Source organism: Mus musculus, chromosome 11, assembly GCF_000001635.26.
Source record: "Mus musculus strain C57BL/6J chromosome 11, GRCm38.p6 C57BL/6J".
NCBI lineage: Eukaryota > Metazoa > Chordata > Mammalia > Rodentia > Muridae > Mus > Mus musculus.
Window position 1 is genome coordinate 103,160,866 of NC_000077.6, and position 140,302 is coordinate 103,301,167.

The following is a 140,302-nucleotide window of genomic DNA, read 5'->3' on the forward strand; positions in this document are numbered from 1 at the left end:
GGCCTCGAGCACATGACCCTCGGCTGGCAAATACTGCAGTGGGCATTTATTTCCCAAGAGCTCTGTCTTGCATCAGCATGGCCTTTTCACCTTCAGGAACTTAACACTAACTTATCCAGTGGTACCCAGTGCTCGGCGAGTCTCTTTTCTCACAGACTCTTTATTTCCTCTGGTGCACCAGCTAGACTGGGATCAGATGTCCGTTCATCATGTCTGTCTTTTTCCTTTGATTTCTTTACTTATTTTGAGACGAGGGACTCGAGCGTTACCCTGGCTGGCCCCAGACTCTCAGAGATCTGCCTGCCTCTGCCTCCTGAGTGCTGTGATTAAAGGCACTTGCTTCCATGCCTGGCTTTCTCTTATTTGGGGCGTGTGAGTGTGAGCGCACATGCGTGTGCAGCGGCAGGTGTGCGTACCTGTGTGCTCGCATGTGTGTAGACATCAGAGGTCAGCCTTGGGAGTCCTTCCTCAAGAAATCTGCCTGCCTTAATTTTTGAGACAGGTTTCCACACTGGGGCCCCGCTGGCTGGCCAGAAACCCCAGAGGTCCTTCTGTTTGTTTGGGGTGGGGTGGGGGTTACAAGCCCAGGCCACCACTCCTGGATTCTCCTGGCTGTTGACTTGGGTCCCAGCGCCCCTGCCTCCCCCGCCCCTCGGGCCTGCCACTCAGCGCCCAGCCCTCTGTCCTCTGTTGTTTCTGACTCCACCTCCTGCCCAGACTCCCTCAGCAATGTTGCTCAGAGCTGGAAGATCTGGAATGGAGGCATTGTTTCTGTCAGTCATTTTTTCCCCTTTCCTCCTGTCCATGTGGTGGCGCCACTGTTTCTCCAGTACCTCACTGGTAACTGGGGCCAGTTCCCACCTCCCCTTGAAAACCAAAACCCCGGCTGGGCAGTGGTGGTGCACGCCTTTAATCCTAACACTTGGGAGGCAGTGGCAGGCAGATTTCTGAGTTTGAGGCCAGCCTGGTCTACAGAGTGAGTTCTGGGACAGCCAGGTCAACAAAGAGAAACCCTGTCTCAAAAAAACCAACCAAACAACAAACAAAAAACCCAAAACCCCACGTGTTCCCACCTTCTCTAGCCTTGGGCAGGCCCTCAACTGTTCTTGACTAGTTTTTGGTTTAAGAAAAAAAAAAAGGTGCTGGGGATGTCGGTAGAATGCTGGTCTATCTCCAGCACTGCATAAACTGGGGCATGGTGGCAGGCCTGGGTCAAAGAACTCCATCTTTAAACAAACAAACAAACAAACAAATAAACACATAAATACATAAATACATAAATAAATACATAAAATAGATAAATAAAATAAAGAAAGGAAAGAAAGAAGGCAGACGAGGGGAGTGTGTGCCTCGAGAGATGCTCATTGGTAAAGAGCATATATTGCCTTTCCAGAGGATCCAGATTTGGTTCTCAGTTCTGTAAATTAGGCTTCTTACAACCTCCAGTAATTCAAGCTCCAGGGATCTTACGCCCCCTTCTGGCCTCTGTTGGCACTGCACTCATGTGGCAACATGCATTAAAAAAAAAAAGGATTAGTTTTGAAAAAGAATTATTTTTATTTTATATGTATAGTGTTTTGCAGTTCCCTTGCAGACCGGAGGAAGGAATCACATCCCCTGGAATTGGAGTTACAGACAGTTATGAGTCACCATGCGGACACTCAGAACCAAGCACAGGTCTTCTGCAGGAACTGTGAGTGTTCTTAGCCTCTGTGTCACCTCTTCATCACCCCCTATAGGTAAACAAGCAAGTAAGTAAGTAAGTAAATAAATAAATAAATAAATATTTTAATTTTACAAAGAAAATGAGAAAAACTTCCAAATGATCCTAAAGATTTCTGATAACTCAGGCACCAGGAGATCTGACATTCCCTTCTGGCTTTTATGGGCATGCACAGAAGTAGCATACATTATTCACACACACATACATGTGAACAAAACTAATATTTAAAAAAACTTTAAAACAGGGTAGAGCGATTGTCAGTGGTTAAGACCACTAACTGTTCTTCCAGAGGTCCTGAGTTCAAATCCCAGCAACCACATGGTGGCTCACAACCATCTGTAATGGGATCTGATGCTCTCTTCTGTTGTGTCTGAAGACAGCGACAGTGTACTCATATACATAAAATAAATAAATAAATCATTAAAATAAAATCTCTAAAACCCCCTCCCCACCTGTATCTTTTTTGGAGCAGAGATCTCACTATGTAGTCCTGGCTGGCCCAGAACTCTCTCTCTCTCTGTGAACCAGGTGGGCCTTGAGCTCACAAAGATCCTCCTGCCCCTGCCTCCCTAGTACTTGCTTCCTGAGCACTGAGACTAAAGGTGTGTGTAGCCACAGCTGGTCTGATCACTGTTTATACAACGACACTTATCCAAACCTTGCTCTCCCTCTTTGCTCTATCCTCTTACTCTGGTCACCTGGCTGTCCTAGAACTCAATTTGTAGACCAGGCTCCTTGAACAGAGCTCCACCCGCTTCTGCCTCCCAAGTGCTGGGACTTAAGGCACACACCACCACCACCACCACCACCACCACCACCACCACCACCACCTCTGGGCTTCAAATGCCTTTTTTACCATGAAGTCTTCCCAACCTCCCGGTGTACTCTGCTTTTACAGCAAGGCAGGGAAGGTACCACTCTTGGTTCTCCCAAGTGTATCCTTCCCCATGAATAAGTAGTCCCTTGGGCATCCCGCTTCACCGGCTAGACCACCAGTGTCCAACAGAATTTACTCATTGGTTTTCTTGGGGGTCGGGGGAGGGCTGGATCCCATATTGTTAGCTCAGGTTAGCCTTAAGTTCATTATGTAACTCAAGATGATCTTAAACTCTGCATCCTCCTGCCTCCATCTCCCAAGTACCCAGATTCCAGGCCCTTCGGGCTCCAGCAGAAGTTCCTTGGATGATGGAAGTGGTTTGTATCTGTCCCTTCCAGTATGGTACCACTAACCCCAGGGGCTACTGAGCTCTTGAAATGTAGCATGGTCTGACTGAAGAACTGAATCTCAAATTTTTATTTCATTTGAATACTTCATATTTCAATAGCCCGGGATTAGAGAGATGGCTCAATAGCTAAAAGCACTTGTTGCTCTTGCAGAGGCCTCAGGTTCAGTTCCCTTCACCCACATGGTGGCTCACATCCATCTGTAACTTCAGTTCCAGAGGATCTAAAACACTCGTCTGGTGTTGGTGGGCTCCAGGCGCACATATGGTACACATACATACATTCAAGCAAAATGCTCATACACGCAAAATAAGTAAGTCTTAAAATCTTTTAGCCGGGCGTGGTGGCGCACGCCTTTAATCCCAGCACTGGGGAGGCAGAGGCAGGTGGATATCTGAGTTTGAGGCCAGCCTGGTCTACAAAGTGAGTTCCAGGACAGCCAGGGCTATACAGAGAAACCCTGTCTCGAACCGCCCCCCCCCCCCAAAAAAAAAAACAAAAAAAAAAACCTTTCAATAATCACTTTGGCTAGTTGTGGGAAACAGAGGAAGACCTGAGTGGGTTACATCCTACATGAATGTGTGCTGTTGACTCAGGGACAGCCGTGTCAAGGACCCTAGTCTGAGACCCATAGGGAAATCTGGTCCGTGTGTAGGTGGTGATAAGGTGTGCTGAAAATGGCCACTATTCTCCCCCTAAAACTTACAGCCTGAAGACCGCTCCCCTCAGAGGCGGCCCCTCCTGAGATTAGCGGAGCCTGTGTCCTTGATCCAGCTGTAGTCCGGAAACCCCACCTCCTTGTTTATCTGCGTGCAATAACCCCGCCTCTCTGTTAAACACACAGTACTTTCAAGGTGCTTCGTTTCTGTCTCAGAGAGAGACTGTGTTCCTCATTTCTTCACTCCCTCACTACTCCCAGTCTGGTCTGTCCCTGGAGCTGGGTCAAAGATGCTGGAGCTACAGGCGACTGTATTGGATAGCCCAGGAGTACGCTATCCTAGGCTTACTCAGAGGCTCCTGGACCCACACATTTGAGGATGGGTATGAAGTTAGCCTGTGTTCCCTCCTGTGTGCTGACCGTGGCACACAGATCTCTCCTCATCAGGCAAGGGGCTCTTCATGAAGAGGCTAGGGCCTCTTTTCTTTTCTTTTTCTTTTTTTTGTTTTTTTGAGACAGGGTTTCTCTGTATAGCCCTGGCTGTCCTGGAACTCACTCTGTAGACCAGGCTGGCCTTGAACTCAGAAATCCACCTGCCTCTGCCTCCCAAGTGCTGGGATTAAAGGCTTGCGCCACCACTGTCTGACTCCCCTCCCCTCCCCTCCCCTTCCCTTCCCTTCCCTTCCCTTTCTCCCTTTCAACCCCACTCTCTTATTCTGACTGGCGTTGGCAGAGCCTGTTAAGACAGATGGACAGCCAGATAGTGGTATCACACACCTTTGATCCCAGCACTCAAGAGGCAGAGGCAGGCGGATTTCTGAGTTCGAGGCCAGCCTGGTCTATATAGTGAGTTCAGGACAGCCAGGATTATACAGAGAAACCCTGAGAAAAGAGAAGGGAAGGCCGTGAGGTGGGGGAGGGGATGAGTGGGTGGGGGATGGCTCAGTGGTTAGGAGCACTGACTGCTCTTGCTGAGGTTGAGGATTTGATTCCTAGCACGTACTTAGTGGCTAACAACCACCTTTAACCCCAGTTCCAGGGAATCTAACACCTGATCTATGTAGGCACCAGGCACATATATGATCCACACACATACATGCAGGTGAAACACTCATATATAAAAATTTAAAAAAAGAGAAAGAAAGAAAGAAAGAAAGAAAGAAAGAAAGAAAGAAAGAAAGAAAGAAAGTAAGTCAGCTCCAGAGGCTTGTCTATAGGCTGATCTGATGGGGGGCGTTTTCTTAGCTGAGGGTCTCTTTTTTTCAAACTACTCTAGCTTGTGTCAAATTAACCAAACCAAACCAAACCAAACCAAACCAAACCAAACCAAACCAAACCAAAACTAACATACAAGGATGCCCGGGAAGAAAAGATACAGTCCCTGTTTTGGAGAAACCTACAGCCCAAAGAAAGAGGTAGCTATGACTTTCAGAGAGGCCTCACCTAGGAGGGGATGTTCATCAGTAGACTGTGAAGACGCCTGGAAACACCCATTCTCATTGTATTACTTACTTTTCTATTGCTGTGATAAAAGGCAACTTCCAGAAGGTTTATCTGGGGCTTACAGTTCTCGAGGCATAGGAGTCCGTCTATCAGTCTCAAAGAGGGAAGCGTAGGACTGGGTGGGCAGGCAGAGTGCTGGAGCTGACATCCAAGGCCACAGACAGGAAGCAGAGTGCGCTGTGGGGATAGCTGGTAGCTTTGAAGCCTCAAAACCCACTCCATTACACACCTCCTCTAACAGGGCCACGCCTCCTAATCCTTCCCCAACAGTTCCAGCAACTGGGGACCAAGGATATACACACAATGAGCCTGTGAGGCCATTTTCATTCAGACCACCATACTCCTCCATTGCTGCTGCTGCAAGTTGGTCAAGTTTGTGTGTGACAATTCAGTGAATATTTGTCAAAAAATTTAAAGTTCAGGAGGAACATGGTGGCATATGTCTGCCATTCTAGCACTTAAGGAGATGAGGCAGGCAGATGGAAAATGAGAAGTCCAAGGACAGTCTCAGAGGGAGGGGAAAGGGAGAGAGAGAGCTTGATATTTATAATAATAACAAAAGGAATTGATATAAAATGAATATTCATGAGGAGGGAGTGGTGGAAGGAGTTACACAAGCAGGTATAAAAAGAGAAGTGAGGTGTTTGACACTGTAGAATGTCAAACACACACATGCATCACGCACTGTACACACTCAAACATCTCTGGAAGGATACATTCATCAACACTGTCCTTTTTCTTTGTTAGAGTATCATGTAGCCCAAGCTGGCCTTGAACTCACCCTGAAGTCGATGCTGGATCCGAACACCCAATTTTCAGCGCCTCCACACTAGTGCCATATTATAGGCTTGTGCTATTACACTAAGCTGTGTGTGTGTTTTCATGTGCAGCAAGTATGCTTATGTGTGTGCATGTGGAGGTCAGAAGTCAATGCCCAGTGTCTTCCTTCACCACTCTCCTCCTTATTTTTTAAACTTATTTTATTAATCATTAGCGTGCGTGCATGTGTGTGTGTGTGTTTGCCATGAAGCGGTGGTCAGAGAACAGCTTTGTGGAATAGGTTCTCTTGAACTTTTATGTAAGTTCCAGGAATTGAACTCAGGTCTTATTTATGTAGCAAGTACCTTTACCTGCTGGGCCATGTTTCTGGGTCTCTGCCTTATTATTTAAAAAAGTATTTTGGGGGCTGGAGAGATGGCTCTTAAGAGCACTGACTGCTCTTCCGGAGGTCCTGAGTTCAAATCCCAGCAACCACATGGTGGCTCACAACCATCTGTAATGAGATGATGCCCTCTTCTGGTGTGTCTGAAGACAGCTACAGTGTACTTACATATAATAAATAAATAAATACATATTTTTAAAAATTTATATGTGTGGGTATTTTGCTTGCATGAATATTTGTATATTACTTGCATGCTGTGTTGGTGGAGACCTGAAGAGGGTGTCAGAACTCCTGGAACTGGAGTTACAAATGTTAGCCACCATGTGGGTGGTGGCAATGGAACCAAGGTCCTTTGGAAGAGCAACCAGTGCTCTTTCTGGGTGGTGGGATGGTGTTGAGGCAGTATTGAGGCAGTATTTCACTGTGTAGTCTTGGCTGGCCTGGAGCTCACTATGTGGACCAGTCTGACCTTAAACTCATAGAGATCTACTTGCTTCTGCCTCCCAAGAACTGGGATTAAAGATGGATACAACCGTACCTGGCCTGCACACAGTGCTATTAACTTATGAGCCATCTCTCTAGTCCCCTCCTCCCTTTTACATTTTTTTTTAATCCTCTCACTGAACTTAGAGCTAGCTCACTGGACAGCAAACCTACAGGGAACCCCTACTCCTAATCTGCCATCTGCCTGGCTGAGATTACAGGCACTCGTTATATATATATTTGTTTGTTCTTTTTCTTTTTGGTTTTTCGAGACAGGGTTTCTCTGTGTAGCTCTTGGCTGTCCTGGAACTGAACTCACTTTGTAGACCAGGCTGGCCTCGAACTCAGAAATCCGCCTGCCTCTGCCTCCTGAGTGCTGGGATTAAAGGCGTGCGCCACTATGCCCGGCTATATTTGGTTTTTGATTTGGGTGCTAAAGATCTGCACAGTAAGAACTCTATCAATGGACCCCTCACTGTGGCCTTTTGTCATTTATAAGAGTGGGGTTTGCTGGATAGCCAGATTTTCTTCCTTCCTTCCTTTCTTCCTTTCCCTCCCTCCCTTCCTTCCTTCCTTCCTTCCTTCCTTCCTTCCTTCCTTCCTTCCTTCCTTCCTTTTCTTCCTTCCTTTCTTCCTTCCTTCCTTTTCTTCCTTCCTTCCTTCCTTCCTTCCTTCCTTCCTTCCTTCCTTCCTTCCTTCCTTCTGTCTATTTGCATGTATGCCTGCATGACAGAAGAGGGCATCAGATCCCATCATTACAGATGGTTGTGAGCCGCCATGTGGTTGCTGGGAATTGAACTCAGGACCTCTGGAAGAGCAGCCAGTGCTCTTAACCCCTGAGCCATCTCTCCAGCCTGTTAGCCAGATTTTCTTAATTAAACTCCCCATTCTTCTGCCTCAGTATCCAGAGTGCAGAGTTCATGTGCGTGCCTGCTCACCAGCCTAACCTTTTCCTTTCTTCTCTTGCAGTATCGAGGCTTGAACCCAGGGCTCTGTGCATGCTGTGCACTTTGCACTTGACCACAGAGCCACATCCATAGCTTGCCTTTCTCCTTAAAGAGACATCTACTGACTACTGATACATGCTCAGTCACCTGAGTTAGGAGTGTTCCCAATGGCTGCACATTCCTTCCATTAAAGATGACAAAGTGACAATGGTCTGGAAATGTCACCCTGGCTGTGTGACTGTATCGATCACCACAGCCATCAGTCCGTCCTGCCTGTCATACCACCTGCACACGGAAGGGGGCAACGCAGACTTACGGAAAGGAAACATTGTTCCTAAACTTGACAACCAAGCTTTGCTGGTAGAATTTTCTCCATTGTGGTCCATGTTTTGGGAAGATGCTTTCTATGAAGCCAACAGAATTGAATAGGTGATGATTGATCACATCTCCTTGGTAACTCACGTTCCTAGTCAGCAGGAGGGAGGATGTAGGGTTGTTAATATGATAATTTCCCACATGATAGGCCCTTTTCAGTTTAGCTTTATTTCCACCAGGTTTTGGGTGGGAGGCAATTGGCAATGAGGATGCAGGCTGGCAATTACTGCAGTAGAGGCCCAATTTCTGGCTTCTCGGTGTCCCTCAAAGTAGCAGTGATGGGCAGAGGAGGCATGGGCACTGACCCCACAAGTACTTCAATGCAGATACCCTCCCTCCCAGCTTCTGAATCCGTTCCTTGCTAGGCTGTGTCCAAGGTTAGGGACACCTTAAGAGTCCCAGAAGCCCCATCAGTAAGCAGACAGCTGGGCACACAGCTGGGGCTCGAAGGAAACATTTGTTGATGAATTGAAAGAGACAGCTATGGAAGAATCAGGAAGTACAGTCTTTAATAAATAAACAAAAATCTCTCAACTACTAATCTCAGGCAAGGCCCAAGGTCAAGGCTAAGGAAGATGGAGGTAGGCATAGGGCAGGTACCCTTCCTATAGGCTCCAGGAGACCCTGTTTCCACCCACCCTGGAAGTCCTTGCTCAGGACATGAAATGAGACTATCTCTCCCATGGTGACAGGGGCGATGGTGAACTTGGCAGGAGGAAGGCTTTAATCAGGTCAAGCTGGGGAGCGTGCAGGTTTGTGTCTGGTTTTCCTCATAATTAGATAATTAATTTCCCAGTTCCTGCTGAATCCTTTGTCAGTGGCTTTGAGTATGAACTAGAGAGGTGGGAATGACCTAGAGTAGCCATTTAGAGCCCCTGGGCTGGCACAGAGAAAGTTCAAGGCTCCCTCAGTGTAGGGCACCTCACCCCATGGACTGGCAGAACAGGGAGGGGCTGACTCAAGAGCCCCACAGATTAAGTGGGAGAATTAGAGGTGTTAATTCAGGATGGAGTTCGAGCCCCGGTTATGAAGGCCTACCCCTTCTCCACTCTCCTACCCTAAATAAGAAGAGTCCGAGGCTATAGATTTTTGGATATGAACAGAGAGGCTCGTTTCTGCCCTAATTATCTGTGTGGCCTTGGACAAGACCCCTTGCTACAGCTACGGAAAGGCCCCTTGTTACCGTTACAGAAACAAGGACATCCATACCTACCTTTGCTGGTCACTATCACAGAAATCTTTCTGTAACTATCAGATAGCCAAGATTGTCATTCTTCAGCCAGCCTAGGTCCCTCATGGTGACAGTGTCAAGATTTTCCACCCATCTGAGGTGCCTGTTCCTCCCCCAGCCTAGCAGCTGCCTTTAACCCTTCTTAGTGCCCTACTTCTCCTTGGCACCACCACAGTGATCTCCAGGTTCGCCAACCTCATTTTTCCACGAGTGCCCCCAGTCTAAAACTGCTGAAGATGCTGGCACAGTCACATCTGGTCAGGTCTCAATTGACCTATGTCATTGTCCTCCAACCTGTTTGCAGATAATTCCCTCTGGTCCTCAGATCATCTCTGGGCCCAACGGAGGAGAGACACAGAGGTGGGGGGCCTGGAAGGGGGTTCCCATCTTCTTAGTTGGGGACCCCAAAGGGGGACCCCCAGCAGCAATTACGCCCACCAACCGCACCTCAGCGCCACCTTAGGTTTCTAAGGCGCGCGCGGATTGGTTGGACAATCTTCCGCCCGGGGGTCTGCCTCCTCCAGGCTCGGGCCTAGGGACCCCCCTACTGCCGGGCTTAGGGTGGAGAGCTGCGGTTCTAGGACCCGGAGGCGCCGGGCGAGCGCGCCGCTGTGTTCTCGGCCTCGCCTGGGTCGGCTCCGGCTCGGGCAGGTGCATCGGCGGCCGCCCCCTCCGCCGCAGGTGCACTGCTCGGCAGCCCCCAGCCGGCGCGCCATGGCTGCGGAGGACCCCCGGCCGTCGCCCGCGCCCGCCCCCTCCCTGCAGCCCGCCCCCCTGGGGCCGGGTGCGCGGCGGAGAACTGCGGTTTGCGCGCACCGGGAGCGGCAGCAGAAGTTCGAAAATCGCCGAGGGGGGAGCCCGCGCCGCAGCTTCCTGCCCCCGGCCCAGCCCTCTGGCCCCGGCCGCCTGCAACCCTACTTCCTCCCCGAGCCTCGGTCGCCGCCCGCTCCCTCGGACGGGGCCGCCGCGATGGGACGCCGCGCCCCGGCCCCTGCACGCCGCTGAGCCGAGAGCCACCTAGCCAAGCCTCGCCACACAGCGCTGCCCTTCGCTTCCAGGCTCCCGGAGCCTAGTCCGCGACCCCCAGGGAAAACTGGATCTCCGAGGCTGGAGGCGCCTGGCCGGCTGGGTGGGGACCACCATGGGCAACGCGGCTGGCAGCGCCGAACAGCCCGCGGGCCCCACCGCGTCGCCCCCGAAGCAGCCAGCCGTCCCCAAGCAACCAATGCCGGCGGCCGGGGAGCTGGAGGAGAGGTTCACGCGGGTCTTGGTGAGTGTGACCTGATGCGCACCAGGAGCCAGGGATGACAGGGGCTCCGCATGCGTCCCCGCCTCTTGGGACTCAGGTGCGGCTTGGAGATCCCTGGTCCACCTGCTGTCCCTCCAGAGGGGTAGGAGTAACACTGTCATCTTTCAGAGTGACTTGGCACCCCCCCCCCCAAGAAACTTTCTTTAGCCCCCTCCAGGAAGCTTTCTTAAGAGACCCCCCCATCGACCCCCTTCCTATGCTCCTAGTTCTAAAGGTGTCAAAAATGTCTCATAAGGTTGAGTTCCAAACGCGCCCCAGGTGGGAGGGGGCTGGCGCCCACTTTTCCACTGCACGCAGGCCCAGCGGCTGGGTGCAAGTCTGGAGCGCTTTGCCCTTCTGCGTCTCAGGGTCAAAGAGGAAAGGGGTTATAATTTAACCTTCTGGAAGCTGTAGACCTAGTGGAGCCTTCAGTCCTGGGTTGTTCTGGTGTCTGGCGTAGGAGTTGGACTCTTAGACCCTCCACTTGTATTTATCACCCCCACCATGTCCCGGAATGGGTGTTTGCAGTCATTCCCTCATCATGGACCACCCCCAACCACTGAAAGGAGTAAGCTTAGGAAGGGTGGGGCCAGGATAGGCTGGTCATTCTGGCTTGGAGTGGAACAGAAATCTGGAAGGCTCCCCTCCCTCTTGGCTGTCACTTGCTTGGGAAACTGGGGCAGGCAAGGGTGGGTTAGGATGGAGTAGCAGCTGAAGTCTGGGCCTCTGGGAGGGAGCCATCAACTCATCAACTCTGAGCATGGAGTTAAGTGGTTCAAAGTGTTTCTGATAGGGTGGGCTGTGCAGGCATTGGGAGGCAGAAGTAGGGGAGGGGAAAGGCCAGTCTTTTTCACTTCCTCCTCTTCACCCCAGCACTCTTTCCTGCTGTCTTCTGTAGGTGGCTGCCCAGTGGCATCCCTGTTAGGCATCCCTGGCTGGACACCGGGTGACAGTGGGGAAGGCTGGGCTGTTTCCTAGAGGCATTTTCCAGTCTCAGTAGGCTGATGTTGCAGGTCTGAGGATGGGAGTCCAGAGGAGGCTCACTCTGGATGCAAAGAAGTGCTGACCCTCTGTCCTCCACACCTCCTGGATAGCATTTCCTCTCTCTGGCAAGCGAGCGAGTCAGTAGGCCTGACTTGCTAGATCCTTTGCATGGTCTCAAAGGGGCAACAGTTCCTGAGAATCCTGGCTTCGGAAGGAGAGGAGGAGCTTGGGGGGACCTCTGAGATGGGGCGGGGTCTCTCCTTGTGAAGGCACAAGTGCTCAACTTGGGGACAAATAGGGACTCTGAGGGACATTTCACACTAGGCTAGCTTTGGACTTCCCTGTCTCTCCACCTGCCCCTAACTCCCTCTTCCTCAGATCCAGGCCTTGGCCAAGCTCAGCAGAGCTGAGCAAGTGGGGGAGGGGGTCATATTAGGAGCCTGGGTGATGGCAGGTTCAGCCTGTCAGGAGGGCCATGGGTTCGATTTTCCCTTAATGGGTGTGTCTATGGATAAGGGATAGTTCTTGGCCAATCTGTTAGGTCAGGTACACTAATGGGAAGGAGCCTTGTGAATAATTCAGACCAGTGGAAATTCCAAAAGTCAAGTGCAAGACTTAATTGCCCTGGGTGGATTTTCGGCTGTGATGGTCGGATAGGAAATGCTGCTGAAAACCCCTGAGGGCCAGGGCTTGGAGGGAATGTCAGGAGAACCTTCCAGAGTGTCCTGGTGGCTCAGTGGAAGCCTAGGGCAGCAGCACCCACAGGGCTTACCCATCCCTTTTCCGGTCCCCTGGATTTCAAAGCTGTCCCTTATCCTCTGGGGGTGGGTAAACTCATCTTCAGGTCACACAGTTGAGAACTGGCTTTTCTTGTTCCCTCACCATTAGGGTCATGAGCCCCACCTGGATTAACGGCCCTGACCTCTGCCTGAGGCCACCCAGGGCTAAAGATTGGTGAAATCAGGAGTCTACCAGTGGGTGTAGCTCCATCTGACCTCTACTCTTGGGGTCATGCGCAGTCTTTAGGGACTGTCTAGCATGAAATGAACTTGAAGTTGTTATGGGGGCCCCACCCTATGGATTCCCCAGTGTTGATAGGGGAACACAGTTCCCCAGTCACATGGCCCTGGGAACCTGTCATTTCAAGTTTAGCCTCTTCGTCTTTGGTAGGGAGTAGGATTCCCAACTCCCCAAACTTCCTCTTCTCTTAGCCACGGTGCTCTCCTTATGATTTGGGGTGCTTCCACCAGCCAGGCAAGGGGAGCAAAGAGACATTTTCCCATCAAGGGTGGATGGTGGGGTACTACCTTTCCAAGAAGGCTTTAAGAAAGGGGGTACCCTGCTTAAAATGGGGGTGGCAAGAAAGAGCAGGTTGAGCCAGGGTTTCGAATGCTGCCTTAGCAACCGCGGAGGAGCGATGGCTGCCCCAACTACACAGGCCTGCTGTGGTGGTGGAAACACACCAGCCAGCCAGGCTCTGAGCTCTCGCCTCTCCTACGCCCATGCCCAAGGCTGGGTGTCTTCCAACACTTCTCTGTCTTCTCTGAGAGGCATGCAGAGCAAAGGTTTGAGATGGCAAGCCACCCTGTCCAGGACAGCCAGGAGTGCAATGTACACGGCTGGCTACAGGGCCCCGGTGATTTGATGCCTGTGGACCTGGGGTAAAGGAATAAGGGAGAGTGCCTAAGGGTGTCTGTGTGAAGCTGAGTAGTACTGTATGCAGGCAGGGCTGGGTGAGGGTCCGGCTTACTGGGGGGCTCTTACTCATACCCAGGACGTGGGCACTTTATCAGGTAGTTTGAGGCAGTCCGGACAGCTCTAAGCATTTTAGAGGTCTTTGGAGTTCTATCTTCCACTTCTGGGACTGGTGATGAAGAAAAGATTGGACACTCCACTTTGCTGGGCAGTGACAAAGGTGGACCCCTTAGTGCTTGGGGTGTTACTCGGTCCCCATGGTGGACTGTTCCTACAGTGGATCTCACTGGGGTGTGGCCTTGTGGTTAGCTGTTGGGTTGGGCAGAGGCCATGGCTGACATTCCCAGCAGGCATAGCTAGCACATGCTGGCCTGAAATGCAGGGCAGTGGGCATGATTCACAGTGGCACCCAGGGTCAGTTGGCAAAGGGCTGGATGAGAGGAGCAGGGGCAGGTGTTTGCCCTTGGGCCACCTCTGCATTTTTTTTTTTTTCTTGAGAATTCAAGATTCTGGAAGGTGGCTTGGTTCTCCCTGCCTTTGAAGGGGGGTGGAGTTGGGGACCGTGGCAGCTTGGCAGATGACTTTCATCCTTGTTGCTTAATTCGTGTGTGCGACCTTGGGCAAGTTCACAGCAAGTTCCAGTGTTTCTCACGCCTAAAAAGAGGATAATAGGTATATGGCGGCCTCCTAGGATTGCGGAGGTAGAGGGCTAGGTATTGGGTCTATCAAGGAGCAAGTGCCTGTAACCATTCTCTACAGTGAGTGAGGGGAGCTGTCCGGTGCCTCCCCAAGGCCCCGTGCCCCTCCCCCACAAGAACATCCTAGGTTGCCAGGCATGACTGAGTCACCTCCAGATCTCAGCTAACACAGGCCAGGCAGCCTCCTTTGTCATTACACAGGTTAGAAGCCATGAGGCCCAGACTGAAAACTGCCTGAGGCCGGAAACCACGAGAGGGAGGGCCCAGCTCCCCTTCAGGGGTGGAGTAGCCTGGTGCTAACGGTGGTAGCAGCAGCCAGCGGTGTGCACCCGAGGAGGGGGTGGGAGGCCTCCACTTCCCTACACGCATAGTGTGCTGGGGGGGGGTTCCCCCCAGTGAATAAGAACTCAGTGTGGGTAACAACAGGAAGTGTAGGGTACTGGGTGGCAGGAAGCTACTCTGGCTGTTCCTGGTTTCTCAGATGGAGGATTGGGGCTAGGGCTGTCTGCAGCCAGGACCCCAGTGCCCTTATTTTGGGGAGGAAAAAAACCCCAAACCCTAGCCGGGCAGGGGTGATGAATGCGTTAATCCTGGCACTTGGGAAGCAGAGGCAGGCAGATTTCTGAGTTCGAGGCCAGCCTGGTCTACAGAGTGAGTTCCAGGACAGCCAGGGCTACACAGAGAAACCCTGTCTCCAAAAACCAAAAACCAAAAATCAAAAAAAAAAAAAAACAAAAAACCCAAACCCTGTGTTTTTAAACCATATTGTTATCTAGGTCTCCTTGGGCAAGTGACTTACTAGCTCTTTGCCTCAGTTTCCCATCTGGGACTTGGGGTTATAATAGTAACTGGTGTGCTTGCTGTGGGTGTTTAAATGAGTTGGTAATAGGTTACAATACTTAGAGGGAAGTGAGACCAAAGGCGTGTTAGGGGATGTTCATTATTGTTGTTGTTGTTGTTGTTGTTGTTGTTCTCTTGCTGGGCGATGTGCATGGTGAGGTGTGGTGTTCTGGCTCCCACACGCTTTGACCTTTGTTCTCCTCTGGAGAACCTGGAGCTTAGATGAGAGAAACTGGTAGCTTTTGGGGTCCTCAGTCCCCGATGCAGGCTGGGTTACAGCATAGCTTCCTCTAAGCCTGGAACTGCTTGTTAGGGCTCCTGTAAGGCTGTATCCGGGATTTTAAGTGATGCGTGCAACTAATTGTTTCTGCATCTGTGCAGAAACGGCTTGAATGCCAAGGTCGATACCTCACAGAGGTGGGGGGAGGACGGAGGAGCCTTGGAATTCTCGGCCTGTCATGCTGAGCTCTGGGGTCACCTGACATTGGACTTGGGGGTCCACATTCAGGAGCTTCCTGGACCTCAAGGGGCAGGGCTGTGGGGGAAGGGGTGGGGTAGTGGGATGGGGCCCAGATTCTGTAAAAGCCGAAAGCAAAACTGTAGGGTGTGGTCATGTCCAGATGTGGCCAGAGCCCTGGGTCTCCTGGGACAGTGTCTCAGAAATCAACAAGGCCCACAGTGCAAGGAGTGGCAGGCTCAGAGCATGAGTCTGCTCGGTGAAGTACAGCTGGGGTCTGTCTCTGATGTCTTCGGAGGCGGGGCAGGGAGATAAAGTTGTCTCCACACAGTCGAATAGGAATATGAATGGAACCAATTCGATTTATTCATTTATTTTTGAAGGTTTCCAGACAGGGTTTCTCTGTGTAGCCTTGGCTGTCCTGGGACATACTTTGTAGATCAGGCTGGACTTGAACTTAGAGATCTGCCTGCCACTGCCTCCCAAGTGCTGGGATTAAGCTCTTCCTTATTTATTTGTATACATTGTGTTACTGTGGGTCCAGTCTGGCCTCACTTAAGCCTGGAGCTATCTTCCTGTCTCTGCCTTCACAGTATTGGGGTTATAATAGGCCTGTGCCCAATGTTCAGTGTCAGCTCCTTTGCGTGGCCACACCCCATCTAGGTAAGTTTAGCTGCTTCCTCACTTGGCCTGAAGCAATGGGACATGGAGAAAAGGGAGGGCACAGGTTTGGCCAAACATCCTCAAGGCCTTGAGGTCTTCTATGGACCCCCCAGTTTCCTGCACCCCACAGCTTCTTCCTAGTGATAGGACACCAGAGAATATTATGTCAAAACATCGCTTCTGAATATTCCCCGGGCACTCTGGGAGTGGGAGGGCAGGCTGGCTTGTGCCCATTTTATGGAGGAGGAAGCTGAGGCTGACAGGCCAAGAAGCTGTCGGACTAGGTGGGTTCAGAGCCTGGATCTTTTGAACTTAGCACCAGTCTTTCTGCATCACAGCTGCCGTCTCTCCTCCGTCTCATCAGCAGGCAGATGTACCTGGCATACATGCAGATTGCCTATCCATTCCTGGTCCTATTTGAGCAATGCCAGTCATCCTTTTGCTTAACCTAGTCCCTGCTCACTGGATACCTCTTTGCTGGATGCCCTGGTGAGGGCTTTGGCTCCTGCCTTGAGGGTGGCCCTACCTCACCCAGAATGAGTGGCATTTGCTAGCCTATCTCCGGCTCCCTGGAGACCCGGCTCCTTGGTGGGCACAGCCACAGTCGGGGAGCAGCTGCTAATGAGTGTTGAGTGCTGTCAGAGCTATTTCTGATTTCTGAGCCTAAATTTAGCTTGTCTGGCAGGCTGGCACGTGGGCCCGGGGCCTGAAAAGTCCCAGGTAGCTTAAGGGACAAGGGACACCCTGCCTTCTGTTGAGACAGGTCCACCAGGCAGTCCATGCAGAGGTTGTCTGTCCCTAACACTAACTCTGGAGTGGTCCTGAAGGTTATGAACCAGGGGGGGACGACTGTGGCTAAAATCCAGTCACCTCCCCCTCCTCTTACTGTCTTCATAAGGTCACCTTGGGTAGGTCATTGAGTTAATTAGTGCCTGTGAGATTGATAGAGTAACAGTATCAATGATGGTGATCAGGACAAGAGGAGGTCAGTGGCTGACATGAAATGCATGTAGGTGACGCTGCTTGTTCAATATGAGCGTTGGGGACGTTTTTGAAGTCAGAAGTCCCGGGCCATTCTAGAGCCACAAAGGTTTGCTAGGTTATTGGAGGCTCAGCCATTTCATAAAGAGATGCTGTCCTCTCTAGGGCTCAAATGCCCATCTCCCTCCGCCGTGTCTGGCCCCGGCCCCAGGATCCTGCTAGGCCTGGCTTCCTACTTCCTCTTTCCCCTGGCCTTGCTGCACCTCAGCCCCCCCCCAGACAGATAGAGAGAAAAAGTAGGTTCCTAGGCCCCCCCGAAGCAGAGTAGGTCCCACTCCACAGTCTTCAGACCCCGTTTGGAAAGACTCTGTCATGCGGCAAGAACAAGCCTGGTGCAGTTTCCTCAGTTCAGGCTGACTTACGAAATGGGGTCAGGGATGACGTACCTCAGCCCCCCGCTGGCCTTGGAGTGCGGTAGGTGGGCAGTTTCACCTCACAAGGAGGGCCCCAGCCGGAAAGCTTAGGCAATGGGGGCTGATGATACCCAGCTTCCTGTTCTCTGAGGATGAGTCAGGGCAGTGATTTTGGGGCGAGGTCTGGACAGAGCCCCAGACCTAACCCTGCCACCCAAGAGAGGAAGCTGGTTAAGGAGTCTTGAGTGGGTGTGGCTCCCTCTCTGCTCCAGCCATGGCCTCTTCTCAGAGCCAGGGTCAGAGAGTAGATAGCCTGAATTACCAGAGTGGGTGTCAGACAATTCCCAGGCCTTGGGCTGGGCTCCTTGGGGGATCCCATACCCATGGTGGAGACCCAGGCTAAACTGAACCCTATGAAGACCAAAACTGGCATTGGGGGACTGACATATAGTTAGGTCCTTGTTAGACTTGAGAGTTCCTGGATTGGGGCGAACTGGCCGTGTTCTCTATGTCTGGTAGGAGGGATTGCTAGACCCTGGGGATACCAGGACCCCTGCTTCCAGCGACACCCGCTTGAATCCACAACCCTGGCTGAGCTGTACATCTGGCTTGTGACAAGAACATGAGGCTACGGGGAAAGGCCTTACGGGGGATACTGCTGATTTATCTTAGGTGTGTGAGGGAGAGTCCCAGCCTGGGCCATACCAGTACCACAGGCCCAGTGTCGTGCCTAGTCTGTGATGGAATGACGTCCATTGCTCAAATCTCCCCACCTTGGCAGGGGTGACATACCTGTCTGGGACTCCCTGCTGGATGACACACCGCTCTAGGTCCCCTCAGCCTCCTAGTGACCGAGTCTGTGCATACAAGGTGCTCAGTGGGAATAAGACCCTGGCAGCAGGTCCCAGTGGGGCCTGTCAGGAGCTGACTTTCCTGCTGGCTTCTCACTTTGATGGGGGTAGGGACCATGCATCCTTAGCTCCAGTGGAGCCTAGAGGCTTTGGGGATCCCCAAAGACTGCACAAACTTGCCTCATGCCAGATGTGCCAGGAGGAGATCTGTATGGTGGCAGGGCCCGGTCACATGTGGATTCTGACCTCAGGTTCCCTTCCAGTTCTGGGGCCCTGGGATCCTGGGACCTTGGGGGAAGGTGGCCCTACCTCTCTGGGCTTCAGTTTTCTCCCTGGACAACACTGCTTATCTGCCGGGGTGAGGACAACACATCTTTGAGGGAAGCACTGTGGATACCCTGAAAATGGTCATTCTCTCCTTCTGGGTTGTGTTGGAGCCTCGGACTCAGGGCCCTTTGTCTCCCATCTCCCCAGAACTGTATGAACTTGCCTCCAGACAAGGTCCAGCTGCTGAGCCAGTATGACAATGAGAAGAAATGGGAGCTCATCTGTGACCAGGTGGGTGCCTGGAGGGCTCAACTGCTCTTGCTTCTACTCTTGGAGAACCCTGTTCTGAGGATGCAGGAGCTGGCAGGAGAGGGGCCTGCCTGCTGCCCAGGGGCTACTGTCTACCAAGGTGGCTGGGGGCCCACTGCAGGACTCTGTCTATATTCCCTTGAAAGACCTGATCAGAAACCATAGGGGGTCATCAGCAGGGTGTGTCCTGGACAGGTGGCCATGGCTGTATTCCTGGGGACTGAACCCAGGGCCTCATGCATGTTAAGCAAGCATCTACCACTGAGCTCCGTCCATAACGCTTGGGTTTCTGTTTTTGTTTTTGAAACTGAGTCTTGCTATGCAGCTCAGGCTGGCTTCAAACTCACGTTCCTTCGGCCTTAGCCTTCAGAGACATTACCATTATTCACAGTCCTGGGATTACGGGTGTGGGTCTCCCTGCCCTGGGGTCCCAGGCTGCTCCCTCCCAGGGCAGAGGTGGAGTAGGGTGACTGGCTTCTGCAGGCAAGATCGTGAAGAGGAAGAGGTAGGAGCTACTTTCAAGCTGAAGTCTGGGGGCTGGGAGGTAGGGAGTTAGAGAGAAGAGCCCCTTGGCCTCCCCCCAGAACCAGCAAACCCTTCCACTGATGGACTGGGACATACCAGCCGGGCATCCATCTTGGTAATGCTGGCCCGTGACAGAGTTGGGAGCGCTCTAAAGGCTCTGGAACTGCACTCGGTGTCTCTGTTGAAGAGTTCTGCCTGGATTCTCAGAGGGGCTTAAAGACTGGAGAGTAGAAGATAGAGGAGGGTGTCTGAGAATATCAGATGGTTCTGGGCTGGGAAGGTAGGGGTCTTGTGGTGGGGTGTACCTCTGCTGTGGTCTGTGCTTCTGTGTGAGGACCTGGGGCAGTGTAATATAGGAAAAGAACACATGCAGGTACCTACCTAAGCAGAGAGGCAGGACAGCTATCCTAGAGATGGGCTGTCTGCCTGCCAGGGAGCTGGCCCCTGCCTAACCTTTCCACTCTAGTCCAGGAGGAGAAAAACAGGCCTGAATGAATAACCCAAAGCAGGGCCTGTGGCTGGACTGGCCTCTTTTCCTCTGGCCCCAGGAAAGGCACATATCAGGCACGGGGCTAAAGTCTTCCACATGGCCAAAGTTTGTGCCTTTGGTATTTCAGAAGCAGTTTAAGATGGTCTGAAACCTCAAGTCAGAGCTGAGAAGGGGTATTGGGGAGAAAGCTCTCCAGTGGTCTTTGGGCAGCTGTGATGGGTTCTCTGTACACTCCATTCATCTTCCCAGGAGCGGTTTCAAGTCAAGAATCCCCCTGCAGCCTACATCCAGAAGCTGAAGAGCTACCTGGATACCGGTGGGGTCAGCCGAAAGGTAGCATCTGATTGGATGTCCAACCTGGGGGTATATATCTCCCTTCCTATTCTCCCTCTTTCTGTCCTGCATCCTCCAATGTGTATGTGTGTGTGTGTGTGTATATATATATATATATATATCATACATGTGCTTACATGGGCATTCCTGTATGCATTTGTATTATATGTATACATATGTGCACCCTGTGTATTCATGCATAGACATGTGTGCATGTGTGTAATCTGTGCTTTGGGATTTGTTGGTATATTTGTCCTTGTGTATCCCTGAGTCCATACATAGGAGAAAGAGAGAGGTAGAAAATATGGATGCATATGTATGTATCCCATATATAAACAAATGGGCATGTAGGTAGGCACCCACCCTGGGTATACAGATCTGTGGATCTCCTGTGTGGATGTACATGCTTGTGTTTGATGCATGCATGCCCAGTATGTCTGTGTAGAGATGTGCATGCGTGAGTGTGTATACTGGATCTCTGTATAGAGTTATGTCTGGGCACCCTGTATCTTCAAACATGTGTGGGTATACCGGTAGTCTATGTTGGGGGGAAGGCATGTCGTCTGCCAGCGTTTATTCTGTTGCACAGGTGTGTGGAGGTGGTGGGGGAGGCTAAACGTGAAAGGCCTTGAATGTGTGTTGCGGGTGGATACTTCTGGCCGATGCCTCAGGACTGTGGGAGTCTGGGCTCCACCCACAGACTCCTTGTTTTTTTTTTTTTTTTTTTTTTTTTTGGCCCTTAGTTTAAGAGGCGAGTTCAGGAGTCTACACAGGTGCTGCGGGAACTGGAGACTTCCCTGAGGACAAACCACATTGGGTAAGCTTAGGAAAACTGTGACTCTGGCAGCCTCCGGGGCTTTCCAACCTCTCCATCACAGGCTGGCCCTGTGGACCATTTCCTTCCTCTCCTGTTGCCTGGGCTGGATTTCCATACACAGCTGGGCTGTGGGTCCTGCTCAGGCCCTCAGCATCCCCTGGTATCCCTGGGTCTCTTGAGGGTGGGGGATGGTGTTATATTCTGGGGCAAGGCCAGCCAAGGGCTCTTGCTTTGCCTGCTCATAGCTCCCTAGGGCAGAGTCCACTCTGGATGATGTAACTCAGGGAACCTTGTGCTCTGCAGGTGGGTGCAGGAGTTCCTCAATGAAGAGAACCGGGGTCTGGATGTCCTGCTTGAGTACCTGGCCTTTGCCCAGTGCTCTGTTGCGTAAGCTCCTTGCCCCAGCCCTCATGCCTCCTCTCAGTGTCCTGGTCACACACTCCTGGGTCTCCGCTAGCTCTCTGAGCAGGCACTGATCTCCCCCCCATCCCAGGAAAGCTGGACTTGGCTCTGGGCCATGGATCTTCCGAAGGCCCACCCGTGCCCAGAAGGGACCTTCCTGCTCCCTCACTGTGCTCACCATAGAGCTATGGGTGAGCTGGGTGTGGTACAGATCTCTAATTTCAGAATTTGGGAGGCAGAGACAGGCAGAGCTCTGTGAGTTCTGGCCAGCCTGATCTACATAATGAGAGCCTGTCTCAAGAAACAAGAAACAAAAACAGGAGCCATGAATGATGACAAACTCCTACAGGGATGGCAAACTCTCCTGCAGATCTGTCTTGCTTTGCACGTCCCTCTGTCTCCTCTTTAAGTGTCCCTTGTGGGAGGAGTCTCCAAACTCCTTGCGTTGCATCTCCAGATATGACATGGAAAGCACAGACAGTGTGGCCTCTGGTGCAGAGAAGAGCAAGCCCCTGGACCAGTCTGTGGAAGACCTCAGCAAGGCACCTCCCTCATCTGTGCCCAAAAGTCGCCTGACCATCAAGTATGCAGGGCCCTAGATGGGTTGATAGGGGAATGGAGAACAGAGACCCCCGTTGCCACATGTAAACAGGGCCCTGAGGGTTGGCGGGAGGTGTAGTTCAGTATGGGGGAATCAGATGTGTTGAGTTTTCAGCTGGAGACACCAGAGGCTAGAATCTGAGGGGGACTGGAATAAGGAGGGGGTTTGGGGGCTGGTAGGACCCCTTTTGTACCTCTCTAACCCCTTGTTTCTCCCTGTGTGGCCTCCAGGTGCCCCCCTTCTCCCCGGTACGTACATAGGCACCTGGGGGCAGGTGCATGCTGGGGGTAGGTGCATGCTGAGGGCAGGTGCATGCTGGGTCCACTCTGTGGGTGGTGGGTTGGAAGAGCAGTCAGCTGACACTCCTGAGTTCAGGTACTGTGGACCAATCTCCTCATCCTGACATAGGATATCTTGCCATCTTGTTGGGATGCAGGGAGAGAGAAGGAGATAACCCTGGAGCATCAGTTTCCTCTGTTGGGTCTGAGGGACCAAATATATGTTTATTTACTTGTGTGTATATATGTGTAGTATGGTATATGGGCATGTGTGTGTGTGCCAATAGCTGATCAAGAAAAGCATGGCTTTTACTTGGGTGCTGAGGATTTGAACTCAGGTCTTCATGCTTACATAGCAAATGATCTTACCAACTGGCCATCCCCACAGCCATTCATTCATATATATATATATATATATATATATATGTGTATATATATATATATATATATACACACACATACATATATACATATACATATATGTATATATATGCATATAAACATACATATAAATATACATGTAAATGCATACACACACACACACTGTGTGTGTGTGTGTGTGTGTGTGTATAAGTGTGTATGTATGGCATTGGGACTTGAGTCCAGGGCTTCAGGCATTATAGGCAAGTACTCTTCCACTGAGCTACACCCCCTAGCCTTATTAAGCCCCAAGACCTTGCAATATCTTTCTTTCTTTCTTTCTTTTCTTTCCTTCTTTCTTTCTTTCTTTCTTTCTTTCTTTCTTTCTTTCTTTCTTTCTCTCTCTCTCTCTCTCTCTTTCTTTCTTTTCCTTCCTTCCTTTCTTTCTTTCTTTCCCTTCCTTCCTTCCTTCCTTCCTTCCTTCCTTCCTTCCTTCCTTCCTTCCTTCATTTACATAGCAATCAGTTTTTCCGACACTTACTAAATAGCACATATTAGTGGCAAGTGCCCACAAGACAGGTAAATTCTGCTTTTGGGGACCTCAGTCTAGTGGGAAGTCAATTTACTGTGATAGATCATCGCAGAGCTGTGACCTGGATTTCTGAGAAGGGAGGTGCCCATTTCTTGGAGGGGGGGGGGGCTACCAGGAAGACTTTCCAGAGGAGGTGACACTGGAACTATGTCTGACAAGTGACACACTTGTGATAGGCAAGTGATGGGACAGAGGGGCAGCATGAACAAAGACTGAGACACATTTGAGCAATCTAGGAAAGGCTGATGTGGCAAAGCAGCCACGAGGGCCCAGTGGGAGAGGTGCGGCTGGCCAGTGTGGCAGGAAGAGTTACAGAACTGTCCAGAGGATGATGTGGAAGATATGGTTAGCAGCTCTCCAAAAATGAAAATCTCAAATAAGTTTTTGGGGGAGGGGGGTCAAGAAAATAGAATACCCAGTATGCTCCATACTAGGTGTCAGGCTGGAGCTAATCACATGATCCAAACTAGCCTGTGAAGAAGGTGTTCCTGAAGCTGAGGAAATGGCCCAGTTAGAAGACGCTTGCCTTGCGAAGCCCCGAGTTCAGTCCCCAGCACCCAAGTAAAGAGTTGGTTACAGTGGTTGTGTGCTTATAATCCCAGCACTGGAGAGGCAGACAGGAGATCCCTGGCAGCCGACCCTCACTGGTGGGTCCCAGGTCCCAGTGAGAGATCTTGTTTCAAAAGAACAGATTGGGGGCCGAGGAGACTGCTTGGTGGGTAAAGTGCTTCTGTGTCAGAGTGCAGGCCTGAGTTTGGGTCTCTAGCGCCCATGTAAAAATTGGGCACAGCGGCATGTACCTGGGTCCTCAGTACTGGGGAGATAGGAGGATAGCTGGGGCTTGGTGGCTTGCATATACAAAGGTGGTATCTACTATTGCTGGGTATGGTGATATATAGCTGTAAAGGAGGCCAGCCTGGGCTACATGAGACTCTGCCTCATTCACCCGACTCCCCCAATATGGAACTACTGTTGCCATTCACTTTACTGAAGTAGTAAGCTGGAATGTTCTTGAATCTAGGCACTTTGAGTTTAGTGTGCCTCTCAAGATGGAAGATGAGGCTGAGTGATTGTGAGCACCACCTTGTGGCGACATTACTGTTGTCTGGCTATTTCCAGGCTTGGTCCATCTATCCCTGGTGGGCTTTCCACTTGCAAGCTCTCCTCCTTCCTTCTCTCCCTCTCTACTTCCTGTCTCCCTCCCTCCTTTCCTTTTTGAGACAGGCTCTCATATAACCTAGCTCTCAAACTCCCTACTATGTAGCCCAGGCTGGTTTTGAGTTCCAGTCCTCTGCCCTTACTTCCCAAATACTGGAATTACAGGCATGTGCCATTGTGCCTGGCTCACAGCAGCCCTTTTAAAAAACCAAGTAATTTTAAGGGCCTTTGCTTCCTTGGCCCACCCTCACTCCCTCCCCCAGCATGCCTGCCCCTGGGGAAGGCAGCCTTCAGCTGGCCAGCTGAGTCAGGTAGATAGGAGACAGCAGCTTAGAGTTCCTAGATCGATCCCCCTCACTCCAAAAGGCATCTTACTGGTATGAGGAGCAGGAAGCTGGGGGTTGTGGGGAGGGTGTCTGACCCTGCTGCCTCTTCCTCATCCACCAGGCTGACCCCTGCCCACAGCAGGAAGGCGCTGAGGAATTCCCGAATCGTCAGCCAGAAGGATGATGTCCACGTGTGCATCATGTGTCTAAGAGCCATCATGAACTACCAGGTCAGCCGGTGGCATGGGATTGGGGCCTCAGGAGATGGCTTGTCCTCCTGGGACCTGTGCTAGCTGCTGATGTCCTAAGACCCTGGGTCACCTCTTGCCTGGAACCCTACGAGCCTGGGGTCTGGGCTTTGGTGGGGGTCTGGAGGCTGGGAAGTTTTGAGGGAAAGCCCTGGGTTTGATTACATTCATGTCAGGTCTGCTGAGATGGCCTTGGGTGTGGTCAGGGGGAAGCAAGGGGCTCAGATGGGACCAAGGATGGTTGGGTAGTGGAGTCCATGGGAGGGCCAGCTGGTACAGCTCCACTTCTGTGGTTCCTCATCTCTGTAAACTTTCTTAAAACGTTATGGGATTTTGTGTGATTTTTTTTTTTAAGTAACTATTTCATGGCTGTCGGCATCTTAGATTACAACTTTGTATATGCCCCATATGTCAAAAGGTTGGACATGCCTGCATAGCCTCGCTATGTCCACAGTGCTTGGCACTGGCTTTTGACAAGACAAAATGACCTTGGAAAGGGGACAGGGTTGGGCCTTGGCTCCTTAAGAAGAGGTAATGGCTGGATGTGAGGAGTGTCCTAAGCTTGGAGCACTAGAGGCCAGAACAGCATGGCACAGACTACGCGGGAGTTGCTGGAAGTTTTGGGGACCTGCCTAGAGGTGCTAACCTCTCCTCTCTCCCCAGTCCGGCTTCAGCCTTGTTATGAACCACCCAGCCTGTGTCAATGAGATCGCTCTAAGCCTTAACAACAAGAGCCCCAGGTAAGGCCTATATTCCTAACTGGTTTTCTGCTTCCATCCTTGCAAAAACTCCTTCCCCCATTGTCAAGCCTGCTGCCCAGGCTCACCCCACCCCAGCTCCCCTGTCCTTCCCCTTCTCTTCTCAGAACCAAGGCTCTGGTACTGGAGCTGCTGGCAGCTGTATGTCTCGTGCGGGGAGGACACGACATCATCCTTGCGGCCTTTGACAACTTCAAGGAGGTACTGGATTTTCCTACCCAACACCCCTGCCTCCCCCTCTGCCCCCCATCCTTCTAGAACTGCTTGGAGTCTGGCTGCCAGAAATTGTAGCCTCCTCTGATAGGGCATGTGGAGACACAGGGTGGATGTTTGGGAAATACACAGGATATTGGGATGGGGAAATTCAGAATGTCAGGTTTAGTTAGTCAGGGGTATGGTCTAGTACAGTGGTTCCAGCCTTCCTAATACTATGACCCGTTAGTACCGTTCCTCATGTTGTGGTGACCCCCCCCCCCCACCATAAAATTATTTCATTGCTACTGCACAACTGCAATTTTGCTACTGTTCTGAATAGTAGTGTTACAAGCTCACAGGAGGTTCCTGCATAGTGACATGGTAAATAAGCCCACTGTGACAGGGCTGGAAATCTGGTGCAGCAGTTAAGTGTGCTCCCTGCCTGACGGTGGGGATCTGAGTTCAGATCCAAGCACCCATGTTATAAGTCAAAGTCTCTAACCCGAGTCTGCAGAGAGAGGAGACTGGATGCTTGCAGACGCTTGCTGATTTCCAGCCTAGCTGAGGAAATATGGCCTCCAGGTCCAAGGAGAGAGCCTGCCTCCTAGAAATAGGCAGAGTGAGAGAGGGGACACCCATGCTGTCTTCTGGCCTCTGCATGTACACACAGGCACATGAAACTCCCTCCTCTGCCACTATACACACACTCACACACACACACACACACACACACACACACACACACACACACTCACACACATACACACACTCACACACACACACACGCTCACACACACACACACATACATACACATGCTCTCTCTCACACACACACACATACACACACTCACACTCACACACATACACACACACACATACACACACTCACACACAAGCTCACACACACACATACACATGCTCACACACACACACACACACACATACACATGCTCACACACACACACATTTATCAAAAAAAAAAGTTTTAAGGCAGGGTCTCACTTTGCAGCACTGGCTGTCCCGGAACTTGATATATATAGACCAGGCTGGCCATGAACTCACAGAGATCCACTTGCCTCTGCCTCATGAGTGCTGGGATGAAAGGTGTGCACCACCATGTCCAGTCAATGAAATCATCTTTAAAGCTGGAGGTAGTTGAGCAGCTTGGTGCAGGCATTTGGGAGGGAGAGCCAGGAGGACTGGGGCTTCAAGGTCATCACCGGCTATATGGTGAGTTCAAGACCAGCCTAAGCTATAAAAAAACATGGGGGGGGGTGCAGGGGGAGGAATGCCAAAGTAAAAACCAACCCAGCACAGACTGCCTCAAAACAGGGGTAGGGGGCTGGGTGTGTCCATTCATTCTTTTATTGATGTTCACTGAGGGCTGATTATGTAGCAGGCACAGAAGCAGGCCCTTAGGATGGATATCTAAATAGGTGAAAAGGCATCGGAGGGCTGGGATAGTAATACTCATTCAATAAGGCACTCGCTTTGCAAGAATGAGGATCTGAGTCCATGAGCCCACATAAAAAGCTGGGTTGGCCAGGCACAGTAGCACACACCTTTAATTCCAGCACTCCAGGGGCAGAGGCAGGTGGATCCTGATGAACACCATGTAGGCATGGCTACATAGTGGTAAAAACAATGACAACAATCACGACAACGAAAATCCAAGGGGCTGGAGAGATGGCTCAGTGGTTAAGGGCACTTGACCTTGCGGAGGACCCTGGATTGATTCCAGCATCCACATGGCAATTGACAGCTATCCATAACTCCAGCGCCGGGGGATCTGATAACATTTTTCTGACCTCCGCAGGTACCAGGTCGCTTGCCTATACATACATGCAAGCAAAGCACTCAGATACCTAAAATAAAATAAATAAATCTTTTTTTTAAAAAAAGTGAGCTAGAGCCGGGTGTGGTGGCACACGCCTTTAATCCCAGCACTCTGGAAGCAGAGGCAGGAGGATTTCTGAGTTCGAGGCCAGCCTGGACTACAAAGTGAGTTCCAGGACAGCCAGAGTTATACAGAGAAACTCTGTCTCAAAAAACAAAACAAACAAACAAGAAAGTGAGCTAGGTTTAGTGGCATGTGATTTTAATTCTAGAGGCAGTAGCTGGCAGTTTTCTGGAGCTTGGTGATAGCCAGCCTAGCCCACTCTGTGAGCTCCAGGCTATCGAGAGAGCCCGTCTCTGAATACTAAGGTATGAGGCTCAGTGGACCTGGTTTGGACTCGCACCCCTACACTAGGAGGCTCACAACCGCCTGTAACATCAGTTCCAGAGGATCCGCTGGTGCTCTTGGCTTCTGTGAGCACCACATGTACTGCTTGTTTGTTTTTGAGACAGGGTTTCCCAGTGTAGCTCTGGCTGTCCTAAACCTTGCTCTGTAGACCAGGCTGGCCTCCAACTCACAGAGATCCTCCTGCCTCTGACTCCCAAGTGCTGGCACTACAGGCGTGTGTCACCATCAGCCACCCTCACATGTACCTTTTACACATCTATTCATGCAGGGACAAACACATACCAAGTAAACATTGAAAACAACAGCAACAAAGGTGGATTTGCTTGGGTGAAAACCACACCCAAGATTGATTTCTGGCTTCCACACACATGCACATACATGCATCCCTATGTGTATACATACATATACACGCACATGCCTATAATGAAAAGACAGGAAATAGCTAATAAATGAGCAATGTATGTAGTATTAGAAAATGCTAAATGGCCGGGCAATGGTGGTGCACAGCATTAGTCCCAGCACTGGGGAGGCAGAGGCAGGAGGATCTCTGTGAGTTTTAGGTCAGTCTGATCTACAGAGTGTGTTTCAGGACCGCCAGGGCTACACGGAGAAACTCTTGTCTTGAAAAAGAAAAACAAACAAACAAAGCTAAATGTTATGGGGAAAGGGTTGCCACAGAGGAGGAAACTGGTTGTAGAGAAGGCCTCACTGAGAAGGTGAAACTTGCCCTGGCACTACGAAGAAGTGGGAGGATTGGGTGGGGTGGTTCTCTGTGCTGCCAACAGTGTGAATTCACCCAAATGCTAGTGCAGCCAGAGTAGGGTATGTGAGATTTAGAGTGGTGTTGGAGGTAGAAGAGTGACACGGCCAGATTTGGATTCAATTGGAGAGGAACCTGTAGGGGCACAAGGGCGGCAGCGGGAAGATGGCACAGGAAGTGTGTGACCTATTTTTCAGTGTCCGCCATTCTCCCTCTCCAGGTTTGCGGGGAGCAGCACCGATTTGAAAAGCTAATGGAGTATTTCCGGCACGAAGACAGCAACATTGACTTCATGGTGAGCTTGGAGCCCTGGGGGCTGAGGATCAGCTGGGCCCTACTGCATGCTGGGAGCAGAGTGGGACTCTGGGTTGCTTGGCTCAGCAAAATGACAGCCGACTGATTGTCAGTGGGAAAGGGTGGATGTCAGGGGAGAGGGGACTGGTCCAAGGGGATCTGGATGTTACAAGACTGAGTTAGTGGAATGCAAACTGGAGAAAGGGAGGGAGGGATGCTTGGAGACAAATGGGAAGGGCAGATATCAGCACCCTGACCTAGAAGTCCAGAGAGTTGCTTGTGCCCCTGCCCCCTAGGTGGCTTGCATGCAATTCATCAACATTGTGGTGCACTCTGTGGAGAATATGAACTTCCGTGTCTTCCTGCAATATGAGTTCACTCACCTGGGTCTGGACCTGTACTTGGAGGTGAGCCTTGTACCCCATCCCTGACTGAACAGCCTACTCACTGTGGGGTATTTAGTATGTAGTTAGCAGGTCTTGAGTTCGAGCATCGGCTCTGAAAGCTGGGCTTGGTGACACATACCGGCAGTCATGTCACTTGCGAGGCTAAGGCAGGAGGAGCTCATGTTCAAGTTTAGTCTGGGGTTCACTGTCCCCCCTCCCCGCCCAAATGATAAAAACCCCTCAAATAAACGGAATCCCACCTCTGTCACTTGGTAGCTGCGCAGCCTTGTATGCATCTGTTCATCCTTCTGAGTCTGTCTGCCTGTCAATCACAGAGGTGACAATGACTCCAGATGTGTAGAGGAGCCCCTGGTACATGACGGATACTATAACATCTGTCACCGAAGTCCTGGAACAGGCTCAGGTGGTTCTGGGTCTTGACACAGGAGCATCAGTCCCGTCGGATGCTCCGATCTCAGCCGGTGATGGGGAACTCAGAGATACTGGACAGAGGGGGGAGCTGGCTCAGGCTGGAGGTCTGGGCCTTGGGAAGAGGGAACAGAGGAACTCGTGAGAAGAGAAATCACAGCTTCTGGTCTGGTTCCTCTAGGAGACTTTCTAGAGGGGTGAGGCCTTTGGGGTTGGATTTCCCCAACCAAGCTAGGACTGGCTAACAGTTAGAGGGGGCAAGGCTGGTACAGCCGTGCAATAGAATGTGATACATTTGGATCAAGCATGTGCAGTCAGGCATTGGCTTCAACATGTCTGACCCTTGAGAGAGAAGCTAGATGCAAGAGGCCAAGTGTAGGGCTGGAAAGATTATGTAGCAATTAAGAGCACTTATTACTCCTGGAGAGGACCCAGGTCCCTGGACCCTCTGCTGTTCCCAGCACCCACATCTGGTGGCTTACAATCTCCTGTAACTCAAGTTCCAGGGGATCAGATGGCCTCTGAGGACACCTGAACTCATGTGGTGTTCATAAACTCATACAGGGACACACACATATGTATAATATAAAAGCTGACTATTATATGACCTTTAAAAATAAGAAATGTTGCCAGGTGGTGGTGGTAAACATCTTTAATCTCACTCAGCACCATGGAGGCAGAGGCAGGTGGATATCTGTGAGTTTGAGGCCAGCTTGGTCTACAGAGTAAGTTTCAGTACACTCAGAGGTGCATAGTGAGACCTTGACTGGAAACACGTGTGTGTGCCCATGTGCACACACACACACACACACACACACACACACACACACACACACACGAGGGAATGGGAGGGGAAGAGGAAGGGAGAGGGGAAAGGAGAAAAGAAAAGGAAAAAGAATACAGAAAGGAATGGCCAGAATGACTAAACCCATAGCAGGAGGAAGTAAGATTCATAGCAGCCAGGAGCTGGGGGGAGATAATGGGAAAGGAACCTAACTGGTCTAGGGTTTCCTTCTTGGGTACCGAGCTTCTGAGAAAGAAGTAACCTTAAAATAGTGAATTGTGTGGTTCATGAATTATACCAGTCAAGATAAAAATCAAACTAGAGTCCTAGTACCTTCCTCCGGGTAGTGGTGGTGGTTGGATAGACCTCCCCGCCACCACCTCAGACCTCACCCTACTCCTGCTGTCTGGGGACAGAGGCTCCGGCTCACTGAGAGTGACAAGCTGCAGGTGCAGATCCAGGCGTATCTGGACAACGTTTTTGATGTGGGGACATTGTTGGAGGAGACAGAGACGAAGAATGCAGTGTTGGAGCACATGGAGGAACTGCAGGAGCAGGTGGCAACGGTGAGAGCCTGCCTATCACACAGTAGGCCCACAGGAAGGCTGCTCTAGGGTGGGCTCCTCTTGTGTGTGTAGCAAGTACTGAATGGAAGGCAGAGTTCTGGGTGTGGCCTGGGAGCGGCAGTCTGCCTGAGTTCGCCCTCAATCTGAATCCAGCATCCTTTTGGTATCTTTCTCAATGAGTCTTTAGGGAGCGCCCACGCTGTGTGGGACTTGTGCGCAAGGCAGGCACCTTCTCCCTGAGAAGAGTCTAAATCTCGAATCGAGTGAATTGGGTCTTGTGGTGCCTCTCAGCACAACCCTCTCCTCTACCACCTCTCTTCGCACTAGTGCCTTGGTTTTCCCTCCTAATTTATATGGGTTCAGGTGCCAGGCTCGGCCCACCCTTGGCACGCTAGGCCAAGCGGATGTGGGAGCCTCCCCCAGCCCTCCAGGCAGGCCTGCCTGATGCCGCCCCCTCACCGGCGGTGCCAGTGCCTGGCCGCGGGTGGTAGCTCACCATGTGCTGGTACCACAGCTGACAGAGCGGCTTCGGGACACAGAGAACGACTCCATGGCCAAGATCGCTGAACTGGAGAAGCAGCTAAGCCAGGCTCGCAAGGAATTGGAGACCCTGAGGGTAAGCTTTGGTGTGGGCTGGGCCACGATGGGGGTGTGCGACAGGTCAGGCTTCCCAAGGAGTCTTCTCCGCTGGACATCCCGGTCCATCCCAGAAAAGGGTTGGGGCGGGGTTGCGGTCTACCAGAGAGCTTTCAAGTGGGCACTAATCCTTTTCCTGGGGCTCACAGGAGCGCTTCAGCGAGTCGACCCCCATGGGCACTTCCAGACGAATCCCTGAACCTGAGAAAGTGCCTGTCCCTACCGTGGTGCGACCCTCGGCTCTAGAACTGAAGGTGGAGGAGCTTGAGGAAAAGGGGTTAATCCGCATCCTGCGGGGGCCGGGGGACGTCGTTTCCATCGAGATCCTTCCAGGCGCTGCGGCGACACCAAGCGGTGACGACGCACAAGCTCCGAGGGTGTCCACTGATTCCCCTAGCACAGGTGTGCAGGAGCTTCATGCCGGGAAGCGGGATTGGTGGGGGTGGGGGTGGGGAGGGAAGAGAGACCCGGGCAGGGAAGGGTATCCTGGGGATAGACCTAGCTGTGAAAGATAAGGAGGTTAGATTGTAGGCGTGGCACAGGTACACGCAGGTGGGTCAGTAAAATGGGTTCTGGACGCATAGAAGAGGGAGGTGGCAAGGACCCACCCACCCAGGCAAGAAGTAACGGGCACCTCCCACCTTCAGCAGAGTCAATTCCCGAAGCAGCATCACCACCGCCTCCGCCACCTCCACCACCACCTCCACTACCTAACCTCCAGTCCCAGCAGGAAGCCCCTCCCTCCGCACCCCCGCTGGCCCCGCCCCTCCCAGGCTGCGCAGAGCCGCCACCTGCACCACCGTTGCCTGGAGACCTGCCTCCCCCACCTCCGCCACCCCCACTTGGTACTGATGGACCAGTGCCACCGCCACCGCCACCGCCTCCGGGAGGGCCCCCTGATATCCTTGGAGGACAAGGCCCAGATATCGGCCCAGGTAAGTAGAGTGGATAATCTCAGTCCTCTAGGGCTGGCGGGGAAGCAGAACAGGGCCCCTCCCGCTCAGTGTCGTCCTTCAGGACCCTCTCCACTGAAGAGTCTCTATTGCCTCCTGCCTGTCTTGTTAGGCCTGGTTGGGTTAGTCCCCTCCAGGGTCTCTGCACTGCTCGTCACTCTTTCTTGCTCCCAGGGGTGAAAGCCAAGAAACCCATCCAGACCAAGTTCCGGATGCCACTGCTTAACTGGGTGGCGCTGAAACCCAGCCAGATCACAGGCACTGTCTTCACGGAGCTCAATGACGAGAAGGTGCTCCAGGTGAGTGGGTACCAGGGTCACGCTGGCCACCGACTTCACTTCACTTGGTTTATAGATGAGGACGAGGAAACCCAGGGTATGTGTGGGCTTTAAGACACAGACGACCATTGGACAGACAAACCATCTAAGTTAGCTAGACTCCAAGCCTTGACAGGAGAAGGCAGTATCCTGACCCCTGCAGGCTTTCCTCTGCCCCGCAAGTGGGACCCTCTCCTTTCTGCCCATTTCCCACAAGACAGCCAAGGCCCCCTGGGCTTCTGCTTCCGGTTTCCCTTTGGAATGGGTTCCCTGTCCTGTGGGCCGCTGCTGGAACTATTTTCTCTGCCTGGAATAAGTCTCTGCTTACGGCTTTGCTGACTGTTCAGCGCTTCCGTCAGCTTTAATAGCCAGGAATCTGGGTCTTCTGTGTCATCATCCTCTCTGTCCCATCTTTCTGTGTCTCTCCTGTATCTCCTGTCAAGGCTAGCTCACTGGTTTTCTGCCCGGTGTTTGGGATGGCTAGATTAACATCCCAGGAGGGTAGGCAGACTCGGCTGCACTCAGCCTGCCTTTCTCTCCTTGCGCCGCCCTTAGGAGCTAGACATGAATGACTTTGAGGAACACTTTAAGACCAAATCCCAAGGTCCCTGCCTGGATATCAGCGCTCTGAAGGGGAAGGCCTCCCAGAAGGCCCCCACTAAGACAATACTCATTGAAGCCAACCGGGCCAAGAATTTGGCTATCACCCTGCGCAAGGGCAACCTAGGAGCAGACAGAATCTGCCAGGCCATCGAGACGTGAGTACCTGTGCTGGCTGGGGTGTGGCCCAGTCCCCTCACTAGGCTAGGCAAGAGCATAGTAAGAACCCCAGAAGTGGGACAGAACCCACCAAACCTGTCCCAGCAGGTCATGACCTGGTCAGGGAGCATTGTCTCAGTTTGAGACCAAGAAAACTGAGACTGTACTTTGAGTCTAAACCCCGATTGAGACCTCCTGACTCTCTTCCTGCTTCTGTCCAGCACGGGCACCCAAGCCAAAGGATTCATAGCTGTCTATCTGCCAGTGTTGTATGACAGGACTTAGGCTTCTGGTGTCCCGGACTCCTACCTCTTGTTCTCTGAGGCTGTGTACACAGACTAAATATTGATGGTTGTTTATTTTATTCAGTCCCGCTCTCTGGAACTTGTAGGTGTGGAATGACACTCGCTCTCCTGTTCCCTCATGCAGGTATGACCTACAGACTCTCAGCTTGGATTTCTTGGAGCTGTTGACCCGCTTCCTGCCCACGGACTACGAGCGTAGCCTCATAGCCCGATTCGAGAAGGAACAGCGGCCGATGGAAGAGCTGTCAGAGGAGGACCGCTTCATGCTTCGCTTCAGTCGCATCCAGAGACTTCCGGAGCGCATGAACACACTCACCTTCCTGGGCAACTTTCCAGACACGGCCCAGCTGCTCATGCCGGTGTGGGCAGGACGGGCAGGGTGGTGTGGTGGGTAGGAAGAAGGGCATCTCTGAGCTCAGCTTCCAAGAGGGCAGCTGGGAGGCTCCAGCTTACCTCATCTTCATCCCACCCTTAGCAACTGAACGCCATCATTGCAGCCTCTATGTCTATCAAGTCCTCTGACAAGCTTCGCCAGATCCTAGAGGTGAGAGCCCAGGGCAAGGGACTGAGAAGCAGAGCTCACCCTTGCCTAGTCTAAGTACTGTAAAAGGGAGACTCAGACCCTGCCCACCTGGGATATAGCAAAGGTTATGTTCTCATTTCTCACACCCATGCTGGCTGATAGACAAGCTAAGGTGGGAGGAGGGGACAGGCAAAGGCAACAGCAGCCATGCCTGTGACTGCGCACGTGAGCTCCTTCTCCGGGGCTCAGTCCCTCTGGGGATTGCTTTATGAGAGTAACTGGGTCACTGCACCTGGTCACTGCACCTGTTCAGCGGAGTGTCTGCAGGCAAGAATACACAGCTTTTGGGGGATTGAGGAAGAGATGTGGCAAGCCAGCCTGGAGTGGTCTAATGAAGGATTAAAATTTTGAGTGTACTACTAGTGTTAATAGTGTGCACATGAGATGTATGCACAGGTTGCACGTGCATTGGAACTGAAGGGCCCATTCAGGAGGGGCTGTATGTGAAGGCTGGCTTCTTGTCACCTCCCTTCTTTCCGAGGCGTATATATTCTTCAAGGGTTTTCCCCAGCCTGGATCTTATTGAGTCTTTGTCTCTCCCAGATTGTCCTGGCTTTTGGCAACTACATGAACAGTAGCAAGCGTGGGGCAGCCTATGGTTTCCGACTTCAGAGTCTGGATGCGGTGAGATGGGGCTCCTGGTCTGGGGTCTGGGATCTGGGTTGGTGGCCGGTGGCTTATACCAGATCCTTGCCCAGTTGTTGGAGATGAAGTCGACCGACCGGAAACAGACGTTGTTGCACTACTTGGTGAAGGTCATTGCTGAGAAGTACCCACAGCTCACGGGTTTTCATAGTGATCTGCACTTTTTGGACAAGGCAGGCTCAGGTATGGGGCGCTGGGGTCTTGGGTGAGAGCAGGGAACTCAGTCCTTGGGCCCCTGACGTGGTTAGGAGGATGCAGGGGGGACTGTAGGATAGAACTGTGTGCATGCTGCCTTATCCCGACTCTGTGGTGTCCCCTCCAGTGTCCCTGGACAGCGTACTGGGAGACGTGCGCTCCTTGCAGCGAGGTCTGGAGCTGACGCAGAGAGAGTTTGTGCGGCAAGATGACTGCCTGGTGCTCAAGGAGTTCCTAAGGGCCAACTCTCCCACCATGGACAAGTTGCTGGCAGACAGCAAGACAGCTCAGGTGAGCTGGGAAATACAGAACACCGGCCACTGAAGCCTTAGGGTTGGGGTAGGGGTCGGGTGCAGTTGGAGCAAAGACCTGGAGGGGTGTGGCCACAGGCAGAATCCTGGGATGAACAGTAGCGGACCATCCTGTGTGGGAGAACAGGGATGTGGTATCCCAAGGGGTACGGAGCATGCTCAGGCTCCAACGGGCCCAAGCCAGCAGGGCTGATGGGTTGTGCTTGCAGGAGGCCTATGAGTCTGTGGTGGAGTACTTTGGAGAAAATCCCAAGACCACATCCCCCTCCATGTTCTTTTCCCTCTTCAGTCGCTTCACCAAGGCCTACAAGGTACACGTGTCGGATGGGTGGGGTGTGTGTGGGGGGCCTCTGTAGCCTCTGCCTGAGAGCAGTGGGGACAGCTTCTGTCCCGGGTCAGACAGGGAAGGAGGGTTGTTCTCACTAAGACCTGCCTTGGGCCCTCAGAAAGCGGAACAGGAGGTCGAACAGTGGAAGAAGGAAGCAGCTGCTGATACCTCAGGCAGGGAAGAGCCTCCAACACCCAAGGTAGGCAGCTGGCCCCAGGCCCAGGCTCAGGAATGGGATTCAGGAATTTATAGCATCCTTTTCATCCTGTCTCACCCCTACACTTTCAGTGTTGACATAGATTCTGCCCAGAGACAAGGACAGTGCCCCAGAAGCCAGGAGAGGAAGCAGGCATAGGTCCCTCCTGCCTTAGCAGGCTATCCTTGCTGTGAAGAACTACACAGATGTTCTGGAGTGGGTGTGGTGTTAAGTATCCTAAAGTTAGGGTTGCCTTTCTCCTCAGTCTCCACCCAAGGCCCGGCGACAACAGATGGACCTCATCTCTGAGCTAAAACGGAAGCAGCAGAAAGAGCCACTCATCTACGAGAGTGACCGAGATGGGGCCATCGAGGACATCATCACAGGTGAGAGCCAGGCCACTGTCCCGTCTCCAGTCTCCATTATGTCCTTCTCTTCCTCTATTTCTCCCCACGCTGAGGGGTCTGCTGCCTCCTCCCACCTCCGTTCTCATTGCGCAGCCCTGGCTTGCCTGGAACTTGCTGTGTAGACCAGGCTGTCCTCAAACTCAGAGATTCTCTTATCTCTGCTCCTGCAGTGGTGGGATCAAAGCCGTTCATATGCCAAGATGCCTGGTCTGCATATCTCTTGCTACCTTTTCTGTTTTTCTTCTCTCTCTCTCTCTCTCTCTCTCTCTCTCTCTCTCTCTCTCTCTCTCTCTCTCTCTCTCTCTCTCTCTACCTTCTATTCCTCAAAACCTCAGTGCTGAAGACAGTGCCCTTCACTGCCCGCACCGGCAAGCGGACATCCCGGCTCCTCTGTGAGGCCAGCCTGGGAGAGGAGATGACCCTTTAGCTCCCAGGTACCTAGATAACCTGGTCTGTGACTCCAGTGCTGGTGGAAGCCTGGGAATTTGGGGCGCGCGCGCACGGGGGGGGGAGGGGCAGACATGCTTCCCCATCCTGGGCCACTACATGGCTGGGATGTTTTAGAGGGTGGTGTTTCTGGCTGTGGTAAATGAGTGTCCCCTTCCACGTGTACAAAATCAAGTCCTTAGAAAGATGAGCCTGTGCCCTGAAGCCTGGGCCAATGTGCTTCCTTTGCCCGCCAGATCTTCGGAACCAGCCCTACATCCGTGCAGACACAGGACGTCGAAGTGCTCGCCGGCGCCCCCCTGGACCCCCACTGCCGGTCACTACTGACCTCGCGCTGTAGTCACTGTTTCTGCTGGTGGATTCTAAAAGGCTGTAGGCAGGCTGGAGCTCAAAGAAGGTGGTCCTTAGCTCGGCTGGGTCGGGCGTCCTCTCCTCCTGCCGACTACTAGCCTTGAAGACTCCTCCACTCCACTCCACCCCCACCCCCCACCCCCCCAAAAACTGGTCGTAGCACCCTCTCCCTCCAATAGCCATACTCAGCCTGAGCGGGAGCCTGGCCTGTAACTTATAAAGTGCACCTCGCCGCCGCCCTAGCTCGGAAGACCCTCTATGGACCTTATTTTTATACAAGATTAATAAAGATGTTTGCAAAAGACGTGCGTCGGCTCGGTGCCTGATCCCACTAGGCGCAGCCAGTTTCGCTCAGCAAACTGTTTACTTGTACAAGCTCTTCATAGCACATCTCTGGAAACAGGCTGGCGAAGGGGAGGAGGGGTGCTTCTGCACTAGAGTTGGCGGGGAGGAAGCCAGCTTCGAGGGGCGCATTTGCTCCAGCGGCTGGCTCGTTAGCCCGGCGGGAGGGCGGAGGGGACCTGTGGAAGATCGAGGGGGCTATTCGTTAGGGGCGCCCTGCGCGATCAGCATCACCTGGGTGTACCTTCTGTGCTCCCCATTTCTTTTGGCTCAGGTCCCACTCTAACCCCAGCCTCTGCTGCCTGACAATCACGCCCCATCTGCCGTTCCGCCTCTGCTCCATCTGCCCTGTCCTTAAGAGTATCTGGGGATTCTCACCTTTGCTGAGTGGCCCAAGGTTGGGAGGGAGCTTGGGGCGGCCTGGCTGTTGGGGCTTGGGGAGGCGGACGTCGGACCCTGGAACTCGAGCCTTGCGTTCTGGCCTTGGGCGCCCGGCGAGGTTGGGGATCTGAGTGTAGGGGCTGCGCCCACCTGGGCCGGGAACCCAGAGGAGGAAGAGGCGGGGACAGTATTGGGAGGGGCCCCGCGGGAGCAGGAGGTGGCGGTGGCCTGGGCTACGGATGACCCGGAGCATCCCCCTCCCGTGGGGTCCCGCCCCGTGTCTGAGACTCCCCCACCCCCAGCCCGTGGATCGGCTCGGGGCGCACCTGCTCTGCACAGTGTGTGCAGGGAGCGCGCCAGCTGAGAGCTGGAGAGGCCATTGAGGCGCGCAGCTTGGCAGAAGAAGGTGAGGCCCGTGTGCGCACGCGCAGGCCGGCCCTGGCGCGCCCGGTTCCGAGCGCACAAGCTCATCCGCAGGGCCTGCTGCTTCTTGAAATAGTAGCTTGGGGGAAAAAAGTGGGACAGCGGGCTCAGACACTGCTTCCTCGCTCACCTCCATCTTACAGGTGGGGAGATCCAAACAGGACCGAAGGCTAATTGTCTTTCTTTGGCTAAGGGATGGTCTGGGGTCCTGGAAATGGACCCTGAGGTCAGGGCATTCTCTGGAGGCAGGAATACCCCCTCCCCGCCAAGTTCTGTATTCTGAATCCCAGGTCTGGGAGCCAAGGATGGCTATGCCCACCTTGTCACCTCCTGCCTTGATTTGGGGGGCACAAAGCCTTGACTCAGTAGTTTGAACAGCACCTCGAGGAACAGGGTCTGCAGGCCCGGGGGCTCACCGACCCGATTGCCCTTCATTTGGCCTGAGTAGGGCAAACACAGGCCAGAGGTGAAGAGTGGTGTTCTCATTCAAGACTTCCCCGCTGCCCATCAGCCTAACTCCTCACCCATGCACTGAGCCAGACGGTGGTTGTCAGTAAGGACACCGAGGAAGTCCTTGAAGCTCACGATCCCATCACCTGAGAAGACAAGGAGAGGCAATGGGTACTTGTCCTATTTGGAAAGTTTGCCTTGTAGATACTTTAGCGGCTTAAGTAAACAGAATTATTCGGGATTTTCGCCATCATCGTAACCCTCCCCTGAACCATTCATCTCTTTAAAATAGATTCTTTCCATAAAGTACTAAGATCATTTATTAACAGCTTTTTGTAGAAGTCAAAGGGTTCTAGTGTGTGGAGGGGAACAGCTCTTGCCCTGGGTGGGGCAGTGGCGGGGGGGGGGGAGGATGAGACTCAGTTCGAAGGCCCGGAGATTGGGGTGCTGGTCTAGACGGGCTTCCTGGAAGAGGGAACTTTAAGAAACAGAACCCAGCCAAGGATTTTGTAGACAGGGGTAGCATTCATTAGGAGATGGGAGAACACAAGAAGGCAGAGATGGGAGAACACAAGAAGGCAGAGATGGGACACCCACCATCTAAGTCAGCCAGCCGAAGAGCCTCGCACATCTCCTGTGGGCCCAGCTGGATACCCGCGTTGCGCAGGGCAATTTTCATGCTTTGCATGTCCACAGTGCCTGTTGGGCTGCAACTGAACAGTTTGAAGATATCCTGGAAGGCTGAGGGTGGAGAGAGGGCCAGTCTGCAAGGTGAACACTGTGTGTTTAAAGACTTAGACTGGCATAGAGGGAAGGTGGTGAGGGTTATAAATACGTTAGGTAACTAATTCTGCCCTGAGCATCCTCCTATCTCTCTCTGCTCCTGGACCTCTGCTCCTTACCTGCCAGCTGCCGGGGTGTCAGGGGTAGCAAGCTATCATCCGCCGAGCTGCTCCGGAGAAAGAAGTTGGACATGTAATACCTGTTGCAAAGCTATTCCAGGACCAGGCAGGCCTTGCTCCCTAAACCAGCACACCCCAGACCTGACCTCCTCCTGTTTCTGCTCTCACCTTTGAGACCTGTCATCCGGCCCTGACCAGTATGGCTGGTTAGCTTCAGAAGGATTCTTGAGATCTCTCATCCTCAGTAAGGCCTCCTCTTTAGTGGTTGTGGCTGCTCCTAGATCTGACTGGGACTGCTGGCCTATCTGCGGCTGCACCCGCCCCTTTTGCACCCTGCCAGCCTGCTCCTTGAATGCATCTCGTGTGAGGATATTCCGAGGCTTCTGTGGAGGCCTTGGAGGCAAGGAGAAGGCAATACAGCCTGGTCAACTGATGGGTATAGACTCCAGGGGGCCTAGGGGACAAGGCCTGTGAGTGAGCAGGTCCACCTCCTCCTCCCAGGATCCTCAGGGCCAGACTGAATCCACAGCCCTATAGGAAGGGGCTTCTGTATCAGACACAGGGTATGAACCCCCAGCTCGGGTGACGTAAAGGACCCTCCTCCAACCTAGTGAGCTGTACCTTCTCAGTGTCGATGGGGATCTCTTGGTCTTCTGGCCTCTGCTGCCTGAAAGGCAGAAGCACAGGCTCTGAGGCTGCCCCCCAGGCTGCCTCACTGCTGGGATTTGTCTTTTGGCTGCAAGCCCTCCCTCAGAGGCTGCTGGGCTTCCTGCCAGGGCCGGGCACCCGCGGCTTTATTCTTCCCAAGTCTCTAACTCCCTTCAGGCATCTGAATTTGTGATTACTCTCTGGATGCTGAGTCAGGATATCAGAGGCCCACAAGGAAAAGCAAGCCACAGAATCCCAAAGCCAGGGATGTGGGACATGGGGCCCTGTCCAATATGATAAACCCACTAACCACATTTTAATACATTCTGTGAAACCTCAATACTTGGAAGTAATACAAACCATACAGTGTCTACTCTCAGATAACGAGTGAATGAAACTAGAAGCCTGGAACAGAGCTGGAAGATTAAATAATAAGATTTTCCTTATTAAACAATACACTTCTAAACAACACGTGGTGTCAGGTATGGTAATTAGGTATCCATAATTCCAGAACCCTGGGGTGAGAGGCTATCTTGAGCTACATACAGAAGACCTTGTCAGGAAGGGAAGGAGGAGGAAGAGAAGGAAGAGGAGGAGGAGGGGGAGGAGGGAGAGGAAGAGGAGGAGGAAGAGGGAGAAGGGGAGGAGGGAGAGGAATAGGAGGAGGAAGAAGAGGGAGAAGGAGAGGAGGGAGAGGAAGAGGAGGAAGAAGGAGGAGGAGGAGGAGGAAGAGGAGGAGGAGGAGGAGGAGGAGGAGGAAAAGTGTAATATTAAAACTAGACAGTGCCAGGCATGGTGTCAATAATTCACTCAAGCACTTGGAAGGATCAGGAGTTCAAGGTCATCCTCTAGTCTACAGTGAGTGTGAAACCAGTGTGGGCTGTCTGAGAACCTGTCTCAAAACAAACAGGGGCTGGAGAGATGGCTCAGAGGTTAGGAGCACTGACTGCACTTTGGGAGGTCCTGAGTTCAGTTTCCAGCAACCACATGGTGTCTCACAATCATCTGTAATGAGATCTGAGATCTTCTGGTGAGTCTGAAGATAGAAACTGCGTACTCAAATAAAATAAATAAACCTTTAAACAAACAAACAAAGCATGGATCAAACGCAAAAAGCAAAAACCTCGACCTAAACAAAAATAAAAATACAACGTATTGGGAATGGTGAGGCTAAGATGTAACAAACACTGCTCTCCAGGACGTTTGTAGCACGAGGCACATGTTTTAGAAAAGGAGGTATCTAAAGAGTTTCTGCTGCAAGAAACTAGAAAAAGAAGCGCAAAGTACATCTCCAGAAAGTAGGATTAAGATAATAATAAAAACAAGAGCAAAAATTACGGTTGGGAAGCAGGAAATCAGTAGCAAAATTGTAAACGCCAAAATCGTGTCCTTTGAAAGAACAATGGAGGCTAGGACTGGCGAGATGGCTCAGTTAGTACAAGTGTTTGCTGACACGTTTGATGATCCATGTTCAAGGGTCCTCTGGACCCACATGGGAGAAGAGAACTGACTCCTTCAGACTGTCCTGACCTCTACACATGCCACAGTATGTGTGCATGGATACGTGTGCACACAGCAGCACATAACTAGAAATAGGTGGGACGGGAAGATTGTAGCGTTATGAAAGGGACAGCTAGAGCTCACGGATAGTCAATGCGTAATAAAGGAATGTCATATGACTATGCCTGTAAGTATGATAACCTTAATGCAATAGACCACCTTGAAAAACAGAAGCTGCCAAAACTTATGAGAAGAAACAGTCTGGATAGACCTGCATCTGCGAAAGAAATCAAACCAACAATTACCTTCCAAAGCAGAGAGAGAGAGGCCCATATATATATTCACAGACGATTTTTTAAATCAAACTTCTATTGAAGAACTATTACTTCTCTATAATAAATATTTTAACTCAGCTGGTGAGGCCATTACTCTGTACCCCAAAGAGAGAAAGACTTTCTCAGAAAACTACAATGTTCCTCAAGAGCATACATACAACATACAAAAATCTTGTTAATCTTTTTTTTTTTATTGCTTAGGCCAGATGTGATGACATATGCGTTTTTGTTTGTTTTTGGTTTTTGTTCTTTGGCTTTTGTTTTTTTCAAGACAGGGTTTCTCTGTGTAGCCCTGGCTATCCTGGAACTTGCTCTGTAGATCAGGTTGGCCTCAAACTCAGAGATCTGCCTACCTCTGCCTCCTGAGTGCTGGGACTAAAGGCATGCACCACCACTATTTGGCATGACACATCCCAACATTTGGGAGATAGAGGCAGGCAGATCACTGAGAGTTCCAGACCAGCAGGGGTACATAGTGAAACCCCATCTCAAACAAAAATCGCCTTACACCCTCCCACCCCACCCCCACCCCCGTGTATGTATGCACACAAATGAGTGCAAGTACTTTTGGAAGCCAGAAGAGGGCAACTGATCTCCTGGAGCTAGAGATACAAGTGGCTGTGAACTGTCCAATGTGGGTGCTGGGAACTGAACTCAGGTCCTCTGGGAGAGTAGTAAGCGCAACCACTGAGCAATCCCTCCAGCACAGATGAAAAAAAAAAAACCAAAAAAAAAAAAAACCAAAAAACAAAAAAACTTAAGCCAGGCGTGGTGATGCACACCTTTAATCCCAGCACTCAGGAGGCAGAGGCAGGCAGATTTCTGAGTTCAAGGCCAGCCTGGTCTACAAAGTGAGTTCCAGGACAGCCAGGGCTATACAGAGAAACCCTGTCTCGAAAAACCAAACCAACCAACCAACCAAACAAACAAACAAAAAAACTTTGACAAAACATTAGCAAGTAGAACCCAACAGTATATAAAAAATATGGTACATTACCATATACAAGATAAATGCAATAAAATATTTAAATAAAACACTACTGTGCCTGGGCATGCTGACTAAACCTTTAATGCCAGCACTCTGGAGGCAGAGGCAGTCAAATCTCTATGAGTTCGAGACCAGCATAGTATACTTTGCAAGTTTCTGGGCAGCCAGTGCTATGTAGAGAGATCCTGTCTCAAAAGAAGCAAACAAAAAAGCCCCCAAACCTTTGACTCTTCCAACAATGTGAAGAGAGTTAGAAGACAGTTACAGACTTGGAGATGCTCATTTGAAAAGGACTGTTACCCAATGGGTGGATACTTCATTCTTCCTTAGATTGGGAACAAAATACCCATGAAGGGAGTTACAGAGACAAAGTTTGGAGCTAAGACGAAAAGATGGACTATCCAGAGACTACCCCACCCGAGGAGCCATCCCATAATCAGCCACCAAACCCAGACACTATTGCACAATGCCAGAAAGATTTTGCTGAAGGGACCCTGTTATAGCTGTCTCGTGTGAGGCTATGCCAGTGCCTGGCAAATACAGAAGTGGATGCTCACAGTCATGTATAAGATGGAACACAGGGCCCCCAGTGGAGAAGGAAGAGAAAGCACCCAAGGAGCTGAAGGGGTCTGCAACCCTATAGGTGGAACTAACCAATACCCCCAGAGTTCGTGTCTCTAGCTGCATAAGTAGCAGAAGATGGCCTAGTCGGCCATCACTGGGAAGAGAGGCCCCTTGGTATTGCAAACTTTATATGTTCCAATACAGGGGAATGCCAGGGCCAAGAAGTGGGAGTGGGTGGGTAAGGGAGCAGGGCAGAGGGAGGGTATAGGGAACTTTCGGGATAGCATTTGAAATGTAAATAAAGAAAATATCTAATACAAAATAAAAAGAAAAAAAGAAAAGGACTGTTACACAAAACATACAAACGACCTTTAAAACTCAACAATGAGAACATGAAGCACCCAATTAAAAAAGAGGTGAGCAGAAACATGGATCACCCAATTAAACTGGGCAAAAGAGGTGAGCAGAAACCTTAACCACCTCCACCTGCAAGTCCATGAGATCTCCAGCATAGCGTGAATCATTAGCAAACGGAGCAGGAAAGAAAGCGGGACACTTCTACAGGTCCTAAGAACGTCAGGATTTAAAACACGGACACTGCCAAATTCTGGTGAAGAAGAGGAACAGCGTGCCCGGTCTGCGAAGGGGTGAAGGGGTGAGTCGCTCTGGAAGCCACTCCGGCTGTTCCTCACGAATCTGAACACACCTTGATGCCTTGGTTGTGAGCTCAGCCTTTAGTGACTGAAACAATGTATAGAAAGCGGCAGCCATGGTCCTTGGCATTCATCCAGATGGTGTTAAAACAAGTCCAAGTGGACACAAAATCCACAGGATAATTACAACTTTCTAACTGCCCAAACCTGGAGTCAACCAAGATACCTTTTGGATGGTAAAACAAATCAGTTTGTCTAGATAATGGAATCTTATGGAACACTAAAAGGAAATGAGCTGTCGAGCCCTGGAAAGACATGGAGGGAAGTTACACCCTTACTAAGGGAAAGAAACCTGCTTGAGAAAGCTACATAAAGTTCAATTCCAACTCATTCTGGAAAAGGGGGTTCAGTAGCAAGGCTGTGGGCACAGGAGTTGAGGGGGGAAGGAATGAGTGGGTGCACAGACGGTATTTAGGGTGGGCAGACTATTTTGTATGACACTACAGTGAGACACACGCTACACGTTTGTCATACACCGAGAGGGAACAAACCCTAGCATCTCTATGGACTTTGAGTAATGGTGGTGTGCCTGTGTGGGTGTGTGTAACCATGTGTCTCCATTTCAGGATGTCCCTGTGGGGGAGCCTGTAGGGAGTGGGGCAGAAAGGAATCGGCAGGAACTGTCTGTGTCTGCCACTTGTTTAGTGAATCCAAAGCCACTTTCAACAATCTTTTTTTTTTTTTTTTTTTTGAGACAGGATCTTATGTAGCACAACCCAGGCTAGTCTTGAACTTGCTATTTAGCCCGCTAAGATTGTCTTTTATGATATAGCCCTGGCTGGTCTGAAACTTGCTATGCTTGCTATGCAGTCCAGGCTGGCTTTGAATTCAAAGAGATCCTCCTGCCTCTGCCTCCCAAGTGCTGGGGTTAAAAGCATGACCACCAAGCCTAGTATAAGGATGTCTTTTAGCTTCTGATTCTTCTGCCTCCACTTCCTGAGTGTGGGGTAACAGGTGTGTGCCAACACCTCTGATTAAAAATGGAATTTATTTATTTATTTTAAATTCCACCAAAACAATAAACTCTAAAAAGATGAGCTCCAGCCAGACACCTACCTCAGCATCTTCTCTCTGTTTCCTTTCTCGATTTTCACCCCTCCCCCCAGGCCTGCGTTTCTGCCTCCTAACCCCATGTCCTTGTCCCTAGCCATTCCCTTCCACAGCCTTCTGCTGGGATCTTGATGGGTTTCTCCCTTGGCAGGGAGCTGGTGACCCTGGTCAAGAGGCTGGCCAGGGCCGCGCATGGTGGCATGCTCCTAGCACTCTGCAGACTAAGACAAGAGTTTTGAGAGTTGAAGGCCAGCACGAGATACATAGCTGTATCCAGGCTCAAAAGAAAAGAGGTGGCTCAGCAGCTAAGAGCACTGAGTGCTCTTCCAGAGGTCTTGGAGTTCAATTTCCAGCAACCACATGGTGGCTCACAACCATCTGTAATGGGACCCGGTGCCTTCTTCTGGTGTCTGAAGAGCGACAGCGTACTCATAGACATAAAATAATTCTTTAGAAAAGAAGAAAGCAGTTGTTGGTGGCACATGTACTCAGTAGGCAAAGGCAAGAGGCCGTCAGGGCCACCTAGTGAGACCCTGTCATACGTGGAGTCTCCCTACATTTTGGCTTGAGGCTGTGGCCTCCTGAAAGTTCATTCCATCAGCCTTGCTTTTCCCTCCTTCAAGCATTCAGACAACATTTTCCCAGGTCTCCCCACTGGCTACAGGAAGACTGGCTGGTCTGCTCAGCCCCACCTCCAGGGAGGCCACATCCTCACATGCTACCCAGATGTCCCTGGCTTTAGGCCTAAGAGACTGAAGCTTGGGGTGGAACTTTGAGGCTTCCTTAAGGTTCATATGGAGCCTTTCAAGGTGGCCTAGTGGTTAGGTGGGAGAGACCCACTCCAGGGAGTAAATAAGTCCTGGCCACCTGGCCAGGGACATCAGAACTCTCTGAGGAACTAAAAAAATAAAAAAATAAAAATAAAAAAATAAAAAAATAAAATGGAGGTGTCACCCCTAAAAAATTGCTTTTAGAATATAGCATCCAGGTGTGCTCAGTGGTTAGGAGGCCTGAATCCTCTAAAACCTGAGCCAGAGCCCAAGCAGGGTGGTGCATACTTGTAACGTCAGCACTCAGGAGGCTGAGGCAGGCAGATCCAGGGTTTGAGGCCAGTGTGGGCTTCATAATGAATCACTATGTCAAAATTATAAGGGCTGAGGACACCAGCCCAGTAGTACAACACTGGCCTAATGATGCCCAGAGCCCAGCACCTTAAAAAAACTCTTCACCAGGGCCAGCACTGGAGGCTTTAATGTTTTTGTCTAGTCATTTCTCTGGGGCTGAGGGGATGACAGCTTAAAATGGATTTTCAGCAATAATGGATTCCCTTTCTTGGTTCCCGGCACCGAGCTGCAACACAAAAGAGACAGTGTCACTAGGGCATCAGGGGCCTGGGGTCTCCCACGGCACCTGTGGGGGCAGCTGGCCGTCTGTCCTGTCTGCATATCATCAGAGCCTAACGGCCCTGAAGTCTGCCCATAAGTGTCCTGTGCCCTAGGAATGTGACCGTCATACTCTCCGGAGGCAGACAACATCGAAACATGCCTGCTTCCTGGTACGGCGTGGCCCTGCCCATTCTGAACCCAGGATTCTCTCCTAGCCCCAGGGAGCTTACCCTCCATGGTCCCCAGGCCTCCTCTGGCCCTGGCTTTTCTATTGCATCCCAGGTCACTGGAATCTTGCTTGTAACAGCCTTTGTGAGGTCATTGAGGTTGGGCCCGCAACTAAGCTTGCCCGTGTCCCCTGCCCAGCCCCTCCCCCTGCAGTCTACTGCTTGATACCTCACCTGTCTATGTGAAAACTGAGCCCACCCCCACAGGCTAGTGAGGTCCCCCCCATGGAAGGACTGAAAGACAACATCACTCACTCCTCTTTGGCTTCCTGAAGCTGAGGGGATGCGATTGGTGTCTGGACAAACTTCACTTCCCCTTGGATGGTAGCTGTCTTGAGCCCTGCCTGGTTAATATCCAGGTAAGAGCAAGCTACATTCCTGGTTTCCCGAGTCCAAGATTTGTGAGCCATGCTTTTGGGGGACTCATCTTGCTTCTCTGAGGATATCTGGGTGATCTGGGTAGCCTGGGCAAACTTGATGGCCTGGACAGGCTGACAGAAGTCTAAAGAGGTATTCTGGGACTTCTCAGATGTTCCTTTGATCATGTTCTCTAAGTTAGGCAAGGCCATGTTGCTGGAGGAGGCTACAGCCAGAGACGATGCGAAGTTGATCAGATCGGCTAGGCCAATGGCTGTGGGCGTGGTGGGGCGAGACACTGGGGGGCTGGATGGTGGTTGGGTACATTCTGTGTAGACCTGGGATATGGAGATGGACTTCTCCTGGGGGCTCCTGTGATGCTTTTCTAAGGCCTTCTGTAGACTGTGCTCCGACGCCTGGATGAGCTTGTTTGACCAGAAAAGATGTTTAGAGGTCTGCACAGGGATGGAGCGATACCGGCCGCCCATCTCCTCCTCTTCATAGGGCTTGAGGGATTCCATCCTGTAGTTCTGCTGCTCCGGGCTTTCAGTGTAGCTGTCTCCTTCAGTCTCGGGCGTGGTTTTAGAGGGTAATTCTGGCTCCATCTCCTCCAGCTGTGGTACTGGACCTAGCTCTGGGTCCACTTTGGGTGGGGGCTCTGTCCTTGGTAACTCTGCTTCTACCTGAAAGGTTTCAATGGAAAGCTAAGGCAACAGGAACTGGACAGCCCTCCCCTGACACCAAGCTCCCTCCTGCTCCCGTGTGACACACTACCCACCCCTTATCTCCACTTGCTGCTTCTTGGAGACCTGCCTGAGGCAGGCAAGGAAGTTTAGGCAGGTGGTGAAGCTGGGTGTGTGGCCTGGTACTATAGTCCCACTGCTGCCAAGCATAAAGACACTGCTCTCCTGCCTGCTGCCTCTGTATGAAGCCTCACTGTCTCACCTCTGTATCTTCATCCTCGTTTTCTTCATGGGTGTGATGGTGGTGGTGGCGGTGGTGGTCACTCCTGAGGCAGAAGAAATCAAAATGGGTGACAGAGATCCATGGGAAGGATTGTTGAGGGTAGGGATCTCTAGGGCCCTCAAAGCTTTGGCCTTGTACAGAAGCTGGCAAGAAGACCTCATCTTCTCTACTCCCCACTGCCTCTGTTCCATTAAGAACCCTGGAGCATCATATTGTGTGTGTGTGAGTGTGTACAAGTATAAATGCTGTGGAGGCCAGAGTCTTAGTCTTCCTTAGTTATTTGCTACCTCATTTTTCAAGACAGGATCTCTCTCTGATGGTGAGGCTCACTGATTTGCTAGAGTGGCTGGAGCCAGCGAGACACACCCACTTCCTGCTTCCACCTCCCAACTCTAGGAGTACAGCGCTGGCAATGTTTGACTTCTCACCTGGGTGCCCGACATCTGACTAGGCTTGCATACTCGTACACTGAGCACTTTATTCCTAATCTGGTGGTATTAAGATTTCTCCGAGTGTCAGAAGTTTCTGGAGAGCTTACCAATCCACTCTTCAACTCCATGTGGTTGGAGGAAGGGCCTGGTAATCTTTGTTCTGAGCCACGAGGCCCAGAAAATGACTCCCAATACACGAAAAGCCCTGTCTTCCCTACCTTGGACAGCTCTCTCGGCCCTCAGCAAGACAGCCATGTCCTGTGTGCTCCACCATAGCCCTCCGTCAAGGTTGGAGGCCGAAGGCGGAGACAGGACTGTAGGCAACTCCAGCCTTTCACCTGGACACTGGTCCTGAGATACTGGAAAGGAGCTAAAGATGGGGAGGCCCTACTTGGGTGGGAGTGCTTGATGTTGGGGGAAGGGCTGAGAGCCTAGGGTATTGGGGGGAGGGCCCTGTGATGGTGGGGCCGATCCTTACTGTCTTTCCACAATGTCCACTGAATCCTTGCCGCAGCAGGGAAATGTACTGATACCTGGTGGGGGGAAAAGGAAAGGGCAAGGAGATTCAGCGTGCAGAGTCCCTGAGCTGGCGTCAGTTTCTTCCGTCCCTTCCCCCTTCCCCCTCCCTCCCTCCCTGCCTCCAGCCCCATCCACCATTGTCTCTCTCATCTTACCCTTTGCCCTCATCAACCCCTTGCCAGGATCACCAGTCCTGTCCTCCATGTCTGCTATCCTCCATTTGTCATCTGGCCTTGTCCCAGCTCTTGGAGCTACTGCCTCCTCCACAGGCGGGAATGCCCATGGCTCTCCACATTAGCATTAGAGGGGGCTCACTGCCCAGGCTTTCCATAGCTGGTGGCTGCTAAGTCAAAGACTTGAATGCAGGCCTAAGAGTTACCTCCATCTTCTGCTCTGCTATCTTCCGCAGGAGTCCCCGAAGAATCTCTGCACCTCACTGTTTGTCACCTTTGCTGCTTCTCAAGCTCTTTTTCATCACCCAACACTGATTCAGACCAAGGCCTACACTCCGAGTGTTTGATCTGAGGTCGTGCCAGGGTCCCACTGCTGGTTGGTGAAGTCCTAGAAGGTAGAGTCTCTGGGGGGCATCCTGTAGCCAGGTGGTGGATATCCTGGAAGCTTTTCTAATCGTCTATTGCAGAAGCTGCCCTTTACCCACTGGAGGTGGGGCACCAGGCTGTCTCAGTCTCTCCTCCTCAGGGAGCCATAATCACTGATTGCGAGGGATCATGCCTTCTGTGCATTATGCTAAGTAGGTTCCCACAAGCCTAGGGAAGAGCAGGAAGTGTTAACCTTGCTTTTTGGGTGAGAATGGCTGCCAGGATTCTATCAGCAGCATATGAGAACACACTGTGGCTTCTTCCTAGGATGGAAGGGGTGGTCCTTGCATGGCTGGTCCTAGCCTGAGGATTCAGGCACATCTGGACTGAGATGGACTGCCTGGCATGAGGATCTTAGGTCAGCTGTGTGCTGAGGCTCTGAGAGAAGCGTGGACAGGAACTTGTAGGCCAGCTCTGCCTCCTTGACCCACATACTCTTCTGGCTTTCTTCACCCATACCCCCACCCCCTTTGCGGGCTTCAGCTCCATTCCACCCCAAGCAGGACTTTTTGGTGTCGCCCAACCATAGAGCCTTCCTTGCTCACTTGCAGTTTTCCTGGACATCTCTGGTCATTCACACTTCTACCCTTCCCTAAGCTGCTACTTGGAATGGACAGAGGGTGAGTTGGAATTTTGTAAGCGTCATAGCAGCTCTGGGGGCTGGAAGACAAAGTCTGGGGTTGGCTCATCTTGGGGCTTCTGTGCTTGACTTGTAAGAAAGCCAAGCTTCAGTCTGTGATGTTTGAGGTATTTTTCAGTGTCCAGTTGCTGCTAATATTCTAGAGATACCAACTCACATTCTGCAGTCCTGATAAAAACCCATGAGTCCTGATAGGGTTTATTTGGAGAACATCCTGGGTTTGTGCATACAAAAGAATGAGTGTGAGTCAAGACGACATTGTTTCTTCCTTCCATGTCTGGCATCTTTCGTTTCTTCCCCCTTTGAACTGGGTACAACCACAGCCTTGCTGCCTTCCAGTGTCCTTGGAAACATCCAGACCTCCATCTTTATGGTGCTGGTGGTAGTTTTCTTCACAGATGCTGTTTATCAGGTTGAATCGTCCTTCCCTACTTTACTCAGTTGATTTTTAAAAAAATACTTATCGTCATTATCATCATCATCATCATCAAATGGGAACTATGTAGACCAGGATGGCCTTCCATTCACAAGACTTTACTTTCCTCTGCCTGATGAATGCTGGGATTAAAGGTGTTCATCACTAGACCTAGCCTCCAATCATCATCATCATCATCATCATCATCACCACCACCACTACCACCACCATCATCATCATCATCATCATCATCATCCTGAGACAGGGTGTCACCATGTAGACCCAGTCTGTCCTCAGAAACTCACTATATAGACTCAGGTGGCCTCAAACTCAAAGATCTACTTGCCTCTGCCTCTTGAGTACCGGAATTAAAGGTATGTATCATTATGCCTGATCATTATTGTTATTATTATTGTTATTATTATTATTTTGGTTTTTCGAGACAGGGTTTCTCTGTATAGCCCTGACTGTCCTGGAACTCACTCTGTAGACCAGGCTGGCCTCGAACTCAGAAATCCACCTGCCTCTGCCTTCCAAGGGCTGGGATAAAAGGCGTGCACCACCATGCCCGGTTGATCATCATTATTTTTTAAAAAAGACTTTAAAATGTTATCATTTCAATAATCTTGTGTGTGCCATTTGTGTACAGATGCACTTGGAGGTCATAGGGTGTGTGAACCTAAGAGGTTGTAAAACAACAGAGAGCTGGGAATTGAACAGAGTCCTCTGCAGGGGGAGTATGCAGTCAACCATTGAGCTATCTCTCCAGCCCCAGGCATCAGATCCATTTAGAAATGGAGTTATATAAAGTTGTGAGTGTCCCAAAGTATTGAGAATTGAACCAGGTCTTCTACAAGAGACTGGTATGTGCTCTTAACCGATGAGCCACCTCTCTAGCTTCTAGTTGTCCGTGCATGAAACAGGGTCTCACTACGTAGCTCTTGCTGGCTTGGAACTTTCTAGGTAGACTAGGGTGGCCTCGAACTCACAGAGATCTTCCTGCCTCTGCTCTCTCAGCACTGGGACTAAAGGTGTGTGTGTACCACTCCCAGAGTGCAGATTGTTTTTGTAAAAGAGTGTGCATTCTGCCATGGAGTGGAATGTCCTGTGAATACCAGTTATCAGGGAGAGCCATTTAGCGCCTCTAAATCCTGACTCTGTGCCTGCTTGCTCTTAGTCCCTGAGAGGGGTGAGGAAATCTTTAATGGTGAGGGCAGATTCCCCTGTTTCCCCTTAGAAGTTGCATCAGTTTTCTTAAGTAAAATGTTAATGATGCCATAAATGCATCTAATGTATTTTGATTATATTTACCTCCATCACACACTCTTATCCTCTTCCCTCTCACTGAATCACCTCTACTTTTATTTTCTTTCTCTCTTTAAATATTTATTTTTAAATTGTATTTTTAATTTTGTGTATGCCTGTGTGGCTGTGTACAGGTTATGTGCACGTGAGTGCACATACCACTGAAGGCCAGAAGAGGGCGCACTGAGTCCCCTGGAGTTGTAGGTGGTTATGAAATTTCTGACCTAAGTGCTGGGGTGTGGAATTTGCCCTTAACAGCTCGGCTACCTCCCTAGCCCCTACTTCCTCCGACGTTTTCCTGATTCTCTGGCAGCATGTTCAAGCTGGGTTCAAGCTCCCTATGTGACCTAGGCCACCCTTGAACTCCTGATCCTCTTGTCTCCGCCTCTTAGTGCTGGGAATGTAGGTCACATTTGGCCATTACATTAGTTTTTCTTTGTGTTCTTTGAAGCTCTGGTGTTAGGAACACAGTCCCTTAGGATAGTTATACATCCTTTTGTTTTGCAGCCCTAAGAATGGAACTTGCATATAGTAGGCAAAAACTCCATTTTCTAGCCTGACTTTGGGACCTTTACCCCCTCTCCTGGGCTGCCTTGTCTCGACTCAATAGAACATGCACCTAAGCCTTATGCAAGTTGAGATGCCAAGGCTGCTTGTCATCCATGGGAGGCTTCCCTTTTTCTGAAGAGAAAGAGAGAAGTAGGAGGGGTGGGGAGGGAGGACTGGGAGGAGCAGAAAGAGGGGAAACTGGTTGGGATATAAAGTGAGTAAGTAAATAAATAATATGATTTAATTAACTAACTAACTAATTAATTTTTGAGATAGAGTCTACTGTTTCTGTGGCTGGCTTTGAAACTTAAGGATGGGTTATATACATAGGAGTGACCTGACATTTCTGATCCTTTCATCTCTATTTACCAGGTTGCTGGGATTACAGGCAGGCGCTACCGAACCTGGCTTAACTGGTCCTGGGAGTCAGAGCTAAGCTTTTTAGTGTTAGCACAATCTTTTACTTTTAATCTTTGTGTTTTTATATTTAAAGTGGATTTTTAAATGGCAGCATATAGTCAAGTGTTGCTTTTCCTAATTATTCCCCACCCCCACCCCCCGTCCCAGAGATTGAATTCAGAGCCTTTCGTGCCAGGCAAGCAGCCCATCACCATCTATGCGTAGCCCAGGCATGACCTCTTCTGTCTCCTTAGGTAATCTGTAAAGTGACCTTGTGTGGGTGGGGGACGGTGCTGGAGACCGAGCCCAGGACAGTGCTCTTGTCCGTGCTAAGTACTTGCTTTAGAAGGGAGCCGAGACGGCTGCCCTTTGGGTTTAAACGCATGTTCTGTTATTTGCTTCCACATGTCACTTTGCTCCTTTTTTATGCCTCCTCTAGATTATTTGCAGGATTCTGCTGGATTTTATTATAGCTGTGACTGTCTTGTTATTTTAGTTGTTTTAACTAAACTTATTTTAGTTGAGAAGCCGTGTGTCTAGACCTCTGTAAGGGTCGAATGACCAGTTCACAGAGGTTGCCTAAGAGCATTGAAAAATGCAGATATTTGCAATACAATTCATAACATTAGCAAAATTACAGTTATGAAGTAGCAATGACAATAGTGTTTTTCTTTGGGGGGTCACCACACCATGAGGAACTGTATGTACTGAAGGGTAGCAGCATTAGGAAGGTTGAGAGCCACTGCATTGGGCATTGACTATCCAACTTTATCACTGGCTTCCTTCAAATGGTATTAGGATAATTTGCCTGTAGCAAGGGAGCCCTTAACAGTGTGATGTCATGTCCTCCTTGTGACCAGATGTTTGAAATGGAGCTTAGAGATAAGAGAGGGCTGAGATATTGCTCAATGGTACAGCATCTGCCAGGCATTTGGGAGTCCCCATGTTTAATCAAGAGGGGGAGAAGGGAGGGGAAGCAAGAGGGGGGATGAATATGAATATGGATTCGTAATGATTAACTAAGCAAGGAGAACAGCACACCAGAGAGTTCTTCCTGCTTCTAGAATGTGGAAGGCAGGAGACTAGAGACATACAGTGTTTGATGGAGTGGAGTCAGAAATTGAGAAAGGTCAAAGGTCACACAGGATGCTGAACCAATCTGTCCAGGTGAGTTCTGGGAGCTTGGGAGATTTGAGGTATAAGGGGAGGAGTTCAGGGGTCATGGGTGAGGGGTGCTTTCTCCCAAACAAGGCATCATAAGATGCTGACAATCCTAAGGTGTGCCTGGTCTCTGTCTGACCACCCTTAAGTGACACTGGCCAGGCAGTAAGACCTACAGTTGAAAGAATTCCAATGAGCTGCTTTAATGATTTCATTCTTGAACAGGGGCAACTAACTGATGGCCACCAAAGACTTGACAAAAACGGTCAATCTGCAGATGAGAAGTTGATTCCAGAAGAGCAAAGGTGGCTTGAGAAACAGGAGGACAGGAGGGTACTTCAAAGAGAAGGTAATCACTTTCAGTGATTTGAGGACAATGCTAAAATGTGTCACATCAAAAACCAAACCAAACCAAGGGAAACAAACAGAGAAAACCAAGATGCTATAAATAATTACAGAAGGTCGCTTTTTGGCAAAGAAAGAAAGAGTATTCTTTCTAGAAAATAAGAAAGAGCAATTTCAGAAAACAGACCCCAAGTATCAGCTATAGTGCTATTCTAGAATACATTGGCATGTGTCTGCACAGGCATGTGGAGGCTAGAGGACACCCTTGCATGTCCTTCTGCAGGAGCCTTCCACAGTGTCCTTTGAGGCAGGGTCTCTCACTGGTTAATCAGGCCAGCCAGGGGTCTCGGGGACCCTCCTGTCTGCCCTCTTAGCACTGAGATGCTAGGCGCCGCTGCCATACCATACACGAATTCTGGGGGTTGAGCTCTGGTTCGCATGCTTGTGAGATACTGACAACCATCCTCTCAACCCAGTAGATGTGACTGTGTAATCTAGAAGGGAGATCTAGAAAGAAAAAAAGTAAAACATTCCACTGAGAAGAAGGTTCTCAGGGCCTTGGAAAGGCTCCTGGAGCGCTGGAGAGATGCTGCTGGTGTGGACACAGTTCACACCAGGAACAGCTGAGTCACAAACACGTGTTTTCATTTTTGCACACGCGTGTGTGTGCATGTGAGTGCTGGGCGTCTGGAAGCTGGAGGTTGACTCTGGGAGTCATCCTTGCCTCTAACTTCCTCCTCCTTCCCAGAGGCAAGGTCTCTCTGTGAAATCCAGAGCTCCCAGACAGGATTCTTCCTTGCTCTGGGGCTCTGTCTCCACATTCAGAGACTGGGGTTACAAGCCCGCCCGTCTCACCCAGTTGGCCTTTCTGTGGGTTCTGCGATCAGAACTCTGGTCCTCACACTTACACGGAAAGTGTTTTTAACTTGCCACCTGCCTGACCCACAAATACTTCTTTAAAAAAAAACAGTTAAGAGTACATTGTTGCTGTCTTCAGACACACCAGAAGAGATCACTGGGTCCCATCACACATGGTTAGGAGCCACCATGTGGGTGCTGGGAATTCAATTGAGGAATAGTCAGTGCTCTTAACCACTGAGCCACCTCTCCAGACCCCACAGATACTTTAAAAAGAGAAACCCCAGTAACTTGTAAGAGGGAGAAACTCACAATGGTTGGCTTTAACATTTTGATTAGTTTTTAACCTAGAATTTGTTTGTTTGTTTGTTTTTTACCTTTTTTCAAGACAGGATTTCTTTGTGTAGCTCTGGCTGTCCTGGAATTCGCCCTATAGTTCAGGCTGGCCTCGAACTTAAAGAGATTCCCCTGCCTCTGCCTCTTTAGTGCTTGGGATTTTGTTTTTGTTTTGTTTTGAGAAAAGGCCTGCGTCTGCTCTGAGGTATGCCTGGATAGAGGGACCCTTGATTTTTTTTTTAATCAGCAAATAAACTCGTCAATACTCTTGAATCAGGGATATTTATTGCTTTGATAAGGTTGAAAAGGAAATGCTGACTTTCAGCTATTAGCCACTGTATTTAAGGGCTAAGGGCAGAGATGGACGAGAGTTGTCTCTGCACCATAGTGCTCTCGACCTTGTTACCAAACGTTTTTCTTGGAAGGGACCTTAAATCTCATGACCGTTAAAACACTACGCGCACCGCACCGCACCGCACTGCACCGCACCGCGCGCACTCTTGGCTTCCCACTGTGATGACGCAAGGCCTTACCGCTCTTCCGGAAGCCCCAAGCCCGCCCATCTGAGCACGTTTCTGGCTGACTCCCGCCTCCTCCCCCCCTCCAGCGTGTTATGGGTTTACTAGCTTTGGCTATCTGATCCTTAGCAGTGTCTCACGCAGATGGATTCGGCGACCACCTTTGCAAAGACATTAAATCCCAAACCCACCACTCTGCCAAACGTGCACGCGTGCACCCGCGAATGCAATCCCATTGGAAAGTTCATTAAGACCCCGCACTCATGCAGCCCCAGCTTTTGCACAGCGAGGAATGCTGCAGTAATCAAAGGCACCCAAAGGGCTTGGCTGGGGTTAGCTTTCCTTTCCTCTCCCCAGGCCAACACCAGTTAGCTTTCCCTTTCTCCGCCTCCGCCCCGCCATTCTGGCGCCTCCCACCACTCGGCCGCCTGCTCGCACCTGTCACCCCCATGCTGCCGGAGGCTCTGTCAGGGAGGCGGGGAGCGGGCTGGTGGCTGCTGCCCCTCCGCCTCCAGTGCGCTCTTTGGCTAGCCCGGTGGAGGGGGGGCTGAAGATGATGGGGGCGCTGGCGCCTGTGATGCTGCGGCTTCTGTGACGTTCAGGCCAGGGGATATGGCATGTAGGAAACTTGAAGGTTCATGCCAATGATGTGGGTGGGAACAAGAAAGGATCTTTTGAGTCTTGGAGGTTGAGCAGACAGCTTCCCCCGCCACCCCCCCCCCCCGGACCAAGACTTGGGGCAGCTGGCCACGCCACAGTAGGCCAGGTATGTGGACAGCGGTCTTGGGTAAGGACGGGGTAGGTGGGGGCTTAGAACCTTATCTGGACAACAAAGCTGCTCCATTTTTGCGGGGAGTCTAGGATTCCTCTAAGGATGGTTGAATCTCAGTCCAAGCTGTGCATGTGTGCAGTACACACACCTGTGCATAGCTTTCCAGGGTGACCTTACAGTTTTTTTACAATTACATTTATTGTGTGTGAAAACTTTCACACCACATCCAGTGTGTGGTGGTCAGAGGACAACTTTTGGGAACAGTCACCTTCCACAGTGACTGTTCCTTTCCTGGGACTAAATTCAGGTTGTCTAGTATTAGATTCCATTGCAGCAGGCTTTAATCACAACCCCCCCCCCCCCAAAAGCTGGACACGGTAGCATAAATTCTTATTTAATTCTGGCAGTGGGGAGGCAGAAGTGGGAGGATTTCTGTGAGTTTGAGGCCAGTCTGGTTGTTCTACGTAGTGAGTTCTAGACAGTCAAGGCTACATCCCATCTCCCACCGCCCAAGTAGTTTTTTCCTTCTGAGACAAAGTCCCATGTAGCCTAGGCTGGCTTCAAATTCTTCTTGTAGCCCAAGGCTGGATTACAGGTGTGTACCATCATAGTCAGCTCATTCTAGGGGCTAGAGGCATATCAGTGCTCTTGTGTCCTCTGCCACCCTATGCTCCGTGATCAAGAAACTCCTGCTGGGCAAGTCATCACCTCACCACGCAGACGCTCAAAGTAATACCAGGTAAGACCTCTTGCCGATGGGCCTCAGGACAGGTGCAGGCAGGTGAGTGGGTCATGCAAGCCCCTCCCCTTCTGGTGCCACTGGGCTGCCTGGCCTCTTGGCCTCCTCCTTTCAGCCCAAGACTTTGGCCAGGGATATCCCTGCTGCTACAGGAGATGGGCATACCAGAGTGGAGGGATTGAGTTGGATATGACAGGTAGCAGGACAAGCAGCTCTCTGGACAGGCTGATGCCAGTCCTCGCTCCAACCACGGAGGCTTGAAGGAATCCACTCCAGCAGCTGTCAGGGTTGTGGAGTACTGCAAGCAGGCAGGCAAAAGAGGCGACATCACAGCCTACAAACACCCATCGTCATTCCAAATTTTATTGCTTATAGAACTCAATACACCCCAGATGCAGCACCGTGGCTGCCGTTCATGTGCTGGGGCCAGGAGCAGCCTAGATCCTTGCAAAGAGCTGGACAGAGCTATCCTGGCTGGTTGAGGTGGGGGGATGAGTTTCCCTAGAGAAGTCTCTGTGCCCCTCCCAACAAATGATTCACAGTGAACTTAATGCTACAATGAGTCCTAAGCAGCTGTTTCCAAGTCCCACCAGGAGAAGTCCCAGCTAGGGCAGTGGGGGCGACGATGCTCATCTTAAGTCTGAAAGAAGCTTGAGGGGGGGTCAAGCCTGTGTGGATGATGGGTCAAGACAGTCCCTTCTTCCCCATCCCCTGGCCTGCCCCTGCTCATGCAGAGCCAATGCTCTGCTGGAAGGCAGCCAGGAAAGTGCTTTGAGGTCACCTGAGTGCAAAGTGCTGCTGCTGGCAATGCCTTGCCACACCATGCTGGATGCTGACAGTGTGCCCCCAGAGGGTGGCAAGCCCTGTTTCTGTGGCTTTCTTGAGTTTATCATTTGCAGACCGTTCCTGTCAGGTGGGTCTCACGTGTCATCCTTCATTGCCACAGATGAGGGACTAGAGTGCCAGGGAGCCAGTGGGGCTGACGCTGAGGAGTGCTGCCCATAGCCACAAACGTGAGGCCCGAGAATCATGTCTCTTCTGTGGTCCCTGGTTGATCAAGGAGCTCAATCCAGGATGTGGGCTGCAATGACCTGAAGGCTCAGTGCATTCTAGTGCCCTTCCTGCTCCTTCTGTCTCACACTAGTCAAGGCCAGGGAGGCTAGACACGGGGCCAAGAACTCCACAGCCCCTGGGCCGGCACACCTACTGCCTTGCCCTGTAGGAGCTGGGCAGGAACCCCTAGACACTCTCCTGCCTTCCTAGGGGTACCTGCTCTTCGTGACCCAGGCTAGAAGCTGCTCCCCAACTGCTGGCAAGTGCTGACTGACCCATGTGGGTCTGGCTACCTTGTTTGGAGAGTCACAGAGACCCCTGTTTTCCTTCCTCCTTGTCTCCTCATGAGGGAAGAGTTTCTCCTGCCAGGAGGCAAGTCCTGGGAGGTGCTTTACTCTGTTCCCTTCGCTGCTCTGCTCACAAGCCCTGGTCTACATGCTGAACCAGGGACTGGCAGGTCCCTGTGCAGACTCATCCAGCATCTCAGAGCACCAGCGAGCACTGAGATCAAAGGAAGCCTGCCGTGGCCAGAGTGGAGCTGGTGGTGGAAGACAGGACTAGGGTCGGTTCTCCAGCTGACCATGCTTGACCCTCCAGGTCCAAGCAAAGCTGCCATCAGGGGCCAGGGTGCACTGCAGGTCGATGCCCGAGTCTGGCACCTCCATGTCATAGCAAACAGGCTGTCCATCTTTGGTCACCAGGCTGAAAGCTGTGGCTGGGATCTGTGGGTAGAGCAAACCGGCTGGGGTGAGAGGGCAGCATGCATCGAGAAGGGAGCTTGAGTGTAAAGCTTATGGTCCCCGAACATGCTGGGAGACACCTCCTCCAGTCAAACAGGTAGTGGGGAGAATACTGCCCGTCCTTTATTCCAGAGGACTCGGAGGGTCCTTCCTAGCCCAACTCTGGGTCCAGAGATCCTCCACACCCCCTGCCTGTCCTGCCCTGAGACCTGGAGAGCAGCTAAGCCATGGACCACTAATTCCCCAGGGTGCAGTTCTCATTTACTGTGTCCCTAAGTGTCCCTTCCTCACCTGGCTGCTGATGCCGGTGGCAATGTCTCCCACCTTGACGCGGTGGAATTCCCGGATATGCAGGTGTTCGCCATTGAGAGACTGGATCTGGACCTTGACCCCTAGAAAGCCAAGGCTGAGAGTGAGGGCAGGGCGGAGGCTTGTTACTCAGAGTGTGGGGGAGCAGGCAGGGCCAAGGGCAACCCCTGTGAAGTCACTCATAGAGTGGAGCAGGTCTGGCTGGAGCAAAGAAGCAGAAAGCAAATTCAGGTTAAAGGGGCCTGAATATTACACAGCTCTCCCTGGCTAGCAACACCTGCAATTTGGCCTGCATCCTGCTAAGAGGCTGGCTCCCAGGGGGAAGTAATATTCTACTCTGGATGTGTAGCAAGAAGGCACAGAGGACAAAGGACCCCCTCACTGAGTTACTGGTTTATCACCTCCTGTCTGTCTTCTCTTTATAATCTCTTCATCTTCCTTGGTTTCTTCCTCTTTTGGGGACAGGGTTTCTTTATGTAAGCCTATGGGCTCTGCTTGCATCTGCCTCCTGAATGCTGGGATCAAAGGCATGTGCCACCTACCACTGCTTGGCTGTCCTTTTCTTCTTGTTTAGTTCAGTCAACTGAGGCACATGTGATAGCATGTAGCTATTTTAAAGTCTTCTAGCCCGGCAGTGGTGGTGCACACCTTTAATCCCAGCATTTGGGAGGCAGAGGCAGGCGGATTTCTGAGCTCGAGGCCAGCCTGGTCTACAAAGTGAGTTCCAGGACAGCCAGGGCTATATAGAGAAACTCTGTCTCGAAAAACCAAAAATCAAAAAAAAAAAAAAAAAAAAAAAACCAAAAACAAAACAACAACAACAACAACAAAAAAAGTCTTCTACAAACCCAAAGGACACAGACTAACTTCCTTTTTAAGTATAACACATTCAGGGCTGGGTGTGTCCCTCAGTGGTGGACCACTTACCCAGCATGCACAAAGGCCCTGCACAGCATCACAACCAAAAAGAGATGATGTATTAATATTACCTTGCCTAAAAATGCCAACAACTGAACCTCTCTGTAAAGCCCTCTATTTTATGAGGGGTGACAAGTGACTCCTGACTACATGTTTTTGTGGTAGAATGGATAAATCATATAATGAATTGTGTGCAATTCTAGTTCCCCAGAATACATTTACAAGGCTCTAAAGAGAGAGAGAGAGAGAGAGAGAGAGAGAGAGAGTGTCTTTTTTTTGTTTTTTGTTTTTTTGTTTTTTTTTTCGAGACAGGGTTTCTCTGTGTAGCCCTGGCTGTCCTGGAACTCACTTTGTAGACCAGGCTGGCCTCGAACTCAGAAATCCTCCTGCCTCTGCCTCCCAAGTGCTGGGATTAAAGGCATGCACCACCACCGCCTGAGAGACAGTGTCTTATCTGCTCATAGAGATGAAAGACTTCCTTTTTTTTTTCTTCTGCTTCTTCTCAAGGAAGGGTTTCTCTGTGTAGCCCTGGCTGTCCTGGACTGTGCAGATCAGGCTGGCTTGAACTGACACAGAGATCCACCTACCTCTGCCTCCAGAGTGTTGGGATTAAAGGTGTGCGTCACCACAGCCTGGAATAAAAGACTTCTAATCCTAATCCCCACTTTTTCTTTTTCTTTTTCTTTCTTTCTTTTTTTTTTTTTTCAAGACAGGGTTTCTCTGTATAGCCCTGGCTGTCCTGGAATTCACTTTGTAGACCAGGCTGGCCTCGAACTCAGAAATCCTCCTGCCTCTGCCTCCCAAGTGCTGGGATTAAAGGCATGCGCCACCACCGCCCAGCCTAATCCCCACTTTTTCTCTGGCAGAGTGTCACGGATATCAGGCAGCTGCCCTGTCCTAAGCATCCTCTAAGCCCTTGTGAGTCCCTTCATGACAACTTTGGGCACAATCAAATATTTTTAAAGTAACAAGCCAATTCCAGAAAATTCAAGATTCAACAGAGACTATTTCTTTTCTAAATATAGAAGAGAGAAAAATCTAAGGATGTAACGGACAAGTTAGGCTACCCATCCTGACTCAGTAAACGTTTTTCTTAAATAACGCCACCCCAACCTTATCCCGTGCCATTTCTGCAGAGCTTTGAGCGTAAGTTGCTCTGAGTCATAACATCCCAATTTTAGCCCAGACAGGAAGCAAGCTCAACTCGCTTCCGCTCTCTCCAGCATCCTTAAATTAGACTGTAGGCAACTTATGAATGTCTCTGAACCTCTGGCATGGCCTTGGGGCCTGACAGTCCTCACACTGGCTTGAGGAGAGCTGGTGCCTACGAGCTGTTACAGACGCCCTGGTAAGATGCTAACTTGACTGTGGAGCGAAGCTTGAAAGCAGTCATTTAAATGCCCTCTCATCTTCTGACTTCAAATCCCAGCAGAGGATGCCAACAGACTTGTTACTGGTTTCTTGATTAAACTGCTCCTGGGCGTGTTCCTATTTCCTCATCACCAGGCATTAGGTATTCAGCTTCTGGCCCTGGCCTAGGATCGGCCATTTTCTTCCCCATGTTGGCCTTCGGGGACTCTACAGGCAGCCAATTTGGAGGGGCAGCGGTTCTCTGTTCTGGGAACCCTTGGGAGTGGTCAGGGCTCTCTGTCTAAACCCAGCTGTCCAGCCAGGGCTGTGAGAGAGGTTCTGGATGGCGGGCACGTTCCTCCCCCACCCTTCTGTGCTGAGGAGAGGCCAATGAAGTGCTTCTCCGCCCCTCCCTGGATCCCGGCAGGACTGGGCTGGAAGAGGGGAGAAGCAGACCGTACCGTTGAAGTAGCTCGGGATGTCAGTAGGCCGCCCCCGGGCCAGCGCCGTGCTGCAGCTGCAGGTTCTTGCCTCAGCTTGGCTGTTCCAAGAGTGCACGCCAGAACTCAGGGTGTCCCGTGAGCTCTGAGAGGCCTTCGATGGATTCTGAACACAAAGGCAGGCACAGACTCAGGAAACCGTCTCTGGCCCTGGTTTCCTTGGAACAAGAGGAACTGACCTTCTCTTAGGGTCAGACCCGCCAGTCCTATGACAGACCCAAGGTACATTTCTATGTGGGACCAAAGCTACCGCTCACTCTCCAGACTACCTAAAGCCTTTCCTGATTCAGGGTTAGGGTTAGGGTCAGGGTCAGGGTTAGGGTTAGGGTGGAAGGCATCCTGTCTCAAGCTGGGGCACAAGCAAGGAGGGTGAAGGCGTGTTTCTCTCTATAGAGTCCCAGCAAATGTAACTCATATGTAATAGAAGGCAGACCAACATATGTGTGTTATTAGTAAAAAAAAAAAATAATCATTTATCACGGGCCCTTTTCCTGTTTGTTTTAGTAGAACATCCTTTTACCCGTGTCTGCTTTAGCCAAACTTTCCTTGATGAGTCTGCCTTAGCCTTCCACCGGTGTGAAACAGAAAAACACTCCTTCACCTGTTTGCCCCAGCAAAACACCGTCCAATGCAACGGACTCTCCAGAGTATCCTCAAGTTCCCACCTCAGGGTGACCTCATGGCCCCTGCTCTGTCTAAGGCCTTTGCGTGGGCCAGCAGGCTGCTCGGTCGGTCGGCCGGCCACTCACCTTTTCACTGTCATCTGACAGCGAGAGGCTGTCGATGCTGAGGCAGGAGAGGATTTGTTCCTGTTCCTCCAGAGAGAACGGCTGGGACAGGCTGTTGAGAAACAGTTCTGCAGGGGGAAGCGGGGAGAGGGAGACAGCGTGAAGGGTTGGAGGAATTACTTCCCAAGGTACCCCCTGCACAGCCTGCAGGAGCAGGCCTGGCAGGGGAGGTGGGGTGGGGGTGGGGCGAGGGGCGTGGCCACAGCTGAGCGCCCACCTATCTCCAGTTGCTGTAGCTCCAGCTCTGGCAAGGTTGCCCTCCGGTCTGGGAAGCTGGGGCCTTTGGCAGTGGCTGGGTCCAGGGAGGACAGAGGCAGGGGTTCCCATGTGCCAGACTCCTCCTTGCTCAGGTTCAGGGCTGGCGCTTTGCTCGGTTCTGGTGGTTCTGGCGGTAGAGGAGGCTGAGGCTCAGGAGCCCCGTCTGTGTTGGCCTTGGCTGGTGGGTTCTCTCTCGGCGGAGTAGGTAGGGTCTGGTGGCAGGTGGCTTGGTCTTGGGGTGGAGGTCTTGGTTCTTTATATTCTCCTTTCCAAGGGCTTTTCAGACCTCCCACTGTAAGAGAGAAAGGCACCCGAGGTGAGGGGGGAAATGTGCAGGCATGCAGACACCAGCCCAGGAAGAACGGCCTATCAATTAAAAAATTAAATTATGGGCGTATATGTGTTGGTTATGTGAGTGCGGTGCCCATAAAGGCTGGAAGACGGACACCAGATATCCTGGAGCTTCAGTTTCAGGTGGTTCTCCACCACTGGGCCTGGGTGCTGGGAACTGAACTCCGGTCTTTGGGTCTTCCCCCGATGTACGCTTAACTGCTCAGCCATCTTTCCAGTCCCAGCCTTTGTCCTTTAACTGCCACTGGTCTCCTGCCCATTGCTGAGTTACATTCTGTTAAGCTCCATTCCTGACTCACTCTCTCTTTTTTATTTGAGACGGGGCTTTGCTTTGTAGCCCAAGCGGGTGCTGTATCTTAAAGTCCTGTTTGTCTCTTAGCTATGATCACAGACATGCTACCTCCACATGTTTCAGTACCCCACCCCCCTGTGTGTGTGTGTGTGTGTGTGTGTATGTGTGTGTGTGTGTGTGTGTGTGTATTTGAGACAAGGCTTCACTGTGTAGTCCTGGCTGGCCTTGAACTTACAGAGGCTGCTCTGCTTCTCAAGAGTAGGGGAAAAGGCTACCACATTTGGTCCTTTTTTATTGTTTTATTTATTTTTTAAAACAATATGTCATTCTATATCCCAGGCCTCAAAGTCCAACAATCGTCTCTGCCCCGCCTTTTAGGAAGGGGGATTCCAGGCCTGAGGCAGCTTGCCCAGAGTACGATGGGTGTTGCTTTCTTTATTGATTTTTTAACTTGCAATGGAGCTCTTATGGTGCAGGCCTCCTCTCGGGGGTTCTTCTCACTGAGTGCTCGCCACCTACGGCTTTCAGCTCAGTTCCCGTACTCACTCTGTGCATATGGAGCGGTATGGAGCGGTTGTAAGTGCTGGGTGATGTCCCAGCCCCAATCACCTGCTTTCCCCTTGAGGGGCTCTTAAGCCCTCTCTCCTCCCTCTAGCCAACAAGGCTATAGTGCACCAGGAGAGGAAGGTTTGGGTCGGCCCGAGTGCTACCAGGTTCCCTCTAGCGTGGCTGCAGCGTCAGTACCCTCCCGGTGCCCAGGGAGTCCTGTGCCCGCGGTCCCACCAGCACCTGGTATTGCCAATTTTCTGGCTCTTGACATGTGAGTGGCTACTGGGCATGTGTGGCTTTAATTTGCACTCTGAGTCACCTTTCCGTGTCACAGCCCCTCCTCCTCCATGTCCCAAGCCACCACCCCAAGCTTTCTAGGACTGAGGGGAGATGGGGGATTGAGGCTGTTTCTCCCTTCCCTCTGCACACTGCTCTCCGCTGACGCAGGCACACAGGGCTCTCACCTTCCTGTAGTGCCTTGCCCACTTTCCTCCGAAGCTCCATGGCAGATGCTCGGTGGACGGGCTCTTTCCTCAGCCCCTCTTGGATGGCCTGGGCTGTGAGGGGTGCGCAGGAAGGTGGGATCTCCCTGATCGGTGGAGGCTCGCTGGCAATCTAGAGGCCAAAAGGCGACATTCAAGGCCTGCTTCCTCCTCCTTCCCCTGTCACATCTCATGTTCGCTCTCCACCAATCCCTCCTTCCCTACGCTTGATTGGGGGTCTGCTATAAGGAGGGAGAGGACTGCACTACAGCCAGTGGAAAGGCTCCTAGAACACGGAAACCTGCATCCAAATAGGACAGGACAGTGCCTGGCAACAAGATACCATGTCCTCCAGACTTAGTCTAAAGGATGCTGGGAGTGGGGGTGGGGGTGGTGGGCTGGTGGGCAACAGGCAGAAGGGACCTGCCATTGCTCACATCTGTCACAGACGAACAACTGTCACTAGCCTGTGGCCTGGGCCCGTAGCTGCCGGCCTCCCTGCACAGCTGTTTGGGGCCATTGCTGACCTTGAGACAAAGCGGGCCTCGGAAGTACTGAGTCCAGGGGTGGCAGCCGTTGAGCATGTGGAGCATCATGCAGCAGCTGCTCCAGATGTCCACCTTGGCATCGCAGGGCTTTCCCATCACCACTTCTGGTGCCATGTGGGTCTCCGTGCCAGGAATGTAGTCCCCTGAGGGCACAGGGCGGGAGGTAGAATCATCATGAATTCAGTGCCCACTCAACTTAGTTCCTGGGCTGCCCCAGGTGGAACACTAAGTTACAAGTGGTTTTGTTACTATTGTGTGGATGTGTGCAGGGGCATATGCGCTATGACATGCCTGTGGAGGTCAGAGAATAATAACTCTGGGGAGTTGGTCCTCTCCTTCTGCTTTTACACAGGGGATTAAAGTTAGGTCACCAGACCTGCAGCGAGTGTCTTTTACCTGCTGAGTCATCTAACTGGACTGTGTTTTTACTTTGTTTTTGGAGACAGGGTGTCTCTTTGTAGTCCTGGTTGTCCTAGAACTTGCTATGTAGACCAGGCTGGCCTTGAACTCACAGAGATCTGTCTGCTTCTGCCTCCCACATGCAGAGATTAAAGACCTGCACCACTATGCCTGGCTGTTTTTTGTTTTTTTGAAACAGAGTCTCACGTTATAGCCCAGGCTGGTCTTGAACTCACAGCAATACTACTTCAGCCTCCTGAGTTCTAGGATTTAGGTATGAGTCTCTATGTCTATCTCGCTTGCATTTTCTCCCATATTGAATAATGGTTTAGGAGATGTCACAGTAATAACACATAAACAAAATAAGTAAAAAAAAAAAACCAAAATAAACATGCAAATAAGCAGAACCCCAAGCCCCTCCATAATGAAATTCAGGAAATTCATATGCACAAAAGCATATAATTATTAAACAGGTAAACAAGAGCCAACATATACAATTAAGTGGATGTCAACTTTTTTTCCTTCCAAATTTAGGGATTGAATCCTGGGCCCGATGCATGTTAGGCAGGCACTTCACCACTCAGCTACAGCGGATCCCCTTTTTACTCTTTATTTTGAGACAGGGTCTCACTAAGTTGTCAAAGCTGGCCTTGAATTTGCAATTCGCCTGCCTCAGCTTCCCAAAGCATGCTTGGCCTTGGCCCAGGCCTACCTTGCTTCTCATCTGAGCTGGGGCCCCCATCTTAGGATTACTATTATTTTAATAATCATAAAATAATGTTTTATGATGATTATTAATTTTTTTCAAGACAAGGTTTCTCTGTGTAGTCATGGCTGTCCTGGAACTCACTCTGTAGACCAGGCTGGCCTCAAGAGATCTGGCTGCCTCTGCCTCCTGAGTGCTGGGAGCAAAGGTGTGGGCCACCACTGCCCTGACTTTGAATGTTTGACTCCTGTCTCCACCTGGGTTTAGAGTGCTCAGGGACTACAGGCATGTGACTTCATGCCCAGTTTACAGAATTCTGGAGAGTCAAGACTTCATGCATGCTTGGTAAGCACTCTATGGACTATGCTATATCATCAGCCTTCAAACCTAGATTTAAATATAAATAAATATGACATGAAAATAGAAGGTACAGTTGAGCTGGGTGTGGTGGCACATGCCTTTAATCCCAGCTCATGTGGGAGGGAGAGGCAGGAGGACCTCTTTGAGTTTGAGGCCAACCTGGTCTACATAGAGAGTTCCAGAGCTACATAGTGAAACCCTGTTGAAAGACAAACAGAAATGGTGGTAGGAGGAGGTGACTGCTAAAGAAAGAGGAGGGAAAGCCCAGAGGAAGGGAAGTGGGGCATGGAGTGCAGTAGAGAGAACAAAATGTGATGTTTTCTCTCATATGCAGGGTCTACATTTAATTACACAGTATAAGTCACATGAAAGAAGGGAGGGGCTGGAGAGATGGTGAGGTGGTTAAGAGAGTGGAGGGGAGACTCAGGGCAGGCAGGGGTCAGAGGGGAGTGGAGGGGAGTGGAGGTATAGGTGAGAGCAAGGTAAAAGCACGCGCGCGTGCACGTGCTTGGACATGTCCTAGTCGTTTAATAGACAAAATGAAGAAGGGATCAGAACACCAGCCTTAATACTAACACTGAAGCAGGAGGATTGTGTCTCTGAAGCCAGCCTGTACCACACAGTTAGACCATGTCTCATACAAAAAGAAAAAGAAAAAAAAAAGAATGAACAACAAATGGCTGAGAGTGGTTCACAGGCTAAGAGCACTGGCTGCTCTTCCAGAGGGCCTGAATCCAATTCCCAGCAACCACATGATGGCTCACAACCATTTGTAATGGAATCTGGTGCCCTCTTCTGGCCTTCAGTCATACATGCAGGCAGAATACTATATACATAATAAATAATTTTTGTTTTTTAAATAACAACAAAGTGCATAAAAAAAACAAGGAAGTAAAAAAATAATGAATTTTAGCTGGAGATAGTATACTTTTAAACCCTAGCACTCAGGAGGCAGAGGCCGGCCGATCTACATGAATTTGAGGACAGCCTGGTCTATATATGGAATTCTAGGTCAGCCAGTACTACTACAAGGCCTGGACCTACTGCAGGACCTTTGGCCTTTTGGGCCTTGCTGTGTAAGGTCACATGGTCATGGGGCACCTGGCTGGCACCTGTTGCTGTGTCTGTGCACAGCGAGCACCCTGTAATGACCCTGTAATGACCCTGTAATGGTGGCTGTGAGGATGATTAGTTCTACCTGGGGACGGAGAGTGGCCACAGCATTTACCCCACATGGAAAGCACCGTGGTGGGAGGCTAACGCTGAGTGACAGCTACCGGTACTATGATTGTGAGGTAGAGAATGAGGCGTTACCTGTGAGCAAGGATTTCCCTAGGCCGTCAGGTTGCAGGCACAAGGCGTGGCCAAAGTCGCAGAGGGCCGCTCGGCTTCCATCACTGGACAGGAGCACGTTGTCAGCTGCAGGCAGCCCCGGGGCAAAGAGCAAGAGGGGGAACAGGTCAGCCACACCGGGCTCCAGGCCCCAGCCCACCCTCGCCTGGCTTGACTTGACCTGGCTTCTAGTCAGACAACTTTCTGGCTGGTCCTACACTGCTGTTTCTCATTGGTCTTGTTAGGGAGAGCAGTGTGTGTGCGCGAGCATGTGTGCGAGCGTGTGTGTGTTTGTGTGTGTGTGTGTGTGTGTTTGTGTGTGTGTGTGTGTGTGTGCGCGCGCGCGCACATGCGCGTGTTTTGGTGGTGGCTAGCTGAGGCTGGAGGCAGACAGCAGGCAGCATCTGGAGCAGCATCTCTTAGAACACCACTTTCCCAGAGTGCTCTCTCTGCCGCCCCACCCTCTCCCAGAGGTCGTCAGTTGGCAGGAGTTTAGCCTTCAGTTTTCTGTGAGCACCAGCGCAGGAGACTCACAGTGCTAGACGCAGGGCCTAGAGAGATCACCCCGACCCACGAGGCACGGCCCTGTCAGCTGACTCAGGCGTCTACCGTGAAGACAAGCAGGCAGGCCACAGCTGAGGGGGCGCCTGCTGGGATCAGGACATGGTGACTAGGGCCTTACCTTTGACATCGCCATGCAGAATCCTGCGTGTGTGGAGGTACTCCAGCCCCTCCAGGGCCTGGCCCAGGTAGTAAAGGGCTCGGTCTTCTGGCAGACAGCCCATTTGCTTTATGAGCTGACCCAGCGAGCCACCTAGGGAAAGAACAGTCAGTCTTAGTGGGGCTTTCCCAGGCCTACACGCAGGCCGAGGGCAAGAGCGAAGGGCAGGTGAGGTAAGGGAGCAGGGCTAAGAGGTCCGACGTGGCCTGAGAGGCAAGGGTCTAAGTGGGGGTTACCTCTTGGCCTTGAACCTTGAGAGGGATAAAGACGGGACCTGTCTCCTCACCTTCTAGCAGTTCCATGAAGATGTTCACCCACGGGCCTTCTCTCACAGCTCCATAGAGAGGGACGATTCTGGGCGAGCTCAGACCAGCACAGGCCACTAGTTCCTCTACCCGAAACACCTCGAGTCGTACCTGAAAGACCCAGAGGCCCCTGTGTCAGGGTGAGGGGTGCGGGCTGGGGAACCCTTGGAATTCTATGCATAGAAGCTAACAATGCTCTCAGTGGTGGTGCCCAGGCCCAGTGGGACCAGCCCTTGGGAAATGAGCATAACCCATGTATAGTCCCCTGGTGTCAGGTATCAGGGCCACAGTGCTGACTGCATGAAAAACAGTCACACAGAAACATTTCTTTCTTTCCAGACTCCTGGAATTCTCTCCACCCTCAATCTGCAAACACATTCTGTACCCCAGCTCTCTGGGGGAAAATCTCTAGGCCACGAGGTCTTGTGAACCCTGCCTACCCTGTACCTGCTACAGGCCCCATCATGTATCTTAGGTTGGCTTTGAACTTCCAGTCCGCCTCAGCGTAGCAAGTGCTGGGATAATAAGGATGTGCTGCGATGCCTGACTCTGTGAGGAGTCGCTGCACCAGTGGTTCTCAACCTGTGGGTCCCAACCTGAGGGCTGAGTGACCCTTTTACAGGGGTCAATTTATTATGATTCATAATATCAAATTACAGTTAGGAAACAATGATGAAAATAATTTTATGGTTGGGGGTGGTCACCACATGAGGAACTGTATTAAAGGACCATAGCATTGGAGGTGGGCACGCCTTTAATCCCAGCACTCGGGAGGCAGAGACAGGAGGATTTCTGAGTTCGAGGCCAGCCTGGTCTACAGAGTGAGTTCCAGGACAGCCAGGGCTATACAGAGAAACCCTGTCTCGAAAAACAAAAAAAACAAAAAACAAAAAAAACCCAAACAAACAAACAAAAAAAACCCAACAACAACAACAAAAAAAACCAAACCAAACCAAACCAAAAACCCCCCAAATTAAATTAATTGTGTGTATGTGTGTTTAGAGTGCATGCATGTGTTCTGTGTGTGTGAGGAGGGCAGAAGGTTCCAGATCTCCTAAAACTAGAGTCCAGGAGGTTGTGAGTAGCCATGTGGGAGCCAAACATCTGCTGAGCCATCTCTCCAGTCCCCCTCATAGCAACTGCTTTGATTTTTCATAGTGTGTTACGTGTGTTTGTTGATATTGTACTGAAGCAAGGTCTCTGTTGAAACAGAGCTTGCCTGGGGAACTCATGTCCCTGTCTCCAAGTGGCCACCATGCCTGTCTGGCTTTTCTGTGGGTTCTGGGGATCAGAACCCCAGTCCTCGAGATGTAGTTCATCCGCTGAACTCTCTCCCCAGCCCGTTACTTATTTCCTAAAGGACCAAACTGTCCATGGAGACAGGCCTGCAGTTATATTACTGTTTGCCCTGTAGCTATTTCCCTAGCATCTGGGTACACAGAGGCTCCTGGGGATGGGCTGGCCAATGCTTCTCCTAATCTGGAAGTCTGGGGTCACTCCTATTTGTGGGCTCCAGCATCTTGGCATGGCAGGAGGCATTAGGCCATGGATACAAACATCTTGTGCTTAGCTTCTTGGTTAGGCCATTCACAGAAAGGCCTCTTGCTGCCATCAGCCATGTGTCTAAGAGAATGGTGGGGACACAGCTGCCTGCTCAGGGTGGTGTGAGGATTCAGAGAGATGGGGTCTTTCTCCATGCTTGGTGACTAAGACACTTGGGCAGAGCTGGCTTCCCACTTCCTCCTGCCAACTCAATCGAACTTGTTGGCTGCTGTGGGTTCTCTGGAGCGGCACCGCCAGGGGGCGACAGCGGTAACAGACTAGTTTGGCCCAGCTTTTGTTTCTAGACTTGCTCTGTCCATGTTGGGGGTTTGGACATTTGCCTCTCAGTGGACAATGTCTCTCTTTTGGTTACTTAAAGAATATTAAGTTTGGTTAGTTAGCGCATGTAAAGTCCGATGGAGAAGGCTCCCCTTCTCCATGGCCAGACAGCACCTGAAGCACCTCTCTGAACCTCAGGGTTCTCATGCTAGGCTGTGATGGGACGTGAGTGGGAATTTACATTTAAAATCCACTACCAAATGTCTGGTGCTGTTCAGCACTAGACGATGGTTTTCATACAACAGACTCTGGAGGGGTGGCTCTGTGTGATGGGGAAGCTGAGGCTGGCACAAAGGACTCATCTGAAGTCACTGAAAACAGAGTACCACAGCCTTGGTTGGGAGGCCCGACCCTATCGCTGCCGCACTCCAGGTTTAGCTTGGACTCCTGGCCACAGGAGCAGCATTCCCGGGAAGCTGCAGACAGCATCCAACACGGCACAAGTGCGGAAGTCACTTCCCTCCGCTGCAGTGCCAGGGCGCTTGAGCCTGGGGGCAACTTTCCCTCCTCCAACCTCCTTATTTCCTCTAGCACAGTAATCTTTCTCTGTCATAAGTGGGGTATAGGTAACGTCACAAGTTTCTGAAGATTGCAGGAATATCCATGATGGGAGGGAGAACACAGAATGGGACACGGAAGCCTAAGAAGTCAGGGTCCCCATTTCCTCCTCCTCCTTCAGACGGTGTCCCTTTGATCCCTGCTTGCAAACAAGGGTTTGTGGCTGATGCCACTTCTCCAGCACAGCCTGGGTTTGTTTAAAACTCTAGCCCTGGCCAGGGAGATGGCTCAGCAGGTGAAAATCAGCAGAGCCAGCATGTGATCGCAATTTGATCTCTGAAACCCACAGAAAAAGCCAGTGTCGCCCTGCACATCTGTAATGCCAGCATGCTCACAGTGTGAAGGGAGGACTGGCTGGAAGCTCAAGAGGCTGGGAATATAGCTCACTGGAACACACTTGCCTACTGAGTGTGAGGCCCCAGTTCAATCCTGAGACGTCACACACACAACACACACACACAGAGCCACAAAGACCACACATCCCATACACACACCACATACATCACATACCATACACACACCACATACATCACATACCATACACACATACTCTACACACACACACACACACACACACACACACACACACACACACATCACATACCAAATACAGATCTCTCTCACACACACAAAACTACCCACACCCACACCCCACACCCAGTGCATAAGCTGCCTCTGGCCTCCACAGATGTGCTGAGTAAACACACATACACACAAGGCTTCAAAACACTAGTTCCTTTGGATTCCACATCTTTGTCCCCGGTCCCTGTATGGTGTTTGGCACAAAGCAGGTATTCCAGGACAGCTGGTTTGACTTGGCCAGTGACACTCTATTCCAGATCAGTGACAGAGCCAAAAGGAGGCTCCCAGAATTCTATGCTTGGGCCAGATGGCTTAAAGCAAGCAGTTGCTCACTCTTGTTGAGGGCAGATAGTAATTCTTGGAGAATCTGCTTAGTGATATGGTTTCTTTGCCATCAAACTGTGTCCATGACCACACATACAACTCACATGAACTTTAGGATCATGTTCTAAGAATTTAAAGATCCTATAAGTACATTCTCCAACAAGGAGAACTTATTTATTGGTTGCTTAAAAAGCCTGACCATTCTATGTGAACCAAGGAGAAATCCTGCCTAGCATGTCTTTCATGGTGTGTGTGGGGTGTGTGTGTGTGTGTGTGTGTGTGTGTGTGTGTGTGTGAACCACAGTGTAGAATAATCTTTAGGACTGGATCTCATTTTCATAAAAGATAAGCCAAATTTAAACATAAAGAGTCTAAAAAAATAGACGACAGATGGCATTTTTGAGGACAAGGAAAACCTTTGTTTGGTGGCATTTGACTTCATTTATGGTGAGCCAGTACTTGTTTACAATTGAAAAGGGGGCTGGTGAGATGGCTCAGCAGGTAGAGGTGCTTGCTTCCTGCCAACCCCTGGCCTCCACAACTGCATCATGACATGTGTGCCCCCCCCCCACCAGAAACATGTCATAAGAATTAATTAAAGATACATAAAAGATTAAAACCGTAAAAACAAGACAAAGCCTTGCATTAAGGCCTAGATCTGAGGCCGATAAGCATGTGACCTAAGCCTACAGAAGTTTCTGGAAGGAGGACCAAGGGGCAGCCACTTATCCTCAGGCTCCTTCCCAGGAGCAAGGAACGGGAACAGGCAGCCTGAGCCTGACTCCCAGACTGTCTGCTGTTCTCTGCCGGGAACTCAGGGAACTTTTTGTGTATGTAGTATCAGAATTAGAACCCAGGGCCTCATACTCACAAGGCAAAAGCCCTAAAGTGAGCTCTTATGTGGTCTTAGAGCTAAAAACTGTACAGGACAAACTTCAAGCCCTAACCCTTGCACTGAGAGAGAGGAGAGGCTGATGCTACCCCACGAGCTGGAGGAAGAAGCTAGGAGCTCTGAGGGTGGACAGCCAGAGCCCTGGGAAGTCCAGGCCTTATGCCTGGAGCTGTTCCAGCTGCCCGGGACACAGGACAAGAGAAATGTATCAGGGTTGTTTACCCTGTTGCTTAGGACTCGGAGGATGTCAGCCGAGGAACAGCTGAGAGGCTGGTGACTAAGCTCCCATCACTGGGCACCCATCTGTAGGACACTTCACACCGTCTCACCGCCTCCCACCACCTCTCCTCTCGGAAGGGACAGCTGAGCCTGCCCTGGTGGACTGGGGAGGGGGAACTGCGGCTAAGGAGGTTAGGCACGAGGTCCTGGCATCCGAGTGGAAGATGACCCAGGCTGGCAAGAACTCAGTGTGTGCTCCTGCTGCGGAGGGGTGAGGATGGTGGGTGGGGCTTGCTCCCTTCAAGTAGCCTGTATGAAATCTGAGGTAAAGCTTACAGATTCTTCCCTTATCCTTCTACTCTGAGGCTCAGCTTTGATGTCTGGCCCAAGAATGAACCCAGGCAATAACTCAGGCTTATTCACGTCCCAGCTGGAGTCATCCCCAAAGCTCAGGGCAGCCATGATGGCAGAGGCAGGGTCCGCTCTGTATGGCGGCCACCCAGGGCATGCTGCACCTGGGTGATCTCATTACTTGGTCTTTTTCCTTGGTGATCAGGATATAAGCCAGTTATTTGAACCAGTGGGCAGCCCCCCCAACAACAAAAACCCCAAACAAAACAAAGTCACAACCCAACTCAGACAAAATCCCCAAAATGACGATCCACATAAATTCCGGTCCTTAGTCCTTTTGCTTAGGGACAAGCTGGCTCCCAGTAGAGGAGAGGGGACTTCCAGGGCAGGGTTTGAGAGATGCTGAGGAGCAGAGCTGACACTACCGAGACTTGCGGATCTGCAGCTGCCCGTTCCCATCTGGGTTGGGATAGTCAGGCTCTGGGGCTCCCTGGGTGGCCGTGGGCAAGCCACAGGGGAGGTGACTTCCTGTGGTATGTCAAGACCTTAGGACAAGGAGTCTCCTTTTCCTTTCTCTCTTCAAAGCTATGGTCTGTGACAGATTTGGGGGTGAACTTGATTCAGCTACCAGTGCAGGTTCTTAGTGTCTACCTGGGTCACCTTTCCACATTGTCGTCCTGCCTGTCTGGGCCCACAGTGCACTTGACCAACAGGAGGCAGGTTTAACTTCCAGTGTTTAGCCTCCTGGAGGGAGACACCTGACAGGTGGTGGTTGCTGTCTTAATCACTCATCCATGCTTAGCTCTGTGGTGTGAGGGTTTTTTTTTTTTTTTTTTTTTTTTTTGTTCAGCGCGAGCTTCCTGTGAACTCAAACATCTCCCAGGCCTGGACTTGCCCCTACAGGCCCTGGCGTCCTCAGCGGCCGGGGCTGTATCCAGACCCGAGCTGCGTGCTCCTGTACTGCCTCTCAGACATGCATACCAAGGGCAGCAATCAGGCCAGGCCATGTGACACACCAGACGGCTCCCTTCCAGCTCCAGCTGACCCGAGAGCAGCTAGGGTGCCAACCATCAAGGGAGAGCCCCGGATACCCCATGACTGTTGCTGACAGAAAGCTGAGGTGGAAGGCAGCAGCCCCTGTGTGGCTTCCCTTTCAGCTCCCCAGAGTTCTACCTACTATGTAATTTTTTTTTTCCAAGTCAGGGTCTCACAGCATAGTCCCAGCTGGCCTAGGATCCATGGTCATCCTCCTGCCTCAGCCTCCCCAGTGTTGGAAATTTGGGTGCCAGCCCAGTGGTGTATCACCTCGGCATACCTTTTTGACAGCACACTGGAAGCCTGTCTGCTTGTCCTTCATTCTGTGGACCTCGCCGAAGGAGCCTCTGCCCACCCGAGGCTGGTGTGTCATCCAGTGGACCTCTTCTCGATACTCATAATCCACTGGCTTGAGTTTCTGGGGTTGAAGAGGAGGAGGAGGAGGTCAGTACCAGTGACCTGGGCAGCAGAGGGACAGAGGACTGCAGTGGGGAAGGCTCTCTAGTCAATAGCTAGGGCTCTGGTGGCTGGATGGCCACCACATCTAAAGAGACTACCAGCCCTACAGCGCGATGATAAGGAAGACAGGCCAAAAGGGGTTTAGGGGAATAAGAAGACAAAGGTGGGGCTGGGGAGATGCCTCAGAGGTTAAGAGCACTGACTGCTTGCTCTTCTGGAGCGCCTGAGTTCAATTCCCAGCAACCACGCGGTGGCTCATAACCACGTATAATGAGATCTGGTGCCCTCTTCTGGCCTGCAGGCAGAGTGCTGTATACTTAAATCTTAAATGGCAAAGGTGGCCACCATAGGCTGCCTGGGGGGTGGGGTAGGCAGATAATTCCTGCGATGAGAAGCAGAGTCGCCAACAACCTTGATAATGGGACATATAACTCAGTAACTCCAAGGTTGAAGAGACAGGGGCAAGCACCGTTATTAAAAGTGAATAGAATCAATCCCTCAAGTTGAACAAATCGCTTCAGGTTCCAAAGTTATTCAGGCAGAGAACTGAAGGAAAAGGGAGATGTGGGAGGGAGGGAGAGGGAGGACGGCATCCTCTGCTCACGGGACATTTTCACTCAACACACAATCCAGCAACCTGAGGATCTGAAAAAAAGCGGCAGCTAGCAAGGCTGTGGGAAGTGAGGCTGTGGGTGGAGGGCCACACAGATGCCACACAAGCAGTAAAGCCACGCAAGCAGTAAAGGCCAGGTTTGCTCCTCACCCTGCAGCTATGGATTGTGCGGAACCTTTAATAGGTGTGGCCTAATGGGGGAAGGTATGCCTAATACTACTGGGGTGGTGTGTGTGTGTGTGTGTGTGTGTGCGCGTGCGCGTTGCCCTTCAAGAGAAAGTTGGGATTACAGCCTTCATCTCTCTCTGCTTTCAGGTCTGATGGGGTCAGTGCATCTTCTCCACCAGACACTCAGCCATAGTGCTGGGCCCTCTGGACTATCAGCTCAAACTAACCTTTCTTCAAATTCACTGACTTATGCCTTGTGTCATGGCAACAGAATCCCCCGATTACACAGTCCCCAATGCTGCAATCTGCAATGAGCAAACTGATTTGTTACAATGGGTGTGAGGGACTCTGTTATTCAGGGGACCCTCTCTCAGGGTCTGCTCACACTCTGCTTCCATAGCAAGCCCCACCCGGAGCGCCATCTGTGGACTCTCAGCTGGGAGGTGGTGGCTGGGCTTGAGGGAGGTTAGTTACCTCAGTAAGCAGGACCCCCTCGTTGTCCTCAGTTTCGGGGCCGAGCCTCTGCAGCTTGGCGCTTCCCGAGGACCATGTCTTAGCCAGGCTGGCCAGGCTGTGGGCCTGGCCTGAGCTCACACTTCCTTGGAGCGCATGCACCAGGTATTCCTCCACGGGAACCTTTTCTAGGGCACCCCGAGACGGGCAGCTGGACTCCAGGTGTGGGCCAGGCAGCGGCTTCTGACTGTCTCCATGGGCCAGTTGGCTTAGATGCGGTGGGCCAGGCAGAGGCCGCTGGCCGCTGACACCGGCTAGTTTGTCCAGGACGGCAGAGTCCAGCATATAGGGTTTCCAGGGCTCCAGGGGGTAGAATGGGAAAGGATGGGGCATTCCGCTGTAGGGGAAGGGGTGAGTCGGGTGGGGCCGGGGGCCTGTGGCCTGGGGGTGGTGGAGTTTCCACACGTGGTTTAGACATTGCAAGGGGCTGATCAGTTTGTGGAGTTCTGGTCGAGGCAGTACCGGTCGCAGGCCTTCATCTTGTTTCTTAAAGCACAGGTGGCCAAGGCCTGGTCCCCCCAGAGGCTTGGTGAACTGGGAGACATTTCTGGCATAGAGGTTGCCTAGTGGAGACTCATCTTCCTGCAGGAAAAATACAGGCATTACAAGTCCCAGTCCAAACGCCCATGAGCTGGGACCAGGGCAACGGGCAGGATCTCACCTGTACTGGGATGGTACAGCTCTCTTGCTCAGGGGTTCTGGGCAGGGGCTTGGCTAAGGCCACTCCTGCCTGGGCCAGTGACTTCGACCTCTTCTTCCTACGTTTTTTTCGGGCTTTGCCGTGACGTTTTCCCCTCCGGCACACACGGGCCATTTTGCCTTCAGTTGCATGGGCCACATTGTTGGGGATTTGATCGAGACTCTCAGACTGGCTGTCAAAAGAGGGGCATAACCACATTCTGAGTGCAAGGGAAGACAGACTCTTAGTACAAAGCCGGCTCTGTCACTGCAGTCACGCATGCTTAATGACAGGGGACGCGTGCGGGGAAGCGCGGTGTCAGGTGAGTCTGCCTGTGCATCACAGAGTATACTAGCGCAAACTCGGACAGCTGTATACCAAGAGCTGCTGTGAGCCTATGGGACTGCTACTGTGTATGTGGCCCACTGTTGACCAAAACACTGGTCTGTTGTACCTCTGTACTTAGTGTGGGCTAGTTCCTACCCACACCCCCCCACCAGGAATACCAAATTTTTTCATTTATGAAAGTATTTATACCACACTGAGGTGGTGATGAGGTCGAAACGGGAGCAGTTCATAAGCCTTAGCACCTGGCTGCTCAGCAGGTTGCCCTATAAAGTGCTTGCACAGCCTGGGGTGGACCCTCAGTCCTTCTCCAGGTGCCAGCCCTCTTGGGGCAGGCATCTTAGCTCTGACAGGGCAGAGTTTCTGTTATCTCTCCCCTTAGCCCTTAGACGTATCTAATTGCCATGGGAACATGAGACGCTGACAAATAGACTCCCTTTCTGGCTGGTGTAGCTACCAAGGATCTGCCAGGCTCCCACCCATGTTAGTTATTATGGGAACTTGTTTCAGGCAAGGGTCTGAAGGAGGTGCTGTGAAAACAGCCATCGGCTCTGACCACGGCCACAGCCACAGCCCTTCCTGGGATGCTGGGAGCCTCCAGACTTCTCTCCAGCAGCCAAAAGAAGAGTTCATCCTCAGGGTCAAGAGATGCCTGAAACTACACAAGGAATTGCCTAGACCGTAAGGAGGACAGAAGCTCCCACCCTGACCCCTAGGGGTGTCTTCCCTAAAGGATGGTGAAAGTAGCCCCTCTGGACTGTGCTCATGGCTATATACAAGTTCAGAGTCACTACTGTTCCCAGAACCCTCCCTGCTGAGGGGAAAGCAGAGGTGTCTCAAGGACTCAGGGTAGAGTAAAAATAAAATGTCAAGTTTGACGGAGCCAGGGGCAGCTTCTGAAACGCTGACTTGGCTGCGAGTGGCTGGGCCAGGAAAGCTGGGTGGCTGCCAGGAGCAGAGCCCAGGTGCTGAAGCAGGGGGCCAGAGGCCTGGTGGGCGTGGCCTGGGCTCCCTTCTTCCCAGCTCCAGTTGGCTTCCTTACCTGTACTGCTGTGACCCCGCGATGAAAATGCGCTCTGAGAAGGTGGGGCTGAACTCTTGGCTATTCTCACCTGTGATCCAGGGAAAAGGGTCAGATTAGCAGGGATAGGAACAAAGACAAAGCATTTAGGAGAGAGCGTTTTACAGACAGGGCCCCAGTGGCCACTTCCTTTCCCTGTCATATTCCTCTGTCTGGTGGCTCACCTCCCCGCCACAATCTTCTCTCACTGTTGGGGCTACCCTGTGCCCCAGCTTACCAGTGACGCCTCCTAGAACACCCACATGCCACAGGGCACACAGTTGCCCCCTTGATAAACAAGCTGGCACGTATTTCTGTTTACACGCATGTCACTGTATGTGCACTCAGCTCATTTGAGCTCATTTTCAGTGTTCTTTCCTGGTTAGGAAAAGCCTCGGGAAGTGAGGCAGAGGTTGCATATACATGGAGAGAGATGCCAGGTTCTCTGGGTTCTAGCCCAAGACACCTGGACTGGAAGATGGTACTGATAGAGGGAAGGGGGCTCTGGTGCTACTGAGCCCCCCCCCCCCCGCCCCAAGGAGTTCTTGTTTCCCAGGCAGCCATCAATATCTACCATCTGGAGGCAATAGGAGTAGAAGTGGAGAAAGCCAGGCTTGGCCTCCTGCTGAGGCTAGCAGCTCAGAGACTGGCACAGCAGGCATAAGAACAGGGTAAGGGTCTGTAGGCCAGAGGAGCTTTCTAGGAGACTTGGCCTTTCCTGTCTGAGCCTCTCTGCAGGCTACCGTTCAATGCTCAGTGGAAGGTTAAGGGCCAGCTTGATGATCTTGTAGAGTCCTTAAGCAATCCTGACTCTTGGCTGCTCCCTGTTTGGGTCACAGTGGCACAGCCTCTATTTGCTCTGGCCTCCATGATCCACCCTAGCATATTTACAGCTCCTAAGTGGGTGGCTAGACCCTCAATTGTGTCTGGGAGATGCTTCTAGAACAGTCACTCTGACCTTGCTCTCCATGGGGACTCCCAGGCTGGCCTCTTGTGCCCAGCCACCCATCTGTGAGCCCACTCATTTGCCACTGTATCCATAGCAACCCCAGGTCCTTACATTCAGCCTGGGCGATGATGGAGATGGCCGGTGGTCCTCCCTCAGAGCCGTCCTTGGCTGTGCCTTTGGTGATCACGTCGTTTAGGATCTCCCACTTCCCACAGAACACGGGGCTCTTCTCCACGGCCTCAAGCTTGAAGATGCAGCTCTGCTTCTTCCCCAGTGACTGTGTCTTCTCCTTGGCTTTGGCAAGCTCCTTCTGCTGCCCGACTGCTGACCCAGGAGTGCCCGGGCAGGCCACTTCCATCACGGCCATCTCCCAGGCTCGTGCTCACCTTGACGGGCCAAACACAGACTTGGTCAAGTCCCAGGCCCTATGTAGTCAGCATAGATTAAGCATGCTTGGAGGGGAAATGAGTGCTTGCCTGCGTGTGTGTGTGTGTGTGTGTGTGTGTGTGTGTGTGGTGTGTGTGTGGTGCATGTGTGTGTGTGTGTGGTGCATGTGTGTGGTGCATGTGTGTGTGTGTGTGTGTGTGTGTGTGTGTGTGTATGGGGGTCACGTGAGAGGTTCTTGGCTCTTTCTGTCTAGTGTTCTCATCCTCTAGACACCCTGAGTGGTAGGGAAGCCAACCTTGAAACATTTATCACAAACATTCCATTTGTGGGAACCTTGCTCTACTGGCACTGTAGTATAAATGGATGCCTCTGGGGGCTGGAGAGGTGGCTCAGTGATGAAAAGCACTGCTACTTTTCCAGAGGACCCAGGTTCAATTCCCAGAACCCACATGGTGGCTCACAACTGTCTGTAACTCCAGTTCCAGGGGACCCTTACACATATATACACGAAGGCAAGACACCAGTGCACATAAAATAAGTCATTTTTTAAAAGAAAGGATTCCTCTGCTGGGCTTTCAGAGAGACAGGAGTTATTTTCTTCAGAGTGTAGCCACTGGTAAATTGCCCGTGCTCCAGTAAATAACCTCACATCCATACTCATGCAAATGACCCTAGTTAAACTCAATGTAATACACGCACACACGTGTGCACACACACTGCCAGGCAAGTAGGAAGGGTGTGGGGAGGGGAATGAGAGGGAGATAAGAGGAGACAGATGGCTCAGCAGTTAGGGCACTGGCTGCTTATGCAGAGGACATGGATTTGGTTCCTTGTATCCACGCAGCCATCTATAACTCCAGTTCCAGAGATCCAATGCCCTCTTCTGCCCTCCATGGGTACTGCACACATGTGCTGCACATCATATATAAAGGAAAACCGTTTTAAACAACTTTAAATAATTTAAATTACACATTTTAAATAATTTTAAATTATTATTATATGTTTTTTGGCTTTCTGAGATAGGCATATCCCTGGCTGTCTTGGATCTCAGTCTGTAGACCAGTCTAGCTTCAAACTCAAAGATCTGCCTATTTCTGCTTTCTGAGTGCTGGGATCAAAGGTGTGTGCTACCACCACCTGGCCTAAAAATAAATAACTTTTAAAAAAGAAGGTAATGGAGTGTTATAGAAATAAATTATACATATATACAAAATCAAAGAGCAAATAAAAATGTTTTAAAGAAGAGTCAGTCTTTCCTTCCCCTGCAGACAGCAGCAACATGGAATTGGACTTTTCTTGTCCCTACAATGACTAAACCTCTTCCTGTTGTGTGGAAAACTTCATTTCCCTGGGACAGGGAGGTAAATCTCATCCCCCAGAAACGTCACCTCACAGACCCCATGGATACCCTGCCTTCGCAGAGAGCAAGCACATCTACACTGTCCATGGTGGCTTTTCTCCAAAGGAGAAAATCAAGGTTTGGTTTTGTTCTTAGCAGGAATAATATATGCACAGTTATGTCATGATGGGGATACATTTTGCAAATGTGTTGCCAGAAGATTTTAGCATTGTGTGAGTATCACAGAGTGCATTATGACATCATGGGGGGGGGAGTCTTATGGGACCAGGGGTACATGCAGTCCATTGTTGGTTGACACCCTGTCATGAAATGCATGGCTTGATGTGAATATGTGTGTAGGAAATGTCACAAAGCCTACCATTCAGCCTAACAATGGGCTGAACACTTGGCTCCTTTCCCATGATGCAACTGTCTGTGGCTCTTTAGAAAATGGCTTCCTCCTCAGATGTCCAAAACTGATTTGCTGAAAACTTCTAGGAGACATTTTCCTTCCAGGCGATGGTAGGAGGAGCGTTCATGCTGGAGGCCTTAATACCATCCAGTACCCTGCCACAAACATGAAATCCCACCTTTCTCTGGGTTCCACATGGACCATGCTGAGCCTTCCCAGGAAGCTGAACAGAGTGCAGCCATAAACTGCCGGATAGCATGTCCATAACAGAGATGTTTGAGTCACTTAGAAAAGAACAGGGGCAATCCCTGCCCATCAATATTGGAAGACTTTTCTTTTTCTTTTTTTCCAGGACTACTTTCTCTGTGGTCCCGGCTGTCCTGGAGCTCACTCTCTAGACCAGGCTGGCCTCCAACTGAGAGATCAGCCTCCTGCCTCCTGAGTGCTGGGATTAGACATGTGTCACCATGCCTAGCTTGTCAAAGGCAGGAATGTTTCTGTCCTCGTGTGATGCTAGGGGTTGAGCCAAGGACCTCCAGCGTATTCAGTGTGCGCTCTACCACTGAATTACACCCTCAGTCAAAACAAGACCTAAAAAAATACGTTCATTGGTGTTTTGCCTGCACATATCTCTGTGGACCACATGTGTGCCTGGTACTCTCAGAGGCTAGGAAAGGATGTCTGAGTCCTTGGAATTGCATTTATAGACAGTTGTGAAGCCACCATATGGTACAGTTCCTCTGGGAGAGTAGCAATTGCACAAGGACATTAAGCCATCACTCTGGTCCAAAGACTGGGACTTACTGAAGAGCAGGGTATGACTTGCTTCAGACAAAGCCTGAGAAGGTGCCACATGCAGACAGGTCTGTAAGAATTGCTCTGGGGTGGCAGGCTGATCTCTCACAGATGCTGTCTTCCCTGCTGTACGCCATTACGCTCAGCTCATACTTATTTGCTCTTGGGGCAGAAATGCAGACCAAATGAAGCCAATGCTCTATGGGCCCTGGCCTTCTGCCCAACCATGCCTGGAAGTTAATGAGATAGTGGTGATCCGAGGGATACTTGGCTCAAGCTTCTTCCTAAAGCCGCCTCACTCTCCTTCCATCCCCATTGCTACTGAAGCATAGCCCGCTCAACCTAGAGGGGACTGCCTGATTCTGGAGGCTACAAAAGACAGTCAGAGGGGTCTGCAACCATATAGGAGGAACAACAATATGAACTAACCAGTAACCCCCAGAGCTGTGTCTCTAGTTGCATATGTAGCAGAGGATGGCCTGGTCGGCCATCAATGGGAGGAGGGGCCCTTGGTATTTTGAAGATCCTATGCCCCAGTACAGGGGAATGCCAGGGCCAGGAAGCGGGAGTGGGTGGACTGGGGAGTGGGGGGGGGTATAAGGGGCTTTGGGGATATCATTTGAAATGTAAATGAAGAAAATATCTAAAAAAAAAAAAAAGACAATCTGTCACTTGGTCACTCTAAGAAGTCTATGGGGGAATTCTGACTTCCAAATAGCCAAATAGGCAAAAACCTCCAGGTAGGCTATTATTGTAATTTTTCTTTTTCATTTCTCTACTCTCCTCCCTGAATCCCACAACGTGCTGAATATTGACTTAAAGCCTATACGAAAACTGACCTTTCTTAGCTTTAAAAAAAAAACAAAAATCAGGGAAAATTAAATTTAAAAACCAATCAGAAAAATCCCCCAAATGTAACAGAAGTTGCTGTATGTTTAAAGGGACCTCAGGGATGCTTCAATCTCCTCATTTTTTTGTGAGAAACCTGAAGCCTACCCAAGTGGGTCCCTGCTCAAAGTTGCTCCGCCCATGTGAATCAGAGCAGAGGCAGGCAGAGGACCCGGGCTCTTCAGGCTGGACCCACACGCAAGTTTCCCAGGTCACAGGCAAACGTGAAACAAAAGTTGTGGTCCTCTGTGGTCTAAGAGCAGAGGGGCACCCTAGGTATCTTAGTATAGAGAACAGCAAGGCAAACTCAACACCGCTCATGTTGGTCAAACACGGGCTAAACAAGGGCACTGAACAAGCAAAGGCACACTTCTAGACTTTGGGACAGGACAATCCTGAGCACCAGAGATAAAGAACTGCGCTGATGAGCGAGGAAGATGGGTGGAGCTGCACCCTGCTCAGATAGCCTGCTCCTACCTAATGTTTAAAGTTCACCCTGGGCTATAGCTCCATTAAGATGGTGGCTAGCCAGGCAGCAGGCCAGGGGCCCTGGCGCTCCCACCCCCATGCACACACGACAAACACAAGCTGCTTCCTCTGGGGAGAACTTGAGGTTGAAGCCTCCTGTGTACTCCACAGTGACTCATGCCCAGCCTGGCAGCCAGGACAACAAGGAGGACCTACTGAGAAGCTGACCCAGCAGATGGCAGCTGGACCCAAGAGTGGCTGACCCTCACTCTCCCCGAGGCAGACAGTTCCAGCACGCAGCAGCAAAGCTTCTCCTGCAGCTGGCTTCCCATGCCACATAATCGTGACTCAGCCCCTCTCTGACAGCTTCCAGGTTCGCTGGCCTAATGGCAGCTCTCCCACAAATATAGACAGGCCTGCTTCCTCTCTCCCTCTCTACTTCTATGTGGGTCTGGCCCATAAAACTCATTTCAGTCCCAATTCCAGGACTGGTAGCTAGGTGTTCTTCCCAGAACCCTGGGCTTTGGTACAGGCTCATCCCTATCTCCCAGGCCTGAAACTTGTCCTTTCTGTCTCCCCTGCAGTGCCTGGAGAGTTGGGACAAAATGAGGTCAAGGCTGTACAGTATCACTCAACCCAACCCCCCCCCCTCCAGCTCCACCTCAGCCTCTAGTGCACGCAGCCGCCTGCTGTCTTCACTGTATGGAAGCCAAGGATGACAGAAACGGCAAGAGCCACACCCAGAGCCCACACAAAGAAAAGGCAGGGGTTCACACAGCACCCTTTCAGGCCTGATGCATACACCTAACCTGATGCCCTCTTGCTGTGCCCAATGGGTCTGCAGGAGTCTAGGGGCAGAAGTGACTGGGTGCTACTATATCAACCATAAGCAGTTCTCGGAGTGTACCTGGGCTGGTCCAAGGCCCCTGGCACATATGTAGCAGAGGGCTGCCTTGTCTGGCCTCAGTGAGAGAGGATGCACTTAATCCTGCAGAGACTTGATGCAACAGAGTAGGGGGATATGGGGGAGGGGACTGCCCTCTCTCAGAGGCGAAGGGGAGGGGAGACTGGGAAGGGGGGACAGCATTCAGGATGTAAATAATTATATATATAATATATATATATATATATATATATATATATATTATATATATTTCCATGATTTTTTAAAAAAAGAGCAGTTCTTGGTTTGGGCTCAAGGAGGTCTGGGAGCCACAAGAGCAAGCAAGACACAGTTTGTATTTTTCCAGGGAAAGGGTCATGGTGCTCAGCCAGCTGCTCAAGTGTATACGGGGCACAGGGTGTTGCTCCAGTGTGCCAGGGCAGGGCCAGGGCTCCATGCTTGAGCCATACCTCTGCATCCCTCCCACAGTGAGCTTTCCCATGCAGGAGTTGGTTACAGCCCCAGATGACTTCTTACAAAGCACTTCTGCTAGATCCACTCAAGAGGAACCGGGCTGCAGGCCAAGAATCTGCTTGTCTCTTAGTGTGGGGACTGAAACCAGGGTTTCACACGGATCAGGCAAGCACTCTCTCTCCGAGGCATGTTACATTCCCAGACCTTTTCAGGAAAACATTTTTTTGGGGAGGGGCTGCCAAGCCTGAGAACTTGAGTTTGATTCCTGGAACCCACAGCGTAGAGAAAGAGAACCAATTGCCACAGTTACCCTCTGACCTCAGCATCTGCACCATGTTGTGTGTGTGTGCACGCGCTATGTGACAAGAAATCATTTTACTCTAAGATATGGTTGAGGGTCTTGACTCTTGGAAGTCTGCCTCCCTGTCTTCGCCCCCTGCACGGCAGCAACCATGTGCCATCCACGTCTGGCTACAAATCTGAACCTTTAAAAAGTAATGAATTAATTTTATCTGCACACACATCGGGGATGCTGTGGTGGTCAGAAGAGGCGGTGGGGTCTGCTGGTGCTAGAGTCACAGGACAGTTGTGAGCCCCCTCACCCGGGAGCAGAGAACCAAACTCAGGTCCTTTGAGAGACCAGCAAATGCCCTCAATGGCTGAGCCATCCCTCCTGTCCCAGGACCTGTCCTTCTACTTTTATTTCTTATGCGTGGATGCTTTGCTTCCACGTATGTCTGAGCACCGTGTCTGGTGCCTGTGGAGGCCTGAGGAGGGCATCCGATTCCCTGGAACCAGAGTTACAGATGGTTGTGAGCGAGCATCTGTAACTGGACATCAAATCTGCGTTCTCTAGAAGAACAGCCTGTGCTCTTTAGCCATGAAACCATCTCTAGCCTCTTAGAATCTGTATTCTGACAAAGCTTTTGGGGTCAGGTCTGCCATTTGACCCCTCTCTATATTACTAATAGCCAGCAGGACATTTAATTACAATGTAATACGATGCAGATTCAGTTCCTCTGGTACACACTGGAGAACGCAGATGGAAAGCAAGATCCTCGGACAGAAATAAGATTTAGGCTAAATGAGTCTGTGATTCGCTGAAAGGTACCACAGTAACACTTTAAATGTTGGCCTTTGGAGAAAATAACCTTTGTAAAATATATCATATTTCACTTCCCTCTTTTAGTAAGTACACTTACCCTGAGAACGCCAGGGTGGGAACCAGAAGCTATAGCTTCTAGCTTTATTAAAAAAAATGGGGGGGGTATTTTTGTCAAATGAAATCATACTCATTATCTTATGGAAGCTAGTAGCATGCAACCTCATGTAACTCCTGTCAGAAACAGCTGCCCTCGTGAATGGAGGTGGACAGGACGCCCCACCCACTCTGGCCTTCCTTCCCTCAAGCCAGGACCTCTGCAGAAAACCCCAGGTCACCATGGAAAGAGTTAGGTAAGCTCTGAGGTTCTCTGAGCTCCCAGAACACACCAGGTCAGGATTAAGGGCCGGGCGACTCCAATGCAGAACAATAGCCTCTAGTATTTACTAAGCACCTAGCATTATTTAACCTCTTCAGTTGTGAAAAATAAGAAGTCCCCAGCATGCCTAAAAGGTTACCCAGCTAGAGGTGTTGGTGATCTTGGCCCCTGCCTCAGGAACCTTGTGTTTTCTGACTTCTCTCTGGAAGTCAGAGTCCCGACTTCTTTTGAGTAGAGAGCACCCTGCTGGAGCTAGTCTAGCTGACAGAAGATGCCAAATCCATTTTTGTCCCGTTGTGCTTTAGCAGGCTGTGAGTAAAGCTGGGGCCCTCTTGTGTTTCTGCTTCGTGTAAACAGGGTGTCCACAGCCTCACCTAAGGCATTCCATATTCCCTTCACCCTCCTCAAAAGAGAAATCAAAACCTCTCTCAGGCCATCTCAAAAATGTCCACCGAAGGGCCAGAGCAAAGCCCTCTCAAACGATTTCATCTGGAAATGAGAACTCATCCTCTGAATGCCCAGAGGGATAAATAGCAGAAGCAGGGTGCCTCGACTTCCTTAATAAGATACTGGTTGAAACCAGTGTCGTCCTGATGCTTCCTCTTTTCTGCCTATGGCTGGCCTAGCCACCAGGCCAGCCCAGCTAAGCTTCAGCCTAACAGAAAGGAGGGACAGCAGAGCCAGGGAGAACCTAGGGCAAGTGCCTGCGAGAACGAGCTGCCCTTGCAAATGGCTCTTCAGCCAGTTGTGCCCCACACCTGCTCTGTCCTGACTTCCCTTTCTGCCCTGTTTGCCCCCCTGCCTTCCCTGGCACCCAGCTAGCCAGAATGGTCCCTTTACCCTGTGGAGCTGGGTGGCCATGGGCAAGCCTGAGTCTCCTTTACTCTCCCTGCTCCTCTCTCTTCTGTACAGAGCGCTTATCCCGATCTGCCCTACCCTTCCTCCTGGGAAGCCATTTACATTGGCCTCCTGCATTCATTTGGCGACTGACCACTCCGCATAAGGGGCTACACCAGTCTGGGCACGGTGCTAGGTGCTTTTTCTGTATTGTAGATGCACCTGACGGTTACTGCGAGGTTATTATCCTTATTCCCATTTGACAGATGAAGAAACAAAGGCTGAGAGATAAGTCAGCTGCTGGAGCAAATGAGACTAAACAGAGACAACTAGAGAACCTGATGTGGGCCTAGAACTCAGACGACAATATTCTTAGTCCGTGTCCCTGGCACTCAAGGATCGGCAGATCTTGTTGAATCCAGGAACTGAGCCATATTAACTAGCTACAAGACTGGTCCTATTTCTATTTGAATTTGGTAGCATTTCTCAGTCCTTGTAGGCAGGAAGCCCAAGAATTAAGAATGGGGGGAGAGGGGTCCCCAGTCTGTCAGTAAGTGCTGAATCATCAAGAAACAAGTCAGACTTCTAATCCAGTAGCACTGCCACCTGCTGCTGGTGGTATGATTTTTATGTTATGAAGCTGATGAGTTTTAATAGGCCCCTTCATTTTCCTTTTAAAGATGCTTAACAATCTCTACATGACATATACACACATACAAGAACCTCAGGTAACAGGCACTGTCTTTACTAAAAGAACAATTATAGGATATGCTTTGGAAAGGAGGAAAATTAAACCAGAAAAAGGGATGTGGAATGTAAGAAATAATAATAGGCACAGGAATTGGTGTAATATGTTGGTCAACTTAATTAACAATTGAGTGTAAAAGAAAAAAATCATCCCAAGGGGCTGGAGAGGCGGCTCAGGTTCAGAGGACTGGCTGCTCGTCCAGAGGACCCGGGTTCAGGTCCCAGCGCCACACAGAGCATCACAAGCGTCTGTAATGCCAGTTTCAAGGGCTGCCGCGTTCGTCTCAGCTCTGGAGGCACTAAGAACAGACCTAGTACACAGACACACACAGGCAAAACACACACACACACACACACACACACACACACACAGCAAATAAAAGAACGAAATGTAAAGAAGAAGAAGAAGAAAAATCCTGTCTTTTGGGAGAAATTTACATGTGAAAATATGCAAATTTCTTTGAAAAACTATGGTTATATATGCACATTAAAGTTTAAGAAAAACTTCCAGCTGGAGAGATGGCTCAGCGGTTAAGAGCACTGACTGCTCTTCCAGAGGTCCTAAGTTCAATTCCCAGCAATCACATGGTGGCTCACAACCATATGTAATGGGATCCGATGCCCTCTTCTGGTGTGTCTGAAGACAGCATACATTAAATAAATAAATAAATAAATATTAAGGAAGAGGAGGAGGAAGAAGAAAGAAGAAGTAGGAGAAGAAAGAGAAGGAGAAGAAAAGAAGAGGAAGAGAAAGAAGAGGAGGTAGTGGCAGTGGCAGTGGCAGGAGTAGTAGTAGTTGTTCCATGAGAACAGAGATACCAGCCAAGGTGGTGGTGGCACACACCTTTAGTCCCAGCACTTGAAGGGCAGAGGCAGGTGGATTTCTGAGTTTGGGGCCAGCCTAATCTACAGAGTGAGTTCCAGGACAGCCAGAACTACACTGAGAAACCCTGTCTAGAAAAACCAGAAAGAGAGAGAGGGAGATACCATCAGAGGTTCCAAACTTAAAGGTGAAAAACTTTACCACTGCAACAGGAAGCAAGGGAAGGGAGGAAAAAAGAAGCCAGGATATTAAAATGTAAGATAATAATGCAAGTTAAGATGGCAGAAGTAAAAATATTAATGTGTTAATATAAAGTATGAATATAAAGTAAAATGTTAATGTATTATTAATTATAATTAATTACACATAAACATTTTTAAAACAGACAAGCTGTTTTTAGTTTATCTGTATTCAGCATATGTGGGTGCATGTGCGTGTGTGTGCACCTGTGTGCTTAGTCTCCAAAATACATACAAAAATACACACACATACATATATACATATATACCAATCCCAAAACAAAACAATGCCCCCAAAACCAAAACCAACCAACCAACCAAACAAGCAAAATCCCCAAACTATGTGGTTCCCATATCAGCAGATAAAGAACTCAGAGCACACATGCAGGACAGTCACTAAGGCCCCAATAAAGAATCTTGGAGCCAGAGACTGGAGGCACAGGAGACTTCTGGGGAACAAGATTCCTATGTCGGTAAGTCCTGTCCTGTAGAGCCATGAAGGCACTGGGCACACACAGTAAGTCTGCCAGGTGCAGGCCCTGCCCTGGGTGCTGGGCTGACACTGAAGAAGATGACACTAGTCACATAGTGTGACTGGCCGTTGGAAAAGTACGTATAATATTGGAGACCAAAGGCAGAGACAAGCAGAGGGGACCTGGTGGGGCGCGTGGGGAAAGCCAGTGCAGCCTTGGCAGTTAGGTGAGCTGCCTACAGCTGATGGCTGGGCTGAGCTTCAAGGGTGAACAAGAGTTGCTCAAGAGAGAGGAGAGGTGAGGTCTTGAGGAGGTGCCAGCTGATAAGACACTGGCTGCATGTGCCCGAGGGAGAACTTGAGTGGGAGCCCAGCCAGCCTAGCCCCACCAGGTGAAGGAGCTAGCCACCAAGCCAGATGGTGGAAGGAAAATGGCTTCAGGTTGACTTCTGACCTCCACACCCACTCTGTGGCCTCGCCACACCCACACCCATGCAAAGTAGAGGAGTAAATAAAAATACAATACAAAATAATAAACGGGGGTGACTCCCGAGGAACAACAATACCAGACCTCAGGCCTCAGGTCTCTACACAGACATGCACCTACACTACCAACGCTACATGCACGTGCAGGAACACATGCGTGTGCACACACTCAGAGCTGGTGTTCCAGGTGAGGTGGAGCCCAAGAAGATGCAAACCAGAACCACGACTCTCCGTAGGAATCGCAAACTTCTTAAGTAGCTGGTGGCTGAGCTGAAGTGGCAGCTGCAGCATCATCCTGAGAAGTTGGTCCTCTTATACCCCAGGGCCCAATTCTCAGGAGAGTGGGGATTAGATAAATCTCCGCTCCCTCTCCTTCTTGGGAACAGGGTTCTAACCAAGGACTCTGTGCAGGAGGAGCAGACCTCTATCGTGGTACAACGACAGGGCTCTGGCAGGCTTGCTAGATTTTTTTCCTCAAAGGATATGGGGGTGGGAGGAGCAGGTGATCACTGACAAGAAGGAGGGAGCACGCCAGAGGCCGCACTTGGGCACTCTGAGCAAAGCTGCACTGGAGGGTGTGAACCACCTCCTTGGCCAGCTTGAAGCACGCTCCCTGGAGGGAGATTTCTCTTGTGCACTTCCCATTAATGAGGATATGAAATGTGAAGGTTCATTAATCATTCAATTCTTACAGATCAATTTTATGAAAAAGAAACCTCACATGCCCACAACTATTCAGCCTTACAGCCAACTCCACAAAGTCAATGGCTGGGTTAAGAAGTGTGTAGGATAAAGTCTATTGTAGCCCTCCAGTCCCCACCACACATCTGGCAGCCCTGGTTGGCCAGGGCCTGAGGTGACACTGACTATAACCTCCAGGATAATCGCCCACATCTATTCCATGAGAGTAGGTCTCGGCCACTTCCATCCTCTCCCTAACCTCCGCCCATCCCCTCTGGGCTGAGCTCATCGTAAAACACCATGTCCTCTAGACAACCTCAGGCACAGAGAAGTCTGTTGCTCTGCAGTGCTTATGGGTCCAGTCCCAAGTCTGTGGTCTATACTCTCTGTGACCACTGTTTCCCTAAACACTGGGGCGTGGCTCTGGCTGCTCAGATCTCTCCACAATCTTCTAGCTACTGAACTCTATGGGTCTCCCAGTGGGCTCTCTTCCTGTGTGGCCACCTGGTACTTCCTGCTTATCCTATAGAGAGGAAGCTCAGGCCTTCCACTTCCAGGAAGCTGCTCTGACAACCCACAGCATCTCATCTTCTTTCCTCTCCTTACTCTGACCCTCATTCACTTTCACTCATCCAATGCTGTCGACACGGGCTGAAAACCCGGGACAGTAGCACATTATACAAGACAGTAGCCACGTTCTAAACTGACATCACTTAGAATTAATGTTGGTATGAAACAAATAGGAACATAGAAAGAGATACACAATTGAAGATGGTCAGGATGTTTCTATAGTAATAAAACCCCAGAAAATAGCCAGGCGTGGTGGCGCAGGACTTTGATCCCAGCACTCTGGAGGCAGAGGCAGGCAGATTTCTAAATTCAAAGCCAGCCTGGTCTACAGAGTGAGTTCCAGGACAGCCATGGCCATACAAAGAAACCCTGTCTCGAAAAACAAACAAACAAACAAACAAACAATGTTAACAATACAAATATTATTAGAGACAATGTTAAAAAGGGATATAGAATTATAAATAGGTGCAGGAGAGATGGGTCAGTGGTTAAGCACATTTACTGCTGAACCCTCCAGAGGACTCAGGCTCATCACTATCTGTAGCTCCAATTCCAGAAGATCCAACATCCTCACACAGACATAAATGCAGACAAAACACTAATGCACACGACATAAAAATAAATTAAAAAAAAAAAGAATTATATGTAAACTCTGACCCCGAATAGTACTTGTTTTGTGTGTGTGTCCTTTTAAAAACACTTTGTGTATATGGGTGTTTTGTCTGTGTGCATATCTGTTGCCCTTGTGTGTGCTTAGCACTTGCAAACATCAGATGATGTTAGATTCCTCAGAACTGGCAGTGCAGACGGTTGCGAGGCGTCATGTAGGTGCTGGGAACCTAACTCCTGGGTCCTCTGCAAAAGTAGCTGGTGCTCCTAGCCACTGAGCCATTTCCCCACTCTTTCTATAGTACATCAGCATTTATAAAAGCAGATAAGGAGACTCTGTCTTAAAACAAAAACAATCTAGACACTGGCAGATATAACAGAGATTCTCTTGATAGACTTATGTTTTAGCATTTTTAAATATTTTTATAATTTTCTCATATTTTCTTCAATGAGTTAGTCTTCTCCATTTTATAGACAATTTCAAGTGGTTAAACACAACAACAACAACAACAACAACAACACACAAACACACACAAACAGAGAAAGCTACCATAAGAGGCTTAAGTCCTTTCCACCCTTCCTGCCTTCTTCTGAGGGGATCACCACTACCTACCACTACCTATTCCTGCCACACCCCTCCGCAGATGTTCTCTGTAGTTCATGACTTTCATAATGAAAACAAGCTATAGCCAAAAAAGGATCTCCTTGTAGGATACAAGAATCACAGAGGCGTGTTTGGGAGTGGGACTTGATACATTTAGGCTGACCCCAAACACGCACAGATACAAAGGTTCATGCCAAACCTCTAGCTGCTCAAGGGACAGGAAGGAGGCTGGAGATGGGAGCACCTCTCCCCTGGGTTTGGTTTTCATTTCACTCTCTTCCATATTCTCTCTGGGGACTGTGAGTTCTAGTAGTAGTGACTCAGGAAGTAAAAGGTGATAGCTATAACACACGCACACAGACACACACAGATACACAAACACATATAGACATACACACAGAGACACACACAGATAGACACAGACATACTCACACACACACACACACAGACACACACACAGGCATACTCATACATACATCACACACACAGATACACACACACAGATACACACAGACAATATACAAACACAGACAGACAGACAGACAGACACACACACACACACACACCCCCTAAAGAGGAATTTATGCAGTGTTACGGGCTATTCACCTATTCTTCTATGGATGAGCTCTGTCTCCAGATTTTCATTTGGAAGTAATACCACAAAAAAGCCTATGTGTGTTCACACTTTTTGTACAGTTGGGAAATAATTCTGAGTGGCTAGTTCCTGGGATTGGAATCTCCTGACAACCCTTTGTTAGTGGGTTCTCTCTTTATCTCCTGGTTCAGGGAGTCAGGTGGTTCTCAAGATATTAGTTATTTGCTAAATAGCCCTTAAAGTATTTCTAATCCAGACAGGGAGAAAATGGACAGATTGATTACATTTCATTTATTCTATATTTATTTAAATGAATGGTGTTAGAACAGTATGGCCTTTGGCAGTAATTGCTCCATCATATTACTTACTAACTAATGCTAGAGAAGGGCTATTCACATAGATAAGGACTGAAGATCCAGGTGCAAATCACTGGCCTTTCACATCTGAGTAACACACAGTGTTTTACTGGATGGTTAAGGCAGTCTCAAACTACACACAGTGCTTTACTGAAGGATTAGCTGCAGGAAACAATAATGTATACAGTTCAGAGCCTGGCAGGCAGCAGATGCATTGCTAGTGGGAGATGGAAGTTGAGAGAGATGAAAGTTGCCACAAAATGAACATCCTTTTCCCTGACTAGAAACACAAGCTGTTTCAAAAGCTTTGCCTGTGCTGAGCTGGTACCTACCTCCTTAGTCAGTCAGCAGCACTAACATCAGACTGAAGGTCTCAAACAGATGCTCTCAGTGGAGGGGGTAGGGGAGAAGAGAGGGAGAAGGAAGAGAAGGAGGAAGAGGAAGAGGGAGAGAAGGAGGAGGAGGAGGAGGAGGACTCTGAGAACAGAGAGACAGAGCTGTCACTAAATAAAGGACCACATCTGAGGGTGGTTCCAAAGAGCCCCCTGCAACCCCTGTCTAACCTGTCTCTACTGGCAAGGTCTCAGCATGGAACGGACTGATGGAATGACCTGGTGACACATGATGACCTCGGCAGAAGGGCTCAAATCGGTTGTCTTGTCATCTCCTTGGGTGTTTCCAGCATCTGCAGTCATTTGCATCCATACACTCACATTCTGGTCCACGTGCATGGACATTCATGCTGGCAGCTATCACTGATCACTCTGTATTATGGGATGCATGTGTTACTTCTTAAATCGTCACGAGTCTGAGCAAGACGCTAATATTATTTCCTTCGTTTGCATTGATTTACTTGTATACTCATTTGAGCCAATCTGGCTATGTATCCTGGTTGGCCTAGAATGTATGAGAGTTGGCGGTTGCAGGCCTAAGCCACCGTGCCTGGAGGAAACTGAGGGTCTGTAGGTCACCTGCACAGTGTCACACTGCAGGGAAGAGGCAGCAACAGGGTATAAATGAGGGACTTCTATGTCAAAGCCCACTGTTAGCCACGACACTGAGTCTTCTATCTAATACCTGAGCTTTAAAAGGTGGCCCTGAAAACACAGAAGCTGCTACAACCCAAAGATCTGTGAGTGAGAACCCCAGGGACTGACCGAGGAAGAAGCATTTCCATGGCCAATGGTGAACAGCCAGCCTATGGTTTAGGAAAAGGAGCAGACAGCAGACTCCAAGATGAAACTGTGGCAGGTTGTGTCCTTGGCTAGAGGACGAGGCGATCATCCTGGAATGGATCTATAACCAGGTCCACACTGGCTGTTCCTTTTATAAAGTCTGGTCCTAGGCTTCTTGAATCTAGGCCACTATTTGGTTTGTTCGTTTGTTTTCTAACAAAGTCTTGAGCACCCACTGCCATGACATGCCTATGGTCAAAACCCTGACATAGGGCACTGGATAAGCCTTAAGAAGAGTGTTATGATGACATTTTACATCAACCGGCAAAGACTGCATTAAGAAAGCCAGTGCCAAAGGGAAGCATGGCACAGCAAGGGGGCACCTCTGATCCACAGTAGCCATTGTGGAGTCAGAGAAACGTGGAGTGAAGAGCGGTATCGAGGGAAAAACCAACTATATTGCACTTCACTCTATACCATAAACAATAATATTTTATGTATGCTATGCAAACATACTTTAGGTGTTCTTCATATATGCATATGAGGGCATTTCCTATAGCTAGAAATTCTCATGAAATGGGAGTTGAAGTATACACCATTCAACTGTTTCCAAAGATTTCTGTGTTACCCAACCCTGCCTTGCACTAAGCCACAGCCCAACCTCTCCCTCCCTTCCTGGTTCTGTTTTGTTTTGCTTTATTGAAACAAGGTCTTGCTCTGTAGCCCAGGCTGGCCTTGAACTCATAACCTTCCTGCCTCAGCCTCCTGAGTCAAGTGTGAGTCACCTCAAAACCAGTTTCTTTGATAAACCAAAAGGTACTTGAGGATCTCGCCAAGCCTTGAGGTCATCGTTGGAAGTAACAATTGTGTTGTGAAACAACCCTCTCCAACCTTTTGGAATGATTCATAGCAAGGAGCTGTTCCCTACGCATGGCTGAGCCTGCTCCATTGCCTTCCTTTCTGGGCTGATATGACTTACACAGGTGGGACTGGCTTTGGGCTTTCATAGATAAGGGGAAACCAGGCTGTGTCCCTAGGAGGGAGGCTTTAAGGTCATTGTAGTCACTGGTGACTGGTTCCGAAATTGAGGAACTAATTTGAGGAACTTCAGAATAACAAGAAAACCAAACAACTTGGCTTTCTGCAGAAGACTTCCAAGGCAGGGGGATGGGGGGTGGGGTGGGGGGAGGAGATGCGTGGTCCATTTTCTGGGGCCCTGACCATGACCTACTTTCAGAAGCTGTGCCCTACATACTCTTTGAGAAACTATCCCGAGTGATCAGCTGAAGACACAAGTGCCAGGGGTGCCTCTGACATGTCTCTTTACACTAAGGGGTCATAAGTGTGCTCTCTCCTGAGGTGGGCTATATGAAAGGTATGTTCTTGAGAGAACCTCAGACTGATTCCTCCGGGAGGGGAGGGGAACCAGGGAAAGCCTGTGGCACACTCACTGTCTCACCCAGACCAACAGGGCCTAACAGGAGTCTAGACTTGCACCTTAAACTTTTATTTGATGACAAACACCTATTCTACTCAGTGGGTACCGTTTTCCAAGTGCTGGACTAGCCGGGGGAGAAAATGATGGTAACCAAGCCAAACTAGAGCGTTTCCTGGTCCCGACTCTGGAATTCTGACCCTGGTTGTCAAAAGGCTTGTCATGGGGTCAGGCTTTGAACCATCTGCACACGCTTCTGGTCCGCACAGCACCAAACACTGCGCACTTCTGACCTGACCGTGTTAGAGCGCCTTTGTGTCACTTCTGAACATGCTAAAAACTCCAGAGTGTTAGCAAGCTCCCGTTCCCAGCTGACAGGCAGAACAAGGCTCTAGGAGGAGAGGGATGCTGAGGCAGAGAGACACTCTAGGAGAGGGATGCTGAGGCATTCCAACTTAGACCCGGCAGGTTGGGGTAGGGGTGGAGGGCTCCTTCTGTGAGGAAGCTCTCTGTGTGACAGCACTAGCTCAAGCAGGAACACGTCTCCTTGGATACCGCTTTCCCTCCAGGGTGAGTTCTTTGACAGAAGTGCCCATGTTCACTTTGTTCTTTCAACGCATGCTCAATGGTATGTGATCCAATGAAACCACCACCAGTAGAAAACACAGTAAAATGCATAGGCTATGCCTAATGTCATGGCTTAGTGAACATTACAGATGAACAACATAGCACTCTGTAGTACTGGCTATATTCCCTCATGATAGTGAGGCTGACAGGGAGCTATGGCCCTGAGCCACTGCCCAACATCTCACGGTCTTGTAGCATTATACATCACCGGTTCAGGAAGAGATCCGACGAAAACCTGAAGAATTTTCTAGGGACTGTCCATTGCCTCTGCACTGTAAGGTCAGGAATCATAAGCTGGACCTTCACCAGTGGGATGCTTATGAGATCCACCTACCAGAGCCTGGCAGTTAACACTGTCTACCAGCATTCCTTGAGTGAAAGAACGGCTAAATAGCCAGATGTGGTAGTACATGCCCATAATCCCAGCATTCAAGAGGCAGAGGCAGGAGGACCACTGTAAGTTTGAGGGCAGCCTGAACTACACAGTGAGTTGTAGGTTAGCTGGGGGGGTGTTGGGGGGGAGCGTGGAGAAACAGGACCAACTTCACCAAGTTGTCCCCTGATCTCCATATGTGAACAGTGGCATACATCCTCCTACCCCTCACACACACACACACACACACACACACACACACACACACACACACACACACACACAAATAAAATGACTAACTAGATGAGGGCCATAGACTGTGGGGGCTTGTCAGGATTGGAATCTGTGTACTCACAATGTCTGATCACTTAGCTCAAGGGGAAGTTGCCTATGGCTGCCAAAGGGGACCACATCGGTGACTGTATTTCTGACTGCATCCCAGTAAGGAAGTCTGAAAGCTAGATGCTGAGCCCATCATCACCGCCATTCCTAAACACTGACCTGGTGGCGCACTTATTTCTAGCTGACGGAGAAGATGAGCCTGTGGCCCTCAGACCCACACAGTACCCACCAGGACTGAACTGCAGAGGAGATGGACGGATGGTGCAGGCCACTCCCTTTATATTTCTGTCTATAAGGCCATCCTTGCCTCTCAAGCCACAGCATTCAACAGGTAAGACTGCTGGGCTCAGAGAGCTGTTCACCCCATTAACTCCCCTAAGCAAAACATTCCAGGCTTTATCTTAACTGGCAATCACACCCTCAGTTGGGGCCGACCACACGCTTTCCTTCTTCACCTCCCCAGCAATCCTGGTCAGTAAAGGAAAAGGCCAGGGTCACCAGAAGGATCAGCTGTAACAGCTCTTTGCATGTTGGGGGTGGTGGTGGTGTCATCATCCAGATATGAAGTCATGCTTTGCCCTCAAAGGTCTCTCCTGGAGAGGAGCCACGCAGGTCTGGCTGGGATCACACTAGCTAGTCAGGCTCTTCTGGTCACTGGTCAGCCATGGGCGACATGCCACATCTTCAGACAGGAAAGATGCAAATGCTCCTTGCTGCCCAGTGGATGTGGAACCTCAAAAGTCAATTAGCAACAGACCGACCGACCGACCGTCACTCAAGGCCGGAGTTTGGTGAGACACTGCTTGGGGGCATAAGAAAGTGCCTGAAAGGTGGAGGCAACCTTTGAGACTTCCGGGTAACCCTACCTAGACTGTATGTTCTTATCAACCTTGGCCTCCTTTCAACCACATCAACCTTATGGTGGAGAAGGGAGTCAGACAAACAGCTTTCTGTTTACATTTTCTTAGACGCAGGACAGAAGCCACACAGGTCCCACCCTTCCCAGGCCCTGCAGAGCTCACAGGGAGCCCAAGAGGGATGGAGTTAGCGTAGGGAAACAGAGGGGCTGTTTAATAAGATAAAAGGCCTTTGCTGGGGGTAGCTCCTGGGTCTGGTGTCAACAAGCGCTCTCTCTCTCTCTCTCCCAGGAGCCCCCAGGATCTTTCCTCTCCAGCCCTAGCCCGGGGATCACTGGAACACAATGCTGCACCTAGCTTTTTTATGTGGGTTTTGAACTCAGGTCTTTAGCTTGCAGAGCAGGCCCTGTGGCCACTGCGCCTTCTCCCCAGCCCCTTCCCTCCCTTTCTTTTCTTTTTCTTTGAGACAGGGTCTCACTATGCAGCCCTAGCTCTCCTGAAACTCATATGTATACCAGGCTGGCCTTCAACTCACAGAGATCCACTTGCCTCTGTCTCCTGAGTGCTCTTCTATATTTCTAATAACTTGTTCTTGACAGAGTGGTTAAGGCCTAGGATTTTTTAAATATTTATTTATTTCTGTTTATTTATTTATTTATTTATTTTTAGCCATGTCAGCCATGTCAGTCCAAAGCAAGTTGAAGGGATGGCTAGTTACCTCATCTTTCTGGGGATGTGGGTACTGGGGAGGACTCTGTGCCAAGGAATCAGTACACTTGCAAGGGATTATCAGCTCTACTGAGACCCTGAACAGTCAAGTCCACCTGGTGGATGGGCCTGGACCCACAGACTGGCATTAAGTACACAGTCAAGGACACATTGTGAAAGACCCTCCATCTGTGGGCACTGCTTATGGTTGGCTCTCGGGAATGAGAACCAGCAGAAGCCTTGGCCACCGGAATATGGGCAAGTGGAGACAACCGAGGGGATGAGTTCCAACTCCCTCAAGCTCCCTGAAACCCAGGGAGCAACAGGCGTTCCTTCTCCACCCTTGGAGCTCTGGGGAGCCTCCAACTCAGGTGCGGAGAAGGCAGGCAAGGGTGAAAAGGGTTCTCCCCAAATCTCTCATCTCCAAGAGCAGTTTGTATCTCTAACTCTCTGCCAAGGGATTTCCCAGTTCCCCAGGGCCAAAGCTTCACTCCGGTCACTCTGCTGATTGTCACTGGAAGTGAGCCATTTTCCACCCTCAAGGTGGCTGGACTCAGGACTGGTGACACTGCTGACCTGGGCTCTGTGCCCTGCCCACATGACCCACCAGGGGATGGGTCTGTCAGTCAGCAAGCTCCAGGAGCCTCCCATAAGCTTCCTGCTCCCTAATCCTAGCTCTTGGGCTGGAATGAGGGTGATCTTTATAGCACAGGGCTTTTCAACACGGTCTGCTCAGGACTTCCTCTGCAACTGGGCTGGGGAACAAACGGCCTGTTACCTACACCCCTGCATGAGTGACTCACCTTCCAGAGAAAGTTCTCCCCTCACCTAAACAAAGTTGCTTGAAAAATGACTAAGGCACCTATCAAACGCAGGCGGGCTGTGGGCCGGCCAGTGACTGAGCCAGATCCTGCTCTGCCTTCACCTCCAGCCTTGAAGGCAAGTGCCACCCTGGGCCTGCCGCTGCTTTCATTTTCGTCCCAGCAAGCTCCTCACGAGGCTTGACATCCGGTGATTTATTTTTTCTAAAAACTAGGTTCGCTTTAGAAATGACTCTTCGCCTATCAAGACAGCTTCCCCAAGAGAAAACAAATGCCGTTTAGAAAGAATGTCAGCGTGGTGGGTGCCGGTATTTTTGTTTTGTATTAGAGAGAGAGAGAAAGATAGGAATTTAATATTCTCCCCAACCCCCCACCCCTGATACATGCTATATGAAGCAGAATTTGCAAGTGCTTGACTGTAGAGCCAGGGATCTCAGACCTGGTTCAAGAGATGAGACAGTTTTAAAGGGAAATGGAGAAGAAGCGGGGTGCCATGTGCTGATGGAAACCCATACCCCGCCCCCCAAGAACCAAATGTTGTCTCCTTGTCCTCCAAACAAAGGACAAGTCCTCAGTGGTTTCTATTCTACGAGTAATCTCTTTCTCGACCCAGGTTAGTGCTGGGACCCACTTAACCACATGGAGGACGTGGGGGAATCTCCCAGGCAGGCACTGGTCTGCAGGTGACCCCTATCTAGGACTGCAAACTCGGAGCAGACAGAGCCTAGGTCTTTCGAGGCTTGTCTGAAGTAGAGTGAGGGCAGGATGCAGAATAGGCCTGGGGGAACCAGGGGCTAGCGAGATGGCTCACCGAGTAAATATGCTCGCAGTCCAGCCCAAAGACTCGAGTTTGCTCTCTGGAACCCACATAGTGGAAGGAAAGACGTGACTCTTGCAAACTGTCCTCCAACCTTCACATGTGTGCTATGATACACACATGTGCACACACAATGAATAAATACAATACTTTTTCTTTCTTTCTTTCTTTCTTTTTTTTTTTTTTAAGACTGGGAGCACTTGACAGCTAACTGCTCCAGGCGAGGGAAGCAGTCCTTGGCGGGCCTGCTGAAGAAATGACTGACCTGTCAGGCACTCTGAGTTTTCTTGACATTATCTTACAGAAGACAGATCTAGTCACAGTGTGGTAACCGGCGGCAGCGGCTGCTGCTGCTACTACTACCATAACAACCACGACAATGAACAACAAGAGTGGTAGCCACTGAGCTTTAGCCCAGCATACAGATCTTCTCCTTTCTTTTCCTTGAAAGGGCCTCATGAAACGTTTCTGACCCCACTGGCAGGCGAGGCACTCCGTGCTCCCAGAAGCGGTTTGCTTGAGAGCACACAGACACACAGTCACAGGCAGACAGGGCCTGACCCAGGTCTGTCTGACAACATAAACCACCACCGTGGACGTGGTGGCCCTGTTGGACAGGCTCCCTTACTGGACAGAGCACTTGACCCTCCTGTTTTAGTTTCCACATCTGGAAAACGAGCGTAGCTGCACTTGTTCAGAGGGTAGGCTTTTAATCGACAATCACTACAGAGAGAGATCAATGAAGACTCATTTTGATGAGTGGATACTTAAAATTGCCGCTCTGGATTGACTGGATTCAAAATGGATTTTTTTTTTTTTGGTGGGGGGAGGTAGGCTTATGATTCTTGAGCAAGTGAGTGTTATAAAACAATGATGTATATGTCAAGAAAAGTCACTTTAGATTCTAGGCATGACAGCAAATTCCTAAGGAGTGCTGTCTGCTTTACTTAAACCCCATTTTAAAGATCTTTGCTCTCTATACTGTAAGAACACAGAAAGGCTGTCTACAAAATTATTCCCCATGAACGTAACTCCAAAGGATTTCTACCAGGGAGTTCAAGATGAAAGACTCTGAAATGGCAAGAGAGGAGAGGGGCCTCAGTTTAAGCATGAATGCAGGAGCACACAGGCCTCTGAGGAAAGCTCCCTTTGTGCCGTCACTCAGGCAGTGAGGGAAGCTGGAACTCAGGCCCCTACCTCAGCACCCGGGTCCAAGCTGCTGAAACTCACTCCCACACTGCCTGCCTTCCACCCGGCCTTCCCGTTCTACCCCACAGCATCAGCCTCGCAGTCGGCCTTACCAAGTGAACAGAGTGCTCGCACTTGAACAGCTCGCCCTACCCGAGAAGACACGCCACCGTTCCTTTCCCTTATTCGGGATCCTGGTGTGCAGGGAGGGCTGACTTATCCAACTCTCCAAGCCCACCCTTCTCCCCACCCACCTCACGATGGTGCCACCAGAAGTGCCCAGGGTGCTCAGAGGTCTCCAGTTTAACTGAAATGCTAAAACGGGGCAAACAGGAAGCATCACACACAACTGCGGTAGTGACTTATTAATCACGAAAGCAGAATTTTAGTTGCATTTTAACCTTTTGCCAGGAAAAAAAGAAAAAAAAAGCATCTAGCCGATGGGTGCTATCGGAGGAGCCGTCTGTCTGTCTGTCTGTCTGCATGTGCAGCGAGCTGACCTGCTACTGGGTCTGAATTCAGTTTTCAGTTTTCTTTTTTCTTCTTGGGGGGAAAAATCTGTCAAGCCAATCAGGTCTTCCCGGGGGAGAAGCACCTGTAAGAAGCCCATGTGCTGTCCACTGAGACAAGAAGTTAAAAATAAATAGATAAATACAAAATTAAAAAAAAAAGAAACTAAAAGTGACTTCACAGGCAAACTCTTAAGACAAGGGGGGGGGGGGATGGCCTAAAGGAACAAGCGTAGATCTGAGCTTTTATCCGTTTTACATCCGACCGATCTCCTCCCAGCCCCTAGCTCAGAATGGACCCTAGAACTCACCAAAAATCTCACAACAGTTGTCTGGGGTGGAGCAACCAATCAGGGCGAGCCCTGTCCTCTCCAGCCCGAGCCGATCACAAAGGAATCTGTGTTCATCAGGGGAACCAAAATGAGGAACCACACTCCTATCTGCCAAGAATGAATGGCAAAACCAGGCAGGTTTTTTTTTTTTTTTTTGAGATAAAGGTTCATTTGGCAGAGTCTCTGTCTGTGGTGCCACTCCCACAAACTCTAACAGACACCAGAGGCAAACAAAACAAAACAAAACAAAACAAAACAAAACAAAAAAACCAACAACCTTCAGAACTGCTCCATCCACCCCAAAAACAATCCGAAAATGACCTGAAGCCTGAAGCCTGATCACGTAGTACTATTTGATTTCACAAACTTCTGGTATGTATTTCTGGGTATGTACAGCTGGGCACTTATTTCTAAAATTAAAGTCAGACATACTAACTATTATTATGAGCTGTTCTGAGAAATTTATCACACTCTTCCAAATAAATCAGGATGTCTTCTTTCTTTCTTTTTCCTCTCTGGTGCTCTGAGACAGGGCCTTGCTATGAAGCCCTGACAGGCTTCAAAGTCACAACAAATCCTCCTTGTCCCAGCCTCCCAGTGATGGATTACAGGTGTGTGCCACCATGCCTAGTTTTCAAGATGTCTTAAGGGCGTCTGAAAAACTCATAAAGCTGGCATCCATCCAAAGGAATTGCCTTTGACATCACTTTAAATACAAGAGGAAATACACACATACATCATAAGCAAGTCAAGAGTCTTCAAAGCATCCTCTCACATTAACAGCAAAAAGATCACCCCAACCCCCCCCCCTTTCTCTATCAAAGTTAGGTTATGCTGTTCTTATTCAGGGATCTGGAGAACTCACCCTCACTCATGGCTCTGAGGCCACAGACGAGGCATATCATCCCTCACACCTGGTTCAGGTACTTCGCTTACCAACTGGACAACAGTCTATGCATCTGACCACACCTACCACTAAATGGGAAAGTTACTAAGCAAAACCCTGCAGAACTGAAGTTAGGAAACAATCCTCTAATCTTTCAGAGAGACTATGTTTCTAGATACTCGCCAGTGTTCCGAAGTCCACTGGTCATGGTGCCACTCCTCGTTCAGTTCATTCTTTTAGCGCCCTTAATCCAGTCATTAGTGTTCATTGTCTCCAATTAACAACAACAACAACAACAACAACATGTCATTAAGACACTGATATTTGAAACTTTTCTCCACTCATCCACTTGACAGCCCATGCACACCCCTATCCATCCTTTAGGGCTGTCAGCCATCTTTTAATCTCAACTGGGGGGTGGGGAGTGGAGGGGGGGAGGTCTGAAGTTAATGAACATGATGAGGTTCCAAAGCAGGTGGGAATCTCTGCCTCAGACAAATGTTTCTTTTCACTTGGTGACAGGTGGCTGAAAGTTGCCAGAGCCGGGAAGAGCTTCCAGGACGGGACTAGTACATATAAACAGATTCCAAAAGTTCCGAGTAGAACACAGAATTAGAGAAGGGTAAGGACCATCGAGGAGGGAGGACAGCACCATCAGCGACTAGCATTGCTCTACTGAGTGCCCAGAGCAGTGATCCTCTCAGAACAAGTGATCCCAAGCAGTTCAAAGGGAAAGGCTGCTCATGTCACTGCTAGGGCAGTGGAGCGATCACCTTCTCTTGGGGGACACTTAGGAGCCAGGTCTGCCAGTAGGGCGGCTGAACTCGATGGCACGGATGTTGGGGAAAGGGAAGCAGACAGTACCCGCGCGCGTTCCGGGCAAGCGTGTGACCCGTGGGTGCGCGGCCTGGAGGTTCTAGGCGAGCACGGCGTTTCGAGCGTGGCGCTGATGGCGCTGAGCGTGCGAGCGGGTTAGACCGTAGTCACCCGGCCACCCCTCCCAGCCATCCCTCGTGGACAGCCCGGCTGCAACCCAGTCCCCGCCTGGGAGGCGCCCCTTCCCCGCCCGCTCCCTCGGCGTCCCGCTTTAGGACTCGGGGTTCTGCCCAGTCACCTACCGGCGGAGCGCCGTTGTCCTCAAACAAGCGAGTGTGGCGCTTCGCTGGCCAGCGATCGCTCCGGGCCCCTGCTGCCCCTCCTCGACCACGCCCCCGTGCCTATCCCCGCCCCGGGCCACGCCTCCCCCCGTGGCTGCGACTTTGCTAGCTTCCCGCCTCCTTTCTTTGGCCGCACCGCGACCCTTGATCCCACCCATTCCTATAAGTTAGCCAATAAAACGCCTTGATCCGGTCGGCCTGCCGGCCACTCCTCAGCAGCGATTGGCTAGCGAGGCCTCCCCAAAATGGGCACTGTTTCCGGCCAGGGTATCCAGCGCCGAAGGCTGGGTGGATGGGCGGTCTGTAGGCGAAGGAGGCCAGGGTGTTGGTTGAACTACACATGCGCTCTCGCCTTCTGGCAAATCTTACGGGCTGCATTCTTTTTGAGGTTACGGGAAGGAAGGGCGACTGTACGCATGCGTGGGCATTCCCGGCTTCGGCTTTGGTTACCTTGGAGACGGCGGGGCGCTCTCGCTCTGAGGTCTTGGGTTTCTCTGCTTTCTGCTTGAGGGCGAGGCTGCTTCGTGGGGGCCTGGTGGGGCCAGAAACATTTTTATGGAGCACGTAGAGTGAGCCCGGTTCTGTAAAGTGTGTGGAGATGAGGTTGCTCTGCCTACCCTCGAGAAGTGTGGGGAGCCAAAGGCCTATGTAGGACAGACCGGGTGTTGAAACGCTCTAAGGGAGTGTGCAGATGTGGTACAGTCTCCTTCCACCCCGAGAAGCTTCATGGTGTGTGTGCTGAGCACGGGATCCATTCTAAACTACAGAGTCAGGAAGACTTGGTCTTTGAAAACGTGCTCTCTACAGTGCCCTTTTTATGGGGCCGGGAAAGAGTGTAGGGAATTTATGGATTTTTTTTTTCTTTTCTAACTTTGCTAATGGGCTTCCTACTGTACCACAAGCTTCTGTTTACTGGTAATAAGAAATTACAAATATGTGTTTTTTAAAAAAATGTTTCCAGAATAAAAGATGCGCTGCGACCTTAGAGACTCTGCAAGGAATCCTAACTGCAGATGCAGGGACTGGTGGTATGGTGGGAGTGGCAGCCATATTCTTGGCTGGTTTGAGAAATAAGGAACGGCCTGTCTGGAAAGGTTTGAGCCAGGGCCAGACCACTGTCTGCTTGTGACCACTTTGCAGACCTAGCTTCTTTCTGGAGACAAGTTCAAGCCGACATCTGTTGTTGGACACCGAGAAAGGCCATTCATTTAGACAATGTGGAAACCCCACAACCTGGCCTGCATTCAGGAGGCTGAGGCAGGAGGATGACAAGTTTGAAGCTAGTCTGAGCTGCATAGCCTGACTTCTATGTGGAAACAAAGCCAACTAGATGAGAACCTGAGAGACTCACCCCTCTCCCCTGGGCCAGAAATATGTTAGAGCAAAGCCTGCAGTTGCCCATAGTCCATTGTTACGTTAGTGTCAACCGTGTCAAGAGTTGTCCCTGGAAGCCTTTCTGGCTGTGACTTGCACTGAGCCTATACTTCAGTATATGCAGAACCTATATGTCAGTTTCTGGGACATATCTTGCTAGTGGCCAGCTGAGAGATGGTAAGGCAAGAAAATAAAAAGGGCTGGGGGCCTCTAAAAAACGCTCCTCTCACCCCTAGGGCTTGGCATCTCTGACTCAGAGAGAGAGGCAGAGCTGGGCCAGATGTACAGGTTGGTATCAGGTCTCTTGGGTGTCTGTCTTTCCCTCCCACCACCTGTTTGCCGCTGGGCAAAGCACTTCTCAGGAAAGATGTGGGCAACAGGCCCAGAATCTGCAGACGCTCCCTGCAGGGCTAGCTCACTTTTGCCATCTCCTTCTCACCCCTCCTTTTTTTTTTTTGACAACCAGAGTCTCTGGCCCTGGGTCCCTTTTGTGTGTTGTCTAGTCCATTGGGATGGTTGCTCTTTAAGCCTACACTCAATAGGATGTGTTAGTGAGAACAGACTCAATTCTTATGTTGACTCAAAGGTCTGCAGAAGGGTCAGCTTGCAGGTGTGTTGGGGGGGGTGGTCAGGGGACAAACCAATAGACTCATTAGCAAGAAAAGTATTAGGGAAAAGCAGCGCTTGCTTCTTGGTTTCAGCGACTTTTCTCCTGTCTCTCTCCAGAGGGTGAGGTGGAACACAGACATCCCTCTCCTCTCTCGAAATACCCACCCACTAGGAGAGCTTTGGGCAAAATTGACTTCCTCCTGCTCTAAGACACGACAGTCTGGGCAGGCTTTGAGCCCTTGAGTCACTTGTGCAACTTCAGCTCAGCTTTAAATAAAATAATTGACATTTGCAGGGTGACTCATACCTGGGGCAGTGCTGGCCTCTCAGTACTCAGGGGGTTTCACAGACCCATCTATTTCAGGTTTGGAAACACGAGAGTAAGACTATGCCAATCTGAAAAAACAAAAAACAAAAGACAACAGCAGGGTCTGTTTGTTTTGTAGACCTGAAGATCCAATTCCAGGGCCTTGCATATCCCAAGCAAGTAATCTCCTATGGAGCTACAGTCTGATCATTTTTATTTTTCTTCCTTTTCTAAGTAAGGTCTCTGTAGCCTATACTTCCTTATTTATTATTGTTGTTATTTTTTTAGGTAAGGTCTATAATTCCCTATTTGTTCCTAAGTAAGGTGTCTATGGCCTATAATTCCCTACTTAGCCCAGGCTGCCCCCTCACGTCTTCCAGCCATCACTTCTCCAGTCTGGGGATTGTAGACATGTACTATGGCCAGCTCAGCATCTGTTCTTGTTTGTTTACATTTCTCTTTGTAAAAAAATGAATTCTTAATGTCATCATGCAAAAGAGTGGGTTGCATCACAGCCTCCTCACACCCATGCGTCATTATTACCCTTTGCTCTCGTTCCTCAGCTTCTGGCTCTTAAGAGATTAAGGACAGAAATCTGCTGGATACAGTGGCACATGCCTGTAATCCCAGCACCCCAGAAGTGGAAGCAGGAGGATCAGGAGTTCAATGCCATCTTTACCTACAGAGTGAGTTTGAGGCTAGCCTGGGCTACCTAAGACCCTATCTTCAATCAGCCAACAAACAAGAACACTCGAGCTAGACACTAAGTATGTCCAGTGCAGAACCGCCCTTGAATTAACTCAGGATGACACTGTATATTGGACAATCTACTAGAAGCCCTGCCCTTATAGGATGTTTAAGGGCATGTGGCCATATCTAGTGAGAAGGTGTTGGTTGAGGCATGTGAGCGCCTGTGGATCTCGGGCCCACATTCCTGTGAAATCCTGAGTTCAGGGGAGGGCTGGTGTGAGGATGACAGGAGAGAGGACCTAGGCCTAGGGGCAGACATTCCTGGAGGAGAAGGTATGCTTCCTCCCACTAGGGACCTGCCTGAGCTGCAGTCATGATGCTAATGCTGCTGTGTCCCCCGTCCCCCCCCCCCCCGCCGTGGACCTGCCCCAGACATCTAGGTGGGGCATGGGAAGCAGTGGAGGAAGTAGATACATAGATAGAGGGATGATTGTGACCTCATGTTGGCAGCTTGAATGGGGATTAAGCAAATAGCATAAACCTGAGTACCCCTCCCCCCCAAACACACACACACCGCCCCATCAAAACTAGTTGTTAAACATTTCCCAGCATGCTCCTGCTGGCCTCTGCCTGCTGGCCCGTCTTATCACATGCTGGGGTGATGGAAGGGACCACCACATAAACTACGGAGCTGGGAGGAGAGAGGAGAAGTGTCAAGATGAGAGGAAGAAGAGGTTCCAGCCTTGGCAAACGGTGGAGCCGTCCAAATAGGGCACTGGGCAAAGATGACTTTACCAAGATCAGACCTGGACATACCTTCCTGAGACCCCGCCTCCTTGACTTTGGTGCCATCGGCCGGAGCCTGGACTTGACACCTGTTCTTCTCCATTCTCGATTAGTTTTCACCTTCTAGCTCACTTCTCTACCCCCAGTTTCCGTAGCATCTGAAGATGTGATTTGGTTGGTAGAGGGCTAGCCCGGTGTCTGAGAACCGCCGGGCTCAATCACCAGCACCAGTACCACGTAAATTGGGAGTGACAGCACTTAGTGCCCACAATCTCAGCACTCAGGAAGTAGAGGCAAGCAGATCAGAAATTCAAGGTCGCATCCTTGGCTCTATGGGGGGATCAAGGCCAGACTGGGGAACATGAAATGCTGCCTCAAAAAATTATTTTTTCCATACTACCCCTGACCCTTCTGGTGGCATTAATCCTCATGGGAAGTCATTTATGTCATATTATTCCACAGCCAGTCCTTAGCATCACCCACCATAAAATATCTTGCTTCTTTAGCGTCTTCCTTTCAACCCATAAATGCAACCAAGCTCCCAGCCTAAAAATGACTAACCGGCTAAACAATACCTCCTGGCTCTCCTGTCTCCTGTTTCCCAGTGTCTGCCATTCACACGCTCTCCATGCAGGATGGCTCTGCCTACCTCCCCTCTCTGTGAACACCCGCTAATCTGGCTCCCATTAAATACCCTTGTCTCAGTTCCTGTCTCCCTGGACTGCACAATGTGGTGTGCTGAGCACACCAGGGTCAGGCTGGAAACAGCCAGTCCCCTGCCCTCAGGGAGCTTTTGCTCTAGTGAGTAGCAGAATCTAAGGCACTTCAGATGAGGACTGGAGTCATCAGGGCATTGGGTTGGACGAGGACGGAGGGATGGACTGTACAGCATCAGGCAGGCGCAGCCACGCAAGCACCTAATGTCTGAGCATTCTAAGCTCGGACAGTGTTTCATGGAGGAATGAGTTATGCAGGAGACAGAAGAATGGCAAAAGCCAACAAGGCAATTGTGACCAGGAATCTACTCCTGCCCCCTGGTGGGAAGGCCAGACAGGGCAGGGGTAGTCAGAGGCTGGGAGGCAGGGTCACTGGGGAACCACACAGCAGACTCACTCATTTTCACAGCCCCCACCCCAGATGAAGAGGGATTGAGGGAGAACATGGATTCTCCTTGTCTCCTGTCTTCTAGTTTCCCGGCAGAGCTCAGTTAGCTACAGAGAGAGTAAGGGCCAGACAGCAGGACACACAGCCTAGGTGTGGGGGAGGATCAGGACTAACTTCTCCTAGGAGCTCAGGATCCTAAGGACTTGAAAGAGGCCATTAAAGGGAACATAACTCCTGACAACCAGCAACATTTGGGGCTGGCCCTGTTGTGTTTTCTGTCTGTTTCCTCCTCCCTTTGAGACAGTGTCCACTATGTAGATGAGGCTGGCCTGGAACTCACAGAGATCCACCTGTCTCCACTTCTTGGGTGCCAGGATTTAAGATATGTGCCCCCATGGTCAGCTCATTCCTATTCATTTTAATACAGGGCCACTGTAGCCAAGGTTGAAGATGCTCTTGAACTGCTGATTCTCTGCTGGGGATTGGGCTCCTGGCTTCATGCCCACTAGGCAAACATTCTACCAACTGAGCTGCATCCCAGGTTTTAGTTCTGAGCCCCTAGCTTTCCTGCATTCTTTCCCTTGGCATTCTCACCAATTCCTGGCTTCGTCGAATCATTCAGCAAACATCAATTTGAGTGCATAGCATGCAGCTGGCCTTTGACCTTGACCTAGTCCTTGGTGAGTGATGAATGAGACAGGGGGTCTGTCATTCATGGGGTTTGGGGGATCAGCAATACAGTGTAAAGGGCAGAGGAGCTACTGGGTGAAGGAAGCTCACAGAAGAAAGATCAAAGAAGGCTTCCTGGAAGGGGTACCTCTCAGACTGACTGCTGCCAGGCCAGGGCACCAGGAGGCCAGGTAAATAAGTAACAGGGAGCCGAAGTAACATGCAAAGGGGTAGTGATGGAGATGAGGCACAGTCAGCCATTCAGGGAACTGGATGTCAGATGTAAGGGACAGTGAGAGTAGCTGACACCCAAGTCTGTGACCTGGACAATGGAAGGCAACGCAGACCAACAGTAGCGGATAGAGCCAGGAAAAAGATAGATTAAAATACTAGAATGGAAGCTTAGTTCAGTGTCACTTTCTGAAAAGACGTGAACTCACTTTGTAGACCAAGCTGGCCTCGAACTCAGAGATCCACCTGCCTCTGCCTCCCCAGTGCTGGGATTAAAGGCGTGCGCCACCACACCCGGCTCCTGAAAAAACGTGTAGCCGTGTGGCAGTTACAGAGCAGAAGGCCAGTTGCAGAGCAAGTCTGGTTAGATGTGATGAGGTTGGACTAAGGCAGTGACAGAAAGTGGCGATCTGGGACAGATTAGTCACACGGAGAGATGCAGTAGCAAGAAGCCGTGGAGGATGGAATGTGGCCAGAGATGGAGGGCGCATCTAGGGCCATGAGCAGAGGAGAGAGGGTTCTGTTGGCTCTGCTCCTTCCTCAGAGCTGTTTACTTTTAAACTGACACCTGCAGTTGTGATCTTCAGCCGGAGCTCCAAACTAGAATTGCTACTGGCCCAGAGGATGTATCTACCTTCTAACCACCTGGCATCGCCATCTCTACACGTCTCTGTGTCAGTGATGTCACTGCCACACACACACACACACACCCAATCTCCATCATCAGATCTGTTGTGCCAAGTCACACTGACCTGTTTTTCAAGCAGTTCCCATTGTGTTTGGAACCCCCCTTTGTCTGTCCTCCTATCCTTTATCTTGCTTCCTTTTCAGTGTCAATCCTTTCTTTTGTCTGTCTTTCTGTCTGTCTATCTATCTATCTATCTATCTATCTATCTATCTATCTATCGATCAATTGCTGTCTCTCTCTTCCTCTCATCTTCCTTTCCTTCCTTTCTCTTTGAGACAGGGTTTCACTAAGTAGTTTTGACTGTTCTGGAACTCACTAATGTAGAACCAGCTGGCCTCAGACTCACAGAGATCTGCCTCCCTAGTGCTGGGATTAAAGGGCCCCGCCGCTATGCCCATCCATCTACGTGCCACTCTTTTTTACATGGTTACTCTCTCACTCAAAATTGTTAATGGCAAGCCAGGCTGTGGTGGCACATGCCTTTAATCCCAGCACTTGGGAGGCAGAGGCAGGCGAATTTCTGAGTTCGAGGCCAGCCTGGTCTACAAAGTGAGTTCCAGAACAGCCAGGGCTATACAGAGAAACCCTGTCTCGAAAAAACCAACCAACCAAACAAACAAAAAAGCCAGAATAAAAAAAATTTATAATAAAATAAATGTTAATGGCTTCCCACGGCCTATGTCTTAGTTAGGGTTTTACTGCTGTGAATAGACACCATGACCAATAGAAGTCTTATAAAGGCCAACACTTAATTGGCGCTGGCTTACAGGTTCAGAGGTTCAGTCCATTATCATCAAGGCAGGAACATGGCAACATCCAGGCAGGCCTGGTGCAGGAGTTGCTGAGAGTTCTACATCTTCATCTGGAGGCTGCAAGCAGAATACTGGCTTCTAGGCAGAGGCAGCTAGGATGAGGGTCTTAAAGACCACACCCATAGCGACACACCTAATCTAACAAGACCAAACCTACTCCAATAGGGCCATACCTTCTAATAGTGCCATTCCCTGGGCCTAGCATAGACAAACCATCACGGCCTGCTGATTAAGATTAATAGAGTGTTAGCTAAAAGTATGATTTGCTTGTGAGGGTCTCACTCACTCTTCATGGATGATCAGAACTTTATTTAATTATAGTGCTGGTCTATTGGGTTTGAATATATCTCGGCTCCCTTGCAGCCAGGATGACTGTGTTACCCAATCCTGTCCAGGGAGAGAGGTGGACCTAGCCGGTCCTTTGCCCTTCTCCCTCTTCTCTTTCTAGAGAATAGACTCAGAGTCTGGTGGCATGGAGGCAAAGAAATAGAAGTCAGTTTAAGGGTAAAATCTTCATTTTTGGAGGATGCCTGGATTCAAGGCCCAGCACAGTGTGGATTAGATGTCCATTATCTGGCCGTCATCTTGGAACTCAGAAGGAAAAGCCAGGATGATCAGAAGTTTAAGGTCATCCTAGGTTACATGGGCAAGTCCAAGGCCAGCCTCAGCTATAAAAGACCCCGTTTTTAAAAACAATAACTCAGGGGCTAGAGAAATGGTGTGGTTAAGAGCATCTCCTCTTCCGGAGGATTCAGTTCCCAGCACCCATGTCAGGTGGCCTACGACCACCTGCAGATCCAGGGGACCAAACGCCCTCTTCTGGTTTCCATGGGCGCCCACAGGCATGAGTGCATACCCTCACATACAGAAAATTCAAAATAAGTGGAAAGCAAAACAAAGATGGGCTGCCGACCATTTGGTAAAATGCTCACCACACAAACAAGAAAATCTGAGTTCAGGTTTCCAGCATCCACATAAAAGGCTGGGTGTGGTGGGGCAGGTCTGAAATCCTCATGCTGCTGGGTCCCAGGGGTTTGCTAACCAGATGGTCTAGCTAGATCACTGAGCTCCAGGTACAGTGGTTTGTTCTTATAATCTCAAAAATGAGGTGGAGAGCAATAGAGAAAGACACCTGACATTGAACTCTGACCTCTACACACACACACACACACACACACACACACACACACACACACTCATGGGCAAGGGGAGAGAAATATATAAACACACACATGCACACAACAACAAAACTCTGCCTGTGGTGGCAGAGCAGAAAGCCCCGAGTCTCCGGTAACCTCTCAGAATTGTTACGTCACCAGCGATGCCCACCCTACCTCCTAGGGATTTCCAGGCTTCAGCTTCGGACAGTATGATGGATTCCCCCAGAGCTGAGATTCTGGAATATTCTCTCCTCACCCACACAGTGAGTTATGCAGGATTTAGCCAATGAGAACCCCCATCCCAGGAGCCCTGGGATAGAATGACATCGAGGCAAAAATCTTAAAATATTCTTAAGTACGTGCTTCTTAGTATTAAGTAACACACGGAGATGAAAGGCAGCCAGGTCTACCGCCCCGGTGCCCAGAGAGAGGAAACCGCCCTGGGAAAGCAGTAGAAAGGGATGGATGACTTACGCTGAGCCGAAGCGCATACCGGGGATGTCAGTCAAAGATTGCGTGACTGCGCTAAGGGCTGATTAGGAACAAGATATGTTTTACCTGAGTAAGATAAAGGATGCTCAGATTAGACTGAGGGAAACCCCAGGTGCTGGGATCCAGAAATTAGTACAGACTCTAGTCTGTGGGGACAAGAGTGTGTCCGACAATCGGTGACATGCTGACGGGACTCTTCCATAGAAGAGCCCACCCCACCATGGTTCACTAGCTGGCCTGTGACAGGCCACAGATCTAAGTCACACTGGGCCCGTACACAGCTAATTCCCTTTCCAATTCTCATTTTCTCTTGTCTGTGGATGCGCATGCGCAGAAGAGCAGACTTGTTTCTCCTACGCTGGGTCCCTGGAGTCCGCTGTTGAATAAACCATTTTTACCTGCTTTGCATTTTTCCAATATATCTTCTACATCTACAAATGTACAGCATGCATTCATAAAGTCCCCTTATCTTTGTGTGTGTGTGTGTGTGTGTGTGTGTGTGTGTGTGAGAGAGAGAGAGAGAGAGAGAGAGAGAGAGAGAGAGAGAGAGAGAGAGATGCCACAGCATATGTGTGAAGGTCAGAAGACAACTTTTGTTCTCCCCTGGGGAATCAAACTCGAGGCTTCAGGCTTGTAGGCAAGTGCATTTCCTATTCAGCCATCTTGTCAGACCTTTGTATAGCTTGCTTGCTTGCTTGCTTGCTTGCTTGATTGTTTGTTTGTTTGTTTGTTTGTTTGTTTATCAGGCCTGGCAGTGGTAGTGCATGCCGCTAATCCCAGCACTCAGTATGCAGAGGAACTCTGTGAGTTCCAGGCCAGCCTGGGCTACACAGAGAAATCCTGTCTCAAAACAAAAATACTAACTAACTAATTAATGGAAGCGAGGCTAGCAAGATGGACTGGTGGCTAAAAGCACCTGCTGCCAAGCCTTAACCACCGGAGTCCAGTCCCTGGGATCCACACCGTGGAAGAAGAGAACTGACTTCCAAAAGTTGTCCTCTGACCATCACACTCACACCCAAGCAATACACACTCACAAACTAAACAAATGTAAAAAAACGAATGGAAGTCGCCGTGCGTAGCTGCACACTCTACTGCACACCTTGCTCTCTTCACTAAAGTATCAGCGAGCATCTCGCACGCACAGAGCTGCCTTGTTCTGCATACCCACCCGTTGCGTGACAGGAATAGGACTTACTTGGCTCCCTCTTAGTACCCGTGTCCAAGCATTTCCTAGTGTAAGTACTGTTGGGTGAACTGTAACTCTTTCATCTTGCACATTAATTAATCCACACAGTCAGGAAGTAGTCACTCCGTCATGGAGCTGGGCTTACAGAGGAGACGAGTCCTGATAGGTTCCTCGCAGGGGTCCACAGTTTGAATCCCTAACTCAAGAAGAAAGGCTTCGTTCGGTGCCACTCCATCATCTACGCCTCTCCGAGGCGGGCTAACCTTTTTCTTTTGCTAGTTGTACTCAGGTTTGAACCCTGGGCCTTTGCACGTGCCAGGCAAATAACACTCTATTGTTGCCACGCCCCAGCCCTCGTAATTGTGTTTGGTATCTGGGATAAAGTCTCATGTAGCCCAGATTGGCTTTGAACTTCTGATCCTCTGCCTCCACTCCCGAGGGTTGGGACTACAGTCATGTGCCTCTCTGCCCTACTTGCCAGCCAGCCTTTTACCTTTTAAAGACTTATTTTTATTTTACTATCTTATGTATATGAGTGGCTGCATGTGGTATACACATGCACGCCTGATGTCTACGGAGGCCAGAAGAGAGAATGGGATCCCTTAGAACTAACGTCTCAAGTGGTTGTGAGCCTCCATCCGGGTGATGGGAACTGAACACAAGTCCTCTCAGAGAGCAGACAGTGCTCTTAGCTGCTGAGCCTTCTCTCTGTGCTTCCTTTTGGTTTTTTCTCTTGAGTAACTTGGCTTGGCTGCCCTTGATCTGATAATCCTTCTGTCTCAGCCTCATGTGGAGCTGGGAGGGCAGGCCTGCATAAACAGGCCCAGCTAGCAAACCTCTTTAACACAGTATTGGTGTCAGAGCTACAGAATCTGGCTAGCGTTGAGTAGAGGTACTGGTTGTTATTGGGATTAATTATTAATTAGCAAAGAGTACTGAGTTTCTACCTCCAAAATTCAAATGTTCCTATCAAAACAATTAAAAAAATCTTTTTTAAAGGTGAGACAATTTAGAGAAAATGGTAAATAAATGGCACAAGTGGAAATCAGATGTGATTTCACGCAACTGAGGTTAGGAAATCACTGAGTTAAACAAAATGGGAGAGGCTGGAGCGATGGCGCAGTGGTGAAGGCCACTGCCTGCTCTTCCAGAGGACATGGGTTTGATTCCCAGCACCCACATGGCAACTTAGAGCCTTCTATAACTCCAGTTTCAGGGCATCTAATGTGTTTGGTGGCTTCTCTGGGCCCCGGGCACACACATGGCACACAGACATACATGCAGACAAAGCACCCATACACTTCAAAAAAAAAAAAAACAAAACCCCAAACATTTAAAAAGCAAGAGGAAGATTAGACTCTCCTGTGCTGGTATCTGCTTTGCTGGAGCGAGGGGCTGATCCCGGGACCTTGTGAATTCTAGGTTAGTGCTTAACTGCTCAGCTATGTCTTCAGCTGAATGCTTGTTTTTGTTTGTTTGTTTGGTTGGTTGGTTTGGTTTTTCAAGACAGGGTTTCTCTGCGTAGTCCTGGCTGTCCTGGAACTCACTCTGTAGACCAGGCTGGCCTCAAACTCAGAAATCCGCCTGCCTCTGCCTCCCAAGTGCTGGGATTAAAGGCGTGTGCCACCACGCCCGGCTGAATGCTTGTTTTATATCCTCCTTCATTTTGGGGTTCAGACAGCCTCAGCTCCATATATTTTTCCTCAGCAGCTTATTTGATTATTTTTACTAATATTTGTATTTGTTTGTTAATTCTTAAGAGTTTCTGATCATGGAATATTTTTTAACTTAATAAACTTATCACAAATGGGCATGGGAGATGTTTGATTTACTGCACTGTCACAAATGGGCATTCTTCCAGAGTATCTCTTTAATTCAGTCCCACAGGTGTCCTATCTCTGTCATTCCTGGCTCTGCAGACATTTGGAGGTGGTTTTGCCCGGAGCCTTTCTGTAGCATCCTTAGTCAGATGAGCAGCATCCGGCTCAGGGCTTGCCCAGTAATTCTCTTAAAATACAACATGATGAAATGACTGAACCCAAATAAGCCTTCAAGGAGATTGCTGTGGCAGAACCTCCAGAACAATGCCCACAGCCACCCAAGTGCCTGCAATCAACCACAGCTTGTTAGCTAAACACACAAACAATTAGCCTGATGGATGGAAATGTAAACACAGGCTTGAGCAGGAAGGTGGTGGCTGGGTCCTGGCAGTGGCTACTAGCTTTCTCTGGGGCACAAGGGAAACGATGCCTAAAGATGCCAGGGCAAGAGAGGCTGCGGAGGATACAAGAGGCCAGGGCTGAGTGGAAGGATGGAGAACAGGCAGGGATGCAGGCAATGGAAGAAGTGTCAGGTATGTAGAAAATAGGAAACAACACAAGGTACACGTTGGGAGGTTTGAGCTGTAATTCACTCATTTATTTTTATTTTTAATTATTTATTTTGAGATAAGGTCTTATGTAGCCTCCCCAAAGTTGGCCTTGAACTCCTGATCCTCCTGCCCACATCTTCCAAGTGGCAGGGGTTATTGGCATGCCTCGCCATGCCCAACAAAGTTAAATCTATGAGCATACAAATGTTGCGACTGACAGCCCACAGTGAGCAAGGCCCTCCCAAGAGCCTGGCACTGGTGTGAACATTTTATAAGGGCTCGCTCAGTGGCCCTCAGACTTACTAGTTTGCTAACAAAATTGGTTGAACACCCCAAAGAGCTTGTGTTTTTGCAGATTTTACCTTCTGTTAGGAAAGTAAATGTTTAATAATTGGTTCTCCAAGAAAAGTCTTTGTGACAGAGTCTCACATAGCCTGGCTGGCCTTGAATTTGCTGTGTGGCTGAGTCTGTCTAGACCTCTTGACATCTTACCTCTATTTGTCTAGTGCTAGGATTATAGGTGTGTACCATCTTACATCCTTTATAAGTAACAGTCTGGTTTTTTTTTAAGGTTTTTTGAATGAGTTTTGTCTCCATGGACACTGTGTACCAAGTGTCTGCAGTCGCCACGGAGGCCAGAAAAGGACATTAGAGCACCTGGAACTGGAGTGGCAGACAGTTGTGAGCTGCCATATGGATACTGAACCTTGGGCCCTCTGGAAGAGCAGCCAGTTCTCTTAACTACTGAGCCATCTCTCCAGCCCATTTACTTTTATTTTATAAAATAAAAAATCATGAGAGAATGACACACTTTGCATTGTCCTAAATCCCTTTCGAGAACGTACTCAAAGGCGGCCAGATTGGTACTTGAATTTGATTTGTATGATGTCATGCCTTACGTGGTCTCTGGAAATCTCCATTAGGGAGCAACCAAATGCTGTTTCCGTGTCCTGCACAAACAGCTTTGACTTCATGGGAGCTCTTGAAAGAGTTCTGAGACTTCCAGAGGGTCCCAAGGCCATGTGGCAAGAACAGTTGTGCTAATAATTTGGTTTTCCGTAGAATCTAGGCAGGTTTCTTATATTCCATTTTACAGATGAGAGAATAAGAACAAAGCACAATTCAACAACATACCCAGGGGCATTTAACCAGAAAGTGGCAAAATCAGGATTCAAACCAAGTTCACTTTGTTTACACAGATGGGGAGTCGAGCGGGCAGCTACCACAGGTCATCCCTCTGAGGCTGAGATGTCCTTCGACTCACTCGCTGTTGTCCCAGCTCAGACAGGCTTTGACCTCCTCCCTGAGCTGAGGTCTCTCATCTGCTCCCCCCAGTTTGTCCTGTTGCCTGCTCGAGTGGTCCTTTATTCCCACTCCGCTGTGACATTTTTTTTTTCAAACTGTACCCATTGGACCACGTGGTTCGTGGGGACAGGCGCCATGTTTCTCTTGAGGACTGGTGCACCATTGTGGGCTGACAGGGGTGCTCCAGAATTTTTGCTGAAGGAAGAAACAAATAAAATAACAGATAAACGTTCAGCAAGATGGCAGACACAGTCCGTCTGTCTATGTAGGGTTCTTTGCTATTGGGCCAGGGAGGGCGGGGGCTGAGTGAGGAGGGGAGGATGGTTAAAGAGATCTCACCCCCAAGCTGCATTTACATGGATGCTTGCACTGTTATGCCTACAGGGCAAATCACAGGCTAAGAAAATCCTCCCGAATCTCTTCACGACGTCCCTTCTGCTCAGTCTCTATCGCTTTGCACTCACACACTCAGTGACCTCTAGCAGCTGACACCTAAATAATGGAGACCCCTTTCTGCACGCCAGGTCCTGGCAGGTGGAAGCAGTTAGTGGACCTCAGTATCTCAGTTTCCCCTTCTGCTATCAACACACTCCTTCACACCAGTGACCTTTTAGGGTTCTCAGAAGTCCCTAGAAGGGAGAAGTGTACTTTTGGGAGGGGAGGGAGAGCCACGCAGAAAATGTGGCTAGGATCCTGCCTGGAAGGTCACGGGGCTGAGTTTGAGCTCAGGGACCTTTAAGAAGCAAAAAAGGGAATTGAGAATACCACCAGGGATCTGCTCAGTCAGGACTTCCTGGAACCCCGGCTCCACAGCGAACATCGAGCCTTCCTGAGGTCAGAGCTGTGTCTGACTAAGAGGAGATGGAAATAGGAAGCTGGGAGGGCGAACAGAGAGGAGACTTGGCCGGCCAGTTCTCCCAGGCACTGCCAGCTCACCAGGTTGGCTCCAGGTTTCAGCAGCTGAGTTAGAACTCTTGGGAGCCTCTCAGGCTTGGGTAGGTGACTGCTAGCCTGCCTTGTCCAGCTCTGTCTACAAGGCAGGTAGGTGCTTTCCCATCTGTGCCCAGCGTTCTATTAGCTGGTCTGGAGTAGGCAAGCAAACCAAGACTGGTGCCTCTCAAAGGTCATCGTTAAAATGTGGTCACGGCCAGAGATGTGTTACAACTTAGGGCTAGTGTGCATTCGAGACCTGCCTATGGGGTTCCATACCCAGCTTTACAAAACAAAGAATGCTCTTTACCATGGAAGGACCATGCACCTGCATAGTAATAATGGATATGGTCAGACAGTTCTCACTTTGGAAGGCACTGTGAATATAGCCTGGGGTCACAGGATTGTGGCTTTCAGTGGAGAGTAGAAAGAAGGGGTAAGGAAAAGCAGGGGGGTTCAAGGAACCCCAGGCAGGAATCAGAGTATTAAGGAACAGGTGTGATGAGAATCCAAGACGTTCCTGGGACTGTAGACAAGCTCACCCAAACATTATTACAGGTAAAATCTTGTTCAAGTAAGAAGCAGTGGTCGTCAGAGGATCCTACCGGTGCCTCGTGTTACATCACAGTGCTTGGTCCAACTCTAACCCATGACCTCCTAAAGGACAGTAGCCTGGGCTGGACCCACTAGTGTGTAAAGGGCTACAGTAGGGCTGGAATGGCATCGGAAAGAGATATGTGGGGACATAAAGCAAAGGCAGGTGACTGTGGAAGTATAGATACACACAGGCTGTGCTTCTGCTCTGTAGTTTTAGCTGCTTAGAGTGGGTTCCCTGTCACCCTTCTCCTGGAGGTGCCCTAATCTCCAAATCCTCAGATAAGGTAGTTTATTCATTCACTCAACAAATATTTATTGACTACCTGCCACGACAGGCCTGGGTTCTGCAGAATCAGTGATGAGACTTCTGTTTCTCTGCCCCGCAAAGCTCTCGATCTAGTATTATTAGACAGGTAATCACAGTGGGCAGCGTTGTAAACCCAGAGGGTGTCCAAGAGCGCATCCTACCTGGGATGCTTCTGAGAAGACAGGTGATGGCTGAGGCTGATCTCCCCGAGCCAACAGCACCTGAGTGGAGATAAGTGTGTGGGAAGCTGATTAGGAGGCATTGGGGACTGGCACCATTCCCAAGGCAAGGGCAGAAGCAAGGCTGGGGAAAGGAGTTAGACAGAATGTGGTTTCAATGGAAGCCTCAGCTAACCTCACAGAGAGCTCAGAGCTAACGTGGCTTTTCAGTACCATCTCCGTTACATCCATCCCTGGCCACTGGCTCGGCTTGGGATGAGACTGATCTCTTCAGCTGAGAAAAACCTCCAAAGAAAGTTGACAGCAGAGGAGTTTCCATGTCATTGTCTGGAGCCCAGGACGTAGAGTGAGCTTCCGGGGAGCTGTGAATGATCAAACGCAGCCTACATGGTAGACATTAGGTGTGTGCCTGAGCAGATGCTTCGGCTGGGACAGCGGACTGGGTGTCCTCACTGCTTCCTGTGCGGATGTGGGGTGGCATGAAGGTCTGAGATACAGGGACAAGTGACTGTTTTCCTTCATTGTTTGCTTTGAAAGCAAGGTGGCTTTCCCGAGCTGTCGTGCTCCATTTCACGGTCCAGGCTCAGCATCTACACTGTCTGCGTTACATCATCCGCTTGCCTTGTATTCTAGCACAATTGGGATCAGGTGGGTGTGACCATCATTGTCACCCACCCATCCAAACCGCCAGGAGGTCCTTTTGTTGTTGCCAACCCGTTTGCTTTCTCTGTCCCCAGCCCCGGCCCCAAACTATGCCATCTCTTACCTAACAGTGGTGGCTATGACATGGAGCTGGAAAGAAAACGGGAAATAGGAGCATGGAAGGAGACCTGCAGAGAGAACCCCTGGGGGCATTTCAAAGAAAGCCCAAAACATAATGTTTGGAGAGGAAAATGATTTGAAAGGCTAAGAAAGACAAAACAAACAAACAAACAAACCGCCAAAGCCCAGCGTGGTGGCACATGCCTTTAATGCTGGCACTTGAAAGCCAGAGGCAAGTGGATCTTCGTGTGTTCAAGGCCAGTCTATGCTATATGAGTTCCAAGCCATCCATGGCTCCTTGGTGTAACTTGGTCTCAAAGCAAGAAAGAAGATGAAGGAGAAGGAGAAAGAGAAAACAAAACAAAAGTGAGCACAGCACGAACTGCATACAGGTAATCTCAGTACTCAGGAGGCTGAGGCAGGAGGATTGTAGCAAATTTGAAGCCAGCCTGAGCTACATAGCAAATACCTATCTTTCAAAACCAAAATCATAAATAAATAAAAATGGGGAGGCAGGGCTTTCTTGCACACGGCTGCTCAGGCAAGACAGTCTGGACTTGTGTGAACCTGGGCCTGGCTTGGTCTATGATCGGTGTCCTTTCCGCAGTCATTTCTTGCCTTGTTTGTTTGTTTGAGTCAGAGTCTCCCTTATGTAATCCAGGTTGTCACTGAACTCATAATCTTCCTGAGTTCTGGGTTTAAAGAGCTTCTGGCTCCCTCTTGTCTTTGGGTTCCAGTCCTTGACTAGGAGTAACGTCATGATGTCTCAGATGGAGAAGGCTCGTCTGGAAAGGCGGGCAAGGGTCTCCTTGGGAGATGAAGAATGAAACCCTGTTTTCTCATGTGGGGCCACTCACCACATAGATGCTGACATGGCTGTGACACTGGACTCATAGCCTGTGCCCACTCTTCCTGGAAGCCAGCTGTGCACCTCAGGAAAGCCTTGGGAAAAAGAGACGAGGGAGAAGTAAAGAGAGGTCTGGGGCAGAGCGGTGACAAGGAGTGAAGGAGCGGGGGGATGATGGAAAGGAAGAGGGGATGCAGATGCTACATTCCACAGAGTAATTCGTAACCTACACACAAAACCAGTGCTATTAGTGTTTGAGGTCGGGGGCGGAGAATAGTAATTCATTGTATAGCCTCTGGCCTAGATCATATCTATGATCCTCCTGTCTCAGCTTCCTGAGTGCTGGGATTAGCAATGCATGCCACCCCGTCTACCTTTATCGTGCCCATCCTTCAAAGGTGGCAGAGACAAAGTGAGTTCTGAAACTTGCCCAAAGTCTTACATCTTGATCTGGCAGAGCTGGGATTTGAACACCGAGAGTCTGGCTCTACACCCTGGAAGAGGAGGAGGCACGCACACTATTCTCCATTCCGACCACAAATACTAATAGTGCTGAGCTCATGAGAGCGGATTAATGAATCTGTCAAACGCAGCCATCAGCATGTCGTCTGCCTTTTGCTCAACTCTTTAGCTGCTGGCACCAGCTAGCAGTGTCTCGTGATTCTCACACAGCGAATCCCCAACCACTTCCATCAAGGCCCCGGGGTTCACAGACAGGACCCCTGGATTTCCCAGGCATTGCTCACACCAGAGGCGTGAGAAGATGGTTGGGCTGCAGGCACAGGCCTTGAATTTGCTCATCCCCAGCATCTTTGAACACAGCTTCACTTTCCCCTTTGCAAAACCAGACTGCTAAAGTTCTCCTATGTCTGCAGGCGGGGTGGGGTGGGGTGGGGGCTTGAGGGAGGCTTCAGAAGCCGCTGTGAAGATGAGATGGCACAGAAGGCCCTGCACAGGCCCTCCCAGATGCAGGCAGCAAGTGCTGTTGTCACTACCGCAGCTCCTTGTCACAGGCCTTACTCACGGGTGGCCACTGGGGTCTTTATTGGTGGACAGAGCCCTTCATGTCCCCAACCTGTCTAACTTGAATCCTCATACAAGCGGAAAGATCTATAGACCTCCTTGATCATTTCATAGGTGAGCACCCTGAAACCCAGGTCAGAGGGGACCAGGAGGCCTTGCAACATTTTGAAAGGCCATCAGAGAGAGAGAGAGAGGGACCCAAGGGCTCAGAGTGGCTCAGAGCCCCTCCTTCCTCCACACGGCTGGGATTTGTTGCCCTTTGGGGTCCCTGCGTCCCTTCCCAGCAGCCGCCTGACCTTGTCCTCTTGGAGAAAAACAGGAAGCTGGGCTCTGCCAGGAATCAGAGCCCAACCTTCCTAGGCTCTGGGCTGCAAGGAGGCTGTCATGATGAGGGGGTTTGGAGACAGACCCAGGGCAGAGCGTGGCAGGGTGTGTGTGTGTGTGTGTGTGTGTGTGTGTGTGTGTGTGTGTGTCTGCGGGCTCACTGGAGTGGCCTGGGCCCGGCTCAGAGCTTTGTCTCCATCAGGGAGACTTCTGTTCTGGCTTCGCTAATCAAAACAAGGCAAAGTTGTAAGTAAAAAGTTGTTTGTATCTGTCCTCTCCCTCTGAGGACAGAGCCATGGGAACTAGGGTCACAGCTGACTTCTACTTTTATGAATTTTTCACACATTAAAAACAAAATGAAAAGGCTCTGGGAGAACGGCCCAGTCCACGAAGTGTTCGCCATGCAAGCACGAGGGCCTGGATCTGATCCTCATCACGAGATAAAACCCAAGTGTGGTGCCAGGCTCGGTGGCAGATCTTTAACTCCAGCACAAGGGAGACAGAGGCAGGTGGAACACTCTAAGTCCAAGGCTAGCCTGGTCCACATAGCAAATTCTAGGCCAGCCAGAACTACACAGAGAAACCCTGTCACAACAGAACAAAAGAAAATAAAAAGCCGGGGCTGGTGAGATGGCTCAGTGGGTAAGAGCACCCGACTGCTCTTCTGAAGGTCAGGAGTTCAAATCCCAGCAACCACATGGTGGCTCACAACCATCCGTAACGAGATCTGACTCCCTTTTCTGGTGTGTCTGAGGACAGCTACAGTGTACTTACATAAAATAAATAAATAAATAAATAAATAAATAAATAAATCTTAAAAGAAAATAAGAAGCCATAAGAGACAAATGTGGTGGCACACACTTGAGGTCCCAGCACGGGAGAGGCTGAACTGGATCCCTGGGGCTCACTGACCTGCCAGCTTCACCTAACTGGCAAACCATAAGTCCCAGTAAGAGACCGGTCTCACAAAACAAGATGGATGGCTACCAAGGAACGACACCTGACAATGACCTCAGGCCTCCAGCTGTATGTGCATATAAATGTGCACATACAGCTGTACACACACACAGGCACACGCACACACACACACGAACATGCACATACACCCTCACAAGTTAAAAAAAAATTGTATTACACAGGAGTTGGTGGGATGGCTCAGTGTGTAGAGGCATTTAGTGCCAAGATCGATGATGACCTGAGTTTAATCCGTAGAACCCACATGGTGGAAGAAGAGAACTGCCTCACGGAAGTCATTCTCTGACTTCTACACATAAGCCACGGTCTTCATGCACACCCGTCTCCCCCATCCCATCCATACCCCACAGAGACAAAAACAAGTAAAATCGTTATTTTAAAACAAGAAATATCATATAAATGTGTTGTTATACAGTTGAATTTTTTCTCCCCTGAAGATTATGGGTCCTGGATACTATGCCTCCTGGGATTAGTAGATCAGTCAGCACCTTGGGGAATGATGTCCCAGTGCTTTCTGGTCCCCTAGAAACTCCATTCCCTGCAGGACATGTAACACAGAAACCAATCCTCAGATGTCACAGGGGGTATTGCTCTACTTAAAATGTAGCCTCACCAAGCTCTAATTTCCCGCTCTAGGATGAAGGCATAGAAGCCTTGCCTGCCTCCGGCTCTTCTCTGAAACACTGTTTGATCAGGGCCTGACCTGAGGAAACCATGGCTCTTTTCATGGCGTGTGAGTCTCTGAGCCCGTGCAGAAGAGAGCCCCAGCTCTACAGTATCTTGCTTTGGGGTATGGAGATATTTCTCCAGCTCCGTAATTTATTTATTTTTGTTTGCTTGCTTTGAGATAGGGCCATTATGTAGCCTAGGCTGTAGTCACATTTATTAAGTAGCTAAGACTGGCCTTCAGCTCTTGATCCTCCTGCCTCCGTGTACCAAGTGTTGGGAATTCCAGGTGTGCACCATCCTGCCCAGCATGTTTGTTTGTTTGTTTGTTTGTTTGTTTGAGACAGGGTCTCACTATGTTATCCTGGCTGGCCCAGAACTCACAATAATCTGCCTGCCTCTGCTTCCTGAGCGCTGGAATTAAAGGCGTAGGCTACCGTTTCCTTTTAGAAAAGAGTTTACTACCTTTAAATATATGTGATTTCACAAATAGAAATGTGGTCACAAATCATCTCCTGTATAACGTTCCAGCAGATTTGGCTTGGCTGAAAGGGTCCTTCCTGAGTGTTAATTGCTTAGCAGCTGGACTCAGGACTTGTGAGAGAAGTTGACATCGAGACCAACTCCCGTCTGGCAGTGCTGGTCGGGGCTAAGGTTTTAATTTCATCGAGGTCTGGATGGACGCCTTCCAGCTCCTCTGACTGAGTTAAACCACTCTGCCGGCTCCTCATTTCCTCATTTCCTGAGAACCAACCGAGGCTGGGTGGCACACGCAGACAGTCCTTGACTCGAGGTGGCTCAGCGCCTCCTCTGCTGGGAAGGCTGGGTGAGGTGGCAGCGCCTGTCACCCTGCTGGTACCCTCGAGGACTCAGATCTGATCTCGTCATTGTTCCTCTGCTCACCTGAGCATCTTCATGCAGTGGCTCTCCCAAGGCACAGTGTCTGAGCAGCCATGAGTCCTTGGAGCCAAGCTGGCTCTTTTCCTGGTTTCTTTTCCTGGCTTCCTGCTACTCTGGCTAGGCAAGCCCTGTAGCTTCGCCCAGTTCCAGCCTCCTGTTGTCTTCCCTTACAGCCTTCAGTGTAGGGAGCTCCCACATTACTGTGTGGGAGAGTGGGTACACAGAGCCCTCTGGTTTAGGAGGTCCCTGAGACCAAGTCGTAACCTGCCCAGCTCACCACTTCACTCCCAGTGCCAGGCCTGGAGGGATTCAGCTAACACTTCCTTCCTGGAAGAAGGGCTTAGCAGAAATGCTAGTCTGGGAATTCAGGTATTCCTATTTCATCTCATCAAGTATTGGCTCACCCACCCGAGTCCCAAGTTCACCACAGGGATGATGAGCCAAGGGAGGTAGCTCACATCCATCATCCCAGCTCTTGGAAGGCTGAAGCAGAAGTGTTGCTGCAAATTTAAGGCCTACAGTCAATTCCAGGCCAGTCTAGACTACAAAATGAGCCCCTGTGTTAAATAAGCAAATTGTACAGGGAGCAAGAACTCCACTCAGCTCCATGGGGAGCTATGGAGGGAGGCAGGCCATGCAAAGCCGTAGGCAGAATGCCTGGTGGTGGAACATCCCTCTAGTGTCAGGGTGAGTGAGACCCACAGGACAGGCAGCTTCAGGACAGACAGACAGAGCAGAAACAAGACCGGAAGGCCGAGGTGCCTGACCTGGCAGGAGAGACAGGAGCTGTGCTATTGACTCAGGCCCCAGCCAATCAAATAAGGCAGAGAAGATGCTCCAGAGTCACCTGTGGTAGTCAGGAGAGAGGATCTGTGGGCCAGCTCAGCAAGGGGAAGGAAGAATGGGGAACCAGCCAGGGAGGCCAAACGGGGCAGGCCAGGCCTTACTCTTGCGGATCCATAGAAAGCCAGGTAGGATTTCCTCTACTGTGGCTGAGAACCAGTCTAGGTGGAGCCAGGGCAGGAAGTGAGCACAGCAGCTCTGGTGGCATTGACTGTGGCCCCTTAAATCCTGGGTCTCAATTTACCAATCTGTGACGTGAGGAAAGATATGATAAAACTCCTTTTTGTTAGGTGTAGTGATGTACACCTGTAGTCCCCGTATTTGGGAGGCTGAGGCAGGACCATCAAGAGTAGCCAATCAGGACTACATACTGAGCCTGCGTCTCAACAAACAAAACAACAAAACCCACAAACAACTGTTCTCAGGAAGCCTGTGAAAACCAGTCATGGGCAAGTAATGAGCATGGTGTCTGGTCCCGGAGAGTTTTACGTTACTGTGTCACCAAATACCAGTGACTGTCACTGATAAGGTATATCTCATTTTTACAAAATATTAGTGTGCGGGGCGGGGGGCGGGGGGGAGGACTTGCCACATGTGGAGGTTCAAGGAAAATGTTTGGGAGTTGGTTCTTGCCTCCTATTTTGCTGAGGTGGGTCTCTCTTGATGGCTCTATTGCTGACCTGGAGGCTAGCTGTCCCGTAGGCTTGCAGATGAGATTACAGATGCACACCACCAACATTCAACTTTTTTTCCTTTTTTGTTTTTGTCTTTTGTTTTGTGTTTTGTTTTGTTTTGGGGACAGGGTTCCTCTGTGTAGTCTTGGCAGTCCTGGAGCTCACTCTGTAGACCATGCCGGCCTTGAACTCAGAGAGGCACCTGCCTCTGCCTCCAGAGTGCTGGGATTAAAGGCATGCACCATCACCACCAGGCCACATCTAGCTTTTGATGTGGATTCCTGGGCTCCAACTCCAGTCGCAGCAAGCATTTCTACCTGGCGAGCTCTCTCCTCGGTCACACATCCCTTTTTTTTTAATTATTATTTTTTTAATTAGGTATTTATTTCATTTACATTTCCAATGCTATCCCAAAAGTCCCCCATACCCTCCCCCACCCACTCCCCTACCCACCCACTCCCACTTCTTGGACCTGGCGTTCCCCTGTACTGAGGCATATAAAGTTTGCAAGACCAAGGGGCCTCTCTTCCCAATGATGGCCGACTAGGCCATCTTCTGCTACATATGCAGGTAGAGACACGAGCTCCGTGGGTACTGGTTAGTTCATATTGTTGTTCCACCTATAGGGTTGCAGACCCCTTTAGCTCCTAGGGTACTTTCTCTAGCTCCTCCATTGGGGGCCCTGTGTTCCATCCTATAGCTGACTGTGAGCATCCACTTCTGTGTTTGCCAGGCACTGGCATAGCCTCACCCGAGACAGCTATATCAGGGTCCTTTCAGCAAAATCTTGCTGGCGTATGCAATGGTGTCAGCATTTGGAGGCTGATTATGGGATGGATCCCCGGGTGTGGCAGTCCCACATCCCTTTTAAAGACATGAGTGTCAGCAGCACGTAGCCCCAGAACTGAGGAGATGTGGTTTCGTTGCTCATTTTTTCACAGAGGACATCAGTATAAGCACTGGGGAGCATGACACGTTCCTGGACATTTTCTATGTGCCAGGCACAGAGCCGAGGCCTTGCAATCATCTATCATTGAACCCTTAAGTAGCGCCGTGAGGACTTTACAGAGTGATCTTCACTTTTCAGATGAGGTTTTGGAAAATGAGGTGACTCGCCCTTGAGGATCACACACTTTTGCCCGCATAAATGGTGGGCATCCCTTTATCATCCACATCCAGGGCAGCCCTGCCCTTGGTTGGCTTCGTCTGATCCAGTTCAGATTCCTTGGTTCTGAACTTGGCTTCTACCACTGGGGAACTTTAAGAAACCCTAAGCCTGGCCTCCATCAGAGAGATTTTGATGCAATCCAAATGGGGTGTAGCCTGGACCTGGGGACAGTTTTTAAAGGACACCAGGGGGTTCTAATGTGCCTCCAAGGGAGAGGACTACTGCCTCCTTTGTGTGTGACTAGAGGGGGCTCCTAACCTCTCTTAGGTTTCTCCTTGGCTCCTGAAACTCAGCCCATAGAAGAACAAAGCTTTTGGTGTGGTGTGCAAGCATAAATGGCATAGAATGTGAAGAGTTGATTGGCTGCCCAAGCAAGTGTTGAAGTCTCTTTTGTGTCTTCAGTGTGAACTGGGAAGAGGAGCTGGTCCTGAGAGGGATTCCAATGTCTGGAGACACCTGTCCTCATCTTGGCTTTCCTCCATGTATTGTGTGTGTGCATGTGTGTGTGTGTGTGTGTGTGTGTGTGTGTGTGTGTGCGTGTGTGCGTGTGTGCATGTGTGTGTGTGTGTTGGGGATGGTATTGGTCTTTATTTATATGGGCTCAAACCTTTTAAGCAAGCACACACCCCAACTTGGGCCCGTATAAATAAGGACCAATCCACCTCCCCACTTTCCCACCTTCCAATCTCTGCTACCCTCTGTGACAAGCCATTCCTGTGCAGGCTGGGAACACAATCCCCAAGACCCAGATTTCTAGCAGTTTCTAGCCTGCACATCTGTGTAGCTTCCCCAGGGTTCAGCTTGCCCCGATTTCTGAAGTTTATTTGTTTAACACAACCGGAGTGATTGCAAAGCTTCCTTCCCAGAAGACACCACTGTGCTTGGCGGGTTATGAAGCAACTCAGAGTAAATTTACGAGGTGTGGACAAGCAGAGGCCGTGGGGACCAGCGTTTTGCCGCAAAGCCTCTTCTGTGATCCGCTGGAGGCTTATCTTCAGTACGGGGAGGGAGCCCAATCATTTCCTCTCCTTTGCAGTTCTCTGGAGCCACCCCTTTTCAAGGGAGCCCTGTTCTTGTTCCCGTGGTTACCACTTGATTGGCAAGGTTTTATAGTTCTTGGACCAGAGAAGAAATGGAAATTCCAAGGAAGAGACGGGGAGATCTAACAAGGGTTTTTAATGAGATTCAGGAGTGAGTGAATGACCTCAGAGCATCCTGGAGCCGACCTTAGGGTGTGGCTAGGAAGTTGTTCCTGGGGAACTAACTACTCTTTCAGATGTTTTTCCAAAGTCAGGCTGAGGAGCCTCTCCACTTTGGAACCTAATCAGGCCATGATGATTTTACAAATCAGCAAAATCTATCCCAAGCTCAGGCAGGCCCCAGTGTTCTGAATGGTACAACTTGCACATTTGAGGTCGAGCCTAATTGGATACAAAGAGGAAGGATATTCCCGACAGGGCAGACTTTTCCAGGAACACCTTGGCACATAGCCCTCTTTACCCTTTCTCTCCAGTTCATGTTTGGGAACACACCCAAAGCGAGGAGCCAGCAAAAAAGACTACTGGGGGGAGGGGGAAGGGGCTGGAAAGATGGCTCCGTTAGTAAAAAGCTGCCCCACAAGTGTGAGGACCTGGATTCGAATCTCCAGTACCCACACAGCAGGAGCTTGTCTGTGACTCCAGCTCTGGGGTTGGGGCCTGGAAACAGGAGATTTCTAGATCTCATTGCTCAGTCAGCCTGGCCAAGTGGGTGAGCTTCAGGTTCTGTGGAAGACCCTGCACCTCTCCAGGGCTGGAGAGATGATGGCCCAGTGGTTAAAGAGCGCTAGCTAGTCTTCCAGAGCACCGGAGTTGCATTCCCAGCACCCACATGGTGGCTCACAGTCATCTGTAACTCCAGTTCCAGGGGAGCCAGTGTTCTCTCTGGCCTCCTTGGGGACCAGGCACACGGGTGGTGTACAGACATACATTCCAACAAAACACTCACACACATAATAAAATAATTAAAGAATAGAAAAGGGAAGAAAGTTGAAATCAACTGCTTTAAAAAGGGTGCTTTTAAAAATTATTTATTAATTATTACACAAAATAATTACATGTTTATTTCTGTAGTGATTACAGTGTGAGTGTGAATGGGACATTAGTTACTTAAAATTCTACCTGTGTTTTTAAAACACAAATAAATTATAATTTATGGACAAAGTGATTCATATGAATTGATACTTTAAAAGTCTTTGCTCTGCCAATCTGAAATAATAAGTTCCATATCTACTCATGCTTAACTGTTTTGTATTTTATGTAAAAGGAAATAAATATCAACATGGTAAAAAAAAAAGAAAGAAAAAGAAAAGGGAAGAAAGAAAGAAGAAAAGAAAGAAAGAAGTCCCTGTCTAAAAAAATAAGGCAGAAGAGCAACTGATATCATGAACTTCTGGCTTCTGTTTGCACGTGTGCACACAGGTGCACACATGTGCACACAGGTGCACACATGTACACATACGTGTCCTACCCTCCTACGTTGTGGGGGTGGAGCTTTCTTGATGAAACCCACTCACTTGGCAGGAACTTGCAGTGGGGGACATAGACCGAAGGCCTGTCCTAACTACACAAACAGACTGGTGCTCAGGCTCGGCCAAGGGGAACATTAAGCACCTCTTATACTATTTATCCCCCAACCGGCAGCCTGGCACGTTACCTATTGATCTTATCAACCTAACCGCCAAATACTAATTTATCCTGATTGTTGAGTTTTGAGTACTTTCTGAAAATTGTCTTTTTAAAGGGCATGCCTAAGTCTCTCAATCAGAATAGAGGCCCAGGCCAACTTCTGATGGATGGAAGCACATGCAGAAACAGCTGCAGGCCAGATGCGAGAGGAAAAAAAAATCCCATGGGCTGCAGGGACAGTTAAATCATTGTGGGTTTGAGTGTCCTGAATTGTATGTCACGCCCATGAGGGCGGTGAGTGCTTCTCCAAAACTCAAGGAATGTGTAGACTGTAGACTCTGGGCATCAAGGTATCCCTTGGCTCCGTAGTTAGGTATCCACTGTGGATTCCAACAGCCTAAAGGCCCCGGAGCTTACTGAGTTAGGAAATGTTACTTTTTAGTTCAGTCATTTTGGACAAGTCTGTTCTGTTTATTTATTGTGCTAGATAGTTTTATGTGACCTTGAAAGAAACTGAAGTCTTTGAGAAGAGGGACTCAGTTGAGAAAATTTCTTCTTAAGATTTGCTTGTAGGAAACTCTGTAGTGCTTTTTTTTTTTTTTTTTTTTGATTTTTAGAAACAGGGTTTCTCCATAAAGCCCTGGCTGTCCTCGAACTCACTCTGTAGACCAGACTGATCTTTAACTCACAGAGATCTACCTGCCTTGGTCTCCCAAGCGCTGGGGTTGAAAGCATGCGGCACCAGCAGCCAGCTTTGTAGTGCGTTTTCTAAATTAGTGATTGATGTGGGAAGGTACAGCCCACTGTGAGCGTACCATTCCTGGGCAGGTGTCCCTGGGTGTATAAGGAAGCAAAGCTGTGAGCAGCGTTCCTCTGTGACCTCTGCACCAGTTCCTACCCTCAGGTTCCTGCCTTGAGTTCCTGCGCTGACTTTCTTGGATGCTGGACAACAAACTGTAAGATGACGCAAACCTTTTCCTGCCCAAGTTCCTTGTAGACATTGTGTTTCATCACAGCAAGAGAAGCACTAAGACATTTACCATGATACCTAATGAAGACATTTACATTGATCTATTTTTGAGTTACTCTAATGACTTAACAGGTAGCCCTGGCTGGCCTCGAACTCACAGAGATCTGTTTGCCGCCCAAGTGTTGAGATGAATAGTCAAGAGTTTTCAAGGGAAATGAGAATACCCACCACAAAATCTCTTACAAATGTTTGTTAGCTGGAGCCCCTGCAGACTTGTTGAGTCAGTCTCTGGAGCCCAGAAACCAGGAATCAGCTTTGAATTGTATCCAGTTGCTCCTGATGTGTGTTCAACTTGAGAAGTCCAGGCACACCTTCTTGACTTAAAAAAAAAAAAAGTTATAAAGGCCAAGAAATCAGTTTGAACACAGTCAAAAGGAAACACAAGCTGGGGAGATGACTCAGGGTAAAGGGTTCGGGTGCACAGCCATGAAGACTGGAGTTTGGGTCCCTGCTACCCACACAAAAGCTGGGTGTGGTAGTAGGTGCCTGTAATTTTGCAGGGGGATGCAGAGGCAGAAGGATCCTTGGGGGTTGATGGCCTGCCAGTTTAATTGAATCAATAAGCTCTAGGTTCAGTGAAAAAAAAATAAGGTGGGGATGGAGAGATGGCTCGGCCACTGGTCAAGAGTACTTGCTAATTCTGTAGACAATTCGGATTTGAATTTCAGCACCCACATGGTAGCTTACAGCCTCACATAAAAGTTCCAGGGAATCCAGTGTCATCTTCTAGCATTCTTGGGCTACAGGCACACAAATAGTACCTATACAGACAGGTAGGCAAACACCCACACATAAAAATAAAAATAAATCAGGGAATTAGGAGAGAGAGAGAGAGAGAGAGAGAGAGAGAGATTGATTGGTGGGGCTGGAAAATTGGCTCTGCAGTTAAGAGCACTGGTAGCTCTGGTAGAACCTGGGTTTGATTCCCAGCACCCACACGGGGATTTACAACCATCTGTCAATTCCAAGTGATCTGATGTCTTTTTCTGATCTCTGTGGTCACTGCACACTGTATGTACATGGACATAACATATACCTAATGCCTGTACAGAAAAAATGACAATTTAAAAGGTAAGGTGTAAAATGACTGACATCCGATGTCCTCTTCTGGACTCTACATACATCCGTAGGAATGTCCTGTCTCAGAGGGCAGCAGAGAATGGAAGGTGAGGGTGGGATGGGATCTGTCCTCATTTATCTGGGTCAAAGCCGGGGTGTGGCTAATCATTGGCGTTCTTGCCTGAAAGACTCAAGGCCCTGAGGTTCAATCCACAACACACACACACACACACACACACACACACACACACACACACACACACAGAGAGAGAGAGGGAGAGAGAGACAGAGAGACAGAGAGAGAGAGAGACAGAGACAGAGAGAGAGAGAGAGACAGAGAGAGACAGAGAGAGGAAAGAGTGCTGTGTAACAGTTTTCTCTGTGATTGAAAACTAACCAGGAAGGCTAACAAGTCAAAAGAGCTGAAGAAAGTCCCTGAACCTCACCAGAGTCACTAGGCTCTTCCTTGCAGGAGTAAACAATAAAAGCTGAGAGACCCTCTCAGAGGAAGCAAAGACAAGAGACAAAAAAAAAAAAAAAAAAAAAAAAAAAAAACACAAAACCCAGACAAGGGAAGCTAAACAGAGGAGTCTGAGGCCAGACCAGCTGTCTGGAAGAAGCAGAAGCCAGCCAAGCTGCCTGGAAGAGGGTTAGAGCACCTGAGGTCTGGGAAGAAAGGATGCTCGCAGGCTGCGCAGTGGGCTCCCGGTTCCCAGCTTTGTGAGCTGGCATCCATGCTGGGGTGGGCATTGGTGATGCAGCTGTCTTTGAGTCATTTCTGTTCCTACAAGTAACCCATCACCCATATTCCCGTAAGTAACCCCAATAAAGCTCTTGGTTTAACAAGTTAGACTTCGGTGGCATCTGTACTTTCACCTGTCGTGGATTCTCTCTCTGGGATGAGAGATGTGTGTGTTGTATCACTCTAGGAAGAGTTTGTCACACAACAACAACATGTGCACCACGATCACACATATAAAAATAAAATAATAAAATAAAAGAAGAAATCTACTCACTTCCCCAGCTTATTCAACAGGCAAGTGCTACCTTGATATTAAAACCAGACAAAGCCATTATAAGCAAACAAGACCAAGATATATTATGACTATCAATGTGAGTCGTCAGCAAAACACTAGAAGATCAATCCAGCAACACATGAAAAGGATTATACACCATGACTACGTGGAATTTATGCCAGAATTCAAAGTTGGCTTGACATCCAGGAATCAATTGATGATATTCATCATGTCCCTAGAACAAGAGACAAGCACCATATGATTCTCTCTCTCTCTCTCTCTCTCTCTCTCTCTCTCTCTCTCTCTCTCTCTCTACATATATATACACACACACATATATACACATATGTTTATGTAGATGTATATTGAAGAAGACATTAACAAAACCCAATACCCTGTCATCGTAAAAGCACTTGATAGACCAAGGACTGAGGAGTGAAGAACTTCCTCATTTTGATAAAGGGCATCGAAACAGAGAGATGGGGATGGGGTGAGCAAACACACAGACAAACTAATATTAACATACTTAGTGGTGAGCACTGAACTTTATTTCAGGAAGAAAATAAGGACTTACTTTGTATCATCTAAGTCACAGAAACTAGGAAAGAAACAAAATATCAGGTTGGAAAGGAAGTGAAGCTGTCTGTATTTTCAGATGGCTTGATCTTTTATATAGAAAATATACTAAGGAACCCAATTAAAAAAACAAACAACAACAACAACAAAACAAAATAATAATAATGACATCAAGCTGGGCAGTGGTGGCACACACCTCTAATCCTAGCACTTAGGAGTCAGTCACTGGTAGATCTCTGAGTTCAAGGCCAACCTGGTCTGCAAAGTGAGTTACAGGATAGCCAGGGCTACACAAAGAAACCCTGCCTCAAAAAAACCCAAAACCCAAAACCCAAACCAAACCAACCCCCCCCAACAAAAAACAAAACAAAACCAACAACAAAACAAAGAACAAAAACAAAAACCCAACCCAAAACAAAGCAAAAACAACAACAACAACAATCAAACAAACAAAAACCCCCACCAAACCCAAAACCTCTTAGGACGTTGGGGACATGGTTTCTGTTATGATCTTGACCGTCGCACAGCTTCAGAAGGACCACACCAGGCCAAACAGTTCTACCTGAGGTTTACTGGGAGAGATGGGGGCAAGGTGGTGGGGGGAAAGAGAAGGGGGGAGGGGGGCTTTCTTTATATGTGAATGATGATGTAATCATAGGTAAAGGTGGAAGTGAGCCAAGTGGATTCTGGGAATATGGTGGCTGTTGCCTTGGCAACAGGTGTTCAGGTACCACCTATGTGTTTCAGAGGTCCTTGTACCAACAGTTTCATCAATAAAGGACTTGCTGTAGATGCCCGAGGACCAAACTTCAGATCCCCAGCACCTATGTAAAAGCCAGGCTTGGTGACTTGTGTCTATAATTCCAGTGCTGGGCGTGGGTGAGAGAAGACAGAAATATCCCTGGGGGCCATGCACATGTGAACTTGTATGCACACCACACATACATGCACACATGAACTTGTATACACACAACATGCACATGCGCACACACTCAGCATTTATATGAAGACACACCCAAACAATTAGATTAAGGTATGGTGGCACATGGTTATTAATTCCAGCATCTGGAAGCTGAAGTCAGAGAATTGTGAACTCAGTACAACCTGGGCTAGGTGATCTTTCAGACAGAGTAATCAACTCCATTGTCCCCCAAACTGATAGAACCAATAAGCAGGTTCAATAAGATCACAAGTTTTAAAAAGCAGTGTGGACTAGCAAGATGGTATAGTAGGTAAAGATCCTTGCTGCTAAGCCTGAGAATGTCAGCTTGATTTCTGGGCCCCACCGTGGTAAGAAAGAACAGATTCCCATATGTTGTCCTCTGACTTCCACACATGGTCTGTGACACAAATGTGAGTACACAGACACACACACAGACACACACAGATACACAACACAACACACACAGAGAATTAATATAGAACAAAAGTTTAAATAATACTAAAGACATTTTTACTTCAGCTGACCCCAGTGAGAGGGTCGAAGGTGGCAGGTGACAGTCACTTGTAGAGGGGTTAGCCTGTGGCACTATTGAGAAAAGTGTAACTTTTCTGGTTCTTTTGGACACTGGCTAATGCCTGGGCATGTTTTTCTGGCTCTGGGCTTACTCATCAGCCCCCGCCCCATTTCTGCCATGTCCCTGCTTGCTGATTCCTTTATAACTGATCGACTGTCTTCTGTCCTCTTCACCATCAGCCTTTCCCCAGTAGTTGCCAACGTTATAGCCCGCCTGCCCTGTGTTTCTCTTCAACTCTAATAAAATTTTCTCAAGCTTAGAAAAAAAATGTGGAAGGCAATTCATAGAAAGAGAGAAAAAAATTAAATTATGTATGTGATAAGGGTCCAGAAAAATGTAAAGAAGTCTTTCAATCCAATTAAAAAAAGGTGAATGGGCCAGAGAAATGGCTCAGTTGTCTGTAAAGTATTTGTCACATAACCTGAGCTGAGTTTGGAGCTCAGACCCCCACCCCACCCCACCCCACCCCCACCCCCGCCAAAAAAAAAGCCAGGTCTTGTGGCTCATGCTTGTAGCCTCCGTGCTAGAGAGGAAGAGACAGGCAGATCCCTGGGGCTCAATGGACAGCCAGCCATGCCTCCTCCGTGAGATTCAGGCTAGTGGCATCTGAAGAGCGACAACTAATGTCTCTGGCCTTTACCTGTGTGCATGCGCGTGTGCACGCACACACACGCACACACGTACACACGTGCACACAGAGTAAACAAAAATAAATGTAAAAAGGTAGGACAGCTCATTTGCTAATGAGTAAATGGCCTGAATAGGCGTTTTCTCAAATACATTACACCAGTGGCCAATAAGCACATGGCGAGACACTCAACATGACCAGTTCTCACTGAAATCCAAACCAAAACTATAACACTCGAAATGCTACTTCACACCACTGGAATCCCAGGAGACAGTAACAGCTGATGTGGAGACAGAAGCAGATGACAAGAATACAAAGGATGCCGCTGCCACGGAATGCAGCCTCTCCATATTTCCATGGTAAACATGGGGTACGTTTAGCTCCCAGCTTCTGTCCATCTCCTGTGATTGCAGGGTTACCTCTTCAAAGAGCGGAATGTTACAGTAGCCTTGCCCAGGGCTCTGTGGAGGCCCACTAGGGAAAGCTATTTCTCTAGCTTGGACATATACCTAACAGTTCAAACTACCCTGATCAAAGTTATCATGTGACTTAGGAACTCCACCCCAAGATGCAAATTCAGGAAAATTAAAACACACACATGCACACACACACACACACACACACACACACACATGAATGCTTACAGAAATATTACTCAAAATATCCCAGACAGCCCACGTGTCTATCAGTTGGTGGATGGCAAATTTCTTACTCAGCCATAAAAATGAATGAAGTACTGACCTGTGCTCTCACTTAGAGGAACCTTGAAAACGTGCTGCGTGAAGAAGAGAAACACAAAAAGCCATGTCCTCTATAACGAGAGAATCCTGTTCACTGTTTCTGTTGTCGGGCTGGAGACTGAACCAGGGCCTTGCACATGCTAGCTGTGCTCTTTGAATGAGACTGGCACCCATAGCTCCTATGTTTGAATATGTGGTCCCTATTGGTGGATCTGTTTGGAAAGGATTAGGAGGTGTGGCCTTGTGGGAGGCATGACACTAAGTTTCAAAAGATGCCGGCCATTCCCTGTGTTCCCTCTTTGCCCTCTGCTTGGGAACTAAGATGTGAGCTCTGAGCTATTCCTGCTGCCGTGACTTCACTCCCCCATCGCAGACTCTAGTGCTCTAAAACCGTAAACCCAATTAAACACTTTCTTTTATGAGTTGTGTTGGTCACGGTGTTTTGTCACAGAGATAAAAAAGAATTTAAGACACTGGCTAAGTACTTTACCACTAAGCTTCACCCCAAACATTATTTATAACCCTCAGTACCAAAGAAAACCACACACATTCCAGAACCTCATTCTAGGTCAGGGCT

General features: G+C 49.9%; 4 protein-coding genes and 3 long non-coding RNA genes across 19 annotated transcripts; 3 read left to right on the plus strand and 4 right to left on the minus strand.

Moving 5' to 3' along the window:
• Positions 1–1,533: 1,533 nt before the first annotated feature.
• On the minus strand, positions 1,534–9,711 carry Gm51919. Its single transcript, XR_003949776.1, has 3 exons — positions 9,289–9,711; positions 8,017–8,166; positions 1,534–1,733 (listed from the first exon to the last, which is right to left on the minus strand). It is a non-coding gene; the product is annotated as a predicted gene, 51919 (long non-coding RNA).
• Positions 9,712–10,138: 427 nt separating this feature from the next.
• On the plus strand, positions 10,139–38,037 carry Fmnl1 (formin-like 1). 11 transcript variants are annotated; one of them, XM_006533839.3, is made up of 28 exons: positions 10,388–10,576; positions 18,651–18,734; positions 20,017–20,130; positions 20,844–20,917; positions 21,221–21,304; positions 21,777–21,902; positions 22,151–22,207; positions 24,756–24,864; positions 25,546–25,622; positions 25,748–25,841; positions 29,061–29,135; positions 29,431–29,541; positions 31,150–31,299; positions 31,814–31,915; positions 32,085–32,337; positions 32,583–32,870; positions 33,063–33,187; positions 33,761–33,963; positions 34,394–34,628; positions 34,745–34,813; positions 35,396–35,476; positions 35,551–35,680; positions 35,820–35,983; positions 36,213–36,314; positions 36,450–36,530; positions 36,793–36,913; positions 37,270–37,368; positions 37,618–38,037. In XM_006533839.3, the coding sequence occupies exons 1-27, from the start codon at positions 10,448–10,450 to the stop codon at positions 37,359–37,361; spliced, it is 3,330 nt and encodes a 1,109-aa protein (XP_006533902.1). In that variant the 5' UTR covers positions 10,388–10,447; the 3' UTR covers positions 37,362–37,368; positions 37,618–38,037. The 11 variants fall into 11 exon arrangements, with proteins under 11 accessions (XP_006533907.1, NP_062653.2, NP_001071166.1 ...); XM_006533840.3 differs by having other exon boundaries at positions 32,586–32,870; NM_019679.2 differs by lacking the exon at positions 22,151–22,207 and having other exon boundaries at positions 10,273–10,576; positions 37,618–38,035.
• A 40-nt stretch (positions 38,038–38,077) lies between these two features.
• Efcab15 (EF-hand calcium binding domain 15) lies at positions 38,078–47,683 on the minus strand. Of its 2 annotated transcripts, NM_001254724.2 has the most exons (10): positions 47,644–47,683; positions 40,852–40,897; positions 40,399–40,623; positions 40,231–40,277; positions 39,926–40,069; positions 39,403–39,474; positions 39,198–39,318; positions 38,782–38,957; positions 38,453–38,605; positions 38,079–38,253 (listed from the first exon to the last, which is right to left on the minus strand). In NM_001254724.2, the coding sequence occupies exons 1-10, from the start codon at positions 47,648–47,650 to the stop codon at positions 38,096–38,098; spliced, it is 1,149 nt and encodes a 382-aa protein (NP_001241653.1). In that variant the 5' UTR covers positions 47,651–47,683; the 3' UTR covers positions 38,079–38,095. The 2 variants fall into 2 exon arrangements, with proteins under 2 accessions (XP_011247529.1, NP_001241653.1); XM_011249227.1 differs by lacking the exons at positions 40,399–40,623; positions 40,852–40,897; positions 47,644–47,683 and having other exon boundaries at positions 38,078–38,253; positions 39,926–40,092.
• Positions 47,262–57,567, minus strand: Spata32 (spermatogenesis associated 32). Of its 2 annotated transcripts, none has more exons than NM_177801.3 (5): positions 57,477–57,567; positions 49,873–49,927; positions 48,943–49,006; positions 47,896–48,680; positions 47,262–47,378 (listed from the first exon to the last, which is right to left on the minus strand). In NM_177801.3, the coding sequence occupies exons 1-5, from the start codon at positions 57,487–57,489 to the stop codon at positions 47,291–47,293; spliced, it is 1,005 nt and encodes a 334-aa protein (NP_808469.1). In that variant the 5' UTR covers positions 57,490–57,567; the 3' UTR covers positions 47,262–47,290. The 2 variants fall into 2 exon arrangements, with proteins under 2 accessions (NP_808469.1, XP_006533645.1); XM_006533582.4 differs by lacking the exon at positions 57,477–57,567 and adding an exon at positions 50,069–50,260.
• Positions 47,772–56,323, plus strand: Gm51920. The gene is made up of 3 exons (XR_003949777.1): positions 47,772–47,999; positions 54,885–54,987; positions 55,207–56,323. It is a non-coding gene; the product is annotated as a predicted gene, 51920 (long non-coding RNA).
• Positions 57,568–57,744: 177 nt separating the features above from the next.
• On the plus strand, positions 57,745–77,896 carry Gm34823. Its single transcript, XR_389061.4, has 4 exons — positions 57,745–57,804; positions 58,388–58,549; positions 76,644–76,796; positions 77,740–77,896. It is a non-coding gene; the product is annotated as a predicted gene, 34823 (long non-coding RNA).
• Positions 58,899–106,536, minus strand: Map3k14 (mitogen-activated protein kinase kinase kinase 14). Its single transcript, NM_016896.3, has 16 exons — positions 106,473–106,536; positions 81,250–81,524; positions 80,172–80,241; positions 78,767–78,977; positions 78,067–78,687; positions 76,633–76,770; positions 70,492–70,621; positions 70,167–70,298; positions 69,467–69,571; positions 66,667–66,830; positions 66,122–66,272; positions 64,425–64,757; positions 64,169–64,275; positions 63,381–63,525; positions 60,634–60,734; positions 58,899–60,324 (listed from the first exon to the last, which is right to left on the minus strand). Exons 2-16 carry the CDS (start codon positions 81,503–81,505, stop codon positions 60,160–60,162), a joined length of 2,829 nt encoding a protein of 942 aa, NP_058592.1. The 5' UTR covers positions 81,506–81,524; positions 106,473–106,536; the 3' UTR covers positions 58,899–60,159.
• Positions 106,537–140,302: the final 33,766 nt, after the last annotated feature.

Coding starts and splice junctions, on each gene's coding strand:
- Fmnl1 (XM_006533837.3), top strand. CDS start 10,448: ATGGGCAACGCGGCTGGCAGCGCCGAACAGCCCGCGGGCCCCACCGCG. Junction 21,903..22,150: donor AAAAGTCGCCTGACCATCAA/GTATGCAGGGCC, acceptor TGTGGCCTCCAG/GTGCCCCCCTTCTCCCCGGT. Junction 33,188..33,760: donor ATGACGAGAAGGTGCTCCAG/GTGAGTGGGTAC, acceptor CGCCGCCCTTAG/GAGCTAGACATGAATGACTT.
- Efcab15 (NM_001254724.2), bottom strand. Junction 40,278..40,398: donor CCGGATGACAGGTCTCAAAG/GTGAGAGCAGAA, acceptor TCTCCGGAGCAG/CTCGGCGGATGATAGCTTGC. Junction 39,319..39,402: donor CCGTCTGGCTCAGTGCATGG/GTGAGGAGTTAG, acceptor TGCCCTACTCAG/GCCAAATGAAGGGCAATCGG.
- Spata32 (XM_006533582.4), bottom strand. CDS start 50,117: ATGGAGGACAGGACTGGTGATCCTGGCAAGGGGTTGATGAGGGCAAAG. Junction 48,681..48,942: donor ACGAGGATGAAGATACAGAG/GTGAGACAGTGA, acceptor GAAACCTTTCAG/GTAGAAGCAGAGTTACCAAG. Junction 47,379..47,895: donor CTTCAGGAAGCCAAAGAGGA/GTGAGTGATGTT, acceptor TTTGTGTTGCAG/CTCGGTGCCGGGAACCAAGA.
- Map3k14 (NM_016896.3), bottom strand. CDS start 81,505: ATGGCCGTGATGGAAGTGGCCTGCCCGGGCACTCCTGGGTCAGCAGTC. Junction 78,978..80,171: donor GCGGGGTCACAGCAGTACAG/GTAAGGAAGCCA, acceptor CTCTTTTGACAG/CCAGTCTGAGAGTCTCGATC. Junction 60,325..60,633: donor CCACCGGCATCAGCAGCCAG/GTGAGGAAGGGA, acceptor CTCTACCCACAG/ATCCCAGCCACAGCTTTCAG.